General features: G+C 36.0%; 2 protein-coding genes and 2 long non-coding RNA genes across 6 annotated transcripts; 3 read left to right on the forward strand and 1 right to left on the reverse strand.

Annotated features, from left to right (window-relative positions):
- The first annotated feature begins 2,369 nt into the window (after positions 1-2,369).
- On the forward strand, positions 2,370-86,951 carry LOC149577043 (uncharacterized protein At5g01610-like). 2 transcript variants are annotated; one of them, XM_089821718.1, is made up of 2 exons: positions 2,370-3,112; positions 86,610-86,951. In XM_089821718.1, the coding sequence occupies exons 1-2, from the start codon at positions 2,615-2,617 to the stop codon at positions 86,622-86,624; spliced, it is 513 nt and encodes a 170-aa protein (XP_089677844.1). In that variant the 5' UTR covers positions 2,370-2,614; the 3' UTR covers positions 86,625-86,951. The 2 variants fall into 2 exon arrangements, with proteins under 2 accessions (XP_089677844.1, XP_089677836.1); XM_089821710.1 differs by lacking the exon at positions 2,370-3,112 and adding an exon at positions 70,996-72,389.
- LOC149577044 (uncharacterized protein At5g01610-like) lies at positions 46,823-66,079 on the forward strand. Of its 2 annotated transcripts, none has more exons than XM_089821692.1 (2): positions 46,823-47,478; positions 65,483-66,079. In XM_089821692.1, exons 1-2 carry the CDS (start codon positions 46,985-46,987, stop codon positions 65,625-65,627), a joined length of 639 nt encoding a protein of 212 aa, XP_089677818.1. In that variant the 5' UTR covers positions 46,823-46,984; the 3' UTR covers positions 65,628-66,079. The 2 variants fall into 2 exon arrangements, with proteins under 2 accessions (XP_089677818.1, XP_089677826.1); XM_089821700.1 differs by having other exon boundaries at positions 46,823-47,482; positions 65,483-65,501.
- Positions 47,501-50,239, forward strand: LOC149577045 (uncharacterized). Its single transcript, XR_016362670.1, has 3 exons — positions 47,501-48,332; positions 48,573-48,634; positions 48,720-50,239. It is a non-coding gene; the product is annotated as an uncharacterized LOC149577045 (long non-coding RNA).
- On the reverse strand, positions 50,834-69,337 carry LOC149577046 (uncharacterized). The gene is made up of 2 exons (XR_016362659.1): positions 69,011-69,337; positions 50,834-51,471 (listed from the first exon to the last, which is right to left on the reverse strand). It is a non-coding gene; the product is annotated as an uncharacterized LOC149577046 (long non-coding RNA).
- Positions 86,952-144,179: the final 57,228 nt, after the last annotated feature.

Genomic DNA, 144,179 nt, shown 5'->3' on the forward strand with positions numbered 1-144,179 from the left:
ACAAAATTAAAAACTAAATTCTTTCTTCATATCTTATAACTCCATAATAATAATATATTAATATTAATATTACATTGCTTTTATAAACTAACCTCAAACATTTATTCATCAATTTACCAAATAAAAACATTGATATATTATGACAAATAGTCAAATTTGAACAAAACTAATTAGTTAAGTTTTTTTAAACAATACAAAATTGTAATAGTTTTTTTTAACAATATAAAATTGTAATAATTTTTTATTGAGAAAAATATATTTTTCCTATATATATATATATATATATATGGTGTTAAGGCTGATTTCTAAAGCTTTTAAATGTAAAGGTCTAATTTTTTTACCACCCATATTTCCAATGATATTTTCATCCATTTTTCGTTTTACTTTTTAATGTTAACATGCTTTAAATAGTATATTTTATTCAAATAACATTTATTCATATTTATTTGTACTTATTATATGGTAGGCCGGCCCCTACGGACTTAAAAAAAAAGCCTCACCTAAGAAAGACCATACTTGCACGTTAACCTAACAAGGACGTTCTAGGTGAGAATGTGGTCTGAAAGCTTGACGACGAATGAATCTTTTTGTTTTTCCCTCTAAATTATGAAAATGCTACAATTTGTTATTTTAACTTTGGAAGGAGCATAAGCGCCATTTTATTAATTGCCACAATGACAAGGGCATTCATCAATGTTGGTTCTTAAATTTGTTGTTAATTATAGTTGATGTATCAAAATGATTTCCTTAAAACAATTATGTTCATTAAATATATTAATTAAATCTAGTTCAATTTGTACACAATGACATTTATGTATCTATGTGATGTCCTTAAAACAATTATGCTCATTAAATGTATTCATTAAATTTAGTTCAATTTATTTATTTAATTAAGAATTATATTTGTAACTAAAATTTAGAGTTTAACTTAAAATATGTTCTACAGTTATTAAATTTTATTATTTTTAATATTTACATTATGATAATTAATTGAGAAGTAGTTAATTTCTATATAATTTATATTTATAGTGGTTGTATAAATAGTTATCAATTAGATATGATAATTATATATATTATATCATGTAATTTGTATTTATGAAGATTATTGAATTTTCACAATCTAAGATGAAAATGTTGATGATAAAAATTTACACACGATTTTATTTGTCACAATATCATGTATATTTAATCGTTTACAACATATTCTTTTACTCATAGTATCTAAATATGTTTCAAAAACTTCCACCTCAACAATAATTTACATTTATTTGAGATAACTGATAACTTCTAACTTAATTATATTTTATTTTTCCAACAATATATAACACATATTTTAATCGAAAAAATAAATTATGGAATCTTCAAAATATATTAATTTTATCTAAAATAAATTGTTGTCTAATTAATAAACAACCATTTGTTTTAAGAATAATTTTCTTACTTTTCTAATCATATATAACAAAGAAGATTCTCCATAGGGGAATTGTTGAGAAACTCGATCAACTTTAAAAGAAGAATGAGTGAGAAATGCCTTGCAATAAACAATGCCCTTGACAAGAGGCATTATCATAGGCAAGTCAAAAGTTTTGAAGTAATTAAACAACACAAACTACTATCTAGTAGTAGATTACCATTAACAAGACATTAACACAACTAGGGCATTTGTATAAATGTTATCACTATAAAGTACCATGGTGATATTCTAGAAATAATAGTTTTAGTTAAATTTAGTTAAAATATTTAGTTAAAATTTGATCATTTCTTTGTAATTGATTAGAATTAGGTATGATGATTCTATAAGTTTTAATATTGGGGGACCCTCATTGAATTTTGTTGGTTATAGTTGTTGTTTCTTATATATTGTGCTTTGTAAGAGATGAGGGCCCTCCCCGTCATTATCTAATTAAAAATGGACATTTTATAAAAATACAAGCTATAATATTTTAACTTTAAATACAAATTCTACTATCTAAAACACCCAGCAAAAAAATATATTCCATTGATAATTTAGTTTAGAAAACAAATAAAAATTGATATTACTTGATAAATAGACTCAACCAAAACTTTCACCTTAGTTGGTAGACCTTTCTTCAAAGTTAACATTCATTAATCTTAATTTAAAACTAAAGTATAATATTTTAATTTTAAATACAAATAAATCATTTTAAATCCCCATTAAAAATGTTATTACATTGATAATTTCTTTTACTTCATTTCATTAAAAAACAAAATAAAAATCATTGAAATTATTTGGTGATCAGACTCAACCCAAACCTTCCCTTACAAGGAAGGCATGACTTTTCGTTGGTAGGCCATTCTTCGAAGTTGACATTCATTAATCTTAAACCTATCTTAAATAAATTTAAAATACATGACGTGTCAAAGAGGCTTGTGCTTTCTCCATTGCTTTCTTCGCCATTAGATTTTAATGGTGTCCTTATTGCAAATTTCAGAGTGCAGAACATTTATTGTGAAAATGGCTGAATGGGTAGCTACAAATACACAAAATTAAATTCAAAATAGTAGGTGGGTGAATAATAGCCTGCGCATTGAAGCTCCATGCGCCTGTATTGGTAGAGAAAGAGAATCAGAGAGGAAGAAATAAAGAAAAAGGATGGATTTCACAAAGATAGTGAAGAGATGGGGGGCCCTTCTGACCACAATGGTAATAATCTGTAATTCTGCTGCGGCATCTTCTCATGAATCTGATCAATCTATATCAGAAATTTTGGTGAAATATGGACTGCCCATAGGCCTTTTGCCCGATTCCGTCAAATCTTATTCCCTTACAGATGATGGAAGCTTCAAGGTTGAGCTTGGGCATCCTTGTTATGTTCAATTCAATTATCTTGTGTATTATGAGAAGACCGTCACAGGAAAACTCAGCTATGGCAAAATAAATGATCTGAAGGGCATTCAGGCGAAAGAGCTTTTTGTATGGGTCAATGTTGTAGGGATGGAGGTGGATCTCCCATCTGGAAACTACATTTACTTCAATGTGGGAATAATTTCTAAGAAGATTGAGATTAAGTGGTTCAAATCTGTTCATTCATGCAAGAAATCCCTTGGCAATGAGCCCTGCCATGAAATTAATGGCGCACTCGCGGAGCAGGTATTCTTCGCAAACTCTTATCAGATTTTAATTAGGGTTTCCTTATCAATTTTAACTTTATTCATCTCGGTAGTCATGCATTTGCATTTGGGAATTCATGCAATTATGTGTGTAATGAGATTTAAATATTGATTTTCCTGTTCCTTGTTATTATTAATTAGATGACCTACATGTTTGACCCTAATTATTATTAACTGAGAACAGAGATTTTTCTAGGGTAATGAATGAATAATGAAGAAGCCATTAGCCATATCAATTTATGGGCTTCTTGGAGTCAAATTACTCCAAATTTTATTGGAGGAGATTACTAGGAATTGTGCGCAGATAAGATAGGATCCAGAAGTAGATGTTTTAATAGCATAGGTAAGGCTTCCAACTGTAATCCAAATACTTTTCCCACACACAAGTGCCCTTTGTGACCTTTTAAGATTTTATGGGACTGTTCTTTGCATGCAGAGAAAATAGGCACCAAATAAAATTATTTTTGGATGAAGCATCAAAACACCAAGAAGGCACCTTCGTTGTTCAGACCTTGGTTCTGGGATCCTCTGATGTGTGATTTCAGGTATACAGATGTTTAGATCTGATGACTGTAACGAGAGATATAATAGGGAACAGATTGTGTTTTTAATTCAATTTGGAAATATAGAAGGGGCTTCTAGCACCTCCTTTCCAACCGCTGACGAAACCCAGCAAATGTAGATGCTACAAGGGCAGAGGAACATATGGAGTTTTCGCTCAGTTTGAGAAAAAATTTAAAAGACAAATTCGGTCTGAAATTGTTGCTCCATGACTATCATAAGGAACATTGGATCAAATTCATTTGATGTTGAAGGGGAAATATGAACAATTAAAATTTAATGTCCAAAACATTAAGCTAGAACAAAGGCAAAATTAGAGAAATTAAAAACAGAGAACAGATGTCGTCACCGGACAAGTCTGAAAGGAACAATCTTTCTGTAAGGGGTATACAGAGACTAAAATGCTCCGAGCTATAAGATTTCCATAATCTATTAGCTTGCAATTGAATTTCTGGGTATAGTTGTATAAAGTATTTTTCCATCGATTTTTAGAATCACTTTTCTGTTTGATTCTTTTCTATTCTAATGACAAATCACAGAGTGATTCAAAATGTTGTTGAAAAAAGCTTTACACAATCATACACAGAAATTGAATTGCAAGTAAAAATACTAATTTTCTTATTTCTGATTATCATTAATTGATAATGAAGATTGATCTTGGATAATGATTCATGGAGAAGCCATTGACCATTATGCTTTTTGTGGTCACACTACCCCAAATTTGTGGGAGAAGATTAGGGGAGATTTTGTAAAAATGAGACAGGGTTAAGACATAGACATTTTGATTGGATTCATCTGTAGAGCCTCCGACATAGACATTTTGATTGGATTCATCTGTAGATTCTTATTCACACAGATTATTGCCATTGATGAACTCTTAAGATTTTAAGGGACTGTTCTAGACATGCGGAGAAGGTGCCCTGGGTTATGGGACTGTTCCAGGCATGCAGACAAGATAAGCACCTAAAAAACATACTCCGACACATGCTTGGTATTAGGATTATATATTAAAGAAGAGATGTGAATAATTTATATCCAAAACCTTTGAGCTGTACAAAGGCAACATTAGAGAGATGGAAAATATAGGACAATACATTCAACCGATAGATCCTGTAAAGAACAAGGTTTCCACATGCTATTCAAGTGAGGTCAATAATGTTATAGGAAGCTCCATAAGTTATCTGATGATGATACCAAGACTTTTAAATCTTCTTTACACAGAACTAATAAAATCTTTTAATCAAATACTGTAATATACAACATTTTTCCATTTAAAAAGAAACAGTGGTAGTGAAATAATTAAGGATCACGATCACCAAAGTTATTTCGAACTAGAAATAAAATTTGTCAAGAAGTCAGTGTATTTAGCAGCCATTTTAAGAGATGTCTACACAAATCCATCCGCCATGAGAACAATCATTACTGATGAGTGTGGGTAAATGGATATGACACAAAAGCTGACACACTCTGGGTAATACATCCTACTTATTATTAATTCATTTCTTTACTGAAGATGAGAAATTGTAAGTAGCTGGAATCTAGGAGTGGGGAGTGTCCATTTTTTATGGGAATAAAAAATGAGAAACAAGGTTCAGATATGACTGCCAACTATGCTTATTTTTGGTGAGAAGAGAGTACCATTCCTCGTATTTTTCCATACAAGCATTAATCATACTCAAATTAGACAACATCATGTTAACCTTTCTTGGTGAAACCCAGCAGACCAGATTGCAATTTATCTATTTAACAGTAGTTAAGTAAATGCATCAAATGGTAAGACTTCAATTACGGATCCCATCTGTAGAGGGAGGTTGGTCAACCTAAATGGGCCAGTGTAGCCCATAAGGAATCTACCATTTGGAAAGAAAGCCAATTTTATCCTCGTGAATAGGATCATGGACATTTTTCCAATAAAGAAGTGAGGAGTAGGGTCATATGAAAGAATGGCTGGAAAATGAATACAAACTCCTTGATGAAGAATATGACTTTGAAGCTTGTCCCCTATCCTATAGGAAACAACATTGGAATTTCGTGAGATATTATATTGAAGACGTCATGTGACAGGTTGATGGCCACATGGTACTTTTAAAAGGAAACTATTATAATGGGGAGGCATTTTGGTGTGAAGATACATGGTTCCTTTCCTAGAACCACAATCACACTCAATTTGTCATGGAAATCATCTATGAGAAAATAATATTGAGCACCTTGGAGATTCCATGATTATGGGCAAGTTTAGGAACTGAAACTATGAGAAGTTTTTTTTTAATAATGTGGTCTTAAGATTTGTAATTCTAATCATAAATCATTTGAATAAATTTCTTTTTAGTAAAATATCATTATATATTTTCTTTCTATATGATGGGAACATTTATTCTTCTTTGAATTTTGTATATAGTCGTAGTTATATCTTCTATCTAATTGGGTTTAGGGGTAGAAAAAATAATCTAAATTATCTAAAATTCTATTTTTAGGAATCATATCTAGTTAAATTTGATTGTTGAGACTTGTTCACTTCTTCTATTTATACTTTAATTTTAACAAGAAACTATCAATGCTTAGAGATATGTTTGAGGGATGAAAAAAAAAAAGGTTTATTTGTTCTATAGTTAGACCCCTAAGCAAATGAATTGAATGACTATAAAATAAACAATGAAGATAGTAGGAAAAGTATCGAAGATGTTTAGGATGAGGGTAACTAATGAATTTACAATGCTTTATGATGTTGCGATATGATTGCTTTCATTCTAATCTTGGAATGATCTTATTAAACTAGGGCTAGTCTTTAAATACACCAATATAACATATAATTTGAAGCAAGAAATGCTTTAGTTATTACATAATAATTTTTTCCCATGAAACAATGATCCAAATCAAAATATTCAAATTTAAAAGTTCAAGATTCAAAACCATTTTCTATTTTTATAAATGCCTTGATAAATTTTGCACCTAGTAGTGGTTGTTTTATATTCAATTTTTAAAAATATCATTATTAAAATATTAAAAAATCATCCATCAATTTTTCATTAAGTATTTGTGTTTTTTCAAATATAAGGCTAAAAAGTTACATAGAGAACAAAAATTTGAATATAATAATTATTTGACATTGCCTAGTGGGTCTACAAATTGTGAAGAACAATCCTTAGGCACATCAAGAAATGATAAATCCTTCCTTTAATGTAGGCCTCCATCTTTGATTTCTATATTTGTAAAGATTAGTATTCTTAGCCAAAGATTTTGAAACTTTTACATCAACACAACTTTTTTAATTGGAGAAATGCATATATCAATAAAATAAATAATGTTCCCTATTATCTATAAAAAAAGGAAACAATGTTCAAGAGAGATCACCTAGAAAGAGCAATTTAAGTTTGATTGCATTTGCAATTTTTTTATAAGAGGAGTAATTTGCTACACAACTTTTTGTAGCCCTTCCTCCCTCACAATCATATCACCAAAATCATCTTATCAATCTTAAAGTACACAATCCCCTTTAACTCAAGATCTAGACATATAATTGAGTTGAATGTGAGCGAAGAGGAGATCATTGAAGTCATAGAAGGGTTGCAAACTTGGACAAAGTCAAATTCAAACAACAGGAAATTTGAAGAAAAAATAGGCATATGGACCCTTAATGCTATGTATTGAAAATGTTTCTTTAGTAATGGTCTTGAAAGTGACAGGTAGAAAATAAGAAAATGGGAACAAAACAAAAGATGGTTCCAAAGCTACAAATTTCTCACTATTATACTAAAAATGATTAAGTTCCTTGTGTTTTTGAGAAAAAAAAAAGTTAACCTACACTGGGCACAAGACTCAAAAGCCACATCAAGTTGTATTTCCATGAAGAGGTTACAAAACTCAACTTATTTTTCTTCTTCCAATGTGAAGCGTAACTAATTTTCTCCTTCCATACCATTGAGAGTACCTAAGAAATAATGCATATTTGTTCTCTCTAGCCAATCTGGGTCAAGTTGAATAGCAAACACCAGCTCATTGTACAAAAGTTCACCCCTTGTAGGAAGCACCTTCCAGAGAAAATTATTTAAGTTGTCGTTATGGGGAAGGTTGAATTCAAAAGCATCACCACCTTTCCTTTGTAAGACATCTTTAAAGTTCATTTAATTTTGATTGCGACTAATAATAATTCTTCATTTCCAAAAGTGTATTATTACATCATCAATTTACTTCATCATACTTGCCATTAAAGAGTTGCAAGTTTCCCAAGATTTGGAAAGATTGTGCTTCAAAAGGTGTGCAACTTGATATAGTCAAGCAATCAATGCATAACATGAACTTGCACTATGAAGTAAAGGTTTTATAATGACCTCATTGAATCGTTTATCAAGGACTTCAATGACTTCACTAATATTCTAAACTATTTAAAAAGGCATTGAAGTTCGTGAATTTGCTCTAATCCTCGATAACTAACAATTTCGTGTAGTTAATAAAGATAGGAACTTTGCACCATCAAGTTTGTAGTACATTTTTGACTAGTTCTCAAAATGCTATATGATGTTGGCAATGAAGGGAAAGGGAGAAATAAACAATATATGAATGAGGATTTTTAGTTTTGCACTTGAAAATTGATGCAAGAGCATCCTGTGGTAGTTGGCAATCTTGTATGGTGGAGTGGTTTTGGCCTTGGAGTTGGCAAACTCAGTTGAAGAAGAGGTGTTGCTCGATCACTACTAGCGAGTTATTGGTTCTAGTTTTGCTCAAAGAACTCGGTGATTGAAGGAGCTCGGTGAAGCTTGTAGTGCTCGGTTGATATTCTGTTCGGTGGAACCTGTGCTCGGTGATGTTTGTGGGAGCTCAGTAAACGTGCTTGCTTGATGATGCTTGGTGATGTAGGAGCATCTTGGGTTGTCTTGCTATCTTGCTTATCTTTGTTCATTCTGCCTGTTGGAGCCGATCGCCAGTGGTTTCCAAGTTGTTGCTACTGAGCTGTTCAATGATTGTCGAGTTATTGTAACTAGTGATTGTCGAGTTACTATAGCTAGTGATGACCGAGTTATTGTAGCTAGTGTTGGCCAAGTTACTATAGCTTTCCAGTATCGACCGAGCTATCTAGTATTGGTCAAGCTATCTAGTGTGGGTTGAGTGAGCTTGATATTTACTAATGCTTGGTTCCTTCGTTGACCAAGTTTGTTTGTGATTTTTTCTTAGTTCGAGTTGACTTATGTATTTAATTTGGATCGTGAATTTAATGATAGGATCTTGTCTCGGGATGAGTATAGACCGTTTTAAGGTTAGCCTTTCTATTATGTAATGATATAGAATCTTTTGTAAGTTGTTTTGGCAAGTATAAGTAGAGGTATTTGGTTTAGGTTAGACCATAACTTAGAGAGTTCAGAGCAAATGTTTCTGGAATTGCGAATTTGAAGCTGGATTACGGATCTTGAAGTTGTATTTTGTATCTGGCCATAACCTAGAAGGCCTTACAGTTGGGAATGTATGTTGATAACTTGACGAATCAACAAGTGTTTCGTTCTCTCTCTTGCTGGTTTGTTCTTTGTGTGTTGGCTTTTGTTGTGTTTACTCAATAAGGTGTTTGGATAGCTAGGTGTACCAATAGCCCTAGCTATTCGTTCCCTCCTTGTGACAAGTGGTATCAGAGCTTCATGTAGAACCTTAAGTTGAATTTGGTTGTAAGGTGGCAGATATGAGTATTTGACCTATAACTTGCAGATGGTTACGATCTTGCAGGAACATGTTTGTAAAGATAGTTCAAGGCAAAGGAAATGCTGACACTACTATTATGGACATGCTAAGACAAATTGTAGTCAGATTAGATGTTGTAGAGACAACCCAAAAGAGAGGAGCACACCTTGATGATGTGAGTGATGATGAAGCATTGACACCAAACCCTAATCCAAAACTTGAAGAAGATCAAGCTGAGGAAAGATTGTTGGGAGTGTTTGTTGCTTATTTTTGCGCCTCGCCAAAATTTGAATTCAAATACAAACCCCACGCAACGGTCACTTCCCTGTTTAATATTATTTTAAATGCCCTAAAAATATCAAAAAATTGTTAAAAGATCAAACCTTATGATTTGTTTCCGCGGGCCCGCAAGTCCCCATCGTTGGATCAATCTGAATCGACGGATGGCGTTATGTCGCTATTGAAAGTTGCATGTTGTTTTGCGTTAGCGACATAGCGCCCTTTTGCTGCGTGGCCAGGTGGGACCTCCCTTTCCTCATTTTTCTCCGGTACCGGGTTTTGTTCCATCCACGGTGGGCGCCATGGCGCTATTAAAAAATCTCTGTTCCTCGCCGTTAATGACATAGCGCCCAGACGAAAAGTGTTACTGCGGTGACATCAGTTGTCCGGTGGGTCCCAAGTATGCCTTGTCGGATATTAGCGAGGATTTGTTAGACACGTCGGCAGTGGTCAACTGTTTCATTGGCTGAGGTATGACTGTGTAGAATGTGGGCCCTGCGAGGACTTGTTAGATAGTTTGGCACGTGGCTAGTTCTCATTGGTTGGTACACTGATAGGTCAGATCTATCTTGCTCGCCGTCAGATTAGTTCAAATCTATGGTGGGCGCTATCTCGCTATGGAAAGCTACGAGAATTTTAACCATAGCGACATAGTGCCTCGGCGACGCGTGACACGAATGACGTAATAGGCCCACCCTTCTCCAAAGCAATGTTACGGCTCGTCCTCAGTGGCATGTTGTTAGGTGGGTCATAATACGGTGGCGATTTTTCGTTGGTCTATTCAACCAACTCGATGCGCAGTTGTACAATTCTGTTGATTACCGTAGATCTAAAGAAAATCCACGACAGGCGCTATCTCGCTATGGAGAACTGCGAGGATGTTATCCATAGCGACATAGCGCTCTTTTGCCACGTGGATCAGTGGGGCCAGGTCTCGCCAAGATAAAGACGCCAGGTTGTGCCAGGTGGTTGCCAAGTGGATTTATGGATCCAAAACTTTATGGAGGCAAGCGCAGATCTTCCACGATCGTTGATCTTGTGGAGATCAACGGTGGGTGCTATCTCACTAAGGAAAACTGCAAGAATTTTAACCATAGCGACATAGCGCCTTAGTGACACATAGCAGGGTGTGGTCGAGTGTTATGAAACTACAGGGATGGTACCAGTTCGAGCCGAGTTAGATGCTAGATGTGCTGAGTTGTTTCGTGGGCCCATAAGTTTAAAGGCAAAGTGCAGTAATACAGCGAGTCTTCACGATCGTCAGATCTAAGGAGATCTACGATGGGCGCTATCTCGCTATGGGAAAGTGCTCGGAGGATATGCATAGCGACATAGCGCCTAGGTGACACGTCTTTGTGGGCTCGACAGGATTGACAGTTAAGGGCTGGCGGTTATGTTGTAGTCGTCGCGGTTGGAGTTGAAGGATGACGCAGTCAGTAATGAAAGGGAACGGTCAACTCAGGAAGACCTTGTGGGGTGGAAAAGTAAAAGGAGATTGTTGGTCCATGTGGCTCGTCCTGGTGCTAAAGATAGGTTGACCTGCTGACCGCGTTGGTTCGTGAACTGGCAACAGGGGATATTGAGGTTTTTTGCATGATTCCGATCTTATGATCGATTCCAACCACCTCAAAGTAAATACGAAGCAAAGAGGAGCACTCTACCCCCTCGATCCAACCTATCTACTTGGTCAGAGCGCAGTTATGGCTCCGTTTTTGTCTTCTCAAGGCATTATTTGACACAAAAGATCAGATATCATTGCATCTGGATGCGCACCCAGATCAGATTTTCTCCATGATTGTTCTCTGTAGGACTTCAATGCAGTGGTTGTAGAATAACTACAGTTAGAGGACATCTCAGTTATGCCTGCACTATAAAGGCAAATTTTGTAAATTTTGAAAAGATGGATCATTCTCTGTTGTTCTCTGCTATTGCTCTGCAATTCCAGTGTAAAATTCCCTTTGCCTCTGAACTGCATGATTTCTGTCTTATCTCTTTTAGCCATTGGTGTGAAGTGCAAGAACTCTTTGCCTCCACTAGTGTTTTGTGAAAATCTGTAATTTGCATGACTGTATCTCCTTGGCCTATGAATGATAATATAAGTGAATCTCTCTTTCCTTGTGTCGCTCATCATAGTCTTCTGATTTGCATGTGATTATTAGATTAAAGCAAGTTTGAACGTGTATATCCTTAGTTTCATTCTGGTTCAATAGTGCATATATGGGCAGAGTTTGGTCTGAACACTCTATCTTAGTGCATCACCTCTTTAGATTAGATTAGCTAGATTTGCTTTCATGCTCTCTTTCTCCCTTTTCCTCTCCAAGAGTAGTTAGGCGCATCCTGATAGTAAGAGGAAGCCGGCCTTCTCCGGAGACTCAACTTCATAGTTCAAGTCCCACAGCTTGGAGGTTGTTTCCATGTTTCACTAGGTTGTCCTCATGCATAGGCTCTGGACAAGGGTGCAAACCTAAGTGACAACAGTTTTTGGCATGCTCGGTGGGACAGACTTTTAGAAAATTTCAAGCTTACTGGTGTCAAAAGAGAAGATTTCAAGATCAATGCCGAGGATATAGTATTGGCTTCGGTGTTTAAGCCTTCAAGAGACTCATTCTTCAAGTACTTGGCGACTTTGAGCTTCAAATACATGTCTGGTTCCAGACCAAAGTTGCAGTGATTCATGCCCAGAGCTGAAACAAGGGCATCTTCTAGAGGTAAGTTTCAGTATCAAGAGCTTTCATTTTCAAACCCTAGAAGAAGGAGGACTAGAATATCTTTATCAATAGTTAGGAGTGCAATAGTAACAAATACACCTACAAGATCTATCTCTACTCCTCCTGCTGTTAGATCTCAGCCTAGACTGCCATCAATACATATCAATAGATCACTTGTCTATATGGCGTTGCCTAGAGCTCATACTTTTGCCACCTTTAATGGTGGGAGCCCTCTCTTATTAGCCCAGAGACATGACATACCAATAGCTGCACTCAAAAGTATACCACAGTTTATTGGTGAAACTTCTATCTCCCCCTTAGAACACATTCAAGAGGTTGCAAATGTCTGCAATATCCATGGTATTATAGAGGATGATGTTGCCTCATCTTTGAAAGGAAAAGCACTACAATGGTATAGAGGTTTAGCTCATGGTTCTATAACAGATTGGGATGGATTAGGAGCAGGATTGTGCAAACATTTTGAGGATAAAAGTGATTATTTGTCACTTTTAGAGCAGTTGACTACTATAAAAAGAGCCCCCCATGAATGTATGACTGATTTTAATTATAGATTTCAAAAGACATGGGATAGAATACCTACTTCAGTGAAGCCTACCCCTGCAATGCCTTCTTGCATTACCTTAGAGCTTTTAACAATGATATTGCCACTACAATCCAAACTATAGGAGGAGATACCTTGCCTAATGCTTATGACATATCAATAAAATCAAAGAACATTCTAATACAAGGAGGTAAGCTAGCTCCAAGGCCTCCTATGCCTTTCTTTCCTGATGTTCCACATCATCAACCAGCAATGGCTCCTCTTCCCACAACTTCTACATCACAATCCCTTGTCCCAGTCCCTCAAGCTTCCACATCTTCAAATGGGATAGATGAAATCAAAGAGATGATGCAATCTTTGATGCAGAACATGGATAAAAAAGAAAAGAACCTAGAGAAAAGATTGCAAGATTATGGGAGGAAGTTGGAGGATAACTCCTCTATGATGCAGAAAGTAAGCAACAAGGTGGTGACTTTAGAAAGACAACAAGCTCAAGGTAGTAAGCCTCATCAATTGCAATATCAAACTCCAAGCAGTGGTAGGCCTCCAAATCCAAATCATTGGAGCAATTCTTTTGATCAGAGTAGGCAGGGTGGCCATGCTTCAACCTCAAATGTAAACCAAAGTAGGGCCATAGTCCCTCAAAACAATATGGCTCAAGATCAAGATTTTTGTCCCTCCTGTTACTACTCCTATGCCTATTGTATGTGTCAGAAGGCTGAATCTTTTATGGCTTTGACAGTCCAAGAACCTGCAGCAAAACAATCATACAAGGAGGACCAATTTAAAGATGCCTCAGATATGCAAAGATAGGGTGATTGCTCTTTTATGAATCATCAAATGGAGGAGCATTGTAATGTAAACCAGGATTCCATTGCTCATAACACTAGAAGCAAAAGAAGAGCTATGGAAGATGTTGTCCCTCCTCCTCCCAATCAGGCCTCAACTCCAAGTGCAATATCTCATGAGCAAGCAACAAATAATCAGTCAAGTACCTTTCAGCAGCAAAGGCAAAATCATGGCAGAAAAGATACAAGTGATCCTCAGGCTATTCCATCTCAACCTCATACAATTGCAGCTCCCAAAGTTTCTACCAAAGCACCTGCTATGCCATTCAGTGTGGTAGAGCAAATGAAGAAGACAAATGTGAATATCTCCATGTGGGATGCTGTTGCTACTATACCCATGCAAAAGAGGTTGCTGTAGCAAGAATTGGAAAGAATTGAACCAAAGGATCAGACACTCAGCATGGCAAGTGCCACAAGCCTAGTACAACCATCAAGGGAGGTAGAAACAAGTAAAAAGGTTAAACCTCCTCCATTCTATGTTTCTCTAATTATAGGGGGCAAGCTAGTCCATAATTGCATGATTGATTCGGGGGCTAGCAGTTCAGTGATGCCTAGGTGTGTTGCTGATGCCTTGGGAATGAAATATGAGCCCATTGTTAGGGATGTATTACAGTTGGATGGTAGTACTGTCAAGACTGTAGGGATCCTTAGGAATGTAGAGATGACCTTACATGCATGCCTTGGTTGTACTGTAACCCAAGATATCTCTGTTGCTGAGGTCAAGCCATATTTTGCCATCTGTTTGTCAAGGGACTTCACTGCCCAAATAGGTGGTTTCATATCTTCGGATTGGTCATATATGTCTTTCAAGATGAGATATGGAGCCAATGCTTCAATTAGAGCAGAGCCTCAAGTCCTCCACCATACCGAATCTTACACCCCCAACCCCATCAACATGAACTGCCCTATTCTAGAGATGGATGAGAACGACATAGTGAATGAGCCCACCACTTCCCTAGCACAGATACCTGATTTTTTCTTGGATGAATGGGCTGATGCACATCAATTTGATTCTACATCAGAAATCCTTGAGACAGGTCTCAGTACATATTGTATATTGGAAAAAGATGTTCTAGTTCCCAATCTAGTGGAGACTAAAGAAGATATGAGTGGGATATGGAGTATGTACTTTGATGGATCAAAGAATAAGGTTGGATCAGGGGCTGGTGTGATGTTAATTTCTTTTGCACAAGTAAGGTATTACTTCTCCTTTAGGCTCCAGTTCAGTTGCACTAATAATGTAGCCAAGTATGAATCCTTGATTCAAGGTCTCCTACTTGCTCAAAAAAGAGGAATCCAAGCCTTAAGGGTGTATGGAGATAGTGAGTTGGTGGTTAATCAAGTGAGAAATCAAAATACCACCAAGAATGGTTTGCTCAAGTCTTATAAACATAGGGTATGGGATTTGCTTGAGGGTTTTAATGCATTTAATATTCAAAGCATCCCTAGAAAAGAAAATAGACATGCTGATAGACTTGTAGCAATAGGTGCATCTTATGATGTGCCAGGGAATCTTGAGGAGGAGAAGAAGCAACAAATCAGAGTGGTAGTAAGACCTGCTATCCCTGATAACAACATCCATTGGCAAGTGTTTGAATCTGATGAGCAAATTGTGAGCTTCTTGCAGAATGAGGCAAAATTTTTAGAGAGGAATCAATCAAGACTGCAGGATCAATATGGTGACCAAATCATTAATCTCAGTTCTAACAAATTGCCTAAAGTTCTCATTACTCTAGAGAGTGTTTTTAATCTTGATGACCAAGCAAGAGGCAGGGCCATGAACCTAGCTGTTGATGAAAGTGACTACACTCCAGTCATGATTGCTGATGGAAAGTCCTTAAACATGGGTAAGGTATGTTCTGAAATTCAACAAGAAAATTTTATTCATCTATGTCAAGAATTTAATGATGTAGTTGCTTGGATATATGATGACTTAAAGGGCTTTGACCTTAGGTTGTTTCAGCATACCATAGATCTAATTAATGATGTAAAACCAGTAAGACAAAAACATAGGCCAGTGAATCCCAAAATTGAACCCTTAATGAGAAAAGAGCTATCCAAATTGATTGAGGCCAATATAATTTTTCCCATCAAACACCCATCATGGGTAGCAAACCTTGTCCCTGTTAGGAAGAAGAATGGAGAAATTAGATTGTGTGTGGACTTTAGGGACCTTAACCAAGCTTCCTTTAAAGATCACCATCCTCTCCCTTCTATGGAGCAGATTTTGTCCAAGGTCAGTGGTTCGAGGAGATTTTCATTTCTTGATGGATTTTCTGGCTACAATCAAGTGCTGGTTAAAGAGTCTGATAGGTAGAAGACTACATTTACCACTAAATGGGGTACCTATGCTTATTGTAAGATTCCATTTGGGCTAACCAATGCGGGTGCTACATTTCAGAAGGCAATGGAGATGGCCTTCAAGAATTTGATTGACAAGTTTGTCTTAGTTTACCTTGATGATATCACTGTGTATTCAAAAAATGTAGAAGATCATTTTGATCATCTAAGACGGGTATTCTTAAGATGCAGAGAGTTTGGGGTTTCCCTTAACCCAAGCAAGCGTGTTTTTGCTGCTAACCAAGGAAAATTATTAGGACATATTGTATCTGAGGATGGCTTAACTATTGATCCAGAGAGAACAAAAGAAATATTTTCCCTCCCTCTTCCTAAACACAAGAAAGGGCTGCAAAGTTTCCTAGGCAGGATAAATTTTGTGAGAAGATCCATTCCAAATCTTGCTACCATGGTGAAACCTCTTACAACTATGCTCAAGAAAGGTATGGTCTTTGCATGGACCAAGGAAGGGAAGGAAAGTTTTGAAGAGATCAAGACAACCATAGCCTCAACCCCTACTCTCATGAATCCAAATTTTGAGAAAGATTTCATCCTTTATACCCTAGGCGGTGAGTCAAGCATTTATGCTGTCTTGACTCAAAGAAATGATAAAAATGAGGAGTAGCCTATAGCTTTCTTTAGTGAAGGGCTTAAAGAGTATGAAGATAAATACAACTATGTAGAGAAGCAAGCCCTTGCAGTCATCAGAGCTTTGAAGAAATTTAGACACCTCTTGTCTCATAATAAGATTCATTTGTTAGTACCCCATGCCAGTGTGAAGGATTTCCTTTTGAGCAAAGATATTAGCGAGAAAAGAGCTGGCTGGATTACTAAAGTGATGGAATATGGTATTGACATTCAGATTACCAAGCTGGTAAGAGGGAGGGGGTTGTGTAAACAGATGTTATCATCTCAGGAGCCTGATGAGGAAGCTGCTATGATACTGACAGAGCAACAAGAGGTAAGAAATGGCGACCCAAGGAGTTGGATGGATGACATGAAGAGTTTCTTATTAGGGAATGGATACCCTCAAGGATTAGATAGAACTAAAAGGAGACAGTATAGATTGCAGTCAATTCCTTATGTCATAGTTGATGGTATCCTTTTTAGAAAAGATTTTAATGGAGCCCTATTAAGATGCCTTGATACAGACCAGGCTGAAAGAATGATCAAAGAACTTCATGATGGTCTTGATGGGGGTCACTTCTTAGCAAGGATAACTGCAATGAAGATCATGGGGGCTGGTTATTACTGGCCATCTCTGTTCCATGATTGTCATAAGTATGTAAGGAAGTGTGAAAAATGTGCCTTCTTCTCTGGCAAACAAAGACTTGCAGCTCTTCCCCTTCATCCTATTCAGGTGTACCAACCTTTTGCTCAATGGGGATTGGATTTGATAGGCCTTATCAATCCTTCTTCCAGTTCTTGTCACAAATGGATTTTAACTGCTACAGATTACTTCACCAGATGGACAGAGGTAGTTGCATTGAAGGATGCCACTGAATCTTCAGTTGTTGAGTTCCTTGATGGAATTGTAACCAGGTTTGGTGCCCCTTCAACCATTATTTCAGATAATGCAAAATCTTTTGTTGGAGCTCAGATTTGTGCATTGGCAGTGGATCATAATATTTATTTGAGCACATCCTCAAATTACTATCCTCAAAGTAATGGCCTGGCTGAATCATCTAACAAGCACTTGATCAGAATTATTCAAAGGACAATAGAGGATAACCAGAGGTGTTGGCATAAAAAATTAAGGACAGTTCTATGGGCTAACAAGATAACACCTAAGAGATCATTAGGGAATTCACCATTTGTGTTAGTCTATGGCAGAGAAGCAAGGCTTCCAATTTCATTGGAGTTCCCATCCCTAGAGCTAGCTCATCAGCTGGAGTTGATTGAAGATGATGCCATGACAATAAGAATGGCAGAGCTGATGGAGCTGGAAGAGGAGAAGTACAACTATGCAGACCCTAGAGACACACCAGCAGCAGGTGAAAAAGAGCTTTGACAGGAAAGCCAGGGTCAGAACCCTCAAAGAGGGAGATTTGGTTCTGAAATGGGATACAGGTAGGGCAAAACTAGGAAGACACTCAAAGTTTGATGCACTGTGGAGTGGTCCCTACCTGATTGAAAGTTGTAAACAGGCAAATGCTTTCCAGTTAAGTAAGCCTGATGGTGAGATTCTGCCTATCCCAGTCAATGGGATCTATCTCAAGCCATGTTTCTAAGGGTCTGAGACTCCATGTACATAGTTAGCATAGTTTTGTTTCCAGTTTGTTCCCTGCTTTTCCAAAAATGCACGAGCACAGGTTTTGTCTTTGTGAGACAGCAAGTTTTGAAATTTTGAAGGTTGCAGAAGGAGGTTTTGGTCTTTGGTTCCAGTTGCAGAGATAGGGGTTTCAGGGTTTTCCTCTCAGAGGTAGGGTTAGGGTTTCATAGTATTCGCAGGATCCATTTCTTTTCTTGACTCTGTAGCCCAATGGATGCTTCAGGCCACTGGTAATATGCATAACAGGCTCGCATCCCCTGTGAGTTGCCAGAAATGTTGCCTATTTTTGCGCCTCGCCAAAATTTGAATTCAAATACAAACCCCACCCAACGGTCACTTCCCTGTTTAATATTATTTTAAACGCCCTAGAAATATCAAAATATTGTTAAAAGATAAAATCTTATGATTTATTTTCGCGGGCCAACAAGTCCCCATCGTTGGATCAATCTGAATCGACGGATGGCGCTATGTCGCTATTGAAAGTTGCACGTTGTTTTGCGTTAGCGACATAGCACCCTTTTGTGGCGTGGCCAGGTGGGTCCTCCCTTTCCTCATTGTTCTCCGGCGTCAGGTTTTGTTCCATCCATGGTGGGCGCCATGGTGATATCGGAGAATCTCTGTTCCTTGCCGTTAGCGACATAGCGCCCAGACAGAAAGTGTTATTGCAGCTACATCAGTTGTCTGGTGGGTCCCAAGTATGCCTTGTCGGATATCAGTGAGGATTTGTCAGACACGTCGGCAGTGGTCAACTGTTTCATTGGTTGAGGTATGACTGTGTAGAATGTGGGCCTTGCGAGGACTTGTTAGACAGTTTGGCACGTGGCCGGTTCTCATTGGTTGGTACACTGATAGGTCAGATCTATCTTGCTTGTCGTCAAATCAATTCAAATCTACGGTGGGCGCTATCTCGCTATGGAAAGCTGCGAGAATTTTAACCATAGCGACATAGCGCCTCGGCGACGTGTGGCACAGATGACGTAATGGGCCCACCCTTCTCCAAAGCAATGTTACGGCTTGTCCTCGGTGGCATGTTGTCAGGTGGGTCATAGTATGGTGGCGATTTTTCGTTGGTCCATTCAGCCAACTCGATGCGCAGTTGTACAATTTTGTTGATTATCGTAGATCTAAAGAAAATCCACGGCAGGCGCTATCTCGCTATGGAGAACTGCAAGGATGTTATCCATAACGACATAGCGCCCTTCCGCCACGTGGATCAGTGGGGCCAAGTCTTGCCAAGATAAAGACGCCAGGTTGTGCCAGGTGGTTGCCAAGTGGATTCATGGATCAGAAACTTTATGGAGGCAAGCACAAATCTTCCACAATCGTTGATCTCGTGGAGATCAACGGTGGGTGCTATCTCGCTATGGAAAGCTGCGAGAATTTTAACAATAGCGACATAGCGCCTTAACGACATGTAGTAGGGTGGGGCCGAGTGTTATGAAACTGCAGGGATGGTACTAGTTCGCGCTGAGTCAGATGCCAGGTGTGCTGAGCTGTTTCGTGGGCCCAAAAGTTTAAAGGCAAAGCGCAGTAATACTGCGAGTCTTCACGATCATCAGATCTAAGGAGATCTACGATGGGCGCTATCTCGCTATAGGAAAGTGATCGGAGGATATGCATAGTGACATAGCGCCTAGGTGACACGTGTCTTTGTGGGCCCGGCCAGGATTGACAGTTAAGGGCTGGCAGTTATGTTGTAGCCGTCGTGGTTGGAGTTGAAGGATGGCACAGTTAGTAATGAAAGGGAACGGTCAACTCGGGAAGACCTTGTGGGGTGGCAAAGTAAAAGGAGATCGTTGGTCCACGTGGCTTGTCCTGGTGCCAAAGACAGGTTGACCTGCTGACCGCGCTGGTTCGTGAACTGGGAACAGGGGATATCGAGGTTTTTTGCACGAATCCGATCCTATGATCGATTCTAACCACCCTGAAGTAAATACAAAGCAAAGAGGAACACTCTACCCCCTTGATTCAACCTATCTACTTGGTCAGAGCGCAATTATGGCGCCGTTTCTGTCTTCTCAAGGCATTATTTGACACAAAAGATCAGATATCATTGCATCTGGATGCGCACCCAGATCAGATTTTCTCCATGATTGTTCTCTGTAGGACTTCAATGCAGTGGTTGTAGAATAACTACAGTTAGAGGACATCTCAGTTATGCTTGCACTATAAAGGCAAATTTTGTAAATTTTTAAAAGGTCGATCATTCTCTGTTGTTCTCTGCTATTGCTCTGCAATTCCAGTGTAAAATTCCCTTTGCCTTTGAACTGCATGATTTCTGTCTTATCTCTTTCAGCGATTGGTGTGAAGTGTAAGAAGTCTTTGCCTCCACTAGTGTTTTGTGAAAATCTGTAATCTGCATGACTGTATCTCCTTGGCCTATGAATGATAATATAAGTGAATCTCTCTTTCCTTGTGTCACTCATCATAGTCTTTTGATCTGCATGTGATTATTAGATTAAAGCAAGTTTGAATGTGTATATCCTTAGTTTCATTCTGGTTCAATAGTGCATATATGGGCAGAGTTTGGTCTGAACACTCTATCTCAGTGCATCACCTCTTTAGATTAGATTAGGTAGATTTGCTTTTATGCTCTCTTTCTCCCTTTTCCTCTCCAAGAGTAGTTAGGCGCATCCTGATAGTAAGAGGAAGCCGGCCTTCTCCGGAGACTCAACCTCATAGTTCAAGTCCCACAGCTTGAAGGTTGCTTCCATGTTTCGCTAGGTTGTCCTCATGCATAGGCTCTAGACAAGGGTGAAAACCTAAGTGACAACAGTGTTATCTAGGGCACATTCGAAGCCTATTGTAAGAGTTGTTCCTTATGATGGAAAATTGGACACCAATGTTGTATTGGATTGGATTTTTGATATGGAGAAGCTCTTTGAGTTTGAAGGCACTCCTAATAATAGGAAGGTGAAAATTGCAGTCGCTAGGTTGAAAGGTCATGCCTCATTGTGGTGGGAGCATTTGCAAATTGATAAACAAAGGAGAGGAAAGGAGAAGGTTATGACTTGGCTGAAAATGGTGAACAAGGTGAAGAAGAAGTTCCCGCTAATTACTAAGTTAGCTTATTAAGAAAGATGCAAAATTTGAGACAAAAGGACATGACTATGAAGGAGTATACTGAGGAATTCTATAAATTGGACATCAGATCTGGACATATGGATGATGAGGCTGAGAAAGTTGCAAGGTATCTAAATGGATTAAGATCTGGAATTCAAGATGAAAACATGTTGTGAAATTAGAAAATGTGGAAGAAGCATACCAATATGCCTTGAAGGTGGAAGAGATCTTGACAAAGAAGCATGAACAAAGAGAAAGAGGTAGAGGTGGTAGATTCCAAAGAGGTTGAGGTAGATCTTATGGATAAGATGGTAGATTTGACAATTCTGTGCAAGAAAGGCAAATTTGAATGGAAAAATGATGACAAAGGCAAGACCAAATGGAAAGGTGGTAATTCTTATCGAGGAGGTACTAGTTCTTATCGGGGAAGAGGTAATTCTTACTCTAGAGGTGGTTTCTGTGGTAGTTGTTTTAGATGTGGTAAAGAAGGGCATAGATCCTTTGAGTGTACATTCTCTGGTGAGAATGAACAAGGTAGCATAAATGTTATGATTCAAGGAGACCTTGAGGGTACACCAAGTGGACCTGAGGCTGGAGAAAATTTGGTGATGAGAAGAACTTTGTGTAATAAGGGAATTGGCGAAGAACCTGTTCCAAGGAGAAGTATTTTCAAGACCAGATGTAAGATGACTGGAAAATGCTGCAAAGTGATCATTGATAATGGAAGTTCAACAATTTTGGCATCAAAGGAGCTAGTTACAAAGTTGCAGTTGTAGAGTATGAAGCATCCTAAACCCTAGCATGTTTCATGGATTACGGATGAGCATAAGATATTGGTAAGTAAACAATGTGTTGTAAAGTTCAAGATTGGAAATTACTTTGATGAAGTTTTGTGTGATGTTATGCCTATGGATTGTTGTCATATTCTGTTGGGTAGACATTGGCAATATGATAGATATGCTATACACAATGGAAGATTGAATCAATATACTCTTCAGGTGAATGGGAGAAAACAAATATTGTTGCATTTGATTGAAAGTCCAGATGAGGTTAATTGTACAACTGTTTGAGTTTGTGTGGTCAATGGGAAGCAATTTGAAAAGGAAATGAAGAATAATCAAATTTATTTTCCCATAATTCCTAGAAGATCGAGTTGTGCCAGTAGTAACCAAGTGACAAAAAATAGTAATGACCAAGTAATAGTCAATAATAACCGAGTGGCAGAGGTTAGTAGTAACTGAGTGATAACAAAAGGTAGTAGTATAACCCGAGTGCCAATAGAAATTGAAGGGTTCCTGAATGAGTACAAGGAGATTGTTATTGAAGATATACCTGATGGTTTACCATCAATAAGAAGTAGAAATCATTGTGTGGACTTGATTCTTGGAGCTAGTTTACTGAACAAAGCACCATATAGATTGACATCTACAGAGAATGAAGAACTTAATAGACAAGTGCATGAGTTGTTGCAGAAAGGTTTGATCAAAGAAATTTTGAGCCATGTGTTGTACTTGCTCTATTATCACCTAAGGAGAATGGAGAATGGAGAATGTGTATCGATTCTAGAGCTATTAACAAGATAATAGTGAAATATAGATTCTCTATGCCGAGGATGGATGACATAATGGATTGTTTGATTGGTGCAAAGTATTTTACCAAGATTGATTTGAAGAGTAGTTATCATCATATCAGAATTAGAGAAGGTGATGAATGGAAGACTGCTTTCAAGACAAAAGATGGTTTGTATGAATGGTTGGTTATGCCTTTTGGTTTCACAAATTTGCACCTAGTACTTCCATGAGGTTGATGAATGAAGTTCTCAAGAGATTTTTGGGTAAGTTTGTGATTGTTTATTTGGATGATATTTTGATATTTAGTAAGACTAAGGAAGAACATCTTAAGCATCTTAGACAAGTATTGCAGAGATTGAAAGAGGAGAAGTTGCTGATTAACTTGAAAAAGTGTTCTTTATGCAAGAGGAGATTGTGTATTTGGGATTTGTGATTTCAATTGATGGTTTGAGAATAGATCATGAGAAGGTTAAAGCAATTTTGGAATGGCCTACACCTGAGAAGGTGGGTGAGGTAAGATCAGTTCATGGTTTGGCTAGTTTCTACAGAAAGTTTATAAAAAAATTTAGTTTTGTTTGTAATGCTATGACTGAGACAATGAGAGGAGATACAAAGGATTTTAAGTGGACACATGGGGCTGATAAGAGTTTTGAGACATTGAAACAAAAGGTTGTTGAGTTACCTATATTGGCTTTGCTTGATTTCAATAACATATTTGAAGTTGAATGTGCTGCAAGTGGCATTGCAATAGGAGTTGTGTTGAGTCAAGAAGGTAAACCTATTGCTTTCTTTAGTTAAAAGTTGAATGATGTTAAAAGGAAGTATTCTATGTATGATCATGCTATTGTTCAAGCCTTGAAGAAGTGGATACATCATTTGATTCCTAAGGAGTTTGTGTTGTATATTGATCATAAAGCTTTACAGTATTTGGGAAGTCAACATAATTTGAAGAAAAGACATATGAAGTGGGTTGAATACTTATAGAGTTTCCCATTTGTGATCAAGCATAAAGGTGGAGTTGCTAACTGAGTTGTTGATGCATCGAGCAAAAAATGTTCTTTGTTGACCGAGATGAATGTTGAAGTTCTTGGTTTTGATGAAATGAAGGAGTTGTATGATACTGACCCTGATTTTTCTGAGGCGTAGAGAGAGTGCAGAGCACCAAATCTATCAGATAACATGTGTAAGTATGATGAGTATTTCATTCAAGAAGGTATGTTGTTCAAAGGAATTTAGTTATGTATACCAAGAAATTCTATGAGAGTTAATTTGATTAAGGAAAAGCATTGTGGTTGTTTGGCTCGACATTTATGAATTGATAAGACATTGAGTTTGTTGAAGGATAAGTATTATTGGCCACAAATGTATAAGGATGTTAAGAAGTTTGTAAGGAGTTGTGGAATTTGTCAAGTTGCAAAAGGAGTAAGTTAGAATACTGGTTTGTATACACCTATTTCTGTTCCTGAGAAACCTTGGAGTGAGAGATTAGTATGGATTTTGTTCTTAGGTTACCTAAGACAACAAGAGGGTATGATTCCATATTTGTTATTGTGGATAGATTTTCTAAGATGACACATTTCACCATGTAAGAAGACATCATATGTTGTGTGCATGTTGTTGAGATTTTCTTCAAAAAGATTGTTAGATTGCATGTTTTACCAAAAAGTATTATTTCTAATAGAGATAGTAAGTTTGTTGGTAATTTTTGGAGGATGTTTTGGAAGAAGATGGGTACTAAGTTGAGATTTAGTTCTACATTCCATCCACAAACAGATGGACAAACAGAAGTTGTAAATAGAAGCTTGGCTAATTTGTTGAGACATTTAGTTGGAGATAAGTCGAGTAATTGGAATATGGTATTGGCACAAGTTGAGTTTACATATAATAATTCTTTGAATAAGAATACAGGAAAAACACCTTTGGAGATTGTTACTAGCATGTAGCTTAGAGGAATGTCAAATTTGAGGGATGTTACTAGTGAAGAGAAGAGAATTGCCGAAGGGGAAGAATTTGTTGGTTTTATGAAGTCTTTGCATGAGGAAGTGAAGTTGAAGTTGGAACAAAGTAATCTAAAGTATAAGGAGAATGCTGACAAGTCTAAGAGACATCATTTTTTGAACTTGGTGATGAGGTGATGGTTCATTTGAAGAAAGAAAGATTTTCTATTGGAACATACAGTAAGCTAGAGATGAAGATGTTTGGACCTTGTAGAGTTTTAAGGAAGTTTGATAGTGGTAATGCTTATGAAGTTGAGTTACCTAATGACATGGATATATCTCCTATATTCAATGTTTCTAATTTGTATAAGTATCATGAGTCAGATGATGAAGTTATTGTATCAGATGATTATCCCAAGAAGCAGATTGAAGAGGTTGAACATATATTAGATCAAAGAGCTAGTATAAGCACAAGAGGAAAAGATTACTATGAATATTTGGTCAAATGGAAGAATAGACCAGTTGAAGATGCTACATGAATTTCTCAATCTGAGTTGGATTCAACTCAGGTTGTGACATCTCAATGATTCAGGAGAATCATTTCTTTCAACTCCCATTGTTTGATGCAGGAGCATCTTGGTTTGTCTTACTATCTTGCTTGAATCTTTGTTCATTCTACCTGTTGGAGCTGAGTGCCAGTGGTTTCCAAGTTGTTGTTGCTGCCAAGTTGTTCAGTGATTGTTGAGTTACTATAGCTAGTGATGGCCGAGTTACTATAGCTAGTCCTAGCTGAGTTACTGTAGCTTTCCAGTATTGACCAAGCTATCCAGTGTGGGCTAAGTGATCCTTCTTGTGCAGAGTGAGCCTGATATTTACTGATGTTCGGTTCTTTATTTGATCAAGTTTGTCTGGGATTGGTTCTTAGTTCGAGCTAACTTATGTATTCAATTTGGATTGTGAATTTAATGATAGGATCTTGTCTTGGGATGCATGCAATCCATTTTAAGGTCGACCTTTCTATCATGTAATGATCTAGAATTTTCTATAAGCTATTTTGGCAAGTATAAGTAGAGATATTTGGTTTAGGTTAGAACATAACTTAGAGAGTTCAAAGTAGATGTTTTTGCAATTATGAATTTGAAGCTAGATCATGGATCTTGAAGTTGTATTCTATATCTGGTCGTAACCCAGAAGGCCTTACAACTAGACATGTATGTTGATAACTTGATGAATCAATAAAAGTGTTTTGTTCTCTCTTGTTGTTGTTGTTCTCTGTGTGTTTTCTTTCGTTGTGCTTACCTAGCAAGGTGTTTGGATAGTTAGGTGTGCTACTGGCCTTAGCTATTCATTCCCTCCTTGTGTCACTTGGCTTGCTTGGTGGTTTGGCTCACTGAATGGTATTCTTGGGAGATTGAGCGATCGACTTGGTGCATTTAACACACGTAGCATGTGATTGTGACATGAAGCGATCGTAGGGATGTGTGTGGACCTATTTGGATCATGGTTATTTATCCTATGTGTATTTAATGATTGTTGTAAGCCAAGTTGTGGTATAGTGGGCTTATTTGGTTTCTAGATGATTCCATTTGCAACATGCCAACTTGTGGTCATGCAAGTATTTAAGGAGGGGTTGGCTAATGTTTAGGCATGGAGGTAGAGGGAAGAGTAATAGATATTCACAAAGGAATCCTTAGATAACGAATTTGTGAGCAGAGCTAGTAGCTATGACTTAAGGAACACAAAGATTGCTTGGAAACTTGCGAACACAAGATTAGATCTTGCTTAAAGTTTCTACCAGATTTTTTTTGGACTAGCTAGGGTTTGGGTTGGATCTTGAGGGATCTTGCAAAACTATTACCTGCTTTGTATTTGGTCATAAATGGTAAGGCTTTATAGCTTGACACATTGCATGTAATCAATTGTTTAATGAACTAAGAAGTTGTGATTTGTATCAAATCTTGTTTCTTGTGTTGAATTTCCATTGTGTTGTTATTGTTTGGGGCTTGATGTCTCCTTTGGGGATTCTCAAGCCTCGCACTACGCCAAAAATTAAAAAAATTAGGGCTACATATTAAGACACACCTATCTCATTTCCCATTGTTGGTTAAGAGGAAATATGGTGTAAAAGCTACCTTATAGGTTGAATATTTCATAAAAGAGTGGGGACAACATTTAGGAGCAAGATAAATATTATAAGAGCATCGTGAAGGAGGTGCATCTAATACATTTTTGAGTCATCAAAGATATAGAATTAAGATAGATGATCTTATAATTGAATACACGAACTTTGCACCCTCCAAATCTTATGTGGCAATCCCAAACCTTTCCTAATTTTTTATAGCAATCCCAAATGAAAATAAAAAGTTGATAGTTGTGACACTAATTCATGTTTAATTAGTGTGCTAATGTGTTATCATATGATTTGTTGTGTTTTAGATCCAAGGACTACATTTCACATAATAAATATAATCTCACTTTACACCAACAACTTTATAGTAAGAACTACTAGTATTTGGTTATTAAATTTAATTGTTATTATTAAATCAACAAATAATCGACGATGTTTGGGGGTTTGTTCTGCTTTAAATTCATGGCTGTTGAAGACATGACAATGGTGATGGTGGGATCTTGGTCCTATGGAAAGCATAGTCTAATGGTGGCTAAGTGGCACCTTGCGCTGGATCCGGCGAAAGAACTGAACAGGATGGCTCCAGTTTGGGTTAGGCCTCTGGGACTCCCCCTGGAGTTTTGGGATGAGAGGATCTTGAAATCTATTGGGAACTCCTTTGGACATCTTATTGCAGTAGACACGGTTACCCTCCAGAGGTCTAGGTTGGTGTTTGCAAGATTCAGTGTGAATGTTGTTGTGGGTACTTCCTTACCCGAGTCCATTACTTTGAGCTCAAAGTGGGGTAAAAAAGTGCAACCCATCATCTATGAAAATGCGAGGTTGTTTTGCCATAAATGCTGTCATTTGGGCACTTGATTGTTGACTGCAAAAAGATTAATAAGTTGGTTGAGGGGGAGTCAGCAAGGGAAAAGGAAGTCGTGCTTGTTCCTTTGGATATGGGAGAAGAGGGAGTTGTGTCACTGGATAAAGGGGAAGGAGAGTTGGAAGGGAAGGTGAAGACTATTTCACCTAGGAAGGAGCTAGAAGATAAGGTAGTTACCCACCAAGGAGAGGTGGAGAGTAATAGGACAAAACATAAAGCGACCCACCAAGGTGAGGGGGAGACAAGTATGGCAAAGGCTTCTGAGAAGAATTGTGAACTGTATGGGCCTCTAGCGGGGTTAGAGGAAGGATAATTTTTTTATGAAGAAGAGACCTTACCCTTTCTTCAAGGCATTGAAGATCTCCTTAGTACCCCTTTGAGAAACTGGTGATTAAGGAGGTATTGGGGGATAAGGATAGAGATAATGATTTGGAGAGAGAAAAAGTGAAAGACTCGAAGGAGGAGGAGGTAGCTAGAGTACTATGTTGGAGTGAAGATATGCCCCCAATTCCTAAGAAGATGGAATTACTGGCCTTGTTGGAAGATGTGGAATGGAAATGAAAAACCCAAAGAAGGTAGACAAGAGTATCAAAGAAATCTGAGGTGGTATTAGAGTTAAAGATGGATGTAGGAAAATCTAGGAAAAATAGTAGAAGAACAAAGTAGATGGCAAGGGAGATGGCTAGTGGTAGGCAACCTACCTTGGGGTCCTTGACAAAGGGGAGAAAATGATCATTCTATCTTGGAATATGAGGGGGTTGAATAGCCCTAAAAAACAGTTTGCTCTCAAGTAGTAGTTGTCTAACCTGGAAATTGATATCCTTCTGATCCAGGAAGTTAAAATGACTATGTCTAATTTGCAATGTATTGCTAGTTATGTTTGGCCAGGTGCTAATTTTTGTTATAGTGAAGCAGAGGGTGCGTCAGGAGATGTGGCTACTTTTTGGAACCATAGTGTTGGTAAAGGAAGTTTTATACATTGTTCTTGTTAGTTGGTGGTGACTGATCAAGGAAGTAATGCACATGCTTAATAAATTCTTTGGGGTTCGATTGATGTTGTGGTCGATGTATGGCCAATGTATGGCCGACATGTTGTAACCCTAAAGTGGTAAAAATTCTTGTATGAAAGGGGCTTAGGGTTAGGCGTTTTCATAAGGTGTGATCTGAAAATTGGTTCTTGTGGCAGTATCGAGCTGTCAGGGAATACGAATTGTAATTAGGTTGTAATCACTGGATTGTAATAATATTGGACTTGTTGTTTGGTGGACGTAGCCCAGGGTTTGGGTGAACCACGTTAAATCTTGGTGTCTTGTGTTCTTTTCTGTGTGATCTATTATTTTTTGATATTGTTTATATTTGTATGTAATTGTTATTTTTGTCTAAGGTTTAATCCTAATAGTTATAAAAACTATCTAATTACTGAACATAAGAAAGGTGATAAGATATGTAATATTGTTAATGTGTATGTTCCTAATACTAGACAAGGAAGAAGTTGTCTTTGGGAGGAGTTGTCCATCTTACTCTCTCGTAACAAAAATACTTTTGTGTGTGGGAGATTTTAACTCACCTCTGTACCCCTCGAAGAAGGTTGGAGGAACGATGGATTTTAATGACAATATGAAGGATTTGGCTGAATTCATTAATAAAAATGACTTAATGGATATGGAGATGCATGAAGTGAAGTTCCCCTGGTCGAACAATGGGAAGGGAGTTGACCTTATCCAAGTTAAACTAGATAGACTTTTGGTTCCGGCTGGCTGGGAGGGTCTAACCTCCTTTCACAGGATTACCCAGGATGGTCTTGGATGATGCTCCTATCTTTTTTAATTGGAAAGAAGAATCCCAGGGGGGCCCAAGACCTTTTAGATATGAAATTACGTGGCAATCTCATCTTGATTTTAGTACTAGGTGGCAGAGTGGTGGGGGATTAGTGTGAAAGGAACTGCTATGGATAGACTTTCTGCTAAATTGGAGAATGTTAGAAGGAATGTGTGCCCCTGACAGAAAATATATTTTGGTGATATCTTTAAGACTAGGGCGAAGGTGGAAGAAAAGTTAGAGCAACTCTAGAAAGCTATTGGGGGAAGGCCTAGCCTCGGAAGAAATGATTCAGGAGGACAAATGTAGAAAGGTCTAGAAGGAAATGATGATCAGAGAGGAGACCATCTGGAAGCAAAGATCCAGGGTGTTATGGCTCAAGGTGGGTGATAGGAATAATGCTTTTTTCCATAGATCGACATCAATCCATAAAAAGAGAAACACGATTGACAATGTCAAAGACGATAACAAAATGAAGCTCACTAAAACTAAAGAAATAGGAAACTGGGCAACTGCTTACTTCAAGAACTCTTATTTGAAGGAGCAGAGAAATATCAATGAGGAGGATAGAAGATGGCTGATTAATTCCATGGCCATTGTGATTTCGGCGAAAGAGAATGAGGATCTAACATAGTTGGTCATTGAGGAGGAAGTCCACAAAGCTATCTTCTCTATGAAAGCCTACAAATCCCCGGGCCCCGATGGTTTCCCCCCGACTTTCTTCCAGCATTTTTGGGACATAGTTAAATTGGATCTTCTTCGGGCTGCTCGTGACTTTTTCAGAATAGGGAAGCTTCTCAAGCAGCTTAATAAAACATTTACTGCCCCAGATCCTGAAGGTTAAAGACCCAGGAGCCCTCTCCAATTTTAGGCAGATTAGCCTTTGTAACACTACTTATAAGATTTTCTCTAAAATTATGGTGAATAGGTTAAAACCGCTACTGCATAAATTCATTAGGAAAACCTAGAATGGGTTTGTCTCGGGATGCCAAATCTTTGATGCAGCCATAACCACTCATGAGGTGCTTTACTTTATGGAGAAGAGTGGTAATCTGGGGATGGCTTTGAAACTTGACATCTCTAAAGCTTATGATAGGATCAATTGGACTTTCTTGTATGAAGTTATGGTTAAAATTTGTTTTAGTCAAAATGTTATAAGGATGGTTAAATCGATGGTTGAAACTGCTAATTACTCGGTGATGGTGAATGGTTCACCTTGGCAGAACTTTGGTGGGGAGAGGGGACAAAGACAAGGTGACCCTATCTCCCCCTACTTGTTTATCATGGTTGTTGAAGTACTGGGAAGGGCATTCTTGAGAAAGATGGAAGGGGAGTGATTAAAGGTATTAAGCCTACATCCATGCTTTTTCTTGAGGTGATCCAACAATTTGTGGATGCCACCTTCCTACCTCGGTGGGTGAAGCTAGAGCTTGGAAGTTTGTCCTGGAGGTTTATGCAGTCAATGCAGGACAAAAAAATTAATTTGGATAAAAGTAAGGTGTTCTTCTTCAACACTACCCCTGATATCCAGCAAAGGATTGTAAATATTTTGGGATGTAATATTGTTGTGTTACCTGACATGTATTTGGGCCTTCCCTTGATGATGAAAGATGTAAGTAACAATTTTTGGAATACCATTCTGGAGAAAATGGAAAAGAAGTTGATTGGTTGGAAAGGTAAAACTCTAAGTAGTGTGGGTAAGCTTCAACTTCTGATTTCATCCCTCCAAGGTTTACTTGTATATTTCCTAGCGCTGTTCAAAATTATTGAGTGTATGGCAGATAAATGGGAGAAAATACAACGTAACTTCCTTTGGTTGGGAGGAAGTGAGAAGAATAGGTTAAGCTTAGTGAACTGGGAAACAATTTGTAAACCTAAGAGTAGAAGAGGCTTGGCAGTAAGAAAGATATCTGATTTGAATAATGTGCTTCTCACCAAAGTGGGGTGGAACCTGATGAAGGAGGAAGCCAATTAATGCAATATTCTGAAACCCAAGTACCCGAGGAATCTGAAATTCTCTCACTGCACTTGGAGAAATGATCTCCCTATGGGATCTAAGATCTGGGAAAATATTGTGAAAAATAGAACTCTCTTGAAAGAAGGGGTAAGGTGGCTGGTAGGTAATGGTAATCAGATTAATTTTTGGGAGGATTAATGGCTTATTAATAAACCTTTAACAAGAACGAAGTATGGGTCCCTTTGGGATCACCTCCAGGAGCTAAGGGGGAGTAAGGTTGTTGATTTTATTGGCTCGAAGAGGAAGTGGGAAAAGGTTGAGTTGCAACAGAATGCACAAGATGGAGGGGAGCTGATACAAGAGCTAAATGGTTTGCTTAAAGGGTACAAAATCTTGGGAAGGGATCAAAATTATGCGTTCATTTGAAAGGCCACTTCGACGAGGGAATTCTCCGTTAAATCTGCTTACAGAGTAATGTTTGATAAAATCTTGGAACCTAATCACTGGGGGAATATATGGTTTAATCATTTAATCCCAAAGATTAATATTTTCTGGTGGACCACTATTCATGGGAAAATACTCACTATTGATAATTTTATGAAAAGGGGTTTTCAATTATCCAATAGATGTTATTTGTGTAAGAAAGCAGATGATAATATTAGCCATTTGTTCCTTCATTCTAATTATGCTTCTAATGTTTGGGGAAGGCTATTATAGAAGCTAGAGGCGACCTAGGTGTTTAATAAGGGATTGGAGCAATTTGTGGGGAGTTGGCAAGGTTCTTTTGCCCACCCTCTCCTTGTCAGTATCCCCCTCCCAACCCCATGTCTGCTGGGGTATTTGGAAGGAGAGAAATAACAAGGTGTTCAAGAATGAAGAAAGAAGTGAGGAGGTTAGTTGGGACTGGTAGAAGGCTGCTGGGAAGGTAGAGGATGGTTGGACGTCAGTCAAAGGAAAAAAAGGCAAATCCTTTGTTCCTTCTTTTGATATGTCTTTACACTCTCAAAAAATCATAATAGAGGCTGCTAAAGGCAACATGAAGGTTGGGCTATTAAATTTGTGATAGAAGACATTAGACACTTATTAGTTATTTTAAATAGATTTAATTTGAATCATAATTTTCAGGAGGGAAATAGGGTGGTAGATGGAATGACAACTTTAGGCCTAAATGTGAAGGGACTAAGATGTTGGAGGAATTTAAAGCCTTGCCAAATTTGGTAAGAGATTTAGTGAATAAAGAGATCAAGCATGATGAATCCTAGCTGGAGGATTATTTTAAATTTTTGTGACCTGCTGCCAAGTTGGCGGATAGGATAGAGTCATGATGGATAGATGGCAAGGAGTGGTGGAAAAGGTACTTGTGATAATAAATTCCCATGGCCCGAAAAAGAAAGAATTTTGAAGTTTGAGATGAAAGTTTTTTAAATAATTTTTCTATGCATGTTCTTGTATGCTGGGATGAGTAAAGGTTCAAATTTTAAATGGTTTGAGAGTATTGAGAATTATGAAAAAGATTGAAGGAGAGATAGAGGTGGTCAACACGTAACATTAATGTCTAGAAGGGACACTGCTGTTATTAACAATAAAGGCCTTTTATGTCCTCTTAAGGGCTATTATTTTTATGCCTAAGTGTGAATTCGTTCTTAGTAATTGCCTCTGGGTTTGGAAGGAGAAGAGAGTCTTAGGGAAAATTGCAGAGATGGGTGGCAACCTTTTGCTAATTGAGCCTTCTATGATAGAGGAGAATGCGAGAAAGTCGCTGGTGTGGTACATGCTGAAGGAAGATGGTTTCATCTCATTTATGGAGGCGTTAAATGGTTATGATGAAAATTGTTCCCTGCAGTTTGTCAATTCTTGGGAGGACTGAAGAGTCACAATTAATGGCATCTCGTTTCATATCTCTGAGGAAGTCATCTCTCTGGTGAGAGGTCTAGCTATGAGGAGAAGGAAATGGCAAAAGGTGACAAGGGTGGCTGACGAAGCGAGTTTGCAATGCTTCTTCTTGGAAGTGGAGGAACTTATTCGACACAGAGGACAATTTATGCAGGAGAAGCTCCCCGAGCCATGGAATGAGGCTTGTCTAATGTTGATGAAGTACCTAACTCTGGAAGGGAGGTATGGTGTCTGTTGTTACTATCACTTCCCTCTCCTAAACCATTTTTGCCACCGTGACTTTATTTCCATTCCATTCTTTCTGTTGCATCATTTAGTGGATACGGTTACTGATGTTAAAGAAAAATGAGGAAGGGTGTTAATTTTACCATTTTGCATCAAGGGTTCTGGATGTATCAATTTCACCTAGCTTTGGTCCCCCCTAGGATCGTTGAGATTGATATTTTGCCCATCCCAACCCCCGACCCCAACAAGTCCCCATTAGAATCATGGGTTCCAGAGCCCGTACCCCACAACCTTTGCCTAGCGGGTCCTTGTTGAGTTGAAGCCCACTCCCTCGAGTAAGAAAGGGAGGTTGGATAAAGGGAAAGAGAAGGAATCAGAGGATGAGGGGAGAGGTGGTAGGAGGAGGTAGGGGAGGATTGTGAAATCCAATGCCAAAAGGAAACTGAGATTTGGGGCCTCGCAAGAGGAGTTGGATTTGGAGGACATGTGTCGTCCTAAACAAAGGACGAAAGATAAGTCTTCGAATTTTGGTGAGGGGAACATGGAAGAGGAGGAAGTGGAGGTTTTTGACTCCTCTCAATTTGGCTCGAGAGGTGGGATTAACGAGAAAAAAGAGATGGTGCATGTTTCAACCACCATTAGGTTGGGGTGTGTGGACTTAACTCGGAACAAGTTCCCTGAAACTGTGGATAGAGTGCCCTCCCCTATAACGATATCCTCTCCTATTAGGGTTTCTTCCAAGGATAATGCTATGGTGCAGGCAGACGACTATCTTTGCAATAGGTAGGTCACCATAGAGATCAAGAGGATGGCTGACAATGATGTGTGGGAAATAATTCATGCTCTAGAAGAAAGAATGCACCTTTTGACAAAAAATATTGTCAAGGTGGCACATGCAGTTGCAACCATGCTACACCTGCTTAAAGATCAAGAGGGTGATCTGCCAAAGGAGGACTCCAAAATGTTGTTTGACTTCCTTGTGGAAGATTGGGCTAATATCCTCCTGGGAAGGAAGGAGGCCAAGAAGCCTTAAGGGCTCTCTCCTTCTAGATTTTCATGTTGTTTTTCTGCTGGTTGTTGAACTTGGCTAGGTTTAAGGTTGTTATGCCTTGGTTTTTATATTTCCTTAGCTTGTTTAGTTTTAATACATGCAATAATTATGTTATGCCTATTGATACTCTTTTAGTTAAGTTCCTAAACTATGTTTTTGTGTTTTAAGTGGTAGGGGGTAGTTTTTGGATGGTGGTAATGTGCTAGTGGTTCACCAGTTTGATTGTTTAATGGGCCAACTCCTTAGTTTTGATTGCTTTTAATTCAAAAATAAATACTATAACTATTTTTGAAACATGATCAACTTTTTTCTTTCCTAATAACTACTTAACTAAACAGTCATTTCCATCACCTTGAATACGGGCCGAATATGGTAATTCTTAAAAAAAAAAACTTTACTTGTAGTTTGGATGTGCCAAATTGGAATTAGTATTCCCATTATTGGACAAGTCAAGACAACGAGCAAGAGCAGGGCTACCATATTTTCACAATTATTGATCTCGACATATTAACTACCACAAATATTGTTAAGGAATGTGAAGAAAGGAAAATTGATGGAAACAATGCAAAAGTTCAATCAACTGGCCTTGAGGAAAATGATGTCTTTGACTTTGATGGTGGATTAATTACCTGTAACAAAAACATATTCTCTAATTTTGTACGACCAAATGAGTTGTAAAAATTTGCTAATCGTTGTGTTAGAAATTGTATACATTGCCCATAACATAAAACTTTACAAGATCTAAAGACCTTTATATCTAAGATCTACATCATCATAAGATTTGTTAAAATTTATAATTAATTTTTGATAAAAAGAACTATTCAAAAACATCATATTCTTAATATCTCGAAGTACCTTTTTAATAATTTTTTAATTGATTTTTAGGAGAACTTTTATGAACAAGATATAGAAGTACGTGATTTTTATTAACTTATTTAGATTGTATGTCCCCCCGATTCTGCCTAGAGTTCAAAATTGTAGAAGGCAACGATAAATAAGATATTTTTTATTCCTTCAAGAGACTCCAAATTTCAATGCAGGACAGGTTTGTAGGGTCGTATGGGCCCAACGAACGGAAAACAAAATATTCCGCGATAAAAAGAATATCGCCGGCTGACTCTATCCAGTATTAAAAAGAAAAAGATAGGAGGCATTTCCCATTTACAAGACAGGAAATATTCGGTGGGATGTTTAAAATAAGACACTCATCTACCTAGGGATGTATGTTTTAAGATATTTTGTTATGGGTGATTTTCATGGTTTTGTGAAGAAAATGTTATTATGGTAAAGTTTTTATTTAAATTATATTTTTTTGTCGATGGGTTTATGGTTTAGTGGTGAAGTTGAATGGTTATAAATGAACTTATTAGAGATCAAGTCTTGCTAAGACACCTATTATAAAGGATGAGGGAGAGATCATATCTTGAAAAGATTTTAATAAATAGATACCCTTGAGGAAATATTACATTTAATAAAATATTTCAAAATGACATAAACTACTAATATATATATACATGTGCAAATTATAATAAAAAATAAATGCAATAAATTATGCTTACATGTGTGAAAATCAAATAAATCAAATGGATCTTTACATAATTATGATTTTAATGGAGAAGTTCTTGAATAAATGTTAAAAAAATACAAGTCAATAGTTTAGAACGTTGAAGTGCAATGCCATCAAATCCGGCTTTATATGTGCAAATATGATCTCTAAGAGCACTGAACTAATTTTGATTTACAAAAGTAATTTCTATGAAAGTAGAATTGGTTCTAATGTACAAAAGAGAACTTGAAACCTTAATCTAGTTGTATTTTTAGAGAATAAAATTTATGTCTTAGTTTTTATTTTAATTTTTATAAAGAAAATTGACAATTGGAGAATTTTTTTGGATTAGAGTTATTTTTTCAAAGATAAACATTTGTTGAAATTAATTATTATTACATGTGTTAAGCTTGAATTAACACAAATCTAAGACCTCCCACGTTAGAGGATCACAAGTTACCACTGTGTTGTAGACTCTTGACTTTCTAATGTTATTGTTTTATATTAAGTAAAACAAGCTTTTTACAAGGGTGTCTGAAACCCACCAGTTGACAACAAAATACAACTTAAAGTCCAGTGCCAGCTACATAGCAACAAAAAACAAGCCAAACCAGATTGTTTTAAATATTATTGTTTTAATATGAATCAAATAATAATAAATATACGTATTGATTGCACAATTTTTTAGTATCAATTTTGGATCACACTCCATAATAAAAAGCTTAGCATGTAAGAAGATGAAAATTTGTTAGCTAATATTCACATATATTATCAAGATGTCATAACATTAATTAAAAGAAAGAAAGAGATCAAAATCGAAAGGGAACTAATTTTTACAATGCATACTACTACATACATTTGAGAAGATATTGTAGTTTCCTTGCCTTTAAATTAGAATAATTACAATAAAAACATAAATAGCAATCTGATTTGATGATCTGCCATCTTTTTGAATGTTGTGCTTGGTTAGTACGTGTATTTATACATGGCTTTGAACTTGGACATAAAGCTTGAATAGAAATGAAGATACAACTCAAAGTAAAAAGTAAATATAATTTAGTAGGTCATTCCATCTCACATAATTTTTATATAAAAATAACAATTAATTTATTTATTTTTGATTATAAGAGTAAAAGTACAATTAATAAATACATTTTAGATGTTAAATATGTCCATTTAAAAATTATTGTCATCAAATAACAATTAAGGGGTTGTACCCATACACTAATATAAGAGTATTACATTATTATTTAGCCATTTCTAGCAAACTGAACTAGTAGTATATTCGTAGGGTCATCACCATCTACGATGAACCCAACGTATTACAATTGCTAAAAGTAGAATGCCTAAGGAGAAACCAAATCCAACAAAATGATTCTTCGATCACTAAATAGAAAAATGCCCATATCTACAAAGTCTCCTAAAGAAACAAAATGGAGATGTGTTAATGCTAACTATTATTTTAATATTTAGAATACATAAAGACACTATGATCCACCCTAATACTATCATATTTCAAAGACTTTCACTTGACCATGGTTGGATGAATAGGATTGCACTCAACATTGACTTCTTGCTCTATTTGCTCCCAAAGACCTTTATCGCTCAAGTCATCCTCTGCCTTCGAGCCTATCCCAAAAACCCCATCATCATCTTCTAGATTCCTTTACTAGGCCCTTGAGTTTCATGTAGTCCTCCATCCACCCACCATTATTTGTGGTAGCCAATCACATGAATTTCTTAAGAAATGCAACATTACAACCAATAATCTCCTTTTGACTTAGAAAGACCACTTGTTCCAAGGAAGAAACCAATGACCACTTCTTTACTACCCTTTCCTTCCTCTTTGTACTGCATATTAATCTTTTGGCAACATGGTGGACTTTTTTCATCCACATTAGCAAGAACATCATTTAGTTCAACCAAGAATTACTGCTTTACAAACTTCTGACATGAGATTTTTAGGGAGACTAATGATTCCTCCAATTCAAGTAGAATTGCCACAAACATGGTTGACATGTCTCTATTTAATTGAAACTTGTGTATAGCCTCTAGGGATTCGATGTTAATATTTGCTTCAACCACATGCATCACCACATTGTGCTTGAAGGTGATAACCTTCAACTATTTCTTAGATATTTCACTAATGACATTTGATGCTTTTTTAGATAGAAAACAAATAAAAGTATCCATTGATAAGTAGGAGATGATTTCCACAGCTAGTCAAATTGTGATGTGAATATCAGGATTTAACTGTGTGATTTTTGAGTCAAACTCGATGACCCATGTTTCATGAGTAGTGATTCAACATGAATCCATCTCTCATGAGAATAAATGGAACACTTAGCACTTATTGGATCTAGGTGATGCTCACAAGGGTGAAGCACCGAGACTTCCCGGGAGGTCACCCATCCCAGTACTACTCCAGCCTGAGCGCGCTTAACTACGGAGTTTCCTCCACAGTTAAACCCAAAGCTTGCAACCCCATTTGCAAAACCTTCACCAAGTGTTGCGCCTTATGAACCATTCATTAGAAAGCCCCTTAAGCTCATCAATTGATAAGTAGGAGATGATTTCCACAGCTAGTCAAATTGTGATGTGAATATCAGGATTTAACTGTGTGATTTTTGAGTCAAACTCGATGACCCATGTTTCATGAGTAGTGATTCAACATGAATCCATCTCTCATGAGAATAAATGGAACACTTAGCACTCATTGGATCTAGGTGATGCTCATGAAACATGGGTCATCGAGTTTGACTCAAAAATCACACAGTTAAATCCTGATATTCACATCACAAAAGTATCCATTTTTAACAACAATTTGACAAGGCTTGTTGAGGAAAGTAAGTCACTACCCACTGCCTTCGTAGATAAATAACTGAAACCAACTTGTCTTTGTCCTTTCATGAGTTTATCTCAAATTTTTAAGGCAAATTATCATGATTTTCCATCCATCAAGCCATTAAGTCCAAAATCATTTAAGTGTGAGGTAGGGAGATTTCAATCTCACTATCGAGTGTAGTTCCATTGTGCAATAATTATAGTCCAAGATGTGAGTTGGTCATATGATTAACCAACACAACAAAGTATCCATTGACACTCAAATTTAGTGCATTGCTCACATTTTCTGCATGAGCCTCAAATCATGCTTGGTCCTTTAAAAGCACATGCTAGACATAATGTAACTATTAATATTCAAAGGGACCAATCATTGTGATTTCCAATTAAGGTATCATATTTTCAAGTTGGTGTATTTGGATCCCGTGTCACTTAAAGAAAGATACCTGGAGCCTTAAACTCTTATCTACTCAGACGTTCTTTTGGCCAACTTATTCGCAATTGTGTTGCCTTCTTTGTAGAAATGTGAAACCTTAAATTCTCTAAATCTTCATATATTGTTTAGTATTGTTTTGAATCATGGACCCCCCACCCAATCTAGCAACATTACAACAGATAGTTGATCGCTTGGCATTATTAGAGAAGGATAATGCAGCTCTGAAAGTCACAACTCTTTCTCTCTCAGCAGTTTCCCAAGGTCTCTTAGTGCAGCTCCAGAAGTTTGAATCAGTGAATCAAACTCTCCAGGATACTATTCACTCCCTATCTCAATCATTAAATGACTTGAACCGGCAGGTTGTAGCAAATTCTTCACGCATCCAGGACCTTTCTGAAACTTTTACCACAGAAACGGTAGGCATTACAAAAGATATCAGCTCCATTATTGAAGACTTTGGAGACATTGGAAACCTCAAGGATAAGCAGACCGAGCTTGTTAAAAAACAATCATCTCTTTTGACTGAAACAAAGCAGCAAATTAAAACTTGGGCCTTTACTTGCAAAAACTCCAGCACTATGCCTCTACCAGTGGTTGAAAAAATTGTCCAAGAGAAGTTGGCAGAAGACCGAGTTAGGCGCTTCAGGGAACTCAACCTTCGGGTTAGAGGTCTTCCTTCGTCCTCCATTGATCCTCTCCCCATAGGCTATTCATTTCTCAACGAGCAACTGGGTATTTCAAATATTACATGAGACAGAGCATGGTTTGGACACGATGGCACCCTTTTTCTTAGGTTTCTCTCACTGGTTGATCGACTACAAGCTCTCAGGGCAAAGAAGAAGCTCTTCTTCCCACAAAGATATTTCTTGATGAGGACCTCACAAAATCACAGGTAGCTGAACTAAAGCACTCTAGGAGTCTTGTGGTAGAAGTAAGGAGTAACGGGAAATGGGCAGTTATTCGTGACTCACCTCCCAAGGGTTGGGATGAGAGACATACCCAAGCCAAATTACAATCTGAGCAACAACAGTTTGGCAAGTCTAAACCCTCCATTGGCTCTTTGCTTGTCAACTGTTGGAATGGCAATGGTTCCCTATGGTCTTTGCCAAGCTTACTTCATGATGGAGTTGGGGATGCTGATTTTTTAGCTGTTACCGAGACTCATGAGAGTCCTGCTCGGCCCCTTCCAGGTTACACAGGGTATCAGTGGCTTTCAGTTTGCAGAGAGGAGGTCCGAGCTTCGAGTGGTGTGCGTGGTTCAGGTGGAGTTGCTTGTTTGATTAGAGACGATCTGTTTAGTAATACCACATTGGTTCTTTCTGACACTTATGCCAGATTTATGTGGATCCGAGTTGGAGGTACCAGTCACCATCAGAAAGATATCTTCATTGCTATTTGTTACTTCCCGCCGACTACCTCACCTTACGCCATTCATAGTGTTGAGGATGGGAACCCTTTTTCAGACCTACTTGAGGGCATCTCCAAGTTTGGGGCTATGGGCGACATCATCATCTTATGAGATTTTAGTGCACGGACTAAAGATCTCTAGACCCCCCAATATGACCGTGGGTTCGATTTGATTTGTACTATTGAGAGGGATCTTACTAGTATGGGGCTTCAGCGTTTATCCGAGGATCACAGTGAAATTCTAACTTGTTATGGTCGCCACCTTCTCCAGCTCTGTGAGTCCTCCAACTTGGTGATTTTGAATGGCCTCTCTTGTTTCTCGGGTTCTGAGCTTTTTACATGTGGGCCTCATAGTGTGGGTGCAAGTGTGGTGGATTACATCCTCGTTGTTGCTTCCTTCCTCCCCTCCATCCAAAATTTTACTATCTCCCATCTTCCTTTGGCTGATCATGCCCTTCTTAGCCTTTCGGTCTGTGTTTCTTCCCAACCTTTATCACCCATCTCTACTCACCCTGCCCGGTTTCTCCCCCACACTCGTTTCTGTTTCGAGGATAGTGATCAAGACCTCTTCATTTTCCATTTGAGAAGATTCCTCTGCCCAGCTAGCTTTACAGATCACAGTCAAGTGTCCACCATGTTTCACTCACTAGCTACTGCAATTTGGGAGTCGGCTCTCCTCTCTATCCCTCACCACTCCATTTCCACCACTCACAGATCGGCTCAACGAAATACTTGTCCCATGAATCAGTGGTTTGATGATGACTGTAAAACTTTTCACCGCTCCTTGCACTTAGCTTTTGATACTCATTCCCCCGCTTTCACCAATTTACGACTCTCTTACAAACGCTTTCTTCGCCATAAGAAGCGATTATTTATTGCTTCACAGGGCAGATCCCTCCGAGACATGCTTATTCAATATCCCAAGTTGTTTTGGCACATCATGTTCCCCAAGCGTAGCCAACCCTAGTCCACCCCCGACCTTCATCTCCTTGCTTCCCATATCTCCATGTTGTATGACATCCCGAGTCAGCTCGCCTCCCTTCCCAACGCACAGTCCCCATTGTCACTTATTCTCCACCTCTAGCATTTACGAGGCCATTAGACTTATGAGATGCAACAGGGCGGCTGATGAGGAGGGTTTTTAGGCAGAGCTCTTCAAACTCGGTACCACGATCTTGGGCCCTTATCTCTCTACGCTCTTTAATAGAGTAGTTTGTTTTGGTTTTTCAGACTCTTGGTCGAGACACATTATTCAGCCAATCCATAAGTTTGGGCTGACCTCTGATCCTGAAAACTATGGGACCATCATGATTGGGCATACATTTGCCAAACTTTATGCTACAGCTTTGAATACTATTTTATCCAGTGAGCTTGATAGGAGGAATTGCAGGGCTAAGGGTCAAGCAGGATTCAGGACAGACTACCAGACCATAGATCATATCTTTACACTACGAGCTATTATCGAGGAGGCTCGACATCACTCGAAGAAAGTCTACTGTTGTTTTGTGGATTTTCGTAAGGCTTTTGATTCCATCCCCGGAGTAGCCCTTTTTCAGAGACTGAGAGATATTGGTATTTCTGAGATCTTATTGACGGCTATTATGAGGTTATATGAGACTATGATTGGTAGACTTAGGACCACAGAGGGCCTCTCTGATCCTATCCAGAGCACCATTGGGGTGAAGCAGGGCTGCCCTCTCTCGCCCACCTTGTTCGGGATCTACATTGATGAACTCGAGGCTTTTCTTAGTGACTCCTCACTTCTAGGTGATGGTTGTCATCTACACCAGGTATTGATGTCCATCCTTCTCTTTGTTGATGATGTGGTTCTTCTTGCTTCCTCTCCTGAGGGTCTTCAGAGGCTTTTAGATAGACTTGCATCTTTTTGTGATATGAGACAGCTGGTTGTGAACTTTGAGAAGACTCGAGTTATGATCTTCAACAGTCTGAAGATTTCACATCTCCATTTTCACTTCCAAGGTCGGGAAGTTGAGATCACATCATCTTACACATACCTTGGGGTTAAGTTTTTTGGATCTCGTTTCAACTTGAGATTAGCTATTCAGCCTTAGATCAGTAAAGGGTTGGGTTCCCTTGCCATGCTCGAGAGACAGTGCTTCAGACACCACTTTCAAGATACATCGTCTAAGCTATCCCTCCTGGATTCCTTAGTAAGACCCACAATGCTCTATGGTTCGATGGTTTGGGGTCCTCTTTTAGACTTGGATTGGGCCATGATCAAGCGTACCCAGATTATGCTCCTCTGTCGGATTATCAAATGTCATGGTTCTACCCCCCACAGTATTATTTTGGCCGAGTTCGATGCTCACCCATTTAGACTTGCTGCCATTTTTGACTTGATCTGGTTTCTCCACTATCTTCGTGGCTTTGTTGACTCAGAGGAAGGCCAACACAGATACCCTTATTTAGCCTACTGCTCCTCAGTTGCTATTGCTGACGTTGATCCTGCCACTAGAGCTCGCAGTTGGTATGCTCAGGCTACTATCCTACTGAGTTCAGTGGGGATCGACATTGATCATCTTCCTCCCTACTAGTTCTCATTGGATGCCCCTGCTCATCTACTTCCTTCTCGGCAGGAGTTGAACGGGCATGTCAGACTTGACATTTACAGGAAGTATATCACACGGACCTGGGTGGATCCTCCAGGGGGACTACGTCCAAGGATGGCTTTCTACGCTGAGCACTTCTTAGTTATCCAAGATGGGATTATTGTATGCCCTGAGTACTTACATAGATACTGGACTCACGCCTTGCGTATCTCCCTTGGCTCCTTTAGGGTGGGCTCACACAAACTCCGAATTCAAGTCGATCACCATATTGCTAGAGAGGATTGGGTGTGTACACTTTGTACCTTAGCATAGGCAAAATCTGAGATTCATTTTCTTTTCAATTGCCCCATATACTACGAGATTAGAGGGAGATTGTACTGTTTGTTTAGAGATTGCAGATCCCTCTCGAATTTTTTCAGGTACACCAATCAGCGTTGCATTGCACTCTATCTTCGCGAGTCCTTACAGCTTCGTGACCATACTTTACAGCTTTCATTTCCCAAGAGTCAGACCCAAGCACAACTTATTACAACCTTCTTCTCGCCCTTAACTCCAGCTCGAGGTGTGAAGCGACCGTACAATTTCCCTAACATGGGCTGTTCCATATTGATGAGACCCCGCAGGGGACCTTTTTGCCAGCGACACTCCTCTCGTGGCACTCAGCTTCATCACAGGGCTTCTGGTAGCCGCACATATCAGTCACTGTTGGACTTTTTCTCTATGAAGACGGATACCTAATCTTTTCCATGTTTCCTGCTTTCTTCTTCTTTTGTTGTGCTTGTTCTTTTTGGGACACCGTTTGGTGTTCCGTTTGTCTACTTTTTCCTTGTTGTAAGCTTCCAGTCCCATAGACCCACGTTGTGGTCTTTTGTTGGACATTAATAAATTTATCTTATCTTATCATATCATTGCTTGAATTGGATTTAACCATCTATATAACTTTCTATTATTGGCACAGTTTTGACAAATGACATTGATCAAAATCAAGGAATCCCCTTTGAGGTGTATTTGTTCTACATTAATTTCTAGTTCCCATCTTAGTCGAAGTAGGGCATCTATAAGTTCTAAGATATTGTTTGTTGTCTTCCTAATTAATTTTATTATTTGTTGTAAGATCTTTCTATTATGATCTCATAACACACATCCAATGCCATCAGAGCTTGAGTTGCCCCTAGAAACTCCATCAAAGTTTGTTCAACCCTCATTCACATTCTCCTAACAAAACTATTTTAACTTTTTAATATTTATTTTAATAGTCACAAAGTCTAGTCTTCCCTTAAACCATGTATTAGAAAAGGCTACAAATACCAACATCACTTTAAAAAAAATTATCCACCCCTAATTTGTTAAGGAGCTATCAAATTAACTTTCTATAAAACTATAAATAATCCAACAAGAACTCTTTGGAGGTGGAATCCCTGCCTTTTGACGTTATAGTGTATTAATTTTTTTTAAAAAAATAATGAGATTATCTAATCAACATCATCATAATAATAATAACAAGCCTTCACCATTTTTTTTTCAAATCATCTTTAAATCAATAATTGAATTTTTTAAATTTTGTTTTTGAAATACAATGTTTAATTATAATTATAATTTTCCATCCTCTTGAAATATATATTTTAGTTAGAGTATTTTTTTTTCTCACTAAATTGATTTATATTTAGTAATCTATTTTTTTTTTATATATATCATTTTTATTATTTATATTATGTTTTGATTATTAAATTAGAATAAGATTATGTATGTATAGTCACTTTTAACACTTACACAAGTTTTTTCTATCTAATATCACAAAACTTTTTAAATTTTATTTAATATCTTTACACAACACACCTTATTAATTTTCATTGTTTCTTAATATTTTTTAACCAGCAAATACCAAAATAATTGATTAATTTTTGCAGAATTAAAAAAATATATACACAAACTTAAAAGTTAGAGAACAAATGTTAATAGTTTAAAATAGTAAAATACTTTTGGCTGGATTAATTGTACTTATGTACAAAACAAAAAAACAAATTGCCCAATTTTTTTTTGTCAAAGTACCTCTCAGAGCTAACTTGAAAGTGAAATCAATAATATCTTATTTAAAAAAAAAAATAGAATGCCATTGTGCCTCCAAATAATATTTAGCCTAAAAAATACACATGAATTGCCGTCGATCAAGCAAATCCTTTGCTATTCTACTAGCAAAAATACTAATAAAGCCCAGGAAATTATCCTTCGACTAATTAGAAATTAAAAATTTGTATTCTATAATTGATTTTTGAAATCAAACTTTAGAAAAGTATCTAATCACACATTCGATTGTTAGCATAAATTAATTGGTTGGGAGTTGGGGGGGGGAGCGGCTAAGGGGAATAGGCAATGTCTATACAGCCACGAAAATGCTTTTCCATACGAAAGAGAGGACTTAGTTAATTTTTTAAAAAGTTAGAAAAAGCAATGTAAAGGAAGTGCATTTTCGTGGGCAGGGGAACATATAAGGCAGGGAGTAACAAACTTGTGGCTTACAATTTTTTCATTTTCCTTAATTGCAATAAGAAAATATTTTGGCGTTAGTGCAAAAGTCCACAGACAGCGACTCAGGAAGACGTAAAAAATAAAAATAATAATAACTATCGATTTATATGGTCCCTCCCCATGTGACGGGTCTTTTCTCACAAATTGAGTTACGTGAAGGTCAAGAATTTGCAGAAGTCCAAAGGGACCTTTGGGGAAATTACAGAATCAAAATTTATGACAATCATAATAATAACAGAGGACATTTACACCGTATCGAATAATATTCCTGCTGGGAAAGTTTGGGCAGTCTGATCAAATATCCTGAAGTAGATCAATGATAATTTCTTAGATATTTATCTGTCTGCTAAATATTCTCTTTAATAGAAATGCTTGATGGGACCCTGGGTCACTTATGTCCAGGACTTGGGACAAGTCTTCCATACTATAAACCAAAAAATAAAGCAACGTGGGTCCTTATCTGGGTTTGTGTGGGGCCTCTGTCTATTTTATCCAACGTCGTCGATGTAGATATGGAGATTCAACGTCTGTCAATCTCTCGAAGAAACATATTTGTTGCGAATTGTGCTTGTTTAACAATTTAAGTCCTCTATAAATGAGATAAAAGCTTGTCTCGCTAGGAAATATCGAGGAAAGTGGGTTCGACAGTAATGAATTTCCAGATACCCAATCGATCTGATATAAATATAAAAGACCTTTTATGTAAACAAACGATACATATCGAAAATCCATGCAATTTTTAGTAGGAAGAAGACGAACTAGTAAGGTTGAAAGTTGAGCAGAGCAGATGGATCTTAATAGGATACTGTTGAATTGGGTGCCCTTTTTGGCCATGATGGTGGTTATGTCTAACTGTGTGGGGGCCGATTCTGTAGTTAATGAAACGCCCGTTTCAGAAGTTTTGGCAAAATATGGACTGCCCATAGGCCTTCTTCCTGATTCTGTGAAGTCTTATTCTGTTGCAGATGATGGGAGCTTCACGGTTGAGCTTGACAGTCCTTGTTACGTTCAATTCAATTATCTTGTGTATTATGAAAAGACTGTCACAGGAAAACTCAGCTATGGGCAAATTACTGATCTGGATGGCATCCAGGCAAAGGAGTTCTTTATATGGGTTAATGTTATAGGGATTAAGGTGGATCTCCCATCTGCAAACTACATATATTTCAACGTGGGATTGCTTTCTAAGAAGATTGAGATTTCTTGGTTTGAATCTGTTCCAACATGCAAAAGTTCTCTCGAGAATAAGCCCTGCAATGAGATTGAGGTTGTACAAATTGAGTAGGTATGCTTGCCATGCCCTCATAGATCTTATTTGTTTTTTTCTTATTGGCCTTCATATAAAAAATATGGGTATTTGGTAATTTTGTTTGGGGTGCATTTATTATGTAGACTGGGGGATAAAATATTGAGCTATCCCACCCATTTGACAATGAATTTTTTATCCTTTTTCTCGTTGTTTTTTTCCATCTTAACTATGACATGATAACAAAATCAGTTTCAGATTATAATCCTTGAAATCCCACGTCCTTTTCATTGGCTTCTGAGGGCAAGCAGTCCTAAAAGTTGTAGAGGCAAATTACTCTGAATGTGTAAACACGATATGCTCTTTCCAGTAAGTGTTTAGGTATGGTTCTTTCTCCAGAGCTTTAGCTATCTGCCAGGTCTTTGATTCCCACAGTTTAGGGCTGTCAGGGACATCTTAGGTTTTTTTTGTAATTCTTAGTGTTTCATGTTCGCGAAGAGATGGTTAAGCCCTGCAATGAGATTGAACTTGCCCCAATTGAGAAATTATGCTTGTCATGCTTCATTAGGTAGATATCTGTATTTGTTTTAACCTCCTCAGATATGTTTGATTTAACTGGGTATCAGGCAATTCTCTTTGGGGATGGTCCCTGCACCTATGAACAATGTATTGAATTCTAACCTATCCGATTGACTATAGATTTCTGTCTCTTCTTATTATCTTTATTCCGTCTTAATTATGATCACTAGTAACAAAAAGCAACATCATTTTTATGGGCTTCTGAGGGCAAGCGGTTGCAAAATTGTCGAAGGAAATTACGCTGGGTGCCTGAACAATTGACAAGCTTCTCCAATTAGACAAGGCTAATATGAGCAGGTGTTGAGGAAAGGTTCGTTCCTAGGATCTTTAGCTCTCGATCAGTTCTCTGATTCATAGAGGTCATCACTTTTCGCAATTTTTTAAGATTTTATTGACCTGTTGTGTTATATGCATACAAAGAGATAAAACGAGCTTTGCAGTGAGATAGAGATTGATGCTTCTGTCTGTGGGTAATTTTACCCTGACTTTCAGCAGTCTGAGTTGTGTTACTGATTGCAGTTTTGGGAATTGTCCTTCAAATATCTACTAGGTTTATTTGATGCAAGGATTTGCTCTTGAGGAAGGGTTCGTTCTTGGGATCTTTAGCTCTCGGTCAGTTTTCGGATTCATAGAAGTCGGTGCATTTCCCATTTTAAAAAGATTTTATTGACCTGTTGTGTTTTATGCATCCTAACAGATAAAAAAAGCCTTGCACTGACATGGAGATTGCACTAAGGAGGCGTGTTTCTTATGCTCTATTAGGTCTCTCTATTAGTTTTTAGTTTTAGATTTTCTTTTATTGATTTGGCGGTTAGATAATTTTATTTGGGTGCTCATGCAATTATAGATATAATGTGATAATATAATGAACACCTATCCTACCCAATGAGCAATAGATATTTCCCCCTTTTTATTAGCCTTATTTTCCACTAACATCCACGATAATAAAAATCCACATCATTATTATGGGTTTTAAAGGAAACAATTGCAAAAGTTTCAGAAGAAAATAAGTATGGATGTCTGAACAAGTGGATCCACGATAATAAAAATCCACATCATTATTATGGGTTTTAAAGGAAACAATTGCAAAAGCTTCAGAAGAAAATAAGTATGGATGTCTGAACAAGTGGATCTTAAGGTACGGTTCATTCTTAGGATCTTTAGCTATCACCCAGTTCGCTGCATCCCACATTTTAGTGCTTTGGTGACTTTATAAGATTTTCTTCTACTGTTTATTGCTTTATGCATGCAAAGCAATAAAATACCCAGTGAGATTGAGGTTGCACTAACTCAGGAGGTACCCTTATCTCTCTTTCAGCTAGTTAGCTGCGTCACACAGATTAATGCTTTGGTAATTTTTGAAGATTTTATTAATGTCGGTATCAGACAATCTTATTTGGGTGCACAGGCAATTACTGAGACAATGGGATAAAATATAGACACCTACTAGACCCAATTGGCAATGGATCTTCTCCCCATGTTGGTTTTTGTATATTTTTTTGATTATGATCTTTTTGTGTTATTTAATTATTATTTATATTTACATTAGTGAACTCTATATTATTTATCATATTCATTAATAAATATGCAATTATTTACTCCTTAAATTATATATTTGGATTACTAATTTAATCATTATATAAATTATAAAATTTGTTATAATAGTATATTATTATGGTGAACCATATTATTATTATCTAATTAATTATATAGGTCCCATTTTAATAGGGATATCACACAGCGTTAACTGAGAGGGTTTGAGGATTCAAACCTGTGACTAAGCTTTGATACCACTTGTTAGAGTGGAGTTGCTGTTGCACTAAAAGACTGATCTGTCAATGCCTGTACAACCACTCAACTTATAGTACACAGGAGGCGGTTAAGCCCTTGTCCGGAATCCCAAGGGGAGCACTGAACAAATTTCTAACGCCTTTGAGCCATTTCTGGACTTTCAGTGTTAAAAAATAAGACATTTTCAAATTTGAAAAAAAGGCTGTCTGGCCCCCAAGGAACACCCAAACAACATTTAACAATACTGAAACCTAATCTCAGCATAAAATAACCAAAAAAAGAAAAAGAAACTCATTTTCACATTCACAAAGGAGAAGAGCAGCAAGAGGAGTAGCTGGTCAAGGAGTTCAAGTGAAGGATAGTTGAACCAAGCGGTTGTGGCATCAAATTTACTTGATTTAGACTCTTATGTTATCTATTGATTATGGGCAGTTATACATTATTGCGAACTTCTATTTCTACTGTTTAGTAGTTTAGTTATAGTATTAACATTTTAATATTATTATGGACAACTGATTATGGAGATTGACTCTATGTTATTGTTTACTGTTTAGTATTTTAGTAATAAACTTTTCATAGGATGTCTACTATTTACATTTCAGTATTTTATGTCATTTCATTCATTAAGCTTGGAGCCTTTGGGCATTTTTGCTATATATATGCTACATTTTTATAACAGAAGTTTTGAATTTTGTTAATTTGCTATGTCTTGAGCTTCCAAAATGTCTATGGTGAATGGTTTATCAATGTTATGATATGTATATTTGAAATCTCTTTCTTTATAAAGGTCCCTTATTTTATTAATAGCCATCCCCTAAAAATTGGCCCTGAACTGTATCTGTACCAGAAACATGTCCATCCCATAAAACGTCTCCATCCCTTAAACTCTGTGGAGCATAGGTTGAAATTTGAATCATGCTAACACCCGCTGTGCAAAAAATCTAGGGATAAAAGTTGACATTCCCACTGGATTGCTAATGGAAATTGCAGGCTTTGATGAATGAAAATTTGAAACAAATCTATTTCAAGTGATCCAAGCAGGCAATTTTAGGTTAGAATATTATAACAGTATTTTTCAAGAGATCTGATTGAGAAACAAAACAAATTTTGACACATGCTTGGTGGAAGTGTGATATTCCTGATTTTCCTTGTGTCAATTACTTGTGATGTAATCATACTCTTATATCTGTCATGGGATGAAGCATAGATATAGCATGTGCATGGTTTAGGCCATGGCTTCTATATATATATGTCTGTATGGTGACATCAAAGGTGAAAATAGCAAAAGGTTTGTGCTTTCCTCTACTGGGAAGTGCATATTAATGGAGTAGTGAGCCATAGCTACAAGGCTCACCTGAATGGACAAGTCCTGAGCTGCACCAGTTAAAATGAGCCTGCAGACTTTGGAATCTGGTACATTATCTCATTACTTCTGAGATTCCTGATATGGGTATTCATCTTCACCCCTCAAAACCCTATCCCCATCCCCTAAGGCATGGATGGAGAAGACATTCCCTAACCATCCCTACTAAGCTGAGCAAATGATGAAACTCCCAGAATACGTCCCTATGAGGATGATAGGAAACACATGGGGGATGCCTGGCCGCCCCCATGGTGGCTACAGACCTGAGATGTCCCTCAACTGTCCCGAGGAGCCCCTGCAGAAAGACAAATTTTTATAATGTCTATAAAGAAAACATTCATAACATAAAAAAGAGACCATGAGACATATCATGACAGCATTATAACAGCAGCAATAAACATATAGTGACAGCATAAAAACAATTAAATGAATCATGACAGCCGTGACACAACTGTAGTGTAACATCAACAAATATACCGAGTCAGATTTATTGTTAACAATTAAACTTAAAGTCATCTAACATTTAACACTAACAGTAATATTTTGGATTACTGATGTCATTGTTCAAAATGCTCTAAAACTTTAAAATTCTTGATGTGTTATTAGAGTCAGTTTTAAAATAGATTAAAGGTGCATTTCTCATAATTGGGTACAATGTGGTATTGATGACCATATTAATTGGTCTGAGTATTATTAAACATTCTTCTGAACTCCGTACTGCTCAAGAATTTACACAATAATGACAAATTACCACTGATAAGTTATCATATGAAGATTATTAACAACAAAGGAGTTGTGTCAAAGGACAATAATGATAGCAACAATCTCAATGGGTATGTTATTATTAACAGCTGATCTATAACAGAGAAAAATCCCAAATAATTACCTCAATAATACAACTAATTTACAAATGAAATGACAACAATATCCATTGATAAGTAGAAATGACAGCAAGGCTCTGACATCAATTAATATTTGTGACGCAACAATAAAATTCGGGGGAACATAGATGATGAGTCAAAGGATTACATAATCATTTGAGAGTTTTGTCTAGTAACGACTGCTCACGAATCATGATTGATGACAGCAGTGTATGTTGTTTGCTTCTATCTTTATAAGTAGTTTGTAGAATGATGCGGGAGCATCTTGTATGGGCAGAAAAGATGCATAATAGAGAACAATCACTAACAGCAATGAACAGGCGCCAAGGAGGAAAATGAAAAGAGAGTGTTAATGTTCTGAACCACAAATGTAAGCTTGGAACAAGTGAATACAAAAACTTAAATAACAGGTAACAGAAGAAGTTATCTTGGGAGAAACCCTCCTACTCTAGGGAAACAGCCCAGCCCACAGAAATATAATTCGTTTATTCAAAGTCTTTTGAACCAATTACAAGGTCACTGCAAGTGCATATGAATGAATTCTTCAGAATTGATCATACAAAATTATGATAAGATTTTATCTCAAATTCACAACATCTGGTAATGATCTAAACAACTTATCAAAGTAACATAAAAATTACTAACCAATCATATGCAGGTTGTTCCCTTCAAAGAGAAAACAAGCTGCTTTGAATTAAAAACACTGCAATGTGAAACAGAACTGTATCCATGATCACACAGCTAATTGTAATACAGAATTACTGATGCTCAGAAAACTGGATTATATCTCTCCTTTTGATATAATAAAATCAGTATAGAAAATATGATGAGATTTCTCGAAAATGGCAACAACACTCCCCACAGATATCTCAATATGAATAAGATCACGAGCCAAAATATTTCTCTGCTAGAATGAAGAGTTGTAATGAGAAGCAGAAACAACAAGAGTAATGGAAGAAAATAACTGAGGAAGATAATGAATGGTCTGTCAACTTCCAAACATTAAACTGCCAGCAAAACACATGATGCCAAGACATAAGCAAAACTGCTTAAATAAATAAAGACACACGCATGGTGCCAAGAGTGTAGTGAGGCAATGCTATATCATTTGATGCCAACTAGAACCATTACGGTGCCATATAACCATTAATATTTAGGGAATAATGAACATGAGTGACTCGGTGTGAGGAGGCATGTTGCAATAACCTTCAATTTTCAATATGAATAAGGAAACATTGATAACCGAAGATGAAAGAGGGTAATCACACTAGAGAGAATGATCTCTTATGCAGCTTCAAAACACTAACAGAGAGGTCATTCTTCAGTTTAATAATCATGAAATATTGAGGAAACAAGGAAAAAGATTGCAAATATTTGTATTCTTATTGGCATGGTTGGAGAAGTTTAAGGGCCCCCATGAAATAAAATAAAAATGACTTGGTACTTCTTCCAAACTGTTTTGAGTTCTACTCTGCTGTTGATTGGACAAATATAATGTTGGAAAGAAAAGAGTATTTGAATTGAGAGTTTAGGCAAATGTTGAGGTCTAACTTGCTATAAGAGAGAACTGAAGGGCCATAGAAGATTGTAGACAGAAAGAAAAAACATGGAAGATGGAGTTTGCACGAGAAGAAAAATGCAGATTTAAAAAAGAAGGAAACAATGAAAAAGGAGGGATGAATTGGAAGGGTTGCATAGAGAAATGAAGAAGTGCAACATGGGAAATGGGTAGAATGTTTACCAGACTTGACACCAAAGAAATAAAAAGAGATCAGGGTTGCATGGAGGATAAGAAAATTGTGAGGTAGCTGTATAGAGGGATGAAACGCTACAGAGGGAAATTAGCAACTTGGAAGGAAATAGAGTAGTTGTGTACAAGAAAGAGAGGAGGGGCGGTTTGGAGTAAAAGAGAACAAACCGCTTAGTTGGAGATGAATTGATGCTAACCATGAGGAAAAACGAATGATTTTGGCAGTAAACAGATAAAAACAAGAAGAGGCACAAAGCTGTATAAGGATTACAAAGAGAAGATTCCTACATAGAGCGAATGCAATTAATAGGTGATAGATGCAAGTTTCTGCAAAGTGAAGAAATTATTGGGAAGAAGCTGTAAATTTAGGCAGATGAATTTGGAAGAGGGTGTCCATAATTTTGCATGGGCAACCATTGGCGAAGGCAAACTAGTGTTATAGGGTAGAGTGCATTTCTCATTACTCGAGATGGGAAATTGAATTCCTTGTAATTTTTTTTAAAAGTCCTAATTTGAGAATGATTTTAGTAAATTTTGTAGTCAACAAGTGAAAGAAATTGCAATTCTAAAATATTGCATCCATTGTGGGTTTAGTTGTAAGATTGGGCTTATTCTCCAATATTGTCCTACGCCAATTAATACCAGGGTCTATGTTCCTAAATGAGTTGGCAAAGTGCCAATGAGGCAATTGGGCACTATGACTTGCAAACGGAGTTTGAAGCCATGGAGTTGCCCAAGAGGCTCAAGAGAATTGTTGCAAGTCTATGAGGAGTCCTAAACAATAGGAGCAATGAGGAGCAAGTTGTGGAAAGAGTTTTAAAATAGTGAAGTGGTTGTGGAGGGCTCAAGAGGATCATTGTGAATGTGCAAAGTCCATAGCAATTAGGAGTTTGATGCCACAGAGTAAAGTGAATGTGAGTGAAAGGTTGCAACAAATGAGGAGATGAGGAGTTTGAAGAATAAAAACAAGGTGGATTGTGAAGAGACCCATGATGATTTCATTTCTAGAACAATAGAGGGAAGAGTTATGAAATCAAGAAAGTTTCATTGAAAAAGGATAGTTGTAGCTGTAAGGAGAAGGATGTGGCAGCAACCCACACAAGTGAAAAGAAAAAAATAAATAAGGAGATGAATGAGGAGAAAAGAGAGAACTTCAGTCATTATGGATTGTCAGTCAATGAATGAAAGAAGAGAATGGAACGGTGGTGAAAGCACCTCGCAAGTTAATGTAGTGTAAGAGGAAGAAGTTTAGAATGTAGAGGCTGTAGTAGAGATTTATCAAGAACTTGATGAAGATGGTACATTGCTTGTAGAGAGGTTGTTTCAATTTGAAGAAAATAAGAAAGAAGATGTATCAAAGCTACTTGGAAGGTTGTAGTTGTAACAATCAACAATGAAAGCGGCGTTGTAACACTTGACGTAAATTTCAATTTTTGTACATTATATAATGAAAAAGTTGATTTCCATTAGAAAATGGATACAAATAATTGTTCAGTTGCAGATTGGTTTGGAGATGGTGCATACTTGTGTATGGTGAAGTAGTAGAGGATACTGTTGGTGAAACATGGTAGACGTGGTTGACTTGCAGTGAATCAAATTTCACGAAAGAGAAGTGGAGAGATTATTAGGTGGAGGAGGTCCGATAATGGTGGGTTGTATCCCACAAAGGAGAACATTAGAGGAGAGATTTTTGCAATGGGGGACAGAAAATGGTGGATACAAATCCACAAGAGGAGATAAGAGTATTCAAATAGAGTTGTTCCAGAAAGATGATGGAAGAAGAGGAAAAAGAAATGATATCATGTTGCTTGTCATAATTAGTTCGTTGCAGATAGATTTTATCACTCAACGCCACTTTTGCGTGCCTACACTCAAACTTTTAGTAGGTGCATCTGGCGTAAGAGCATCTATTAGGATTAACCTTAGATAGAAATAACAATTACATGCAAATATAACCAATACCAGAAAATAGTAGATCGCATAAAAGAGAACACAAGACACCAAGATTTAACATGATTCACCCAATCTTTGGGCTATCTCCACCAACATCAAGTCTAATATCATTATTATCCAGTGATTACAATCCACAATCCCTTGCAGCTCAATACCGCCGCAAGAACCTACAATATCACCATTACATTATGAAATCCCTAACCCAAACCTTTTTATACAAGCTTTTTTGCCACTTACAAAATTAGGGCTAGAATAAGTCATCCAATAAGAAAAATAGCAGCCGATGCCTTTTACAATATAGGGGCATTTTTGGCTTCAGGGGCACTGCCCACGAAAACAACTCAATAGTTGAAGCATATTGAGGATTACTTTCTTGATTTATGCATTTACTTATTATCAACATGCATGGGGATAGGGGTACTTAGGGTATCAGTATAGGTACAAGTACGATTATTTTTCAAAATAGGGGTGGGGGTGCTTGGGTACGTCAAACTTCAAAAATAATATAATTTAATATTTATAGAAAATATGAAATTATGAGTCATGACAATGATTTTTCAAAACAAGAACAATGATAAAGTTTGCAAATGTAATGTATTGACTATTGTTTTCAGTTTCAGATTTGCATTATGTTTGTAATAATATATGATAAATGTTTAGATGCATAACGGAGGAGGCAGACTTTAAACATGAACAAGAAGATCATAAATTATATAACAATTACATATTGCAATTAATAAACTTATGACTTGAACAGTGATAAAGTGTATAGTTAATCAGTATTGTATTGAAGTTTCAAACTGATTTCGTATTGAATTAAGCTTGATATACAACAAGCTATACACAAACAAAAAACCAAAAAAAAGATTAAAAATATTAATCGGGGTCCTTAGCTATGATGCTCTCTACGGAGTATCCAGTAATTGGGTATGTGTGTATGCGTACCCATGCAACCTAGCTTATTTCTGAATAGGAGTTGTTGAATGAATGGCGCTCTTAAAGTTGCCATTTGAAAGAAAGCGTATTCCACAGTAAAAGAAGCAATTTATTTATTCATTTTCGGGTAGATATAGAAAATTAACCACAACAATTTTATGCTTCAGGAGATTGTAAAAGATATTATTGAGAGCATATGGGGTGAATGGAGGTAGCCATTTTCAAGGACTGACAACTATTGATATACCAAAACTTGCATTGAATGCTAGAAGGATATGGCTTCTAACGTTATGCATCAATATTTCACTGGACCTTGATTGACCCAAGATCCATTTCAAAATTGGGTTTTATATTGTCTTTATTACTTGGGGTGACAAAGATAAGGAAAGCTGGATGTACGATGATGCAAACGGATTGCATAATCAAGTGTTACATTATATAGTGTTGACTTCACGGCAGTTACAACCATCAACCCTATATAAAAAATACCATTTTGTATTTTTGGATGCATTATCATAGAGAATAGTGATTAGGGAAATCATTTCTGAATTTAACAACATTGGCATTGGTTTTATAATTCATGGTTCATCACTAAAGGAGTACAATAGATTTGTACCTTAAGATGCTTGTCATAGGCTTGATGGAAATTTGCTGTCCCAATAAGAATGTCCAAGAAAGCAGAGCACACGTTTTGCTTTGAGCATGGAAGACAACACTTAACAAGGCTGGAGCCTAGCAGAATATGTGACAGTCCAGCTTGATTATCTAATGGAAGTGGCTCTATTGATGAAATTCACAGGATCTTTTGTACACATTGAAACTGTTTATTAATTTCATGGAGGAATCAGACAGTGAACAAGTCAAAAAGAAAGAAAACGTACTAATATCTAAGAAGTGATCAAAGTAGCTAAATAAGAATCCTAAAGTACAGAGAGGGATGCCAAAGTCAAAATCAACGAGTGATTAAAGTCAATCAAATGCTTGGCACAATTCAAGATGAAAAGTAGTCACTTGAGGTGACAATTCATGGGAGCTAGATACTTACCCTTCCCTTGCACTCAGAGATGCAAATAGCTGCATATTCAACATGGATGCAATGTGTCTAGGTTACCATATCCATCCATATTTGAACAGAAGTCCACATCTGTGTCATGTATGATATGACTAGATAAGTTTCCGGACCATTGGGAGACAGTACTTGTTCAGGGTAATTAAATCAATTTCAAAAACATGCCAAAGAGAAAATTGATACATGAAAGAAAATTCTAAGCAAATAAACATGCAAAAAAATCAAAGTATCCATTTTTTATGTGACCTTAGTGGAAGTTCTAGGCAAGATAGCTTGACATACATTTTTGGTGAAGTTAGATATATGACAATGCTAAACAAAGATAATCCAATGAGACACACTACAGTGTTGGGATAAGAAAGGTAAACTACTGCAATATGCAAATCTGATATTATGTTTATTTATGAAACACCATTCAATTAAGTGTATTTAATTGTAGAATACCAATAATAGATTTAGTAACTTAAAATTGGTAACATAAGAAATCAACAACAACCCCAATTAAAACATCACATCGTGCAATATTTATGTGGAGAAACCCTTTCTGGAAAAAACTACATCAAGAAGAGAGGCAAAGTATATAATATCTTTTTCAAACAAGATTACAGTGGGATGCACTTCTTTTCTCTGTTGTCTTCTGACAAAATCTGTGTACTCCCAATGACAAGCATTCAAAAGCATATCTTACACCATCCTATGGCTACAATTTATAGGAAAAGTAGAAGGATACCAACGTAATTTTTCCAAACAAGCTCATATTGAGGTAAAAATGGGTGCCCAAAAGTCTCTTGAGAATACCAAATACCCTACTGAGTGGACTTCCTTTCATGTGCAAAGCTATTCATGAATCATTTTGGCATCTCAAAAGGCTCTTTTTTCTTCTCTCCAAACCCCCAAATTAGGGAAGCTAATAGTCACTTGCATGGAACACCAAGAGACAACTATCATTCTTCTCCAAGTGCCCAACCTGAGGAGTTAATTTATTTTTACAAGTAATTATTTATTCCTGCTGATGGGGAGCCAACCATCTTTTATGAGTGCATTTACAAATTATTGGTAGATAAGATAAATTTATTATGTCCAATGAGCGACAACAAATGCGTCAAAGGGACTGAGGCAACAGGAAGAAGAAACCCAACAGCAGTAGCACCAAAGGGTGACCATGAACCAATTACTTTGATTTACATTCTAGTTTCCTAGAGATGGCTTGACAAATACCTCAGGACTCAGAACAAGTTAGATAACGTTGGATTTACAAGGTTGATGGCATTGTAATCCTAACATCAAGGTGTGGTAAATAGATGCACTCTTAAGGTAGTGCCACACATAATTGATTGTACTACTGGAAAAGGAAAATTGAAATACAATTAACTTCGAAATAAAATTGATGTTGTATCCAGTTTATTGTTTACAAAACATTCAAAATTTGTCAAAAAGAAACTATAAAAAAAACTTACAAGAGATGCAATAATATTATAAAATAAATATGATAAATAAAAATAAAAGCCAAAATCTATATTAAATGTTGTATCTAGTTTATTGTTTATGCAAAACATTTAAAATTTGCAAAACTGAAGTATAAGAAATAAAAAGTGCATGCACATTGTATATATAAATTACCACTAAGACAATCAGAATTACACAAAATAAATATTTGTAAACTTGAACATAATAGCCAAAATCTACATTAATATAAGTATTTTAGAAGTTATGTATTCTACGGTTGGATATATAAAGTATCAACAACTAAATATGTGTATTTCTATAATTGTTATTACTAGACATATTCATAGTACATGACAGTTTCTACATCCGTATGCAATATCATATCCATTTCCATGCAACTCTGGTTTAGCCATATATGCCTAACAACACACATGGATAACAGAGGATCTATGGTTTTCTTGGCATGCACGGTGATACATGAGAGGGATCCTGATAATACGATCATATCTATCAAACAGAAGCAGGTCTTTTCATGTAATTTATGGTCTATTTACTACAGAGTGCAACTGCTCTAGGGTAGTATGAAAAGAAATTATCGCAGCAAATGTTTTTAATGTTAATGAATTATGAATTATGTTATTTGATGAATCTAGAGTCTAAAAACAAGCAATTTGAATAGAATGAAGAAAAAATTATCATTGTCCACAAATGGCAAAATTATGCCAATAAACTAAAAAACACAGCTATTGATATATTCATCAAGTGAATGATGTTAACCTAAAAGCTTGTTGCAACTCAACTTGAGAAGACTTCACCTGAGGTGACTTTGTTTTCCTGTCATAGAAAGTGGAAAGGACAATATGCGTATGCTAATTGTGAGACGGCCTCAATGCTGGTGAGGTTTGATTAATGGCAATTCAGAACCGTGCTTGATTCCATGGAGAGATCATCAAGGGCTTTCTAAATTAGTAACATATTCCCCCCCCCTAAAGAAAATAAGATTGAAAATAAATCTATATTATTGCTCTGGTAGGTTATAGTTGATTAAGTCCCAATTAATTGCTGGATTTATGAAAATCTTGAACTAATGGATGCCAAGGGTTTGAAATGTCGGCATTCATATTATTTAGAGGTTTAAAACTTTTATTGGTGCTTAAGAGTTAAGACATGAACGCTGTTTGGCAGACTAGATTTGGACAAAAAACTCTTGGCATAAGAAAGTGAAATTAAGGACATCAATCCCAAATTTATATTAAGGGTGAAGGAAATGAATTTGATGAACCAAGAACCCAGTAGGAAACAGTTAGAGAAAATGATCACATCAACCATTGATATGAAAACTAATGGGAAGACAGACATGAAGCTTGACAAACTAGACTTTGACAAATTAATGTTCTGAAAATAATGACGTAGATATATTTATGTCTAATAGGCTGTAAATTGCAACAAAAAAATTGCAAGCTAACTTTGAAGTAGAAAGAGGAATTAAGAATTTTCATATCTGCAGTTGCTGAAGGATGTTAGAACAATGAAATGCCATCCATCAGTGGATCACATCCATGGAACGAAGATGATGCACATCCATGGAACGAAGATGATGCCACAGCTAAAACAACTATAAATATCTGTGTGGGGATGAGGTACCATTTGAGAAAGTAAATGCACAAGCATTTGATATTGTAAACAGAATCATCCGTAAATAGGAGGGTTTCTGTTGAAAATCAATGATCAGATTTACTTTAATTTATAATTGAATTCTTAAGTCCTTGAATTATATGTATATATCAATATATAAATGATCTCAAAATATTTTTTCGATCAATATATATTAAATATAATTTATATTCAATACTTATAACACTTGTGTAATTCCACCTTACACTTTTGAATATTTATTAGATAATAATGGTAACATTTATCTCTGACTTCTAAATCACTGATAATAATATATGTCTAATAACAAAGTGAGGGTCTGGCGCATATTAAATATGTCCCCAAACTAATGAGACACAACCCCACAGATTAACCAACATTCAGCTGACAAATCGTTATGAACAAGGTTAGAAATATTGACCACGATTAGTATAAGAAGTCAACACAACACCTCGTAATCACCTTGAACGATGTGCAACATCATCTGCAGTTTAAGCATTAGTCAAGTGTAATAAATTGATGCAGACACCCCATGGCAAATTGGTACATACGTCATGCATGAACAAAGGTGTCTAATAGACATGACATCAAATTAAAAGTTGAATCTTTATAAGTAAATATTTGGATAATAATACTTTATCATATGATTATAAATGTATATGTACATAATGGAACATTCATAGATATAGAATATTATAAGATTATATATTAACCACACAATTATATATATATATATATATATATATGTATGTATGTATGTATGTATGTATGTATGTATGTATGTATAATCAAAGAGTTAATCTTTATGATTACATCTTATATTTTATTCGACTGAAGCTATAAAACATTAACGCTCCCTCTTAGCTAGGGAGGATAAACACAATTTTAAGCATATCTCAGAAGATTTTCATCATTTGGTATGACATTTAATATCATAAGTATTGGCCTTCAAAATATCAACATATGATAATCACCAAATACTTTGTAATGGTCTCCAAATATCAATGCATGATATTCACCATGTATTCAATAAGGTAATGGTCTGTATAATATCAATATATGTTATTCACCATTATAATATCATATTTGAGTATTGGTCTACAGAATATCAACTTATGATATTCACCAAATACTCTTTGAGTAGTGGTCTCCAGAATGAGATGGAAGATATTCACCAAGTACTATGACTAATGGCCTCCAGAATAACAAGTCGTATGATATTCGCTACATACTCTATGTAATGGCCTCTAGAACATCAAATTCGCACAACATTCACCATATACTCAAAATGTTTATAAGGTATGTGCACACGCATTCTCATAATGCTACCATATAAACATCCATCATGCAAGGTATAATCTATCATGATCTTCATAGATATCATAAGATATCCATCATAATAGAAAATTTAAGTTATTGTAAGATCATCACCTTTCAATAACTTCTACAGTTTCAAGTGATCATCGTTTGGAAGTTGTCACTTCCTCCTGATGTACACAGGCATTAGGACCATCACATAGTTATAAGGTGTATATGAATTATAGTCCTCTTGATTACGACAATTTATTAATTACCGGAGAATCCATCACAATATGATTTACTCCCTCTGAATCAATATGATGCAGATCATTGAAGGTTTATTTAATCATATCCTCTATCTTCTCCCTTTCTTTCAATGTTTCCTAAAATGTAAACAGCACTCTGGATCTTTATCTCCCTCTTTTTCCTGCAAGAACATTTTCAAAGGAAAAGATCAAGGAATATAACTCTTCAAGAGTATGCAGAAACAAATAAATGTGATTTTTATAACAAATATGTTTCAATAAGTTGGTATTTTGAGACTTTATCTCAAAAATGATTACCAAGCTAAATTCATTTAAAAAACAATTTACATTTATTTTGTAATTTCATGAAGATGATAAGAAAATAGAGAACTCCCTCTTAATCCTAGTATTTCATATGTATTAGGATATTTGAAGTTCTTTTAGAATGGGCATCTTTTTGGGTCTATATCAGAATTGCTGACTTTGGCAAAGGATGCTTGATGTTTTAGTCTATTAGGGCAATGAGATGCTAAGTGACCATAGTTGTCACATCTAAAGCACTGTATTTTAGAGTAATCCATATGTTTCCTTTTTCCTTTGAATTTGGGTTTCTTCTTTTTATCGACTTGGGTTGTGAGAACTTGAACATCAAATACAATAGAAGTGTCATCTTGAGACATTAACATGCCCTCCTCTTGTACGCAATCAGCCTTTAGTTGAGCAAGCTTAGGAAGCTTGGAATGAGCACATACTCCTTGTCTAACAGTCTTCCATGATGGTGGCAGTGTCTTCAGAGCAATCATGGTTAATTCTTTCTCATCATAGATATGACCAATTGTAGAAAGTTGGTTTTTTAATTCTGTTATCCTCATGAAATATGAAGTGCCGGTTTCTCCTTTATTCATTTTAATGTTGGAGAGATTGTCTTTCAGAGTTAGAATTCTAGTGGTATTGTTTATCTCAAACATTTCTTGAAGTGCTTTAAACATTTCATGTGCTATATCTATCTCTAAGATGATTGGAAGTAAATGGTACCTAACACCATCAACAATCAACTTCATGGCTTTGGTGTAATCATTTTCCCATTTTTTCAATTCATTACTTCCTTTGGGTAGTGGTTCGGATTTTACAATTAATTGTTTCAAACCATTCTCTTTCATGGTTAACTTCATTCTCAATTTCCATCCTGCAAAATTTGAATGACCTTCTAGTCTATCTTCTAGCCTCATACCATTCACCATTTTGACAGAGATGTGGATTTTAAGAAAACTTGATTGCACTAGATAAATCTAATCAAGATCATCTTCTTAACTAGGTTTTGATACCATGTTGAAAATCAATGATCAGATTTACTTTAATTTATAATTGAATTCTTAAGTCCTTGAATTATATTTATATATCAATATATAAATGATCTCAAAATATATTTTTCGATCAATATAATATTAAACATAATTTATATTCAATACTTATAACGCTTGTGTAATTCCACCTTACACTCTTGAATATTTATTAGATAATAATGGTAACATGTATCTCTGACTTCTAGATCACCGATAATAATACATATGGCTGATAACAAAGCGGGGGTCTGGCGCATATTAAATGTCCCCAAACTAATGAGACGCGACCCCATAGATTAACCAACATTCAGCTGACAAATCATTATGAGCAAGGTTAGAAATATTGACCACGATTAGTATAAGAAGTCAACACAACACCTCGGAATCACCTCAAACGATGTGCAACATCATTTGCAGTTTAAGCATTAGTCAAGTGTAATAAACTAATGTAGACACCCCAAGGCAAATTGGTACACACACCATGCCCGAATATAGGTGTCTAATAGACATGACATCAAATTAAAAGTTGAATCTTTATAAGTAAATATTTGGATAATAATACTTTATCATATGATTATAAATGTATATGTACATAATAAAACATTTATAGATATAGAATATTATAAGATCATATATTAACCACACAATTATATGTGTGTGTGTGTTTAATCAAAGAGTTGATCTTTATGATTACATCTTATATTTTATCCGACTAAAGCTATAAAACATTAATAGTTTCCCTAAGGCATAAAGGTAACAAGAGTCTTGAAAACTGCTCAACTAGTTGAAAATTGTCTAAGCTCTACCATCTTGCAATCAAATGTACAGGAAGTGAGAAGTGTTTGCTCTGAAGGAAGCAATGGTGTCGCAAAGGAAATCTCCAGTGCATGTTGTGCAAGAGTAGTTGTAACTATTAGGATATTCTAATGTTTCTTTAATGGTCATCTTACTTAGTTTTTAGTTTATTAGGTAGTTTCTATTTCCGTCATTAGTTCACGATTGTTTCTTTTAGAAACATTGTCTTTGTAAATCTATATAAGGAGCTTTCATCTCCCTTGTGTAATAAAACTACAACAACATCGATTTACCATAACATGGTATCACAGTAGAACGATGGGATTTCATAAAGATTGGCAAATTTTTTATAAAAATTCGAGCCTCTTCTAATCTGGAGTTTTCTCTAGAATTTTTTTTCCAAATTTTTAGAAACAAAAATCGTTAAAGGTATTTTATGAAACTTTTGTAGTTCGTCTTTAAGGATTTTTGCTAGAAATCACAAGCCTGGTTAAGGGTTTTGATCTCGCAATTTCTTGGTTGCAGCAAAAGTTTCTAATTTTTTAGGGTTGCATTTAGTTGCATGTTGCTTGCATGTGCTGGTTTACCATATGAAGTCTTGTGTTTTGCCGCCCTATAAATTTCTGATGGGGTTTCATAATTATTTCCCTAAAAAAATTTCTAATGGGTTTTCATTATTTTTTCCCTAAAATTTTTTTTTATGGGTTTCTATAATTTTTCTCGTAAAAATTTCTAATTTTGTAATTCACAAAGTTGCGAAGGATTCCTTTGTGAGTTTATAATTTTTTTCCTCAAATTATTTGGTGGGTTTTACCATTTTTCCTATTAAAACAAATGAAGCTTTGTATTGTCTTGGTTTTGATTGATTTTTCTCCTCAAAAATAATCCTAGGTTTTGATCAATTTTTCCGCCTAAAAAAATTGCACATTTTTGCAGGCTATTTTGGGGCATCATCCTCATTTGCAAAGTTTGGAGGGTTTGGCAAATTTTCTTCAAAAACTTACAAGTTGATTTTAGCGTTCGTCTCTGTCTCCAAGAAAGAGCAGCGCCATTATCCAACATCAGGTTGGATATGTTATGATGATTTATGGTCAGGGGTTTTGCTGATTCTAGGAGGGTTTGTGGCAGACTTATTTCAATGGCACAGTCAGTGGCAGACTCTTGTCTTGTCTTGTTTTGTAGAGCATTCAAGAAGGGGGCATCCTCCTCTAAACTTTTATAGATGAATTTTGGTTTCTTGGTCATTTAACATTTTGCAAATCCAAGGAGGGTCCTAGTAGCAGCAAAATGTTTTTTAGAATTTGTGACCAAAAGACAACAGTTAGACAATGACCATTAAGGAAGGGTATTAGAATATTCTATTGTTTCTTTAATGGTCATCTTAGTTTGTCTTCAGTTTATTAGGTAGTTTCTATTTCCGTCATTAGTTCACAATTGTTTCTTTTAGAAACATCGTCTTTGTAATCCATATAAGGAGCTTTCATCTCCCTTGTTCAATACAACTACAACAACATCGATTTACCATAACAATAACCAGTGATCAATCTTATGGAGACACTGTTTGCTAATGAACAGTTTAAAAAATTCAAAGTTGATATCTAGATTTATCAAATATAAGTTGAAATTTCAGATATGGCCATATTTTTATAGATATATCAAATAAGGGCTGAAGTTTCAGATATGGCCATATTCTAACTGATAAAACAGGATGATGCAAATTATACAAAGAGCTGCATACTGCAAATTCCTTCTCTATCTGGAAGTCTGCTATTATTTTAAGGAATTAAAAAATCTCAAGAGGCTGAAGCAATGAAGATGTTGGAGCTGCCGTACTGAGGTCTTACAAGTAAAGTTGATTGTGAATTAATTCCTGGTAATTGCTGACTTGTGGCTGCACATTGCATTAACAGGCAATGCATTATAGTCAATCACAAATGAATTTTCAAGACATAATCAAACTGAGAAGCTGAAGACCACACCGACCCCCTTTCTTAACAATCTTGAGATCAAACACCTAAACAGTTATGGCATTTGTGTTGAAGAATTCTCCTTTTGTATTTTCTCAGTTTCGATTACTGTTGCTCTGACATATCTTCAATTTCTTATGTTTTAAGGGCCACTTCACAAAACTAAGAATGCTTCTGGAGAAATGCCGATTAGTGACAAAAATATGGGTTATTTTGTTAACCCCACTACCTAACATGAATTTCTTGGATAAACTATTCTGGGCATTTGTTAAACAAAGAAGATTCATTGGGTATTTAAAAAAAAAAATACTACCATGGTTGATCTCCTAAGAAAGTATGATTTATGGATTGGCCTATCTTCAGATTCTTGGGCTGGCCAAAGAGTTTTCCATGTTCATGTCGATGCTTTTAGTATAGTCTTTGGAACTGCCTAGCACAAACTAGGGAAGGCAAAACACCATCTTACTAGCTATTATAAATAGAAACCTCTTTAAGGCAAAGTGGAATTATATAATAATAGAGAGCATGTGTCACTATTTTATTTGTACATAAAGGATTTGGAGATTTTCTAGTACCAATGCCTTCTGTATTCTTCTCTGATTACTGTGTATCTAGTAATCATAGAAGTATAACCTAAAGAATTTAACGCTTGTTTTTGACAAGTTTGAGTTCATTTTGCGGGTAATGCAAGGAAGACTCATGTCAGACTTGACTGATGGTAGAGGAAAAGGATTGGTAAGGAGGTGGTGTTGAATCGTTGATTATGATTTGCCTGTCGTGTACTCCTGTTCTCTCTGGAATCTAGAAGATGCATCCAAACTGTAAGCAATAGTAATAGAAACTCATTACTCAACTAAAAGTGCGTCTATATCAACCCAAGGAAAAGTATGTCCAGTCAACTTTACAGACAACTTTGAACTTGGTCGTGGACTGTTAAGATGTATTTTGCTTCATAAATTCCTTAAGATGGTATAGGAAATACAAGTGACCATTATTTAGAGCAAGTGCCTACTACTAAGGTATTACAATCTACATATTCCATTATGAGGCAATTTCTATTTTATAAATTTTAATGCTCATAAAGCTGCAAAAGCTTTAGATAAATCGCATAGGATGGTAAGATCAACATAATATGCCAAGACGCCACTGATCTTGGCATTAACTTATGATGGATTTTGGGTGCCCTTTGTCATTGACTAATGATGAAAGAAATAATTTTCTATGTGCCTCAAAAGCATTGATGTTTAATATTTATGGTTCTACATAGTGGACCTCAATGAATCATATTGCACAAATAAAGTGGTTGTTCACAAGTCAAAAAAATTATCTATAAGAAGAATAGACGTGCTTAATGGAAATTGATAACATCAATGGTATTTGAAATTGATTCTGAGTCTAGAGGAAAGCAGAGAATATGCTTCAGAAGTGATAGTGCAACTGAAGAAATATCCAAGGCCAGTTGTACAATAATGGAATTCACAAAGACTTGATCCTGTTGAAGGTCAGAATGGTAAAGCTATTGGCTTGCTGGTGGCAAGCATGGATCTGGATAGGCGTTTCTGTATCTCCATGCAGAGAAGCGGAGCAGTCAACTTAAGATAAATGATATAACTATTGATTTCTTCAGAATCTGTAATCGAAAAATGCTCTTAATTGAACTGAGCAACATTATTATGGCTACCACAGATCAATTAAATTAAATCTGGCTGTTGTTGAGACTGGCATTTAAAGCATAGTTGGGTAATAAGCAATAGAACAATGATATCAGTAGATACATTATGGTATCTGCAATTCATAAAAAATATACAGCAGAATAGGAGCTTTTGTGTAGATATAACCTTTTTGAAACTAGACCAGTTGAAGAGCACAGAGATCCTCAGACTTATGTATGTCTTGACCTTGTGGTGTGAGGTCTAATAAAAATGCTCTTCGTGATAACAATGGCAGTCCTCAAACATCTCACATGATAAACATGTTCAAGCCAATACATATGCGAATAAGGGGAAAACTGTATATATCCACATGGTTTTGTATAGTTTCCTTCGAAATGTTTAAACAGTATGAGGTCCCGAGCAACAGACTACAACACATAATGTTGCAATCTCTGTACATGTACTAGTGGATTTGAATAGTAAATCTTGAAAAGTTTATGGGTCAAGTTTGCTGTTCCCATTTACACTAGTTATTTAGCTAGACCATATTTATGTGCTAATGGGGACTTGCCTTAGCGGTGAGGTTCTATGACATTCACCAGATTTCTATTCCAGCTAGCTATCAGTATGCATTAGAAATAAAGAAATGATCTTGGCGTGGTGCAAGTTGCAACTGAACTTAAGCCTAAGATCTGAAGCATGAGAAATTTATCCTAAAAATCTTCTGAAAGATTTGTTATTATATCTGAACGAGAATAAGCTCAATAGTGGCCACAAATTAAGGAATACCGGACACAAGTTCTGAATAAATTAAATAACAATATCATCAGTCGATCTGCAGTTACCTGATAAGATGCCATTCGTTCCTCTCATAGTTCAATGTTGCAGTTTTGCAAAAGGCTTTGGAGTTCGGTTCGTTTTACTGATAGTTTCATGCCAATATTGTCTTGTAACCACATTGTCTGTTCCAGCCACGAAAGTAGGTGTAGGAGTGCATGTTTTTAGAGCCGCGTGATTCGCATGTCATCATTGTCCCGTCATTTAATAATTATTAATAATAGCACTTCACATATACAAATTTGAAACACAACTAAAAGATAAATTTATTCTAGTAGCCCACCCATGAATTGTGAGGGTTCCAATAGAAAAGTAGGGTTTCAATAACTTAAAAAGTCCATAAAAACGAAGTTCCTAGATACTTCAAATCATGGAATGACACATATCCCTCCAAATAAACCCAACTTTGAATTTAATTGAAAAAGTTAACCGCTGAAATTGTTTAGATATGTATTTTTGTGAAGTGTTCTATCACATTGTAGACATTTGTTCCTCGGGAACTCTCTATAATATTACGTGGGGTCCATTAATGTTTTTTTCATTAAAAATGAGTGGTGGTCTTTCTCACATCTTTGAGAGGATGCCATGCTGACTTGTCCCGATACATTAATGGTGTGGTCCTTCTGGGACAGTTTTAAATGGTTGTATTTATGATGAGTTGATTTATTCCGCACCTTGGAGTTATTGGTGGAAATTCTTTTCGAAAAAGCATGCACATGTTGTCCATATGGGTGTAGGAGAAACTTGAAGTTTGAAATGAAATAAAAGTACATTGTCCATTTATCATTGCATGACTAAATACTCTCCATTTTCTCGTACGACATTGATGATGACCCATCCTCAACTGGTGCACTGTATATCTATAGCACACTAGATGCCCGTTTGACGATTCCACTATGATGGCACCGGCTACGGTGCAGTATGGACTGCCTGACAGTACCTGTGTCTCCTGACACCAAGTGCAGCTTTTACATTGTACCTTCAGATAAAAGTGCAAATTCAATATTCATCGTGTAAAAATAAAGAACTAACATTTTATATCATTATTTATCTGACTATAGAATAAGTTTTTATTTTGTCCATGAAAGTTGTTTATAATATTAAGAAGCATTATAATTCAAAAAATTTATATGATAATTTTAATGAAATTTTATGTATGATTTAACTTAATAAAATTTTATGTATTAAATATATAAATTTAATTTTTCTTTTTATTATATAGTAATAAATTTAAGTGAAAAATATCAATATACTATACTATTATATTTATTTAAAGATATTTTTAATACTTAATTTTATTATATAACTAAAACATCTTATTCAAATAAAAATATACTTAATAATTTTATTTCTTTAAAAAATAAAAAGTTATATATATATATATATATATATATATATATATATATATATATATAATTTTACAAATTGAATATATAAATTAAAATAATAATTTATTTAAAAAAGAAAATTTCAAACTTCAATTTTGTTAAAGCGAATATTACAATATTATAATTGAGTAGATTTGAACCCAAGATGTTGTAGGCTCTTCCCTAACATTATAATCAATTTTGTTAAAATGAATATTATAAAATTTTCATATTTTTTAACAAATTATTTTTAAAATTATATTAAACTTTTGTTTTTAAGTATTAAAATTAAAAAAATTGTTAATTCTACATGTTTACTTGGTGAGGATGTATTTTTTTTAAGTTTAAAAAAGAGAGATTACTGTAATTGTCAAAGATTTAGGTAAATAGTGAAATTATACATAAAATTTCATTAGAAAAAAAAAATATAAATAAAATACAATATTGAAAATAACTATTAATTTAAAAAGAAATTAACATTAAAATTATCATATAAATTTTCTGAGAATTTTAATTTTAATCCTTCTTAATATTATAAACATCTTTCATTCAAAAATAAAAACTTATTCTATGAGTTTAGATAAATAATGATATAAAAAATGTTTGTTCTTTATTGTTTTTACAGGATGAATATTGAATTTGCACTTTTATCTGACGGTACAATGTAAAAGCTGCACTTGTGTCAGGAGGCACGGTACAGGCAGTCCATAAGGAGGTGCAAAGGGCTGTGTGCCGGCTAGGTGCAAAGAAGTGACTATGATGGGTAGACATTGTCGTAACGGTTAGGGTTGCATCCATTTGTAACATTAATTAATTTGTCGAAACAGTCAAGCAATTTGTCAGATATACAACATCATTGATATGCAGGCATTGCGCGTCCAGTTTTTCTTTATATCGAAAGAAAGCAGAATACATTGAAAGGTTTCAGCTAAAAACTGCAAGAAAATGTTGTGCAAATCAGTCCACAAAGATAACAGTCAATAATACATGACAAAGCTGTATCGACAAAACAATGAGCATTGTCCGTCCTTGGTCCCTTTAAAAATTGACTGGGATAATCCACCATATCATGGGATTTGTAGGGCAGTGGAGGGCAAGGAAAAGCATACAGTCAAGATTATCATTTATGCTGTATTTGTGTGGTGTACATCCAGCAGCACAATGTGTTACTTATGTAAAAAATAATATGGAAGTAGGCATGGTGTATAATGGAGTTCACAGCCTGTAAAAGATATCATTCGAGATAAGTATTCAATACCACGGAAAATCGTTATTTTGTTGATACTCCACATCGAGAATTCAGATCTGGAATTATATTGGCACTTATGCTGCTTGCATGTTACTGGTCTCAACCTTCACAATCACTTGTCATGATTTAGATCTGACAGATTATCATAGCTCTGCCAACACAACAGCCAGAAGAGAAGAAAATCATAGTTGAAACTTTTTAACTTAGAGCGTGGATATATATTGAATATCAAGAGACCCAAAGACACAAAGGAATAACAAAGTAGCAAGTAAAAAGGAAAAGAAGATTATGGAATGCCCAAAGAAGTTTGCCTTCTTGGGTGTACTGTTATTGCTGTGTGTTACAGCTGAAGCTGCTGTTATTGTGTCTCAACCATCTATCCCAAAGATACTTGCCAAATATGGACTACCCGTAGGACTTCTCCCTGACCGCGTTAGCAATTACTCCCTTTCTGATGATGGGGACTTTCAGGTAGAACTTGACAATCCATGTGAGATTAGTTTTAAGTATCTGGTGTCCTATGAAACTGTCATCCAAGGAAAACTCACTTATGGCAAGATCACTCAGCTGTCTGGGATTCGTGCAAAGAAATATTTATTATGGATGCATGTGAATGGAATTGAAGTGGATATACCAAATTCTGGTTACATATACTTCCATGTTGGTGCAATCTCAAAGAAGTTGGATATAGCTTTATTTCAGTCTGTTCATAAATGCAAGGATTCTCTTGGGGAGCAGGATAAAAAAGAGAGCCAGCCTGCATTGGCTGAGGTATGTGTTTCACGGTTTTTTTGGTTGCTGCCTATTTGCATCTATTTGGATACTCTGCAATTTCCATCGAAGTCTTTATTTGAACAATATTTAAAATGAAATGGTTTTGATCTTTGCACTAAAGTTCCATACTGTAGATCTAGATTATAATAGCAGCTCGAGTACTCATCCATTTTGATATTTGAGGCTACCAGCTTCAAACCTAGTTGCCCAATTGAATCGTCAGAGGCTGAAGATAGAGTACTCATCCATAGTACTCATCCATTTTGATATTTGAGGCTACCAGCTTCAAGCCTAGTTGCCCAATTGAATCGTCAGAGGCTGAAGATAACTAGCAGGCTTCCTTATGAGGAGATGGTCAGGTAGAGAGCATATATTGCATATGCAACTAACCTTTATGCGTGTTGGCTGGTACCTTTAATTTTTATAAAATTGTTATATCTTGTATATACTAGCTGGATTCAAAGAACACATGGAATAGGAAAAGAATAGGCGAATAGCTTTGCCTGGTTTGAGCATGCTGTTTTGGCAGAATACAATGCAGATCTGACAAAAGCAGGGGCTATGAATGCTACATTGCCAATTTTCATAACTTGGAAAATGAAAAACAGTGCTTGAGAACTTAATATGATTTCACTATTTGGTTTCTAATCATAAAGCACATGGGCTTTGCTAGCAAACATTTGAGGATACCCAGTGTGGAGGCATTTATGACTTAGGAAATCAGATCACGCCAGCTCTTTGAAAGAATTGTTCTTTGATCCAATCATATATCCAAAGATCTATTCTATGTTTGTTTCTCCAATAGAACATTTTTATAATTTACCTTGTATGCATGTGCATCTATAATCGAATAGTAAGAATCAGAAGAGCAAGATAAATTGCATAGTAACAGGACCAAGCTTATAATTAGCAACACCTATTACAGTAGTCATGTGATCTGAATGTTGCAGGGGATGATATATCAGAATTTAGGATTTATCATAGGGTTGTTTCAATGAGCCCTCAAATAGATCAGTTCTCATTCGAGTCAAGTGGCCAAAAGAAAACATTAGTCTGAGGAATAAGAGTTGAATTTGTATTGAGATGGCATTATTTTATACCGATTAGAGACTCAAATTCTAGGAATAAGGGGCATACGGGGTCAAATAAAAAACAGTTAAAGAGGTATCCTTTTTCTGTACCACCACAGCCTTAAAACCCCTATCCCCGCACTGAAAACATTTCCGGGACTTGGGGGAACAGGTGGGTGATGTCCCCATCCCATCACCCTTTTTGAAATTTGACAGAAAATGTTCCACAGATTCGTGGACTTCAGAATTTTTTTGGGGTGGGGGGGTGGGTTGCGCTTGTACGTCTCTGGGACGCCTTGGAGTCCTCGAGACAGATGAGTATCCTGATGAGATAGGCAATATCAGTCTTTAAAAAATCATTTTTCTTTTATGAAGCCCTTATTATTTTAAAGTGGGCCTCTCCTTCGAAGTTCACCCTAACATGCTTATTAATATTTGATAGTTAATTCCTACTATTTGGGTTCCTCTGATCAGTATTTGAGAACATTACATTAAGAGTTGGGAAATTAAGAATGCTGTTACAGTCATGCTACATGCAAAGAATCCTACAGCAGAGTGTTTGCGAGGTGTTGGGAAAGTCTAAAAGGTGCTTTATAGACCTAGTACATGAATTTTTTTGTCATTTTGTGGCAATGCATCAACGCTGGGTTGTTTTAGGTTGATTTGAGTCTTTTGTGGAAGATGTAGAGAATATTGGAGGTTGCATCAAGGTAACATTTTACTGTAACATACCTATATCATGAATGGAGTCTTAAAGAAGACCTTTATGTATTAATACCAGTCCACTTACAATAAGTTAGAGGTGTAGTCTCCGAATTAAATGCTAGGAGTGTGTTTCAATTTGGAATGTGGGTTATTGTTCTTGTTGCTATTGACAATGAATTCTGAATTCTGTTCTTGGGTGTATTTTGAATTTTTATGTTTTCATATTACATGCATATGGATAATTCCGCATATTAAGCATTGAGTTTGACCATTGTAATGTTGCATGTTAAGGTTCTACAATGTTTAAATGACATGCTTTATCCACGTTTGTCATATGGATGCAATGTATATATGTTGCAACTTTCCCTATATATCATATATTTTCCCTATATTTATATAGCCACCCTGCTATCTATATATTTTAAATTTTCCCTAAACTTATATAGCTGTCTGAAAAATCATTTCCCCCATCTTCTCCAGTCCCTGTCCTGGAAACTTGGTAACACTAAGAAGATACTTGAACTTCAGAATTAGGTTCCTTGGGGTTAACATTTGATTATATTGTATATTGTTCTTTCCTTTGTTGAATGTCCATCGCGTTCATTTCTCCTATTTCAGACTCGTCATTTTACATGACAAGATTAGTGTATAGCTTTTGGGGATTGAACATTTGCGTGACCATGAGAGATAAACAAACACAAATTGTCAGCAAATGCATGAAGCCATAATAAGATTCTACCATCCTCAAGTACTCTTTATAAAATTATGTGGGGTCCATTAATGTTTTTTCACTAAAAATAGTGGTGGTCTTTCTCGCATCTTTAAGAGGATTCCATGGGTGCTTTGTCCTGATACATTAATGGTGTAGTCCTTCTCGGACAGTTTTAAATGTTTGCATTTGTAATGGGTTATTTTTGGAGTTATTGGTGGAAATTGTTTTCAAAAAAGCCTTGCATACTTTTCATCACATTTTCATGTTATACATGTGGGTATAGGAGAAACTTGAAGTTCCAAATGAAATTAAAATACTATGTCCATATATCATTACATGAATAAATACACTTTATTTTCTTGTACGACATTGTTAATGACCCATCCTCAACTGATTCACTGTCTATCTAACATATTGGATGCCCAGTTAACCATTCCAGTATGATGGGTAGACATTGTCATAACGGTTAGGTTGCATCCATTTGTAAACATTGATTAGTTTTTGGAAACATTAGTCTAATTTGTTGTGGATATACAACGCCATTGGTTTGCAGGTTTTGTGCGTCCAATTTTTCTTTATATCAAAAGAGTGCAGAATACATACAAAGGTTTCAGCTAAAATGTAACAGCTCGATTTCCCAAGTCTTAATTAACAACTAACATAATTGAGAAATACAGTTATTACTTCATTTCATAGGAAGACAGTTATATCAGTTATGTTCATGTGAAGGTGTAACAGTTAAAAACAATTAATCAAAATTTCTTAACTAAGAACTTAAAACACCATCAAGGAATTTACTATAGAAATTAAAATCCGCATACCATGGAATTTGAATCAATAAGTCATTGTAAGAATGCTTCTGCAATCACCCAAATGAGTCCACAAATACCACTATAACATTATCATATAATGACTTCCATCCAATACTGTTGTATCAATTAAGGCATCGATTACCATTGGATCATTTAGGGCTTCAAATACCACTGTATCATTTCGGGCTTCAATTACCACTGGATCATTTAGGGCATTAGATATCACTGAATCAATTAGAGCTTCAAATACCACTAAATCAATTAGGGCTTCCAAATACCATTGTGTCATTTCTTTCCTTTTGATTGCTTAACTGTGGCAATAACTCAAGATTAGAAGATATGCCCATATTTGATATTCATATAAATGAAAAACAATCCGTAAATCTATCTCTTGCATCTAGGTGTAAAATAACTGTAACTATGAAATAACTCAATTAATCTTACCTTCTTGCATATACATCATAAAAGTGATATTACCTATTTCCGACAAACAATTAAACGTATAGCTTATCTTTGTTTGTTGTACGTCCGACAACTTTGGGAGAGCTAAAACATTGTCAGGGGCTTAACCACCCAACCTCAAACCTTATCTTATTCCTCACACAATCTCTAATGAGAAAGGCCCTCTCTACTCGGAATAGACAGGGATCCACTAAGCATCCTAATATTTAAACACACCACCACTAGACTTGACAGCAGGAATTACAATAACAGGATCATGCATGAGCTATTAAATAATTCATATTAAAAATGATGAACATTGTTATGTCATAATTGATACTATTTTTCATGTTATTGTAGATTCTTTTCTCTCACCTCTTCACCCTTTTCTTTGGCTATACAGCTGAGTGAATCCCAGGTGTTCAAAATTCTTAAAACAATTGGTTCTTGTCAATTATACAAGAAGATTACATGCATCCAGCATTTCACAATCTGTGATTACATGATTATGTTCTTTAAAAATTCCAAAATTGATTCTAATATCCAGTGGCATAATAATTTATGGATCCATACCATGGTTACTTGGTTATCATTGGCCATGAACAAGGCTAAATTAAAGAAGTTCAAATCTATAAATTCAAACAAGATATCAATTAATGGCAATTGATTGCTTCTAGCATTCCACATTTCTGTGGTTTAGAACTTACAAAAACTTTGTATTTTAGCCCCCATTGGTTTAATTCTTTATGATTTCAAGACTTGGTACTTTACTACGAACCATAACAAGGTTTTCCTACAATTATTCAAGATTGAACATAGCTTGCAATTCTATTGTTATGGAAATAGGAAAACTTAACTAATTACGAAGGAATAAGTTTAACATTACGGAAAGACTGATCATTCTCATGACTTGGATATAATCTGGAGTTTCCCGAGCTTTTCTGGACACTAAATATTCGTCCTTCTTCAATCAAACTCTCAAATTTAATGGCAGGTTCAACTTCAAAGAAAATATATACAGCAGCATGCACAAAACGTCTATACTTAATTGATTATTTCATCTCCCAAACACGCAGTCAGGTTAATTAAAAGATGTCTGACTTCTATATACGGCCTTAGCAAGGATAACAATGTACGTCATACTTGTATCAAGACAAATGCTGCAACGAACTGCAGAGATTTCAAATGGAATATATAGAAATTTGAATGTTAATGCAAAGTATCGTGTTTTGATGGTCACCGGAAATGAACAAGGAAGTCATAAATAAAAAAAAGTTGGGTGTATATATGTTATATTCCAACTCTCTTATGTCTTCCAAATAAAGGAACGAGCCGTGACTTCTTGGCTCCGATCGGTTAAAAGAAAGATTACATGCCAATCGAATTTTCAATTATTAAATTGATTAATCATGCCAAGTGTTAATTGGCTAAAAGCAAGGAATAATAAAATGGAAAGAATAGAGTTGGAAGATTATAATTTGAATATTGTTATAATTTGTATTTACACACGTATATGTAAATATATTAATGTGGTGACATCATTTTATTATATTATTATAATATAATGGTGTCATTTCATTTGTATATCTATATGTACTTATAGACATATATATTATAATAATATTGTGAAAGATCATTAAAAATCCTCGAGGTATGTTTTATATTTTAACTCAATTGTTATGTTTTTCAAATTATTTATTTAAATAGCTCATGCAGGTGCCACAGCTGTATCTTGTTTCAAGTCACTGGGTCCTCAACCCATCCACCCAGTGATGGTGATGCTCTTGTGCCTAATTCTTTTCTGACAATGCTTTTACCCTTTCGACATGTTTCTTGTAAGGAAATTCTCTGCAATTAAATCATATTATCATAACAATAAATAAATAATTATAACGGCTAACTGCCTTTTCAATTCCATGAATTCGTGACAATTAATCAACTAACCTGTTATCTTCACACGAAATTTTAACGACTAACCATCTTATCATTTCACAAGATTATAACCAATTTAAGTGTCAACTAACTTCATGTGAACCTCAATGGCTATATTTAAATTAGGTCAAAAATTGGGATGTAACATAAAAATTGTAAGAAAATGTTTTGCAAAGCAGTCCACAAAGAGTATGGTCAATAATACATAACAAAGTTGTATCGACAAAACAATGTACCATTGTGCGTCCTTGGTCCCTTCAAACATTGAGTGGGATAATCCACCATATTATGGAACTTGGAGTGCAGTAGAGGGCAAGAAAAAGCCAAATGTCAAGATTATCATTTATGCTATATTTGTGTGGTCTACTACCAATAGGATGTGTTATGTCAAAAATAATATGGAAGTAGGCATGTTGTAGAATAGAGTTCACAGCCTGTAGAAGATATCATTTGAGATAAGTATTCAATACCACAGAAAATCGTTATTCTGTTGACACTCCACATTGAGAATTCAGATCTAGGTTTGTATTGGCACTTATGCTCTTAGCATGTTATTGGTCTTAACCTACACAATCACTTGTCATGATTTAGATCTGACAGATTATCAAAACTTTGCCAGCACAAAAGCCAAAAGAGAAGAAAATCATAGTCGAAACTTTTACTTAAAGAGCGTGGATATATTTTTGGTACCAAGAGACCTAAAGACACAAAGGAATAACAAAGTAGCAAGTAAAGAGGAAAAGAGGATTATAGAGTGCCCAATGAAGTTTGCCTGTTTTGGTTGTACTGTTATTGTTATGTGTTAGAGCTGAAGCTGTTGTTATTGTTTCTCAACCATCTATCCCTAAGATACTTGCGAAATATGAACTACCCGTAGGCCTTTTGCCTGACTATGTTAGCAATTTCTCCCTTTCTGATGATGGGGACTTTTAGGTAGTGCTTGACAATCCATGTGAGATCAATTCTATGTATCTGGTGTCCTATGAAACTATCAGCCTAGGAAAGCTCACTTATGGCAAGATCCCTCAGCTGTCTGGGATTTGTGAAATAAATTTTTGTTATGGATGCATGTGATTGGAATTGAAGTGGATATACCAAATTCAGGGTACATATACTCCCATGTTGGTGCAATCTCAAAGAAGTTGGATATAGCTTTATTTCAGTCTGTTCATAAATGCAAGGATTCTCTTGGGGGGTAGGATAAAAAATAGAGCCAACTTGCATTGGCTAAGGTATGTGTTTCACCCTTTTTTGGTGTTTGCCTATTTGCATCTATTTAGATACTTCGTAATTTCCATCAAAATCCGTATTCGAACAATATTTGGGGCTCTATAAAATGAAATGGTTTTGATCTTTGTGCTATTATTCCATACTGTAGATCTAGATTATAATAGCAGCTCGAGTACTCTTCCATTTTGATATTTGAGGCTACCAGCTTCAAGCCTAGTTGTCCAATTGAATCCTTAGACACTGAAGATAACTAGTAGACTTCACCATGAGGAGATGGTCTCGTAGAGAGCATATGTTACATATGCAACTACCATTTATGCTTCTTGGCTAGTGCCTTTAATTTTTATAAAATTGTTTTATCTCGTATATACTAGCTGGATTCAAAGAACACATGGAATAGGAAAAGAATAGGGGAATAGCTTTACTTGGTTTGAGCATGCTGTTGTAAAAGAAAACAATCCAGATCTGACAAAAGCAAGGGCTATGAATCTTACATTACCAATTTTTCATAAGTTGGAAAATGAAAAACAGTGCTTGAGAACTTAATATGATTTCAATATTTGGTTTCTGATCATAAAGCACATGGGCTTTGCTAGCAAACATTTTAGGATACTCACAGTGGAGGCATTTATGAATTATGCATAGTTACACCACCCTAGGAGACTGGGGGACAAGTTTTCGAGATGGGGGGATAGAGGGGCCTTGATTTGGGGACGGTGGGGGGACGAGGGGTGGCGGAGGGAGCAGGGGTGTATATACTATACATATGGTACTTAAAATGCTAGATATGAAAATATGTCCTACAATTATACAATCTAAGATACAAAGATGTAAAAAACTTAAGCATTGAACATTGCATTGAAGTTTTCAACTGGAAGATCACAATTCATGATCAAATGACACAAACAATGAACATTGAACATTGAACATCAACAAATAATAAATATTAGTCTATATATCAGTCTTCAAATCAATAGTATCAGTATCTAGATTCTACTCTCTAATAGTAATAAATGATCATATGAGTCATGACATAAAGATGATAAGATGATTACAATAAGTATCATGTGCCATGAATCATGATATCAAAATAAGTATATAATGCAAAGTTCCAACAAAAACTACAAGTCTCCAAGAGTCCAAATCAAAATGTCAAATCGATGGTCAATGATCATCCTCTGGAGGCTGGAAGTTGAAACTCGTCATCACTGGAACTATCAGTCTCTCCAAGATCAAGAGCTGAAAAGGGAACACCAACGAGCCCTGTGGCTGGATCTAAAGCATCCCCCTCCTCATTAATTTGCGATGGCTCATCCGGCTCTACATCCCATCGTGATGCTGGACTCTCCTTGTACACAGTTGTCTTGCAGTCACCGATATGCAACACACTGTGTACAACAACTAGCTTCTCTACTCTCTGAGAGGTAAGTCCATTTCTCTTACGAGAAAAATGGGTCCTTCATGGAAGAAAAATGGTTGAGTGTTTGAAATTTCTCGTTCATGGAAAAAAGAAAAATGATTGTGTTGGAAAATTTCTACTCTAGATCTCAAATTTCACCCTCTTCAAGTGTGCACTCATGACTCGAAAAATGATTGATGATGATAAACAAAAAGGGGGAATTCTTGAAAAACATAAGAAAAGTCGTAATGGTCAATTTAAAGCATTTTAAGAGAATTTATTGTTTGAAAATTTATTGTAAATGGAAGAAAAAATGGCTTAGTGTTGGGAATTCTCTCATTCATGGAACTAAAAATGGCTAATTGTTGGTAAGTTTATTGTATATGGAAGAAAAAATGGCTAAGTGTTGGGAATTTTCTCATTCATGGAAGAAAAAAGAGTTGTGTTGGAAAATTTCTGCTTCATGGAAGAAAAAATGGCTAAGTGTTGGAAAATTTGTCCTTTATTGAAGAAAAAAATGGCAGGTCTGGTGTTGGAAATTTTCTCCTTCATGGAAGAAAAATGGTTGTGTTGGAAAATTTCTCCTTAATGGAAGAAAAAATGGCGAAGTGTTGGAAAATTTCTGCATGGAAGAAAAAATGGCTAAGTTTTGGAAAATTTCACTTTCGTGGAAGAGAAAAATGACTCCTTCATGGAAGAAAATTGGTTGAGTGTTTGAAATTTCTCCTTCATGGAAAAATGAAAAATGATTGTGTTGGAAAATTTCTCCTCTAGATCTCAAATTTCACATTTTTCAAGTGTGCACCCATGACTGGAAAAATGATTGATGATGATAAACAAAAGGGGGAATTCTTCAAAAACATAAGAAAAGTCATAATGGTGAATTTAAAGCATTTTAAGAGAAAGGAGGAGAAATCTCTAGTTCTAGAAATTCAAGAAAGACGCCCAAATCCAAAATTCTAGTACCAACATCAAAGACATCGAAGTACTAAATGATCTGGTCCTAGGCATTCAAGGTTCAAAGATCAAAGTTCAAATCCAAAAATCCAAGAACATGGCGAAGGAAGTTCAATATGAGGAAATTCTAAAGTGACATAATCATTAGCAAGGGATTCCTATTCATTTCAAGGGGATAAATTTCCAAGCAAGTACATGGAAGACAAGATGTTTAAGGAGAGATTTTCAGAAAAGTCAATCAGAGTTGGAACATAGTTATAAAATGACACAGTTGGAAAGGACTCAAGCTTACATGGCCTCCATCATCATTTCATGGCATCCAATTATCTTTGATGAAGAATTAAGGTCTCCAAGTCAAACTTCTATGCATTGAAAGAATGAAATCAAGAATAATTTATTCAAGGAAGATTGAGCATTTATCGAGTAATGGACATGCATAGTGGATATTTATTGCACTCCACTCTCTTTCTGTGCAAGCATGCATAGTGAGAATCTATTATCCACTATGGTAGTGAATTTCTTATTATATTAATATAGATTCCTTTTCTTTGCCCTAACCCTAATTAGTGATGATGTGGCATGATCTAGGCCATCGATTATTGTGATCATTTGAGCCATCTATTGTAATCAAGGACCTAGATAAAGGCCTCACTCCTCATTTGTAAAGGGAGGATTTTTTTGAGATTGTTGCTATGAGCTACTAAAATAATAGAGTTTTCGTTGAAGCTCGGTGAATACTTGATGTGTCTTGGTGCTTTCTTGTTCTCTCAAATTCCCTCAATTAGATTAAGTTTGGTCTAGCTAAATTGTTGTGATTGCAATGGGGAATATGGTGGTGTACTGATGAATTCTTTTGGTTCATACTTTTGACATTTTAGTGATTCTAAATCATTGTGCAAAGTTAGTCTGAACCCATTTCATGCATATGTTTAACTTCGATCATTCATATACATTGTTATTATGGTGTATGTGGTGGTATGAAAATATTTTGTGTAACCTTTGAAGATTGCACCAGTTCATGCATAGTGGTAGTATAACTTGGGGAAGCAGAGCTCGGTAATTTTAGGAATTTGTCCACCAGAGTACTATATGTTGTCATCACTTCCCTTAGGAGTAGAATAGAATCTCTAAACCATATCCCATTTCATTTCCTCATATTTTGTGAAAACCCAAAAAAAAGTAAATTCATTACAAAACATTTAGATAGCTTCCGCATCTAGTATGGCTTGAAACAAATCTGAATAAACATATGTAAGGCCCCTTGTGATCATCAGCAAATCATCAGCCACCGAGCTTATCCACAATCAAGACTTGACATTGAAGGAACCTTGGAATCATCGTATGATCTTCTAGCAATCTTAGCATACACAAGACTTTGGTCAAGAGAGGATAAAATATTTCGGTATTTTGTTCCACTGTATGATGGGTCATAAAACACGCATCACCAGACGCCTTGGAAGTCCTTGAGACAAATGAGCGTCCTCGATGAGATAGGCAACATCAGTATTTAAAAAACATAGATTTCATTTTTGAAGCTCCTTTTGTAATTTTAAAGTGGGCCCCTCCTTCCAAGTTCTCCCTGACATGCTTAGTAATGTTTGATATTTAATTTCTACTATTTGAGGTCCTCTAATTAGTATTTTAGAACATTACATTAAGAATTGTGAAATTAAGAATGCTGTTACAGTTATGCTACATGCTAAGAATCCTGTAGCAGACTGTTTGCCAAGGGTTGGGTAAGTCTGAAAAGTACATTAGGGACCTAGTAGGTGCATTAAGTCATTTTGTGGCAGTGCATCAGTGTTGGGTTGGTTTTGGGTTGATTTGGGTCCTGTGTGGAAGATATGGTGAATATTGGAGGTTGCATCAAGGTAACATCTTACTGTAACAGACCTATATCATGAGCTGAGTTTTATAAAAGACCACCTTGTATTAATATCAGTCCACTTACAATGATTTAGATGTGTAGTTTCAAAATAAATGCTAGTAATGTGTTTCAGTTTGGAAAGTGGGTTATTGTTCTTGTTGCTATTGACAATGAATTCTGAATAATGTTCTTGGGTGTATTTCAAATTTTTATGTTATTTTAATATTACGTGCATATTGACAACAATTCTGCATATTGAGCATTGACTGTTGAAATGTTGCATGTTAAGGTTCTATGATGTTTAAATGGCATGCTTTATCCATGTTTTTCATATGAATGCGATGTGTATATGCAACTTTACCTATATATCTTAAATTTTCCCTATATTATATATCTGTCCTATTTTTTTTCTGTCCCAGAAACTTGTCTCCCCGTCCCCTGCAGTCCGTCCTGGAAACTTGGGGTAACACTAAGAAGATAACTGAACTTCAAAAATTTGGTTCCTTGGGGTTCACATTTGATTATACTGTATGCTGTTCTTTTCTTTATTGAATGTCCATCATGTTCATTTCCCCTGTGGTCCCTGTCCTGGAAACTTGGGGTGAGGCTGAGTAGATACTTGAACTTCAAAAATTAGGTTCGTTGGGGTTCACATTTTATTATACTTTTTGCTGTTCTTTCTTTTATTGAATGTCCATCATGTTCATTTCCCCTGTTTTGGGCTCTTCATCTGCCCTGACAAGTTTAGAATATAACTTTTGGGGATTGAAACATTTGCATGATAGACGAGAAACTTCTTCATAATTTCTCTGATCAATAAAGAGATGAATAGCCTGTTTGTGTTTGTGTGTCTGTCCTGCTTGCTTAACACATAGTCACACACACAGCTTTGTAAAAGGCATATTATTGTCTTATTGGCAAGGTATGTGTAACAAAATTTCATGGCAGGGACATTCTAACAGATTCAGCAATTCCACATTGACATTTTATACATTTAGATGTCATTGCATGCATAGTGGCACGACACTTCACAACAGGAACATAGCATAGCCAGAATGTAAATGTTTTGCAATTACTCAGGTTTAGAATGGGAAATAATGAGAAAAATACTTATTTTTTTCTGAAATAGTAATTAAAAATATAGTGGGAAAAAAGAGTCCTATCTTTTAACGTGTGTAATCAAGAACCTTCATTTGAAGTGAGAGCTACTGATTTACTCCCTGATGGTTTCAATTAAATGTGGACTGACTGCCATTTGGTGAGACAAACCAGAAAGTACGAGGCTCTGTAATCATGTTTAATCACAATTAACTAGTGACCCTCATTTGACTGTTTTATTACCTTCCTGCTTGCAGAAATGAACTGGCATGGGAAAATGTCTAACCTGTTCTAAACATATTTAATTATGATTAACTACCAAATCCTGCTTCTATGATATTTGTATATTATTTGTTTTGGGGTGAGTCTTTGGACTTTGTATGATCTTTTTAAACTCGAGTACTTTTAAGACTTTGTGTGAACGGATACATATATGATGTCTATACTGGCATAATAGATTAGTGCAATGGTAAGAAGACCAATTAAATTCCTCACAATATTCTCCAACAGGGTTATGTGCATATTTATAATAAAAAATGAATTTTATTGATTCTATAAAATTTGGAAAAGGGCAATGAAGTATTTGCAAGGATCAATGCCAAATGAAGTTATGAAAATCCTCCATATAAAGATGGGTTTTAGTGTTTCTGTCTGCATTTGAGTACATCTTCACCATTTGAAAAATTAAGTTTTTTCATTGGCCTCATCTTTTTGCAAATAGTAATTGCCATCTATTATCCTATTAAAACACCAGTCTCTTGGGTGGCACACTGTATAGGTTATAGCATGCTCATACCAAATATTATCTGGTGCTTATGCATCTTGCTTGCACATGTTTGTATACATGTGTCTTGTAGTTAGACCATCAATATGCAATTATGGTGCCTGACCTCAGAAGCTTGGAATGGCTGGCAATAAATTCGGAAGGAAAGGATTATGAAATGGCTGGTGTGCCAGTGAACATTTTGAGATTGAATCATCCTAAATGACCATGTGTTTCTTTTCATGCCTGAATAATAAGCAATTGATATCTGTTTGAGGAAATTATTTGGTGTATCTATTTGATTGTATACAATTGAATTAGTGCCGCAGGAATGCAGTTCCAATGTTCTCATTCATATCTATATTGTGTCCTCATCTGGAAAGACTTTAGTGTGTAGATTTCTAACATGTTTTTTCCTTATAGCACTGATAATACGAATAATTAAATTGGAAGATCATAAGCGAGGGAGGTGTACTTCCACTGTAAACAGTCTGATAGGCAACTGATCTTGCTTGCCCATGATAAGTAGTGCCACTAAAAGTCCCACATAACTTTAACCCTATTAAACAGAAAATGACTGATGAGCATTTATTGACTTCTATAGAGCATTTAGGTCTGCATATTGTTCATGAACCACGACAAGCTTAGCAATGATTTTACATATCGTTATTTCCAATTCATATTGGTTCATAACTATATTTAATAACATTTAAATACTGAAATTCTTTACCACTTTTTAGCCACTTGTCTGTACTGTATATGAACATTGATATGCATTAAGAAGCAATGACTGATGTACAATTCATTAACTATGATTCCTCTAAGGCATATCTGAGTCAATATGTTGCTGATCGATCTCTACCTTAGCATTAATGCTACATATCGTTATCTCTATTTCATATTGGTTCAGAACCATATCCAATATCTTCTGAATACTAAAATCCTGTACCACTTATTTGCCATCAGTCTGTACTGTATTTTCTCAGATAACCCATTAATGGACATATAATAATCAAATGCAGCTAGACTCATGATGGCATATAAAAAAGACGGAATTTGGCTAGTTGAAATAATTTAACATTTTTACAAACTTATGACTGATTGTAGCTTAAGAGTAAAAAGGATATTGTAATATATTTGGACTTTGTTGCATCTGGTTGCTATCGAGTTGCTTAACTACTCAAATGTTAAAATGTTAATTTTTTTTCTGTTGGTTTCTGATGCTTGGCAGAGTGCCGTGGAGTGATGGAAATTTGTATCCAGATAAAGAATTCATGTATAGATGATGCATCAGTGCTGTTCATTTTGAAATCATCTCCATGTCATAGCTTATGCTACAGAGAGGATATAAAAGGATGCTTATGGTCAGATATAAGATTAATAGGATACTCTATATTTTGTTTATAAAATGGTTGTATTGCTGTAGTATTTTTAGGGATACCTCTTGAAATATGCAGATAATTCTGATTTTCAATATGCTACCAGATATTGTACTACTCTTTGCATAGTGACTCCAATGCTGATTTACTGTTGGATAGTACAAATAGTTGTTATACATATTACTTATGAGTTCCATCTTTTGTTTGGATGATCAACCTTAGTTATTTTCAAAAGTCCTATATTTTGTTTGGATGTTCAGCCTCAGTTATTGCCTACTTCAGACTGGCTTCCTGTAATTGTGGTGCATCTGATAAGAATGAACTAAATTGTACAGCGCATGGTATGTGTTTTGTGCAAAGGCTTTGAGATTTGTAATAGTAAATTGAGATGCCATTGAGGACTGTAAAAATCCTTTTTCAGTAGTCCATTTCTGATGGTACTCCCATTCAAGCCAATACATTGAATGGTCAATTCTAATGAAGGGAATGCCAATGACACTTTGCCACAATGAGATGCATTGCATCTTAGAAAACAAAAATCTAGTGGTATCTCTCGAGTGACCATTTCTGATGGTACTCCCATTCAAGCGAATACATTGGATGGTCAATTCTAGTTGAAGGGAATGCCAATGACACTTCGCTACAATGAGATGCATTGCATCTTAGAAAACAAAAATCTATTGGTATTCTCTTAAGTGACTTTACACCACAAGAAAGCACAGCGAAGCCTTTTATTGGCCACATAACCAGGAAATCCATTTCCTTATCTTAGAGGATCTATTTTAAAAGCTATATCATCTCCAAGCAATCTGATACTCTGTAATAGAAATGTAACTTTTTCTTAAATACAAAAATTATTCTCATCCAGGGCATGCCATTTTTCTAGTGTTCTTATCAGTCTGAACCTGAAAATTTTATTAACAGATCTTGAGTCTTTGATTGGTCCATTCATATACAACTTCCGTGTCTTGCCAGGCACTAGCAAGTGTTTCCTTGATTCGCTTGCTCGTTGATCTCTGCAACAAAAAAAAGTTGTACAATAATTTTCTGTGTTTTACAACTACATGAAAAAGCGATGCCCTTTTGAGAACTCCCAGTTTATTTATTATTGCATTTAATTTGAATGAGGGGTGCATATATAATGGTAGTGTTAATCAAATAGCCATTTTTTCTTAACGCTCTTCAGTCTGAACATGAAAGTCTTTTCAACAGATCTTAACTCCTTTATTGGGCCATTCATATGCAGCTCCTTCCATGGCCTGCCAATCCTCCATGAGAAAAGTTGTATAATAAGATTGTGACTTACAACTACATGAAGAAGTTAAGCGCTTTTGAGAACTACCAGTTTATTTATTTTTGTCGTCTGAGTTCGAGTTGATTGTTGGGGGGATACATATAATGAATAGTGTTAATCAAACAGCCATATTAAGGTTGTAGTTCATCTTTTCAAGATTGAAGATTTCCTTTAAATTTTAAAGTTACTGGTTGGTTATAATAGCTAATTCCGAATTATACCTTTACATGAGTCCAGTTTTCGGGTGACAAATTATTGAATGGGATAGCATCCTTAGACAAGTTGGATATGTGACATAATGTTCGAGGAGGATTTCAAAACTGTAAATCAATTTGTATGCAATTATCTGTATTTGATATTTCTTATATTTCTTTATGTATGAATTTTCATATTTGAATTAATGTTAGCTGTTTGGATTTGGAAAACCTAGATGGGCGATCTTGAAGTTGCGTGTGTATTTGCCTTTGGCTAGTGTCCACCCCATACGGAGTTAAGATACCCCACTTGGGTAGGACAAAGATTGGATATTTTTACACGTAGCTTGGGTGGTGGTCTTCCACATCTCACTTGCAATGCATAGTTGTAGTTGCACCCATACACAACAAAGAAACGTATAGTGGTCTTTTAGTTGTCAAAATGCTATTTTGCATTGGGTGGAAAGCAATAATTGTGCTTCGGACAGTAGTCCAAATTTAAGGAAAGGCAGTTGTTGCTTACACAATCCTCGTCACGTTCATGATGAAATGATGGTGAAACATTAAGTCAAGAATGTTGTTTTTAATGCTTTAACTTTTGTGACCAATTATAAACCATGAAATAAAATGTAGATGATAACACAGTGTTTACACATTTCTCTAATTTTGAGAACAGAACAACGTTCATATAACTTTCACAACAACTACCGTGCCGTCTAATCGCAAGCACTGTTTATAGAGAAATACAAACCATACACCATGACACTGATTTATAGAGTAATACAAACCATACACCATGGCATTTTTGAAAGCAATTAGCAAGTCTAATGAAGGTTTAGTGCATAAAGGGTCGAATTGGAAATCCTAGCAACCTCCTGGACCTTGGTATTGTAGGCTCACTCCTCTTAAGCATTTTTCAAGATTTTCAACATGCATAGTTTATTTGAAGGGGATAAGATAAAGGAGAATGCTGGTTATTTTGGTTAAGATATACCAAGATTAGAAATAGAAAGGAATTTGGAAATTACCTGGTGCAGTTGAGCTTCGATCCCTTAAATTGCTATAGTTTCATTCATTCATTCAATGTTGAAAACAAAATTTTACTACCAAAACATTGTTGTCCCAATTGGTCTTCATTCAATCCCTTCAAAGATGTTTTATCACAAGTGCTCAATCCCCCAGTTTCTAGATTTGGTTGTGTTCGAGTTATTTTCCATCAACGTTTTGATCACATTGCGTAAACCATCATGAAGATGTTAGATAAGCAAGTTATAGGACAAAATGATTTCAATGAGACCTATCTTTTATTGCCAACATTAGAAGTCTAAACCTAGACGCATCTGTAACTACGTTGCCTCTTATTAGGCACGTGCCACAATCATGTAGCATACTTTATTGAACAACCATGATAATAGCTTGTAATTTGCTAGCTAAATAATTACATCTTCCAAACAAAGTAAAGATAATAATTCATAGATCTCTTGCAATCTAGATCACCAATCCAATTAAAATTAACATAGTTATGTAAATCGCCACATCCTCAATCTCATGATAAGCAACATTGAGAGTTTTATGTAAATATAAGAGAACCTCATTGATGTAAATGTTAACTAATGTTCATAAGAAACTCACTCAAAACTATCTTAGTTGGACAACATTAGGTCTTGACATATGAGTATACCTACAACTCTATAATAATGTATGTTCTTAAAAAAAATATTAAATAGAAATGATCTATTGCTTAAAAAAAATACATTGGTTTGTAATCTTGATCAAGCCTAAAATTCGATGGTTGGATTGGCCATTTTTGCACTTTTGGACTGTATATGACAGGCTGAAAATTTCTTGGACCGTATGAATTGAGAGGTTAAACTTTTAGAAACTGTCAATATGACAATTAAATTTATTACACTACTAGTATTTGTTATAGGCAACTTAAGATTTTACTTAATAATATACATACATATGATTTATGATATATATGTATCACAAATCTATGTTTCTATTTTGATTATTACATATTTATATTAATTTAGAATCTTGTTAAAATAGAAGATAATGAATTTTAAAAACTTAGTTTTAGTCATTTACTATATATATATGATTCTTTATCGGTCGTATCTATCTGTAGTTGGTGTAGGCAAAACTTTTCTTTTTCTACAACTATGAAGGGTGGAGGTGCCATCAAATAGGTAGATAGGGCTATGTAGGGGATGACCAAGCTATGGGAAGAATGTGTTGTGATGTGGAGCGTAATCAAACTCTGAACTTCATTCAGTGCAGTGCACCCCTTGAAGCCAAAAATGACCCTACTATTGTAAAAGGTGTCGACTGCTATTTTTCTATTGGACGAGTTATTCTAACCCTAATTTTGTAAGCGACAAAAGCTTGTGTAAAATGGCTTAGAGTTAGGGATTTCATAATGCATGGTGATATTGTAGCTTCTTGCGCAATATTGAGCTATAAGGACTTGCAGATTGTAATCATTGGATAATAATAATATTGGACTTCTTGGTGGACATAGCCCAGGGATTAGGTAAACCATGTTAAATCCTTGTCTTGTGTTCTTTTTTATGGAATTATTGTTTTATGATATTGGTTATATTTGCACGTAACCATTATTTATGTCTATGGTTAATCCTAATAAAACAGACTTGAGGGAGATGATACACTGACAAGGTCAAGTAAGGGGTGAGATGGGTATTGGAGAAACCCATCTCTCACAGGTTATAGACAATACACTCCCACGGTCAAGCAAGGGATGAGACAGGTATTGGAGAAACCTGTCACTCACAGGTTAAATCCTTGTCTTGTTTTGTCTTCTATGCGAATTATTGTTTCATGATATTGGTTATATTTGCACATAATCATTATTTATGTCTGTGGTTAATCCTAACAGAACGGACTTGAGGGAGACAATACACTCCTAGGGTCAAGCAAGGGATGAGATGGGTATTGGAGAAACTCGTCACTCACAGGTTATATATATATATATATATATATATATATATATATATATATATATATATATATATATATATACTTGTTTTTTTTTTTGTTACTAATTTATATTTATTATTTATTGTTAGAATTTTGATCATATTTATACAATATATTATGTTCAATTTTTTCTATTATAATTTGAAATTATTTATGTTATATATAGAAAAATGTTCTAAGGTTACATCTCTCTTATGTAATAACACTTGATATTTTATGTGAGTTCCAAAAGAGAGGTTAGACTCATTATATATGGCATATTATAAAAGGGGTGTGACACCACACATACCATCAGTCACACCAATTTGTTTCGCTATCACATCGTCAAAGTCAGTGTTTTAATGATAATTACAAAGCAAAATAAATAATAAGCACAAGCCATATGTAATGTCCCTATTTTTGGAGGAGTTAATTATTAACTTAATAAAGTGATATATTTTATAAAGTCATTAAATAAAACAATCTTCTAGAGGTTGCTGGAAGAAGTAGAGAAAAAATTGAAAAGGAGGCCGACCTATCGAGAAAAAAAAGAATAAATAGGCATTGAGGGCTCATTGCCTATCATTGAGATTTATTATTGATTTGTGCTTATGTGCGTTGTGGAGCCTAGGGTTTCTACAAGTAGTCACAATTGGCCATTGAGAACGAAAACTCTCAATTGGTACATAATTTTGAGGGTGTGAAAGATCACCTGAATTATTGCAGCTGTGGGAAGGATATCTCAGTCCTTTCACTTGTGCTCAATTGTTAGTTTGGAGTTTCAGTTGGAGTTGCACTTTCATCATATCATTTTCAGCATTCAATTTCCACCATTTGATCAATCCAGGTTCTTCATTTCAATCTGTAGCTGCAACAAGTTCTCAATTGTATACAGCCAGTTAGGGTTTCTCTGTAATGTGCCATGTCATAATGTTTTGGTGCTGAAAATTGCCATATCATTTGTAAAAACATTTGGTTTTCATTGAATGAATACATTGGCACTATTATTTCTTTTATTCAGCAATATACTTTCAACAGTGTATTAAATTTAGGGTTTTTTTAGTGGCCTTTTGGTAATGGTCATTACAATGGTATTAGAGCGGTTTCCTGCCAGCCTGATAGGGTTACCCAGCCACCATTTAATTTAGTTTACAAAAGAACCAACATAACTAAGAAAATGGCTGAGAGACATTCTCAAAGCCCATTCAGAAGTGTGCGAGATGATGAGACTTTATAGCAACAAGAGAGGCTTCTACAGTCAATAGAGGCAAGTACACAGGCAATGATGGTTATGATGCAACATTTGATTGGGGAAAATAGGAGAAATAATCATAATAATGACCAGAATGACAGGAGCATAGCAGGATCACAACATAGGACACGGTCTGGAACAGCTGACAGACCCACACGTCCTACATTCAAAGAAGAAACTCCAGCATGCACACCTAATGCTATGGTAACAGATATTGTAGATGAACTCCAACAAGCGAGGAATGAGTGGGATTCATTACCAGAATATGTACAGGATGGATGGACATTTGACAGGTACCTGAACTATAGAGTTGCCAAGCAGAAGCAAGTAGATAAACACAGTGAGTTGCAATAGGTCACCAACAAGTTGGTATTAGCCACATTTGATGGCAGTGGAAAAATAACTGCTCGTGCTTGGATTCATAAGGTGGAGACTTTCCTATCTCTGAAGACTATGACAGAATTTGAAGCACTCAATTATGCCAGTTTACACTTAGATGGGGCAACACATGATTGGTGGACACATGGCATGATCACATTGCAACACAATCAGGTAACCACTTATCAGGAGTTTGTGGATAGATTGATAGAAAGGTTTGATAAAAAAAATCCTGAAGTTTATTTCTAAGAGTTAGCCCAGTTGAGACAGTTGGGAGGCTTAGAACAATTTATTAACTACTTCCAGAAGCTTGCAGTGATGGTGCTTAACATTTCAGAAAGGAGGCTAGTCATTTTATTCACAAAGGGATTAACTGAACCACTCAAGGGGTGGGTAAAGGCCTTTGATCCTCCTACATTAAAGGAAGCCATGAAGAAAGCCCTCAATATGGAACTTGCAACTCCAACAAACCGGTTTAGTTCAAAGGGTTCTTCATCATTTAGAGATAAGAAGGGAATTCAACAAGGGTAAAGAGAAGGTTAGTGACTCAAAAGGCAAGCCAGTTGCACCTTGGGATAAGGAAACGCTTAATGACCTGCATAGGAAGAAGCTATGCTTCTTTTGCAAAGGTCCCTATGAGTTTGGTCATGATTGTCCTATGAGGCCTAAGGGGAAGGCTAACCGGGTGATGTGGGCTTATTATGAAGGTTCAAATTCAGACATCTCAGAGCACCATGATGAGGATCCTGATGAGGCAGAGGGTGATCAAGAGGTAGATAGTGCTGAGAAAAAAGAGGCTCCAGAGCTACATTTACAGGAGGCACGTCTGTCTAGTATTCAAAGAGAGGGATCTTTCAGATTTCAGGGAGTCTTGGCAGGACAGAAGGTTATTACTCTGTTGGATACAAGTGCCACACATAATTTCATTGATGCACGATTTGTGGAGAGGCGTGGACTCATTACTAAGGAGTTTGAGGGACTGAGAGTCAAGGTAGCCGATGGATATACTCTTCGTTGTGACAGGATGGTGCGAGATCTACCTTTGCGCCTAAACAACTATGAGTTTAAGGCAGACTATCATGTGGTCAACATGGGTGACATGGACATAGTACTTGGGATGCAGTGGCTACATTCTTTGAAGGAGGTTACCTTGAGATTGGAGGATACAGAGATATGATTCGTGATGGATGGCAGGACTCATGTGCTGAAGGCTATCTGTAATGGTGATGTCAGGACTATCTCATTTAGGCGGTTGGAGAGATTAGCCAGGCATAATAATATAGAGTGGGCAACAATATGCGTCTTGATGCCTACCCAGGAGGAGCAACATAAGACTAAATATCATCCAGATATTCAGAAATTGAGAATCAAGTATGAGAAGGTATTCAGTGAGATTCCACCAGGCAGGCCACTAGACAAAGGTATAGAGCACATTATCGAGCTGGAGGAAGGCACTAAGCCTGTTATGATTACACCATAATGGCACCCAAAACAACTCAAAGATGAGATCGAGAGGACCATCAAGGAGTTGCTAGCAATGGGACACATCAAACCAAGTAAGTCACCTTTTGCATCTTCTGTTGTTTTGGTCAAAAAGAAGGATGGAACTCTACGAATATGTATTGATTATAGGGTGTTGAATAAGAGAACTATAAAGAACAAGTATCCCATCACATGCATCGATGAGCTGATAGACGAATTTCATGGGGCTTGTTATTTCACAAAAATTGATTTGAGATCAGGCTATCACCAGATCAGAGTTCGAGAGCAGGATATTGAAAAAACTGCTTTCAGAGGTCATTACGGGCATTTTGAGTTTGTAGTCATGCCTTTTGGTTTGACTAATGCACCTGCCACTTTTCAGTCCACTATGAACAAGGTCTTCCACCATCAGTTGAGGAAATTTGTGCTAGTATTCTTCGATGATATTTTGATCTATAGCAGGACATGGCAGGAACATTTAGAGCACTTGGAGACAGTATTGAGCATTTTACAAAGGGAGTCCTTGTATGCCAAGGAGTCCAAATGCGATTTGGGGATGACAGAACTGTTGTATCTTGGACACATCATTAGTGCAGAAGGAGTGCGAATGGATCTTGAAAAGATTCGCGCTATTGTTGATTGGCCACCACCAGAGAACCTTACACAGTTAAGGGGGTTCCTTGGTCTATGTGGATTCTATCGCAGGTTTGTCAATGGCTACTCACAACATGCAGCACCCATGACAGATTTGTTGAAGAAAGGGGATTTGTGTAGACTCAGGAGGCACAAGATTGTTTTATGTGGTTCAAGGAAATAATGACTACATGCCCAATATTAGCATTGCCTGATTTCACGAACGAATTTGAGCTTCAATGTGATGCTTCTAGAGAGGGAGTTGGTGTTGTACTCATGCAGGACAAGCATCCTATAGCTTATGAGAGCAAGAAACTCAGAGGGCCTGAGAGATCATTCAGCATATATGATAAGGAGATGTTGGCCATCATGCATGCCTTGGCCAAATTCAGACAGTATCTTGTGGGCAACAAATTTTGTATTAAAACTAATCATAATAGTTTGAGGCACTTTTTGGGACAACGGGACCTGAATGATCGTTAGCGGAAGTGGGTAAGTTACAGGCATATGATTTTGATATCACATATGTTAAGGGGACACATAATATTGTTGCAAATGCTTTATCTCGTAGGCCACACCTCACTTCTATGATTCAGATATCAGAGGATTGGCGACACTTGATTGTAGTAGAATATGCCAAAGACACGTGGGCCTATGCTATAGTGGAGGGAACAACAATCGACACCAGATACACTCTCATAGATGATTTGATCATTTATAAGAATAGGATTTACTTAGTCCCAGGATCGAAAGTGAAGCAGTTGATTTTGAGAGCATTCCATAATTCACCTACAGCAGGCCATCCTGGGTATTTCAAGACTTACAGGTTAGTACAAGAACAATTTACTTGGAAGGGACTTAAGGCTGATGTTTTGCAGTATGTGCATGAGTGTCATGTTTGCCAGCAGAATAAACAAGAGCACACTTATCCAGCAGGGCTCCTACAGCCACTTCCTATTCCTAATAGGAAGTGGGAGTGCATCTCTATGGATTTTATTACGGGCTTGCCCAGGGCCCATGGGCGTGATTGTATCTATGTGGTGGTGGATAGGCTAACAAAATATGCTGACTTCTTCCCTATCTCTACTACATACTCAATAACTCAGGTGGCAGAGGTCTTCTTCAAGGAGATTTTTAGATTACATGGTTTGCCTCAGAGCATTGTGAGTGACAGGGACAACCGCTTCATGAGTCACTTTTGGCAGGAGATATTTCGGTTGTGTGGCACTGAGCTTACACCTAGCACCAATTATCACCCACAGACTGATGGTCAAACGAAGATTGTAAACAAATGGGTGCAAGGGTATTTGAGGAATTATGTGGCAGATCAACAACGAGCTTGGGTCAGATGGATATATCTCTGTGAGTATTGTTATAATACTACATATCATATGACTATACAAATGACATCTTTCATGGCACTTTATGGTTATGAGGCACCTAGTTTCTTAGATTTGTTGTTGGGAGATAGTCAAGTACCCCGTGCAGGTGAACTATTATAGGAAAGTAAGGATATAGTTGCTACTCTCAGAGACAACATTGCTAGAGCTCAGAACCAACAAAAGTAGTATGCAGACAAGAAGAGGACTGAGTGTAGTTTTGAGGTAAATGATATGGTTTACCTCATGTTGCAGCCATATAAGCAGTCCACTCTCAAGAAGAGTGGTGCAAAGAAACTCAAGCCACACTATCATGGACCATTCAGGATCATCAAGCGAGTGGGTGAGGTGGCTTATGAGTTGAAGCTTCCCACAGATAGTAGAGTGCACAATGTGTTTCATGTATCACGCCTCAAAAAGGCGTTGGGTCAGAATGTGATGCCTTCTGCAGTATTACCTAACTTGGATGATGAGGGGAAACTGATCTTAGTGCCAGAATCCATTTTGGATAGTAGAGAGAAGCAGCTTCATAGGAGAGTAATCAGAGAGTATCTGGTTAAGTGGAAAAATTTGCTTGTTAAAGATGCTACTTGGGATGGAGAAGTGATTTTGCAGCATCCAGCATTAAGATTGATTGAGGCTAAGCAATTTTAGGAGGGGTGGCCCTGTAATGTCCCTATTTTTGGAGGAGTTAATTATTAACTTAATAAAGTGATATATTTTATAAAGTCATTAAATAAAACAATCTTCTAGAGGTTGCTGGAAGAAGCAGAGAAAAAATTAAAAAGGAGGCCAACCTATCAAGAAAAAAAGGAATAAATAGGCATTGAGGGCTCATTGCCTATCATCGAGATTTATTATTGATTTTTGCTTATGTGCGTTGTGGAGCCTAGGGTTTTTGTAAGTAGTCACAATTGGCCATTGAGAACAAAAACTCTCAATTGGTACGCAAGTTTGAGGGTGTGAAAGATCACCTGAATCATTGCAGCTGTGGGAAGGATATTTCAGTCCTTTCACTTGTGCTCAATTGCTGGTTTGGAGTTTCAGTTGGAGTTGCAGTTTCATCATATCATTTTCAACATTCAGTCTCCACCATTTGATCAATCCAGGTTCTTCATTTCAATTTGTAGTTGCAACAAGTTCTCAATTATATACAGCCAGTTAGGGTTTCTCTGTAATGTGCCATGTCATAATGTTTTGGTGCTAAAAATTGCCATATCATTTGTAAAAATATTTGGTTTTCATTGAATGAATACATTGGCGCTATTATTTCTTTTATTCATCAATATACTTTCAGCAGTGTATTAAATTTAGGGTTTTTTTAGTGGCCTATTGGTAAGGGTCATTACACCATATAATTGAAGATATGTCATTAATGAAAGGCTTTATGAAAGTGTAAGCAATTAATCTAATTTTCAGTCAAGAAGAAAGTGATTGACATGACAAACAAAACTTGATGCAAGGAGAACCAACATGGATAAGGATTTGACATCAATTTAAACTAACATGATTTAGAGGGCCCACCATATCATAAATGGGATATAGGTGTGGAGGTGAACACAACCAAATATTAACAGCCTAGTTAGGGAGGATAAACACAATGTAGTAAATATTACCTCAACGCAATATTACAAATATCAATTTTAAGGATATAGAAGATTCATCATAGAAAGCCATGGTCTATTTAAGGAACTTAATCCACCATGCAAAATATCATCTATTGTGATTTGCATAAACATCATGTGATGTTCATCATAATAGAAGGCCACAGTCTATTTAAGGAAATTAATCCACCATGCAAAATATCTTCTATTGTGATTTGCATAAACATCATGAGATGTCTATCACAATAGAAGATCATGGTCTATTTAAGGAAAGTAATCCACAGATGTCATAAAACTGTTGTATCACAAATAGATGGCCATGGTCATTTTAAGGAACTTAATCCACTGTGCAAATATATAAGCTATTAGAGTAGAAATTTTATTATTGTAAGATTGTCACTTTTCAATAACTCCTACAAATACAAGTGATAATCATTTGGAAGTCATCACTTCCTCATGATGCACAGAGGGCCAATATGATAATAGAAATAATTCATTAGTACAATAATCAAATATCTTGAGATTCTTCTCAATAATTACAACATACTAAGTTTTACCTTGACAATGTTCCACTTTCAGAGGCTTGGTAAATGATTTTGAACTCGTTCTTAATCCAATATTACATGAATTTTAAGGATATTTCATTAGAATGGAGAATTCTTCTAATCTAGTTTTGGATTACTGACTTCGACGAAGGAGGCTTATGTTTAAGTCTGTCAGGACATATTGTTGCAGTGTGCCCATAGTTGTCATATCTATAACATTGTACTTTGGAGTAGTCTCTTTGACACTTGTGTGAATGTTTACTATTAGAGTACTTGCTCTTTTTCCTTTTTAATGTAGTGGTGAGAATCTGAATACCACCTCCAATGGAAATATCATCTTGAGACATTAGCATGGACTCCTCTTGTAAGCAATCAACCTTGAGTCTAGTAAGTTTAGGAAGCTCGGATCAAGCACATACTCCTTGTCTAAAAGTTTTCCATGATGGCGCTAATGCTCTCTCATCATAGATTTGACCAATCATAGTTGGTTCCTTAGTTCTGTTATACTTATGAAATATGAAGCGACATATTCTCCTTTGTCCATCTTAATGTTGGAGAGATTGTCTTTCAGATTATAATTTTGGTGGTGTTGTTTATCTCAAACATCTGTTGAAGTGCTTTAAACATTTCATGTGTTGTGTCTAATTCAGAAATAATAGGAAGTAGATGACTTTTTACACCATCCACAATCAATTTCATGGCTCCAATGTTATCCTTCAACCATTTATTCAATTCATCACTTCCCTTTGGTGGTTGCTAAGATTTTTTAATAAATTGCTTTAGGTCATTCTCTTTTAGGATTAACTTCATTCATAATTTCCATCATGTGTAATTTAAATCACCACTAAGTCTATTGTCTACCTTCAGACCTATTGAGTTGTCATTTTGCACGATGCTTAATGGCAAGATTCCTTTCGAACTCCTCTCTTGAAAAGCTAATCTCGGATCAACTCCAAGGCTCCGAGTGATCTTGCAACTTACTGGAATCTTCTCAACTGAAGATAAATATATTTGTTCATAGGGAGGCCTTTAGTGGTTCGAATCAATTCGGATAAGATGTTTGATCTATTGTTTTCAAAAGTAACCACAAAAGAGATACATTTTTGGTTTTTCTGTTTTATGATGAAAAACAATCTATCAATGCTACTATATGAATTTCTAATTTAACCAAGTGTTAGCAAAACAGATAACAAAGATAAGGTAATGAGAGATTAAAGCAAATAACTTGAAAGGGAAATTTCTAATAGACATAAACCAAGGTAACAACATGGCTGCAAGTTAAATCGTCAAAAAGATCAGGCAGGAAACCAATGAAAATAGGAGCAACACTTCCTCAAATCCACTGATGCAATTGTCAATGGGAACTTAGTAAAAACCAAAAGATGTTTCACTTCTTATTGAATCGCAAGGCCACAAAAAATGCACTCATGCGAGACAAGAAGCTATGTAGGAACAATAGGGTGATCTCTTCTCCAACTTGGTACATCAACGAAATTCATTAACATGCGAGAAACACCAGAACTAAAAGATTGCACAATCAAATCAACACACAAAAAAATCATTGGCTCCATTATTATTCATAAGAAAGAATTCACAAAAATAATAAACTCTGGCAAGAATAAATACACTCAAAATGAGAGCACCAATAGCATATATTATTGCATCAAAATAACGACTTGGAGTACATATTACATCCATGTATTTATAAGAAGTCATCTCCTCTTTTTGTGTTGAGAGTGAGAGCTCTTAGAATGCAAACATATACTTAAAACTAATAAAACAAATCTAATTATATACAAATTGGCTCTCAAAATGGTGCTAAGTAGGTCTCCACCCTTGTTTATATCAATTAATGGGTGCATAAGCCTTTACATGACTTAAAACAATAAAAGAAGAAGTAGACAAGAAGAAGAAAGTTGTAAGAGGATCTAAGAGTCACTAAGAGCTCTAAAAATAGAAGCTTGACCTTCTCTAGGTGTTTGGAGGAGTTGAACTATTGTCAGAATGCGTTTCTAGTGCATGGAAAGTTCTAAATTAGGAACTGACAGTTAACCGTCAGTGCACTATTACTTCTTCAAAATTGTCAGTGCACTTATGTTAATAGTGCACTTGTGCACCTTGCACACCTATGCACCTTAGCACTTACACACCTTGCACACCTGTGCACTGTCAAAGAATTTGTGCAAGGTGCTCAATCCACTAAAAAGTCAAAGTTCTCTATTTTGAAAATAATTTTTGGGTTTTTCTCATGCAGGGTCTAGAAGCACTCTTGTGTACTTATTTTTCCCTTTTCAATGATTTATACCCTCTTTATAGCCCAACATTGTCATAGACTTGAACTCCTTCTACTTCTTCTATCTAAACTCCCAAAGTACATGTGTTGAGTCTTATCATTAATAGTTTCATAACATGAGGAACTTGTTTTGGTTCATGTGTCCAACCTCTGTATCTTTGATCTTCAGTGTAAATTCATAAATCAAAACTTATGTTTGACTCCTTTGAAGGTGAAGGATACCAACTTAGGTGAGATCTCTATTGCTGCTAATAATGAAGATGCTATGATAATCTATGCACTTGTACGTTATGCGCCACACCTTCATGTTATGCACATCTTCGTGCACTATGAAGTCTATTCCTTGATTTTTTCTTCTCTCTGACTGCCCAATATCCAAAATATTCAAATGTTTGAAACTTTTTCATATTCTTTTAACAAGCTTGTCTAGGCCTTTTTAATTGGCTTTTTCGAAGGTCTTTTGCTTAAAATTTCAAGTCGACACTTTCATCGGTCCCTAAAATTGAGAAGTTGAAGACTCGATGTTTAAGAGATAGAAATTAGATTTTTAGTTTTTCTTTCCAATGGTGTAAATTGTTTTGAATTCCAAGCTCTACGTCAAAAGTTATGACCCTGACAAGTTATCCAATACCATAGATAATCTTGTAAGGAAACTCAAGTGCAGAAACAACTTCCTTCACTAATCTCTTAAGAGAAGTATGGTGCAAATCCTATTAAAATCTTTTACACTTACAAATTCGATATCATATAAACAACAATATTGCAGCCAACCATGCATACAGAAAATAGATAGAGAAAGAAACACATAACACAAAGATTTTTCGGTGGGGAAAAACCTTTCGGTAAAACAACCCCACCCCTTCAAAACCTACACAATGTATTATCTTCAACACAAGGTTACAATACACTTCCAATGTAAGTTTAACAACAAAAATAGAAGACTCCAGCAGCACCTCAGTACCTGCACACTCTCCTCTACCTATCTCTTGCATTTACAACATGCAATACTACTTTTATAAACATCTTAAGAGCCAACAAAATGCCCACAAAGGAGTTGGGCATTTTTCATGGCTCAACCACCAAGAACCATGCACAATGCCACATGTACATGCAATACCAAGAAAAGGGCGTCCATCCCTTGAATAGGCAATGACAGCTTGTCATAGAATTCGCAAAAATAGCGATCATAAGAGAAGTGTAAGGGAATCCGTCATACCAACCTATTTTTGGCATATTCTCTTACACACACCAACCACTCATTCTTGGGCACCCAAATAGGCCCCATGTCATAAGATGCTCTTACACCTGTCATAGCTCATTCCTTAAATAGCTCTTACACGTCATAGGAATCCGTCATAACCATTTCAGCCATGATTTCCTTCACACACTTCAAGATGTCGACACATGTAAGTGATCAACATGCCAACTAGAAATGTACACTCACATTTATATATTATTTGCAAAAATACATTTACAAAACAAATAATAATAAGAATAGGAATTATACAAGGTTGAGACACCTTATTCCTAACAAATTTTTGTGCTATGGATAATGAGGATGTTAATTTATATGCACAAAGAAGAAAACATTAGTTATCTTATGTTCAAAAACCCAAAAGAGGACTCTATAGGACTCAAACTGACAAAAAAAGGGTCAACAACAGTCAAAATAAACAAGACAATGGATTTTTTCCCCCAAAAGCTAGTTTTGTGCACTAGCGCACCTTGTGCACTAATTTTTCCTTGGAAATGGCAAAGTGTGTAGTTGCGCACTAGCACACCTTGATAAGGTGCACATGGTGCCCATGTGTGCAACTACGCGCATGTGCATTATGGCATCTTGTCAATGGGTGGACCAGAGTGCACACCTTCGAGGGTGCGCACATGCCCATGTACACATCCTTGGAACAGGAGTGAATTGTGCACATGCACATATGCGCAAGTGCGCATTTGTACACTTTAAGCACAAAAAGTCCTAAACTTGATTTTTTACCTATGTCTAACTATCTGACCCTTCCAAATCAAAGACCAGGATTTGACATAGACCTAGGGGAGGATAAAAAATGATCAAGGCTTTCGACTAGATGCCTCATAGGGAGAATAGAAACTAGGGGGCACCCATTTTGTGACTCAAAATGGGGCATGTGTTGTGAGGCCATAACAATATTGTTTACCATTTTGTTAATTAAGGAATTTCGGGATATTTGAGAGCACTGGATAAATAAATTTTATCAGGATCGTCTTTTAACAAGACTCTAATACCATGTTGAAATTTTGATCATATTTATAGAATATTTAATGTTCAAAATTTTCTATTATAGTTTGAAATTCTTCATGATATATACAGAAAAATGTTCTAAGATTAGATCCCTCTTATGTAATAATTACACTAGATTTTTTATGTGTGTTCCAAAAGAGAGGCCAGACTCATATTAGATATGACATATTTTAGAAGGGGTCTGACCCCACACATACGACTACACTCAAGCGACATACCATTGGTTGCATCAATTTGTTTGGCTATCACATCGTCAAAGTCAATGTTTTAGTGATAAATACAAAGCACATTAAATAATAAGCATAGGCCATGTAACCTGTGCCATATACCTGATATGTCATTAATGAAGGACTTTATGAATGTGTAAGCAATTAATCTGATTTTTGGTCAAGATGGAAGTGACTAACATGACAAACAAAGTCCGATGCAAGGAGAACCAACATGGATAGTGATTTGACATCAATTTCAACTAACATGATTTAGGGGGCCTACCATGTCATACATGGGATATAAGCTTAGAGGTGAACACAACCAAATATTAAAAGCCTAATGTAACTTACATGCCCAATATAGCTCAATTTGATACCTCTATTAATAGGAATATTTAAGATTTTTTCTTTTCATTTACACTATGTTTTATCTGATCGAAGCTATAAAACATCAACATTTTTTAATTTATTAAATATTTATATTTAAAAAGATTTGTTCAATGTAAATTAAAAAATTGACTGTCAATATTCTTTCTTAAAATGTAAAATGAAAGGCATTAAAATAAGTCACCTATCATTAAAAAATTATATGACAGACATAGGGGCAATCGTCAAATTCCAGGCTTAATCTTGATGGTAAAATGGTAACACATTTTGGTCCAACCATAATTGTTTCTTACTCATTCTCTCTAGATTTCCATATTTAAAATGTATTTCAAACCTTGATTCTTCCATAGAAAATTTACAATATTCACATACCTAAGTTTTTGTTTAGGAAAATAGGTTTTAAAGGGGCCCTAGAACCCATATATAAAGCAAGAGCAAAAATAAACAACCTACAAACCAACCTGAAAGATATAAAATATGCATGTCATTTAAAAATGGTACATAAACACAACATAACATAAACAAAGAAGGGGGTGCCACACAATACACAACCCCCATCGAGACAAACTGGTGATCAAGAAAAGATAAATCCTTGAAGAACTGATCACCCTGTACATGAAGAAAAAATCAACAAAATTAGGAATTCCCCTTAACCCCCAACTTATGGGATTTAGGGGAAGCATGAGAAAAATGTCTTTGTACGTTTTCCTTTAACTATAATCCATCCCTTTTGAATCCTAGCATCCACATACTACCAAGCCATTGAATCATCCAAATAGTTGGAACTAACAGAACTAGCACATTAGTGATAGGGCTCGCTGAAACAAGACCATCAGCTACAAGTCCACCCTCCAATAAACCAGTTTTGGAAGAGCCAACATAAAAAAGAAGCATCAAACTTCAAACCAGCTTCATCACTGCCATAGTAGACAAAGTTCACAACATTATTCGAAATCTATTCAAAAATAGCAACTAAAACACCAAGGACAATACCCGTCACAAAAGGGTGCACATCAACAATAAATAGCTAACCGAAACCAACATGGATAGGAGCAGGGACATTAGCATTGACCTATCGCTGAATAACAATAGATTCATTTGATGGAACTTCCCTATCTGATCCGAGCTTCTTGACCACCATATAGTTGTGATAAAGCACCCTTCCACTAGGAGGAGGGTTTCTTAGATTTAGATTTTTCAGCCTCATACTTCATTGCAACATGCCTAGTGTAAAGTGTTTTCGACATCTAAATGGAAGGCCCTTGTAATCTAAAGATTGGATCCATGTACCAATGGAACTACATAGTCTGATCTGTGTTGGAAGGCCTCTAGAAGCGTCAATGTCAACAAGAATCTTTGCATGGGTAGAGTGCAATATGTTAGAGGATTTCAAATCTACCATCAAAAGATCACCTAACGCCTCACCAACTTTTTCAAGAACGGAATCATGCCATAAATCAAGAGGAAGGTTAGGGAGACATACCCACATAGGAATTTGTAGAAGGATTCAACAACCAGATTGAAGTCCTTATGCCAAGGTTTCATCATCAAAGGAAAATAGTTTTCCCATGTGGAGTGTTGGTGTAAATAAGTATTCACATATTACACTTACTTAAGTTTACTTAGGTTTATTCATTATTTAATTATTTTGCATTATTTTATTTGTGAGACACTTAGGAGTATGTGCACTCTTTTGAGTTGTCATGATGACATCACAGGGGTCTGCACCTCTTTTAAGCACATGTTGTCTACAACACAGGAATCTTCTACACACATATGACACTTTGTCATTCTTATCCATTCATCTAGAATGTTGGATAAGGTGCTTAGTTGTCTTATCTTCTGGTTGTTTCTAGAGACATTCTAGGTGCTTCCTGAGAGGCCTTTATATGTAGGCACTCCTAGTGTACTCTTAATCATGGCATATTTAATATATCGTCATTCTGATCATACTCTCTCTTTTTTGGTCTACTGTGTGCTTGTGTTTGAGTTCTTAGTTCCTAGGTGAATTTTTCTCTTAGGAAAATTCTTACATGGTATCAGAAAAACTTGGAGACTTTCTCATCACATAGTCGTTTGAGACCACGCTTGCTTCATCATCTCAGCCCGAATCTGGAGTGCTGCAGAAATTGAGAGCGTCTATATCTAGATCTGACCTCGCCATTGCATCCAAAATGCTAAACTGGTGAAAATCCACTATAAACTCAGCTACCTTGGCCCAAAGTCAACTGTGAGGCAAATTTTTTTTGCAAATTAGAACTTGGAGGGCCCGATTTGCAATTCGAGTATGGTCATTTTTTGCAAATTTAATTGATTTATTCTAGATCTGCATTTATTTCTCTGTAATTTTCGTCAGAATTATTCGGATTTAATTTCCAAAAGAGAATTTTATTTAGCAGACCTGGGCAGTGACACCCCAGATCTGCCATTTTTGGAGGTTGTTATATTGGTGCACAGGAGTATATTCCCTATGACAGAGAGGGAATATTCTTTCAAGATTTTATTGCAACGGACATATTCTTTTCACAACCGACCTAATCAGATCTAACAAACTATACCGATGTTTATTCAACAACACCCGGCAAAGGAAATCCGATAGGCATCTCAACAAATCAGGCATTGCACTAAAAATTCGGTGTATATAACCAGACCCAGCACCCCCACGGTGAGCCAACCAAACATCGATGACACTTCTTTTTTGTGTTTAACGTGCAACAACTTTTTTTTAAAAATAGTCCGCAAATTGCATCCCCACCAATGTGGGACAAATCAATATAAATCTCGGCATCTCGTTTTGGACATTCCAACGTCCAGTGAAGAATTTTTGGCTTAGCAATATCAAATCCACCCCTGCGTGCTTTTTTCGGCAACAAACACTACATTTTTTGGCATGCATTAGTCTTCCTGGTGACTTACATCATTTTTCGACTGATGCATTAAACCATCTCCAGAGTTTAATCTTTTCAGCCACTTCACTTTTCGGTAGCTGTAACTTCCCGCCTATGCTACAAATTTGAAACACGTGTTAATAGTGATCCCTGCCACGTGTCCTCTTCGGACAATTCCCTACCCACACTTAGAGTCTGACACATGGTACGCCTTCATTTTGCCACGTCAACGGGAGGACTTGTATTGACACGTCAGCACTTTTGCCACCTCAAACCTGAAACTGCCACATAATCCCATGGAATCCAAAAAAAATTGCCATGTCAACTGCCAGCTGGACATGCACACATTAGCATCTGTATGTTTCGTACAGTACGGATATACAGTCAACAGCCCCGTGATCTGCCACGTTAGCAGAAGACATTTATTTTTGCTGATGTCATCATTTTCTGTTGTTAAAATTGATGGTAGTTTGATCGTCATTTTTGGACATTTTACAACTGCAGAGACGGTCGTTTGACTGTCAAATTTAGACTTACTATTTTTCTTCCAAACCCCTCTCTAGATTGCATTTCAGTTTGGTAGCCTGACTTTGCGAGCCCATAACTTAGACATCTAGACTCCAATTCAGGTGCAATTTTTTTTGAAATTGGGTAGAATTTTTCAAGTTTTCGAGTGGTGGTGTTGTTTTCTAGTTTTGGTGCATAGATTTTGCAAAAATTGCATTTTTGGTGACTGTACTTGCATAATCTTACGTTTTGCAACTTCAGAAGCTCCGTACGGGCACATCTGGTCACTTTTTGAGATTTCATTTTTTTTTTAAGTGCATATTTTTTGTCTACTTTCTAGATCTGAAGTTAGATTCTAGGGTTGTGTGGACCAATTTCTCACTTTCAAAATTAGGCCTTCTTTTGCATTGTAAAGCTTTCATTCTTTTTCAGAATTGTTGTAAAACTAAGCTACAGTGCTTAGGTGATAGATTTCAGCCTCATAAGGCAGTTGTAAAATCCAAATTAGAAAGTCCACTTTGTTCATTTTGACAAGTGGCCCATTGTAAACGCACTACTTATAAAGTGCCAACAACATCTTTTTTGGGGGCGGGGGGTCTTTTGATTGAGTGAAAAGGTAGGGGGGGGTGTACTGTGTTTCTTGTGTCTCTCTTTTGTGCTCTTTTCATTTCTGCATCATGGGTTTTAAATGTCCTCCTCTAACTTCACGCATCTATTCTACATGGAAAGATATTGCATGGAGTAGATTAATGAAAAAAAGGATTTAGTCTTTATGTAGATGGTACAATTACCAAACCTATTGATGCTAAAGAACTCATTGATTGGCAAAATAAAGACCGATAGGCTTTAGGTGTTATTAGGAGTTGTGTACAAGGGGATCTTCTCTTTCACATTAAAAATTGTACAAACTCTAAAGAAGCTTGGGATAAACTTGAATAGTTGTATGGTAAGGTGGATGAAGAAAAGAGATTTCAGATTGAGGATGATCTACTTCTCTTGGATCCTAAGAATTTTGACACAATTCAGGTTTACATCATCAAAGTCAATGAGTATATGGCACTTCTTAAAGATTGTGGAAATCCCATGAAGGATGATAGGTTGATTCATCATATCCTGAAGAGGCTACCTTCTGAGTATGCCAACTTTGTTTCAAGTTTTAATACTCACAGGTTGACCATGGGATCTACTTACCAGAAGCCTTTGTTTGATGGATTTGCAAACATGTTGATTGTTGAACAATCTCACTTGGTGGATTTTGGACTTCTCAAGTCATCAAAGACCAAAGCCTTGGTGGCTAGTGATGATCACAAATCAAGTCAAGGAGGGAAAAGCAACAAGAAGAAGAAGCAATGGAAGCAGAAAACACAATCTAAGATACAACAATCCTCCTCTCAACAAGGCAATTCTTCTTCAAACAAGAAGGGAAGTAATGAAAAGAAGGAAAAAATCTTTTGTGCATACTGCAAAAAGCCAAATCATGATGAGCATCATTGCAAGACAAAAATAATTGATGAGTTAGAAAATCTACTCAAGAAGAACAAGATTCAAGTGCTAGGTACTTCCAAGGATTCAACTCCAACCTCTGTGAAGGGTAAAGGTCAAGCACTTATGGTGAACTCAAGTTCTTCTTCGGAATGGATACTTGACTCTGGTGCCTCTTACCATATGGGTTCTTCAAAGGAAGACTTTTCTTAATTGAAGCAGTCAAAGGTACCACACATCTTCGTGGGAGATAATACCAAGATGGAAGTTGAAGGGAAAGGACATGTAGAAATGGAAAATGGGGAATTCAAAGATGTTCTCTACGTTCCAAATCTTAGCTCCAATCTCCTATCAGTTTACGAAATCACTCACCTTGGAGATGGTCATAAGGTTGAGTCCCTTCCAAATTTTGTGATGGTGCGAACTCTAAGAGATGATTCATTGGTTGCAGTGGGGAAAGTCAATGATGACAAGAGGCTTTATTCCTTCTCCCACTTTGTGCCTAAAAGTCCTTCCCAAGCCTTGTTGACTCACTCTACTTCTCAAATCAACTTATGGCATGAGCGGTTTGGTCACCTTGACTTTTGCTCTCTTCAGCAACTTTGCTCAAAACACATGGTCAAAGGTCTACCTAATATCAACTTTTCTAAGGGAGAGTGTTCATCTTGTTCAGTGGATATGAATCTCAAAGAGAAGTATGATAAAGGGAAGTCTTCTCGAGCTCTAGTTGTTCTTCAGCTAGTTCACATGGTTTTAGCAGGACCCTTTGTAGTGACTTTAGTCAGCCAAAGACACTACATACTCACATTTGTTGATGACTTTTCGAGATTCATTGGGTCTACTTCCTTCATCATAAGAATGAAGTGGTTCATAAGCTTCAAGACTTTAAGACTCATGTTGAACACAAGTCAAGGAAAGCCATCAAGGTACTAAGGGTGGACAATGAGAACATATATGTAGATAGAAGACTTAAGAACTTTTGCAGAATTGAGGGGATTGATCTTCAGAACTCACCAGCATTCAATCCGCACAAGATAGATGTTGTAGCTATGAGGATTAGGACTCTCAAGACCATGGCAAGTTGCATGATAAAAGCCAAGTCTCTCGATCCTACATTAGAAGTTGAAGCCATTAGCAGTGCTACTCACATACTTAATAGGTCTCCTCATCTAGCCTTAGATGGAAAGACTCCTTTTGAGGCATGGTGTAGTAGACAACCAGTTGTGAGTCACCTTAGAGTCGTTGGTTGTCTTGCATGGGCAAACCTATCTTCCAGGGGTTGCAAGGCATCAAAACCTAGGCCTTATACCTTCATCGGCCATGAAGACAATGTGAAGGCTTACAGACTGATGGATCCAAAGACTCATGAGATCTGTGTGGAGAAGAATGTACAATTTGAGGAAAGTTCACCAAGCTTATCCTCTACTCCTCTTCACACATCATACACAATGGAAACTAATAGTGACACTAGCGATAGTGCTTCAGCAGGTTCAGAGACATGGGGTTCTATCGACAGTTGCAGTGAGAGGTCACATCAGTCTAGTCCACATGCTCATATTGCCACAGTGAAAGGTCCATCACATCATGGTACATCTCATCTTCCAACTCTAGCTTCAGTTGACTTGGGAGATAGACTTGAGGACTTACATCTTCTCATTGATGAAATTGATCCTTCTACAGTTGTTGTGAGGGCTCACTCTGACCCTCATATCCATTCTCTACATGATCAATCTTTACAGGTTGGTTGATTCTTTCCTAGTTGACCTCGTTGAATCAAACTTAATAAAATATTATAGTGGCTTACCACTTTTGCCTTTTTTTAAAAAAAAATCTTTACAGGTTGGCATGATTGTGGATCCTTATGAACAACAATTAGTGGAGGTCTCTTTGTCAATTGAGGAGACAGATGGTTCAATGGAATAGGTTCAACAAACATCCTTGACCAATCTACATTCATTCTTTTCAGCATAGTTGGAAGGGGTGAACATCAGCATCAGTATAGGGATATTTGAGCAGGTTTCAGGGCCAACATACATCTTCAGGAGTGTACCTTTGCCATTGTTTCTTCCTAAGGGGAGGAACACTATTATGCATTCATGGACTAGCTTCTTCATCAGAGCGGCTTTCACTTGCTGGCATTCTTCTTTTATTATTCACTTATTACACTTACTTACGTTTACACTTATTATACTTAGTTAAGTTTACTTAGGTTTATGCATTATTTAATTATTTTGCTTTATTTTATTTGTGAGACACTTAGGAGTATGTACACTCTTGTGAGTTGTCATGATGACATCACAGGGGTCCACACCTCTTTTAAGCACATGTTGTCTACAACATAGGAATCTTCTACACACATATGACACTTTTTCATTCTTACCCATTCATCTAGAATGTTGGATAAGGTGCTTAGTTGTCTTATCTTTTGGTTGTTTCTAGAGACATTCTAGGTGCTTCATGAGAGGCCTTTATATACAGGCACTCCTAGTGTACTCTTAATTATGGCATATTGAATATATCGTCATTATGATCATACTCTCTCTTTTTTGGTCTACTATGTGCTTGTGTTTGAGTTCTTAGTGCCTGGGTGAATTTTTCCCTTAGGCAAATTCTTACATGAAGAAATGATCACATAGAATGATTTTTCTATCATCTGCATTTACAAATCTAGCAATAAAGAAGCCCCTTGCCAAAGGAAAAATTTGTATAGAGTGTAAGATATGGGTCCCAGAACTTAGAAATCTAAGAGTGGAGCTCCTTTAACGAGGGCCAAAAGCCCCTAAATCGACAGATAATCACATGTTCCAAGGACCATAGTTCATTGTTGAATAACAAAATAGTTTCTTCCTCCAAATTTATTGGAATGGGGGTACAAGTAGGAAAGGGCTCGAAAATTGAGGACTTAGTGTGAACCCCAAACCCTAGGTAGACCCTTTTATGCCTCCCAAACCCCCCATTACAACCTCCTTTCATGCAAAAACCTCATTTAAGATTTCCTCATCCTCTACAAAATGCAAAGAGGCATTTTGATCCTCTTGACAAAGAAGGAGTGCACCTAGAAAAAACCTTCCCAACATTTGGACGAGAAGAAGACAAAAGACTACCACCATTCAGTGTAGCAAATGCATCAAAAGAAACAAAAACTATATTACACGCATCAAACAACGAGCTCAAAGTTGTGGTAGATCGAAGACCAGAGGTGTCGCACACAATTGAGAGGAGTGTGTGTGCATGAGCAACATAATTTCCTCGTCATTTCAAAATTTCATGTCAATGAATTCACATACCTAAGTTAGCCCTTAATAATCTTAATCATTAGAAATAAATATGTGATCAACATATACAACAAGTATCAATAGTTGATCACTAATTAATTTAAAATAAATACAATGATCAACTCTACTTTTAATAAATTTATGATTAAATGCAAAAGCATTAAATTTTTATAACTATTTCAAACCATGCAAAGTTTATTTTCAATTGCATAAGAAATTTTGTTGGGGCTTCACTAAAAAGTTGGTAATTATTGTAGAAATACTTTTTCATCAAGATTCTTGTGTAGAAAAGTTATTTTCACATTTATTTGGTTTACTTCTTAATCAACAACAACATTAAATAAAATAAAGTTGATAAAGATCAACTTAACTATATGAGGGAATATCTCACTAAAATTCACTTCAACTTCCTCAGCCTAGGAGATACCCTTAGCTACTAAATGAGGATTGTTGCCCACACATAAAATTTATTTTAGAATTTAATTTTAATTATGGAACCACTTAGTGTTTATTCCTTCTCTTAGTTTTCTTCAAATTCGACAATCCTTGTGATGTTGGCTCTTGTTGATGTATTGGGGGAGATTGTCTTGGGTCATTTGTCCCCCTTATGTGTGTGCTTAGGCTTGCTTAGACCAAGATGGTGTGGTGGACTCTATTGGATTGTTGGAGTTGGTGACAAGGCTTCTTTTCCTTATGCTCATGCCAACATCTCTTTGATGGTGTCTTCTTCATTCAACGCTTTACCTATGCTACTCATTGATATGTCTAGGGGCTCCAATGTTGGATTGCCTTTGTCTATGACTCCTTTAGGTGTTGGTTGTGTTGTGGAGCTCCCTCTACTCTACATGTTGGGAAATATTCTGCTACTCGCCTTTTTGGTTTGGAGGTTGTTAATAGTGTTTGTGTCTTTAGTCCTAAGGCTGACATGGGTTGGATCCTTCCACCCCCTGCCCCTTCGCCCCACTCAAAAAGAAACATTCTATTGGTCCCTTTTTTGGTTTGGAAGTTGATACTAGTGTTGGTGGCGCTAGTCCTAAGGCTAACATGGGTGGGTCCCTCCACTCCCCTACCTCTTCCCCCCACCCCCCCACCACTCAAAAATAAGAAAAAGAGAAATCTACTATCAATGATGGAAGAAGCTACACTCTCATTTCCAAATTTATTGCCTCATCCCATTACTTGTGCAAAAACCTCACCTATGGCTTGGACATTGTGGACTTTTACTATAGTCATGGGATGGTTAGTTGGATTGTTGGCCTTTGGCCTTCACATTGGGATCTTCACTATTGGATAAAAAACTCTTGGAGACCTTTTAGTTTCGACTAACATCGAGCTCTACTTGTGTGCTCAACAATTTTTTTATCTTTTCATTTTCTTTTGTTGAAGATCATAATTTAGTTTTGAGCAAGTTGTGGGTTTGGGGGAACCACTCCTTATTTCCAAACTTTGGATAGTTTCATTAAGCCCTCTTGCTGAACCAGTCAAAATGTATTCAATGTGAGCTCTCTTACCAAATCTCCCACTAAATTTCTAGGAGATGTCTTGCTTTGAGGGTATTGGGAATTGTCTTGTTCATTTCTTCAAGATGGATGAAGCTACAACAAAAATAGGTCATTCTATTTTCACCCGTGTTTTGAGTGATATAGATGTTTCTCAATCATTTCTTGGGAACATGGTGCTCATGGTTGGGGATAGGCCATGGACACAAAGTGTTAGATTATGAGGGCCTTCCTTTCCATTGTTAGCATTGCTTCTCTACTAGCCACGTGACAATTTATTTTGCTCTTTTGTGCCACAAAGGTGTTGCTACTTAGTGAAAGGATGTATATAATGATCATTTCATAGCCCATGTTGTTGAATCTATTTTAGAGCCCTCTGAGAATTCATAGGTTGTCAATGAAGAATAGACTCATGCAAACAATCTCAGCAATGCCCTTGTTGTGGACCATGGTTAGGTTTTTATTGTTCTTCAAGTCTTTCTCCTACTGCAACCGTGGGTTCTACCCCTAATTTTGCTAGTGCATTTCCCTCTAACTTGGAGGAGATATTCACACCCTATACTTTTTCTACTGCTTTGCACTAAACTTCTTTTGGTTTTTCTCAACTTCTGTAACACTTTGGCTATTGTGCTGACAATTGCCCTACTGGATGCTCCTTCATCGAGGAGCCTAAGGATAGCATTGTTTGGACACTTCTCCAATGACGTAAAGAGAACTATTTCCCTTCTTCTCTTCTAGTGTGATTTTGGCCCTTTCTATTTGGACAAAATCCTTTATGCTTTGTGTTGGTGATTTGTTTATATTTCTAGTGTTGTGCTGCCTATGTGTCATTGATGGCCTGGTATTCTGTTGTTGGGCCCTACTTTGTAATGGGACAAACTCCTTGTTTTTTATTGCTTTTAATATCAAACATTTTTTAAAAAAAAATTAATAGCTATTCATAACCAATTACTCTTTTCTTCTAGGCAACTAAACTACTTCCTTTGTGACACACTTGTTCAAAGCATTTATTTCTTGTTCCCATCCTTCACTTAATCCTATAGAGAATCTTTATCTAGATCAATCCTAGTAAAGGTTGAAGTTTTTGATGCATAATGATGCCTCTTCTCCTCCTTCCATTAGATCTCCTACTATGATTAATTTGGAGGATAATTTTGAAAATAATGTTGAGATTATTAACTATCTTACATATGTATGAAGTTGTTAAAATTAATCATGAATTGTCTTCAATATTTTCAAACACTTTAACTTTAGCTCCTAATGGCATACATTTTGATTCCTTGTTATTTCCTTATCCTTGTTTGGCACTAGAGATAACTATATTTACCATACTAATTGTAGACCCTTTAGCATTTTTTCAACCATCTCTTTATAATGTTGACCAAGATTGGGATGTAAATGATTTGCTAGACTATTTCACTTGTGCAAGAGATTATTTTGTATGTGTGTTTTTGGATTTAATGTTGTCCACATAATGCAATTTTTGACATGTCTTAGTATTTTGTTAATCATTTTGGATGACCTTTGTTACTTTGTTGGCATAAGTTTATGTACCATCCTAAAAAGCAAGTACTTCCTTTGTGTTCATTTTTTGATGATTCTTAGCCCACTTTAGTGTGTTCCTTATGGTAGGATCTCACATTATACTTAAATGCATACATAATTTAAATTAAGGTCTTTCATGTTTAAACTTGAGGATGACTCTAATTTATATGCATTATTACCCATTTATATGTCCATTTACATAATTCATTTTCCCACGTAGGTCCTTTATATACATTTTCAGAATTGGAATTTGCCTTGATTTCCTGCTTGACTAAAATTTTCACACTTGCCAAACCTTAGAATCACTTTGAAATTAACTTATCTTTGACAAGGTCAAACTTAAGTCAACCTAGCCCAAGACAAGGATGACCCAAGTTGGCATTGTCCATAGGGACTTATTTTAAGTGGGCTTTGGGCTTGATGTGGGGACTTATTTACTACATGCCTTAAAAAACTTTTCTCCAACTTAAACACTTTAAAATTTCAAATCACTAAAGTGGTAATCAGATATATAATCAAGATATAAACTAATATAAACTTTGCAATAGACTATCAACTTAGTATATGCTGAGTATCATATTTATCTTCCAATTTCTACCATGTTGTACCAATAAATAGTAAACATGAAATAAACTTGCAACATCATTAGCATTCACAAAATTTGACATGAGTATTTAACATGGAAACCTAGCAAAGGGAAAAACCACCTTGGAATTGACAACCCCAAATTTTCACTCTTCTAGGTGAGCTCTATTAGGAGTCAACCTTGATAAAGGATACATACACATTGTTTTGATTAAGTAAAAACAAGTTTTGAAAGGACCTGATGCCTTGTACAAAGGGACAAGAAAGATATATAACAATAAGAATCTTAAAACAATTGTGGAAAACCACCCGACAAACTAGAGGGACACACCAAAGTTCCCAACAAGAGGAAAAATAGCCCAAGAGTCCATAGACCATCAAGATTTACATCTTGGTCCAGTCTTTTGAGAATGTAAAGACATATCAAAAGAAGGTTTGGAGGATTTTCTTTTTTTTCCTTTAACTGAAGCCAACCATCCTCCACCTTCCCCACATCTTTCTGCCAATCCCCACTAACCCCTAAAACCTCCACAGTAGTAGAAGCACTTGCAATAGTGTTATGGATAGAGATAGCAACAAAAGGAATAACAAAAACACTTTGACTCAAAGCTGCCAAAGGGATTGGAACAACAAAGTCAGTAGTAGGAGATGGATCAACAACAACATTTTGAGTCAAAATCATCGTAGGCACAACATGCAAATCATCAAAGACATCAACAGAATCCTCATCCAAAGTAAGATCAATATGAGAAGAGTTATCTAACCCATCCACATGCGAAGCTACTTTCTAAACCATATAGTGATCATTTGAAATCTCCAACCATCAAGAAGGTGATTTCTTTGATCTAACCTTGTCAAAGGAACATCAAGCAACAAGATGGCCAATTTTATGACATTTCCTACATTTGAAGGGAATACCTTCATAATCAAGAAGTTCAATCCAAGAACCACTTGAAGAAGCCAACTTCAACATGAATACCTTCATAATCAAGAAGTTGAATCCAAGAACCACTTGAAGAAGCCAACTTCAACATAATAGGGACCCCCTTAGAGACATCCATCTCCATAAGGATGCTAGCATATGTTGTCCTCTAGACATTGGAGGAGATCAAACCAACCAATAAAAAATCTCCAAGGGCTTCCCCAATAGCCTCCAAGACTGAGTCGTGACAAAAGTGAAGTGAAAGATTTGACAACCTAACCCAAAGAGGAATCTTATTAAAGAATTCAGTAGTCAGATTAAATGTGAGATACTAAGGTTTGGCCATTAGGGGGAACCTTTCCTCCCAAGAGAAATCATGGCACAGAATGGAATTCCTATCATCAGCATTAGCAAATTTCACAATTAAAAAATACCCCTTGCTATAAGGTAAATTTAAACTAAATTTGAAATGATTGGTTCCCAAAATTTGGAGATCCAAGCATGCAAATCCAAGAGAGAGGGCCAAAAACCCCTAAAATAAAAAATAACACCAGTATTAGAGAAATAATCCACATAAGTGTTGATCTCATCAACAATGTCTGAATCAAGATTAAGCACAATTGGTTTACTTACAAGAACATGCACAACCACACGACTAACCATAGCCAAACGAAGCCCCTTCCTTAGAACTGGAGCATTAATACCTACTTCAAAAGAAACCACATCTACATAAGAGATAACCGATCTCCCCACAATAACCCAAGACACATTAGGAGAGGCATCCACAGTATGAAAAGTTGGAGCAATAGTTTTAGGTCTTGTAGCAATGACCCTAGTCATAGTAGGAGGGGGCATAGGATTCACTTGGGTGAAGCAAGCTGCTCGAGCAGATACACTAGGGAACCAAGCCACAGTAGATAGATAGGTAGCCTCCACATGAGCACTGGTTGGAGAGCAATGGGTAGGAGCAGGAATTTGAATTGCTGCATTGGCGAGAGCAGGAGTCATCATGAGTGAGATTTCTCTTTTAAAATATGAGCAAAATAATTTACAATGATGAAATCATTATATATACATACATACACATTGTTAATGTGACCTTCTTAGAGGATTTTCACCAAAGATCATTAATACCTTGTTCATTTGTTGACACTTCTAATGAATAGCCTACTCTAAAGGACTTACAAAACACTCAACATAATGTTACCATATAGAATTTCAAAAGACTATTAGGTCCATTCAATTAAGAGATTTTTCTTCTGCAATGATTAGAGAGTACTTACGAAATGATATGTCAGGTTTAGCACTAACTTGTTTGTTCAGATCTCGATGTCTCTCAATCTTTATCTGATCCCTTACAAGATGATTCACACACTTTGCACATCAACATAGCACTTCCTTTGCTTGATCTTCACAATGCAATTATACTTGGCTCTCCTTACTTCTTCAACTTAATCAACAAAAATCAACTCCATCAACAACAATAAATATTGTGTTCATCCTTTAAATAGAAAATTTTTGTTGCTCCTTTAGAATCTTTCAGATTTTGCCTCTTAATCACAATTGCAAGATCTTCATCAGTTTCATATTCATTGAATCGAGATGCTTGGGAGATATACTTCCACCTTAAACTTTGTGCTCCATTTCTAATTATTAAATCTTGACTCATCAAATCTTTTTTGAAGTTCTCCAATTGTTGACCTCATAAAAAACTTCATCCTTACCTTGGAAACTTCTCAAACAATCCTTATTTTCAACAAATGTCAGCCTTAGATTAAATATATTCTTAAATTATTTTTCCTTTACATGCTTGGCTAATATCACATCTTTCTTGATCAACACTAGACTTGGTTAACACTAAAATGATTTGGTTGACACTACACTTTCTTCATTTCTTCTTCAGGTGCTCGATGACAACTACAATAGCTTAGTTAATATTGTGGTTCTTGATTCAATGACCAAACTGCCTTTCTTAGACATGATTTCATAACTTTGCATATATGTTGAGATCATGTAAAACAATCAAATAAACAGTATATTGTAAGTGTCTAACTCATTCAAGTGCCCATTGAATACCATACACTTATCAACACTTACATCATCATACTTTCTTAAAATCTTCTTCATCAATCAAATGATATGACATTGTATTGAATTAACATAATGTCTAATCAACTAAGGATTGATATCAATGCCAACATAACAACTAATATGACACTTTCACATATATTAACAACATTATTAGTAGGGTCTAACACATGATATATTATGTTTAAGTCTTCAATATTTACTTTTAAAGATTGCATTAATAATTAATAATTATATATTTTAAATTAATTAATTAATTAATTAATTAATTAATTATATATATATATATATATATATATATATATATACACATATATATTACTAAGGTATGTAAAAAATTATGACCTCACACATATAAGTTGATGTTTATAATACATATTGAAATAAAACAAATAGTAACACTAAACATTAAGATGGAATCAAATACTTACATCAATAGTTTGAGAAATGGGATCAACGTTAATGAATCAACTATTTATGGAATCAACTATTTATTTCTAGTATTATGATCTTATTGTATTTGATGGAGGGAGTCAAGGATGGAATCAAGGAGAGGATTTTTGTGATGTGGAGCCTAATCAGACTTAGAGATTTATTTGGCATAGTTTTCTCCCCATATTATTTCTATGAGGGTTTAACGGTAGCACCTCCAAAATAGGGTCAAGGGGCAGCGCTCTAGGTGCACTCCCTATCACAGTACAAGGTGGGGTCGAGGGGCAATGCCCTCGTGGGGGTTTTCAGAGGCAGCACCCCTAAAGCCAAAAATGCCTCTATATTGTAAAAGGTGTTGGCTGTTATTTTTCCTATTGGATAACTTATTCTAGCCCTAATTTTCTAAGCAACAAAAAAAGCTTGCATAAAAAGGCTTAGGGTTAGGGATTTCATAATGTAATGGTAATATTGTAGCTTCTTGCGATGGTGTTGAGCTATATGGAATTGCGAATTGTAATCACTGGATAATAATAATAATGGACTTTTTGTTGGTGGATGTAGCCTAGGGATTGGGTGAACCACATTAAATATTGGTGCCTTATGTTCTCTTTTATGCAATCTATTACTTTTTGGTGTTGGTTATATTTGCATGTAACTTTTATTTCCGTCTGAGGTTAATCCTAGCAAGGATCGAGTAAATTACAACCAAAGGATGTATCCTAATAGAGGGTGGGGTTCATATATTCATAAATCTTCCTAAAATAGATTTGGACTTGTAAACTTTGAGGGAACACCTAGTGAAGATTGGTGTCCAAGCAACTTGATCATACCTAAAGACTTTTTCTTAAACCAAAAGTATTTTCCAACATTATCATTATTTCAATTATGGAAAGAAGAGTATAGTGTTACCAAGGAGGAGTTCTTATAAATCTAAGGTAATGGTGATGGAATACTTTATAACAACTGAGAGGGGGGGATGAATCAGTTATCCAAGGTGCAAATGTATAAATAAAACTTTTCACAACTTAGTGAACCCATAAAACATTTATACTCATGCATGCATCCATAAGATTATGCAATCACTAAAAACTTGTAGGTTATTATCAAATCAACTTGCAAAAATGTAAAGCATGAAACATAAAAAATTCATTGGCACACTTCACACAATGATTTACGTGTAAACCCAATTTGGGAAAAACCACTAGTAACATGTTACTCTTTTCACTCTCCTGAAGTGATGCCCTGTGAAAGGCCAACCCTTTTAAAGGTTACAATACATAGTGTTAAATATGACCCGGTTAAACGATTCCAATCACCTTGTTAAAAGTGAGCCTTTTTAGAGGACTTTAGGCCATTTACTTGGAATTCCACCCAGTTAAAAGATTTACAAATTACTATTAGGTCAACCTTAATCCAAATATTTTTCCTAGATTGATACAATTGTTAGAGAGCAACAATAAGGCTTTGATCTAATACAACTTACAACTTCTTTTGCAAATTACAAATCTCTATTCAGTCCTTAATTCTTCTTAGCCTTCATACTTTGCAGCTCTGATAACTTGTTCACCCTTCAAGAATTCACCTCCTTAAGACTTCTTACTTAACATGTCATTCTAGACTCTTCTCTTAGGTCACTAGATGAAGCAAAACCCTTGACTCCTTTTGTCTCCCTTAGGTTCTCGCACATGACAACCTTGCTTCATGACCAGCCATTTCTATAAATAGGAAATTAAGATATTTTCCCACTCATTTTCCATTGTCTAATTGGGGTTCAGATGGATTAGGTAGGATACAATGTATCTACTCCATATCTCATATCTCTTCTAGAAACCTCTCCTAGAATCCATTTTGAATTCACCTAAAAATGGTTTACTTCAAATTCTATGCCACTAGCTCATCAATCTTATCTTCCACTTGGCTCACAAAATTCAAGAAAACAAACTTGTCAGCTTGGATTCATCAAATCCATGATCTTTTAAATAATGTAGCAACTCGACATTATCAACCTTTTGATGCTCAACACATACTACATTGCTTGGCATCCACTGTGAAATTACTCGGCACGAACTAAAGTTTATTGGTGCTTGGCATCTACTAAATTTTGCTCAACATTAATTATTCTACTCAACATACACTAGAATGAACTTTTACTCAGCTCCAACTAATTTCTGCTCAGCTTGTACTAATTTTTCTCGACACCTACTAACCACTCAATCAAGCTTGGCAGAAAACTTTTTGTAACTTATTCTTCTAAACTTTCTTAGTGTAAGTAGTCTTTTTAACTTTAAGTAGATTATTAATTCATCATGTCATCATTGCCTTAATTGATCCTTGTACTTCATTACATAATCATAATTTGACCTTTCCTCTAGTTGCGATTGTTACATCTTTTGATCAAATCCTCTTCATCAATCAACTAAATGATAGTACTTGAATATCATAAGTAGTTGTCTTACTAGCAAATAGCAAGTTTGACATTAGTGACAAAACAATGATTGGAACACATAATCTTTTTCAATAATCTCTCTCAACAATGATCTTTTTCAATTAGATCTCAACAATCTCCCTCTTTGGCATTGATGGCAAACCAAAATGATCAACCAAATGGTAAACATCTATGTTTAACCAAATTTACTGGGTTAATATGGTAAGACAATACCAAAAATAAAACTTGTATTGAAATCTCTCTCTCTATTAACAACTTCCATCTTCTGAGTTAGGTTATAGAATTATTTCTTATAACTCCCTCTTACTATATCCCCCTCTGTTGAATCAGATTAGGATTTCTCTCTCTTTCTTGTATGCATCTCTATCTCTTTGACAACAATCTCTTGATATTTCCCTCTTAAATAGTGAATCTTTCCCTCAACATTTATATTGGCTTTGATCTATCTCCCTCTTGATCAATAGATTTCTCCCTCTATGATTATGCATACTAGCTTGATCAATAAATATCTTCCTCTTTAATAGCATGCCAAAGACATTTACCAAAACTTGTCATCTTAAAGTGCACATATAAACTTTATCAGGTTCTTTCAGTTTCTCCCTCTATCACCTTGCTTGTGACTAATTTAAAGTTTTAGCTCTGTGATTACTTTAGGTAGCTCCTAAAGTAAGATCCTTTGCACCAATGTGTATCATATGAAAATCATCTTGTTTGATGCAGGGCACTCCTCTTGTTATTTAGATAGCCTTTGATAAGGTTTTCACCTCTAATTTAACTCTTAGATACTCAAGAGCATCCTTAGGTAATGGTTTTGTGAAGATATCAGCAATTTGCTCCTTTGTGTTAACGTATTCCATCTACACCTCTTTATCTTGAACTAACTCTCTCAAGTAATGATAATTGATTGCAATGTGTTTTTTCTTTATGTGCATCATTGGATTCTTTGATATATTGATAGCACTAGTATTATCACAATAAAGTATCACTGGTTCTATGATCTCTTCCTTCATTCATTTGAGTAGTTGTTTGATCCATACAATGTTTGTGCAATTTGTAGCAGCAACATATTCAACTTCAATAGTTGTGATGAAGTACTCACTGATACCACTGACGAAGGGCCACACCACCCTTACCAACTCACAACCAAGAATGCCACAATATGAAGACAATTTTATTATACTTGAAAATCCAATAGTAATTACAATAACATTTTTTTGCAAGATCTCTCAAGATCCAATCCAAACCCAAGCTAGCCCAGATCCACACTCTGGTAGAAACCTCTAAGATCTCAACTTGTGCTCGCAAGCCACCAAGTAACCTCTTTGTTTCTAAACCGTAGTCACTAGCTCTTCTCCAACTTTATCCAAGATCCAAGTGTAAACTGCCTCACATTCGGCGCTCTGTCTACACACTTACAAGTCCATCACAATCCTATTGTAAACTGCCTCACATTCGGCGCTCTGTCTACAGACTCAGGAAAACTCACTCTTCAATCTCTCCTTCTCTTTCACACCTTGAAGACTTCACACCTTCCACAACTTCTACTTCCCAAGCTACTCCTTCTCGAGCTTCTCCTTCTCGAGCTTCCACTTCTCAAGCTTTCACTTCTCAAGCTTCTACTCCTCGAGCTTGATTAGAAATGGTCATATGCCTTGCTTAAATAGGCACTTACCACCCCATGCATGACTTATCCACAACCTTCTAGAATTCTTCCACAACCTTCTACAACTTCCATAACCTTCTACAATATCCACAACTTTCTACAATATTCATAACTTTTTAGAATTCTACCCACACACCTTGATAAATGAAATGACAACCATTTATTTTTTATTTTTTCTATTATGCCACCTATGCACCTCGAAAATAGAAATACTCTTTTCCTTTCTTTTCTCCTTTTTCCCTTTTTTTATTTTTTAATTATTTCTCCTCTAATTTTCGTCACTTTCTCTCTCCTCCACAAATTTTTTTTTTTTTTTTTCAAATTTTTTTTTTTCCAATAATTTTTCCATGCAAGATGCTCCTGCATCAAACTCCCCTGGTAGATAGAAAAGCGTGTCCCACACTTTGACGCCAAAAGTAAGATCTACCACCATCTTCATCTTCACCAAAGGCTTCCACCTCAATAGGTACAACAAAACCACCATGCAAATCTTCCACATCTGCATTACTCTATCAAACACCAGAATCTCAACCATCTAATTAGCATGCTCACTCTCAGGAAAAAATTGAACATAATTCTTCATTACCGAACTCCCATTCACATCAATAACTAGTGCATCCATACCAGCAATAACAAACTCCACATCAGCATCCACATGTACATTTCCATCAACACATGCCAAACTCTCAACACCAGCAACCTCATTGCTCACAACAAGATGCTCTGCAATACATAACTCACCTCCAACAACTAGATCATCCACGACCGAATGCTCCAAAATCTCTATGTCAGACTCAACCAATTGATCATGAAAACCAATCTCCATCCGGAATATCTTCAGCAACAACCTCTAGTTGCTTTGCAGGTTATGCATCAGACTCCACAAACTGATCAGCAAAACCAACCTCTTCCACCTCAACCTTGTGATGCCATCTTCTCTCATGAACCTCCTTAACTTGATCAGCCAATCTATCATCCAACCGAGAAATCATCTTAGAAAAATTCCTCTCCACTATATCATGGATTTTTGCAATCATCTTAGGGTCCAATCCTCTCGGAATTATCTTCCAAGATCTTCGTAAACCCTCTGCAAGAAATCATTCTCACGCTCCTTGTGACAACCAAATTGTTTGCAAGTCAGATCGCAACCTGCCACCTCGCACGAACAATCAGGAACCACATCACAAGTCTAAGACAACGGATTTGCAATCCACCAGCTCTCCACAATCATGTCTCAACAAGTTTAGTCTTCCATCTCTGCATCAATCGATCAATCTGCATGTCCTCCCAAGGTCCTAGTGCAAACTGCCTCAGCTTCGGCGATCTATTTACACACTTAGGAATGCCCACTCTAATAAACTTCACCCAACCAAGGTCCTGGTACAAACTACCTCACACTTCAGCGATCTACTTGTACACTCAGGAACTCCTGCTCTGATACCACTTGATGAAGTACTCACTGATACCACTGACGAAGGGCCACACCACCCTTACTAACTCACAACCAAGAATGCCACAATATGAAGACAATTTTATTATACTTGAAAATCCAATAGTAATTACAATAACATTTTTTTGCAAGATCTCTCAAGATCCAATCCAAACCCAAGCTAGCCCAGATCCACACTCTGGTAGAAACCTCTAAGATCTCAAATTGTGCTTGCAAGCCACCAAGTAACCTCTTTGTTTCTAAACTGCAGTCACTAGCTCTTCTCCAACTTTATCCAAGATCCAAGTGTAAACTGCCTCACATTCGGCGCTCTGTCTACACACTTACAAGTCCATCACAATCCTATTGTAAACTGCCTCACATTCGGCGCTCTGTCTACAGACTCAAGAAAACTCACTCTTCAATCCCTCCTTCTCTTTCACACCTTGAAGACTTCACACCTTCCACAACTTCTACTTCCCAAGCTACTCCTTCTCAAGCTTCTCCTTCTCGAGCTTCCACTTCTCAAGCTTTCACTTCTCAAGCTTCTACTCCTCGAGCTTGATTAGAAATGCTCACATGCCTTGCTTAAATAGGCACTTACCACCCCATGCATGACTTATCCACAACCTTCTAGACTTCTTCCACAACCTTCTACAACTTCCATAACCTTCTACAATATCCACAACTTTCTACAATATTCATAACTTTCTAGAATTCTACCCACACACCTTGATAAATGAAATGACAACCATTTATTTTTTATTTTTTCTATTATGCCACCTATGCACCTCAAAAATAGAAATCCTCTTTTCCTTTCTTTTCTCCTTTTTTCCTTTTTTTATTTTTTTATTATTTCTCCTCTAATTTTCGTCACTTTCTCTCTCCTCCATAATTTTTTTTTTTCCCAATAATTTTTTCATGCAAGATACTCCTGCATCAAGTAGGTTGTGAAGTACAATTTTGTTTCTTATTAGTCCATGTAACTAGTCTCTTTCCTAAAAAAAAAGGCTTCTCCACTGGTGCTCTTTCTATCATCAATCTTTCCAGCCCAATCAACATCAGTGTAAGCTCTCAATTCAAATTTTTCATTCTTCTTGTAGTATAGACCAAACTCTTCTATTCCTTTTAGATATGTCATTATTCTCTTCGATCCATTAAATGATTTTTCCTAGGATTAGCAGAGATTCTTGCAACTATCCTTACAAATAATCCAATATCAAGTCTGCTATGTACTACATATTGCAATTTTCCAATCATAGACCTGTACAATGTTTGATTTACCTCAGTTGAATCACCATTCTTTGACAACTTATGTCCTATCACCATAGGTGTACTTACTAGTTTGGAATCCTCTAATCCAAAAGTTTTCAATATTTCCTTGATATACTTTGACTGAGTGATGTATATACCATATTTCATTTGATATACTTACAAACACGCAAAAAAATTGATCTCTCTAAACATAGACATTTCAAATTCTTGCTTTATCTAATTTGTAAAATCCTTACATAAAGCATCTTGACCTCCAAATATGATATCATCAAAAAATATTTTAGATAACAAAATACATTTGTCTTTATCTTTCTTCATGTATAGATTGTTGTTATCATCAGTCCTTTCAAATCTAATCTTCATAAGATAATTATGAATTTTCTCATACCATGCTCTTGGTGCTTGTTTCAAACCATATAGAGTTTTGTGTAATTTACATAACATGTTCTTATTATTAACATCAACAAATCCTTTTGGTTGTTCTATGTAAGCTTCTTCCTCTAATATGCCATTCAGAAATGCAAATTTAACATCCATCTAAAAAACTTTGAAACCTTTGTATGCAGAATAATAAAGTAGAGTTCTTACTCCTAATCTGGCAACAGGGGCAAATGTCTCTCCACGGTCAATTCCATCTTCTTGTACATTATCCCTTACAAACTAATCTTGGTGTGTTCCTTGTGACTTCACCATTTTCATCTAGCTTATTTTTAAATAGCCACTTGGTACCAATCACATTTTTGTCTTTTGGTCTAAGAACTAGACTCCATGTTTTTTTCTCTATTTGTTCAATCTCTTCTTCCATGGCTTTTTACTAGTGAACATCTTCTAATGCATCTCTCCCTATTATGGATTCCTTCATGCCCAGCAAACATGTTTCATTTCTCAATCTATTTCTTGTCATTAGTCTAGCATCTTTATCTCCAATGATTTTAGCAGCAGGATGATGTCTTTTGACATACTTGGACAATCTTGGTTCAGCTCTAGTTTCTTCATTATGTCTTTTAGCTTCAAAATCACTATGTATATTTTTAGCAGGTATCTCAGCATCTATTTCATGTTCACTAATCTCAAAATCTAAATGTGCATTTATTTCATTCTATAACTCAACATCAAAATGTAGCTCGATTCCTAAATGCAACTCGACATTCATAGGGTGTGATTCTGCAGTCACTAAAATTTTCTGTTGATTTGTAACTTGATTTGCAACATCTTCTTCAGTAGGTATTCCTTCATAAAATTATACAAATTATTTGTATTCTTCTGGTTCTTTCATAGGTTCAGCCTCCTAAACTTTTTTATATTCATCAAAGTTCACATTTTCACTTTCCACAATTTTATTAGTGTTAGTATTTAAACACTTGTAAGATTTACTTCTTGTGGAGTATCCTAGGAATATACATTCTTCACCTTTTGCATCAAGCTTGCCATTCCTAACATCTTTAAGAATGCAACACTTACTTCCAAATACCTTAAAGTATTTTACATTGGGTGAGTATCCATACCATAGTTCAAAAGGTGTTGAATGAGTACCTTTATTGATTTGTACACGGTTCAAGGTATAGATAGTTGTACTTATAGCTTCTCTCTAGTATTTCAAAGCAACATTCTTCTCCATCATGAGTGTTCTAGCACAATCCATTATAGATTTGTTTCTCCTTTCAGCTCTTCCATTTTGTGGAGGGGTTCTAGGGGTAGATGTTTGTCTTTTGATTCCTCTATCATTACAGAATATCTCAAATTCATTTGATGTAAATTCTCCTCCTCAGTTAGATCTCAAACACTTCAAACTTTTACCTGTTTCTTTTTCAACTCTTGCCAAGTACCACTTAAACATTTGAAAAGAATCAGATTTTTGTTTTAGAAACATAACTATCATCATCCTATAATAGTCATCAATAAATAACATTATTTACTTATCTCCTTTCTAGCTTTGTGCATCAATTGGTCCACACAAGTCAATATAAAAAATCTCTAGTATTCCTTTAGAGGTATAAGTTTTACTCTTAAAACTTGACTTTGTCATTTTACCTAACAGACATTGTTTGCACATTACATTATCAGGCTTCTTCAACTTGGAAAAACCTCTAACTTTCTTCATGTTACTGATACTAACCAAGTTATCAAAGTTAACATGACATAACCTCTTGTGTCATAGCCATACATCACCAAACTTTACAACAAGACATGTAGCATCCTCTATGTGAAGATAGAATAAATTACTTCTAGTTTGATCACCCTTTCCAATAAGTTTCCCATTTGTGTCATATATCTTAGCAATCTTTTTTTCAATCTCAAGCTTACATCCCAAATTATTCAGTTGTGAAACACTCAAAAAATTATAGTTTAGTCCTTCAACACAGTAAGCCCTTTCACATAAAATCTTGTCTATGAGTTTGATAGAACATTTTTCTTTTATCAAACATGGTGAATCATTACCAAATATTACACCATTTCCATCATAAAAATTCAAGGTAATGAACTTACTTTTGTCTCCACTCATGCGATGTGAACATCCACTATCAATTATCCATCTATCATTCTTGTTCTCACAAGTCACAAGTGTAGTTACCTCATCTTCATTAAATTCATCTTTAATTACAACATATACTACCTCATCCTCGTGTAGCAAGACTTCTTCCCTTTGTCTTTGTAATCTTTTTTGTCTTCATTTGTTCTACTTTTGTACTTGTCACCACCTTTGTAGTTCTTCTTCTCTAGACATCTAGCAGCAATATGACCAACCTCATTGCAATTGAAAGAAATGATGGGTAACTTACCTTTGAACTTGCCTTTACCTCTATGGAATCTTCTTGCCAATAGTGCTTCAAGATATTCAACATCCTCCTCATCTATATCACCATCACTGGACACATATTTCTTCTTTTTCTTCTTCTTCTTTTCATCAGGTTCCTTTAATGACACTTTAGCTTTGAAAGCAGATTCAATCTTTTCAGATTTGTAATTATCAAAGTTAGATAGCTCAAAAGGCATGAGTCTACCAACTAGACCTTCAAGTGATAAATTATTACTTGGAATACATCTCAGTTCTTAAATTGTAGAAACTCTAATGGCATATATAGGTAACAGTGTTCTCAAAAAAAAATTTAAAATGGTATCATCATCTAGTTTTCCATTTGCTCCTCTTATTGCATTAACTACTTCTTTTATTCTTTCAACATATTAAGCAATATTCTCACCATCATCTATTCTCATTTCATCAAACTTACCTCTGAGGCTTTCAGCTTTCGCTCTAGTAACATTAGTGTCTCCTCTATAGATTGTAGCTAGGGCATCCCACATTTTCTTTGCATTGTCAAGACCTTTGATATCATCAAATTTGGCATAACTTAGGGTAGAGGCAATCTCCAACATTGCCTACTTGTGTTCTTTCTTCTTTCTCATATCTTCAGTAGTTGGGTTACCAACATGATGAACATGTTTCATAGAAATGGTAGATTGTGCATGATCTCCAAGTCCTCCATGGTGTAGCTTCATCAAACTTTTCCATGCAAGAAAGTTATCTCTATTGAGCTTGGGTACTTCTCTTTTTAACATCTCGATCTTTGTGCTTCTAGTACTTTCAAACTAGTTCTCTTAAGTAGATGGCTCTGATACCAATTGTTGGAATACTTTAGAATAATTGGGGGGCAGGGGGGAAAGGGGGGTGAATTAGTTATCCAAGGTCCAAATGTATAAATACAACTTTTCACAGATTAGTGAACCCATAAAACATTTATACTCATGCATGCATCCATAAGATTATGCAATCACTAAAAACTTGTAGGTTACTATCAAATCAACTTACAAAAATGTAAACCATGAAACATAACAAATTCATCAGCACACTTGACACAATGATTTATGTGAAAACCCAATTTGGGAAAAAACACTAGTAACATGCTACTCTTTTCACTCTTCTGAAGCGATGCCCTGTGAAAGGCCAACCCTTTTAAAGGTTACAATACACACTGTTAAATGTGACTTGGTTAAAGGATTTCAATCATCCTTTTAGGAGTGAGCATTTTTAGAGGACTTTAGGCCATTCACTTGGAATGCCACCTGGTTAAAAGATTTACAAATGACTGTTAGGTCAACCTTAATCCAAAGGATTTGTCCTAGACTGATACAATTGTTAGAGAGTAGCAGTAAGGCTTTGATCTGATACAACTTACAACTTCTCTTGTAGATCACAGATCTTTATTTAGTCCTCAATTATACTTGGCCTTCATACTTTGTAACTCTAATACCTTGTTCACCCTTCAAGTATTCATCTCCTTAAGCCTTCTTGCTTAACATGCCATTGCGGACTCTTCTCTTGGGTCACTAGATGAAGCAAAACCCTTGACTCCTTTTGTCTCCCTTAGGTTCTCACACATGACAACCTTGCTTCATGAACAACCATTCCTATACATAGGAAATTAGGATATTTTGACACTCAATTTCCATCATCCAATTTAGGGCTCAGATGGATTAGGTAGGATATAATGTATCTACCCCATATCTAATATCTCTTCTAGAAACTTCTCCTAGAATTCATTTTGAATTCACCTAAAAATGATTTACCTCAAATTATGTGCCATGAACTCCTCAACCTTATCTTCCACCTAGTTCACAGATCCAAGAAAAAAAACTTTTCAGCTTAGATTCATTGAATCCATGATCTTTTAGATAATGCAACAATTTGACATTATCAACCTTCTGATGCTCAACGCATATTGCATTGCTTAGCATCCACTATGAAATTACTTGACATGAACTAAAGTTTACTGGTGCTTGGCATCAACAAAACTTTACTTGACATCAAATGCTCTGCTTGGCATACACTAGAAGAACTTTTACTTGGCTCCAACTAATTTTTTGCTTGGCTTTCACTAACTTTGCTCGACACCTACTAGCCACTCGGTCAAGTTTGGTAGACAAACTTTGTGTAACATGTTCTTCTAAACTTTCTTAGTATAACCAACCTTTGTAACCTTAAGTAGATTATCAATTCATCATGTCATCACTATCTTAACTGATCCTTGTACTTTATTACATAATCATAACTCAACCTTTCCTCTAGGTGCTATTGTTACATCTTTTGATCAAATCCTCTTCATCAATCAAATAAGTGATAGTACTTGAATCTTATAAGTAGTTATCTTACTAGCAAATAGCAGGTTTGACATCAATGACAAAATAATGATTGAAACACATAGTCTTCTTCAACAATCTCCCTCTTTCAATTATCTCTCTCAACAATGATCTTTTCAATTAGATCTCAACAAATGGATCTTGTCCCAATAGAGGGTGGCATCAGTGTTCCATAAATCTTCATGAAACACACTTGGATCTGTAAACTTTGCTAGAGTCCATAGCTAGTGTCTAGGAAACTTGGATAACATTTATATCCTTTGTCCAAAGTATCTTATTGTGGTTTCAATTTATATTGCTTGTATGGATATATTTACTTAAGGTTTATAATTTTGATAATAGTTGGATAATTGATTCACCCCTCCCAATTATATCAGTGAACTATATATTCTAACACGCCACTCTCCACAAGAAGAAATGCAAGAGACACTCAAGGCCAAAATATGGAGACCAATAAGTGACTCTATCTAAGGGGTCACACAACCAACCAACCATACTTAGGCACATTGATTCCAACTGCATAACAAGGGTTAACATAATGCATTATAAGTCATGTTAGACCAAAGAACCACATAGTTCTATTTGTCATGGCATAAACACACATGAACCACACAAGGGTTGTGAACCACTCAAACCTACAAGCAACAACTCATAGCATAGTCTAGTATGCTTGGATAAAGTTCTCACAAAGGAGTATCATCCATTACTGAAAGGTACACAGAACCAAAAGATTCACTACCTTCTCCTCACATTACTCGAGTCACATCTAGTAGATAAGAAATTTCATCCCAAGTAGGTACCCAATCAACAAGATCTAACAAGCTCACAAGGAGACACTCACACTCACAACCCACAACAAAAATAACCATATGGAAAACATATATACAAAGATTCCAATGTTTGAACATGGGATTTGATACCAAAAGTAATGTCCCTCCCGAAGATCCTTGGAAATAAGAATAAAGAAAGATGAACATATTTTTTTTGATAAAGCATGGATACATGCAACCACAAACATATAAGATAATGTAATGGAAGACAAATAACCAAACCATCAAAGATCTCCAAGCATTCATCACTTACAAACTTAGCCCATTCCATCTACAAGAATTAATCATACAAGGTATATCTAAAGATATAATATAACATAGTAATCAAGGTTCATTTTAAAGCCCCAAATCCAAAGTTCCTAAGTGATTAAATGATAGAAGTTCAATTTACCATTAACAACGTTAAGAAGATGTCCAAAAACTAACTTTTGAATCCTATTATCTAATAGGTGAATTCTCAAATTCCAAGGGTCAAGAGTCCCTAAAGGGTATCCAAATCACCTACCAACATTCATCAAACACATTGGGAAGTACCTATTGTTTGGACATACAAGTTTCCCAAGAATTATAGTACGATACTCTACATAGCTATATGATGCAGTGCAAGGCAGGAGAATTCCCAAAGGAGATTTCCTAGCCCCCAACTATATAACTATGCAGCAGAAACACAAGAAGAAGAAGAAACAATGCAAGATCTGATACCAACTCACAATAATATATTCATAAAATATAATTGATTACATGCAATGTGCCAGGCTGTAGGGCCTTCCCGATTATGGCCAAATACAAAGAAAGTAATAGTTCTACAAGATCCCTCAAGATCCAATCCCAAACCCAAGCTAGTCCAGATTACACTCTGGTAGAAATCTCCAAGGAGGATCTAAACTTGTGCTCGCAAGCCCACCAAGAAATCTCCTTATTTTTCAAGCCGCAACTACTAGCCCTCCTCCAAATTCGCTCTTCCAAGCTCCTCCACTTCTCCACGATGGATGATTAATGCCTAAAGACTTCCCCACAATCCTTACTTATACTGGTCTAAGCCACAGGTAGGCCCAAAACAAAAATTAAATACAAATACATAAATTAAATGCCAAAGTCAGCCTCCTACAATAATTAAATTCCCAAAATCGATGTTTTAGTAAAATTGTGATATCTCCTAGCTCCAGATGAATTAGAACTCGAGCTTAGAACCGTAGTTAGAAATCTAGGCCATCTTCCATCCTTGAAATTTTCAACCTCTAACTCATTAAAAAAAATTAGTTACATGACTTGAAATAGACATGAAATTTCCAAACCCTAAACCCTAAACCTTTGAGCCTCCTCCCATGAACTCCAAAGTAGTCACTAAGCAAAACCAAGATGCTCCTACATCAAACTCCCCAGGTAAGTAGAAAAGTGTGTCCCACACTTTGGTGCCCAAAGAAAGATCACCCATCATCTTCATCTTCACCAAAGGCTTCCACTCCAATAGGCACAAGAAAACCAATATGCAAATCATCCACATCTACATCATGCTATCAAACACAAAAATCTCAATCATCCAATCAGCATGCTCATTCCCAAGAACAAACTGAACATAATGCTTCATCATCAAATCCTCATCCACAACAACAACTAGTGAATTCACACCAACAGCAATGAACTCCATATCAACCACAAAATCCACATCAGTAGCAACATGAAGATCTCCATCAACACATGCCAAACTCTCAACACCAACCATCTCATTACTTACAACAAGATGCTCTGCAACACGCAACTCACCATCAACAACAACCAAATCATCCATGACCAAGTGCTCTACAATTTCCATGTCAGACTCATTGAACTTATCATGAAAACCAATGTCCATCCCAACATCAACAAGGTTAGGAATATCTTCAGCAACAACTTCCAGCTGTTCTGCAGGTTCTGTATTAGACTCCTCAAACTGATCAACAAAACCAAACTCTGCCACCTTGACCTTCTTAGCTTGATCAGCCAATCTAGCATCCAACTAAGAAAACATCTTAGAAAAATTCCTCTCCACTATATCATGGATTTTTGCAATCATCTTAGGGTCTAATCCTCTTAGAGCCATCTCCCAAGATCTTCAAAAACCCTCTGCAACAAATCCTTCCTCTTGACAACCTTGAATTGTTTGCAAGTTAGATCGCAACCTACCACCTTGCATGAACAATTAGGAACCACATCACAAGTCTAAGACCACGGATTTGCAATCCAAAAATTCTCTACGATCATGCCTCAAGAAGATTATTCATCCAACTTTGCATCCATCGAACCATTTGTAAGCCCTCTGTAATTGCAAGCCAAAACCAGAATCTACCACCTCACAACCAAGAGATCTAAGACTCTAGAAAGAAAATCCACCACCAAATCAAGATCAACTCAGATCTACTTCTCCAACCCAAGTCCTGGTGCAAACTACTTCAACTTTCGTGATCTGTCCACACACTCAGGAACAACCTTCACTCTGATACCATCTGACACAGTGCAAGGTAGGAGAATCCCCAAAGGAGATTTCCTAGCCACCAGCTATATAACTATGCAGCGGAAACACAACAACAAGAAGAAACAATGCAAGATCTGATACCAACTCACAATAATATATTCATAAAATATAATTGATTACATTCAATGTGTCGGGCTATAAGGCCTTCTCGATTATGGCCAAATAAAAAGAAATTAATAGTTCTACAAGATCCCTCAAGATTCAATCCCAAACCCAAGCTAGTCCAGATTACACTCTGGTAGAAATCTCCAAGGAGGATCTAAACTTGTGCGCACAAGCCCACCAAGCAATCTCCTTATTTTCCAAGCCGCAACTATTAGCCTCCCTCCAAATTCGCTCTTCCAAGCTCCTCCACTTCTCCATGATGGATGATTAATGCCTAAAGACTTCCCAAAAAGCCTTAATTATACCAATCTAAGCCACAGGTAGGCCCAGAACACAAATTAAATGCCAAAGTCGGCCTCCTACAATAATTAAATTCCCAAAATCGATGTTTTAGTAAAATTGTGATATCTCCTAGCTCTAGATGAATTAGAACTCGAGCTTTGAATCGTAATTAGAAATCTAGGCCTTATTCCATCCTTGAAATTTTAAACCCCTAACTCATTACAAAAAATTAGTTACACGACTTGAAACAGACACCAAATTTTCAAACCCTAAACCCTAAACCTTTGAGCCTCCTCCCATGAACTCCAAAGTAGTCACTGAGCAAAACCAAGATGCTCCTACATGACTATAGTATGATAGACCATATAATTTTAGTATGATAGACCATATAACTATAGTACTATACTTCATTAGTATTGTACTCCATACCATATAACTATAATACTACACTTTACTAGTATCATACAATATTTCTCTCCACTAGAGGTGATATTCACCAGTATCATCCAAAATATTGTCCTAGGATCATCCAAGAAAAAAATAAGGCTAAAAAACTAATTTAGGAAATAAAAAGGTTAGAGCATCCACACTAGGGAGTATTAGAACTACCAAACTCCAGGAGAAAACACTTGAGAGCATTAATAAGCTGAAAGAGAGTTGACAGACCTAACATGCACACCATGCTACTCTAATCCAAGAAAGCCAACTTCTTCAAAGAAGCATGTACATAAGCAACATCACAATGAAGGGAAAGAAAGAAAAGAAGAAAATAAACTAAAATATTTGTGCTTGTTCCCTCCCAACCATAATGACATCATGAGACCTCAAGGATGCTAACCATACCCCTCAACATGAAATCTCAATATGCAAACAAGATTCTTGGTGTTACCTTATGAGTTCCAACTTACTAATAACCAAAAATGTCATCAGTGAAAGATGGAACATACAACATGTTAATATATTAATCGCATAGATAATCCATAATAGTAGTAACTATTGGAAATATAAGAGGAGTAACTAATAGGGGAGTGGTGAATTAGTTACCACAAAAACAATTCCAAATCCTTTTAGATGTCAACACAAGCTTATTACTAAGCCAAGTCCTTACACTACTCAATTAGAACTAGATATATATCGTAACTCAGTTAACAAAGAAATCTTGAGATATTTAAGTGTATTAACCTTTCGTAACTATGTTGCATAAACATAAAGCATTAAGAAAATAACATGAACACATGAGACACTAAGATTTAACATGGAAACCCAATTTGGGAAAACCACCAATGCAACTAGTTACAACTTTTTACTGTTCTGAAATGAGTTTTGTTAGGAGCCAACCCTGTTAAAGGTTACAAAACAAACTGTTAAGTTTGACCTTGTTAAAGTATTTGAATCACCCTATTAGGAGTGGTCTTGTTAGAGTCTTAGGACACTTCAATCTAGAAATGCCACCTTGTTAAATGATTTACAAAATGATTGTTAAGTTAACTCTGTTCAGAGATTTCTTCACTACTACAATTCTTAGAAAGTAACAATGATTGACTTGACTAATGAAGCAAAAGATTTGCAAATTCAAATCACTATTCTAGTTTATCCTCTGGATCCTCCTTGATCAAAATAATCTTTGCAACTCCTTGGATATTCTTAATTCACATCTTATTATCTTCTTCTAAAACTACACACTTCAATCCACAACTTGACCTTTCATATATATGAAATTGTTACAATATATAGTCCACCAATATAATTGAGAGGTGGGGTGGGTGGGAGGGGGGGTGAATTAGCTATCCAAATATTATCACAATTATCAATCTAAAACAAACTTAACCATATGAGTAATATAAACTGAAACCACAACAAGATACTCATACAAAATAATACTAGATATGTTAACTAGGGAAACCCTTGATCAGAGGGAAAACCCTAGTGGGGATGGTACCCAAAAGATGATGTACTAATATAAATATTCCTTGTTAGAGCATGGACCCTATTAGGAGTCTATGAATACATCCACTACATATGAATACCTATTAGGAGATTCCAATCATGTTAGGAGTTGTGACAACCTTGTTAGCAGTTATGGAAGACAACTAGACCCATTGTTCAAACAAATTCAAGGGCAAGACCAATGAACCCACTGTCTAAATGATCTTTGTATTATTCTTTGCAAAATAATAGAAATGAAATATACTTCCTTCCTCTTCTTCAGTCTTGTCTGAACCTCTGCTCCTTCTGATCTTTTAACTGAATCACAAAACTCGCATCTAATAATCCCTTGGATCACTTACATGCATTTACCAAACATTCTACTCCTTTCAACACTTTGCACTTGATACCATGAACACAACACATTATAAACAAGGAAAATGTCTTTCCTTTATACCATATCTTCAAAATAATTCCTTGAATCATCCTTGAGGCTTTCCTAATTAACTATAATAAGATAATTGATTAATTACAATTACAATAGCATTGTCAGCTCACATTATATACAAAGCCTCACACGTGCAATATTAGGGCTTGTGCACTTGCTGACATCACCAATGGACTATTTTTGTCACTATATGACTGTGCATCTTCTTACTACATCTCAAATGTAATATATCAAACAAACATTAGGAACTAATTTCCAAATACTCTATCTCTAAATTGCTCTCTATAATCAAGTACAACTTCTATACATCTTTGACTTAGACTCTGCACACTTTACCATGTCATCATGACACAATATAGAGCATGTTCATGATTGTGCATTAGTAGAAAATGAAACCATTGTCTATACCATTAAAATCTTTGTCTGCTACCCAACCAATCTTTATAGAAACCATGCTATGTTGACATCAATGACAAACACAGTCATGTCAATACTCTCCAATGCTTAGGATACTCCCCCAAAGTAGTATCATCAGCATTCATGCTAATAACCTCCCCCTTTGGCATTGATGAAAACATAGATGAAAAACCATCTAAGTTCCAAGAATACCAAATAGAGTTATGATGCTAACCAATATCAATTGTCCACATGCTAAAAAAGACTCAACGCAATAGGTGCATACTCCTACTTCTTTGACAACAATTGTTTACTTCACACCAAACAATTCAGAATACATCAAGTGCATATTCTTACTTCCTTACAAGAATCTTTCTAAATATATCTAAAGAGATATCTCTTCCTTATTCATACATTTCTTCTCCCCCATTTCTTAGGAGATGTTTTTCATACACAATCTCTCCCCCATTAACATCAATGTCAAAGGCCTCAACGTTATGATGCAGGAGCATCCAGAGGTATAAGGACAATCCTGTGTCACCCAAAAAAATGTACTTAGACTTAGTTTCTATTTTATGTCTTTGCATTTTTGGATACCCATTTGGCTCAAATAAAGGTTCCAACTCTCATAGTTCAACTATCAGTGCATTTAAAAATCCCGAAAAAATAGGAGCATGCAATTTGACCATCATTTTGGTGACCTAGAAGGTGTGACTTGGCCACATGAATGTAATCGAGATTTAGAGCATTCCAGAAAAAGAATCAGGTCAAAAGACCCCACGGTTTGAAAGTTATTGCAGTTTTTCGGGTTTTGGAGACCCCCTAAGAATGCTTCAAAGTCAGGTTTGGGGCATTAAATGACCTCAAAAAGGGTCGAAAAATGGGGGACGAGCGAAGCTTGTCCATAAGGCTATAGAGCGCTTCGAGAGCTTTCCGAAAATGTAAACGGTTCGTCAATCGGAGTTACGGTTCAAAAGTTATGCCTCCCGGAAGTTCGGCTACCGTTTCTGGATTCTTCTAGAATTGCACCGACTTCTAACGCAGCTTCCGGAACCTTCTATTGTGTCGGTGGATGCCTACTAGCACTTTCTAGAATGTACTCCTAGTCCTTAACCCTCCGGGGTCTATTTAAGGAGATTTCTGGCATTGTAAAAGGCAGTTCGGATTGGAGCTTGAGAGGAGGTGCTAAAAGGAGAAATATTCTCCAGATTTATGCTATTGTAAGCCCGCAGGGCATGTTTTGAGTTTATTTTCTTTGCACTATTTGTACCAGCTTATTTTCTCAGTTAATATAACTCCTCTTTTCTATTGTGTCCATTATGGTTGTTGGGTTGTGTCCCCATCACGTTACAACATACCAATTGTTACATATTGATTGCTAATATGTTGGTCCAAGTCTTCAACTAGCTTGATTGTCCAAAGACACTATTCAAAACCAAATGCCAAGAGTTCTCAATGACTCTTCTCATCACAGATACTCCCCCATACGGGAAGAATCAACATTTAATCTAGGCCAACAATAGTGCTATATACCACTAGACTGATGCACTCTTGGCATCATCTACTTAGAAGTAGGCAAGGTCATAACCCCAAGCATACCTCTTAATACTAAAATGTATCTTTAGGCAAAGGCTTTGTAAATATATCTGCAATATGATCATTTTTCTCACATACTCCAATATGATCTCCTTTTCTATTGCTTTCTCTCTCAACACATGATACTTAATAGATATATGCTTAGTCTTAGAATGGAATACATGATTCTCAGACATACTTATTGTACTTGTGTCATCACAGTAAATGATAATTGGTTCTTCAAATTCAATTCCGATATCGTTCAGCATTTTCTTCATCCACATAACTTGATTACAATTTTTTTTGTTGTAACATACTCTGCCTCAGATGTACTCTAAGAAATGTAATCTTGCTTCTTACTTAGCCAAAAAACCAATCTTCCTCCCAGAAAAAATGCTCCACCACTGGTGCTTTTTTTGTCATCCATACTACCTGCCCAATGTGCATCAGTATATGTACATAGAGTGAAATAACTTGATCTATCATACCAAATTCCATAGTCAAATGTTCCTTTCAAATACCTGAATGTTCTATTTACTATTGCAAAATGATACTCCTTAGGATCATCTTAAAATCTAGCTACAATTAATTCCAACTGTATTTTCTATATCTAGTCTAGTGTGAGTTAGATATTGCAAGACTCTAATCATGGATCTATACTTCTCTACTGCAGGTGTCTCATCTTTGTTAGATAACTTGTGACTAGTTATCATATGTGTACCAATAGGTTTACAACTATCTAAACCAAACCTTTTCAGGTACTTAGCTTGTGAAATGAAAATATCATCATTATTCTGCACAATCTACACACCTAGGAAAAACTTCATTTGTCCTATCATGCTCATTTCAAGCTTGTCTTCATTTCTTCAGTAAAATTATAACTTGCTTCATCATTACCTCCAAAAATTATGTCATAAAAAAATATTACTATTATCAAAAAACCACTCTCAACTTCTTTTAAATACAAGTTACTATCTGTAGTACCTTTAGCAAATTCAAGCTTTTCCAAATAATTGTCCAACCTTGCATACCAGGTTCTACATGCTTGTTTTAGACCATATAGAGCTTTCTTTAGTCTGCATAGCATTTCTTTATCTTATGATAAAGGAAAACCTTTAGGATGCTCAATATATACCTCTTCTTCAAGTTCTCCATTCAAGAAGGTTAATTTAACATCTATCTGATCAACCTTGAACTTCTTATTTGCTACATAAGACAAGAACATCCTTACTGCTTCCATTCTAGCTTTAGGTGCATATGTCTCCTCATAAACTATGCCTTCTTGCTATGAATATCCCTTGTATACAAGTCTAGCCTTGTTCCTCACAACTTTGTCTTGCTTATTCATCTTGTTTCTAAATACCCATTTGGTTCCTATCACATTCTTGTCTTTAGGTCTAGGAACTAACTCCCATGTATCATTCTTCACAATTTTATCTAATTCTTCCTTCATTGGTTGAATCTAATGATTATCTTTACATGCTTCATCTATGAGTAAGGCCATAATAATGGTTCCCTCTTTCCATCATGAAGGAATCGGATTGAAAGTGCAAAAATCATTTTGTAGGGGCTTCAAATGAAGCCTACACTTCAAACGAAGCCTCCTTAGGGCTTCATTTGAAGCCATGGCCCTAGGAGATTTGTTTGATGCCCTGAGCTTCATTCAAAGCCCTTTATTCAAATTAGCATGGAGGGCTTCAAATGAAGCCTCGAGGACCAATAAATGGGTAAAAAGTGGGACAAGGGGCTTTGTTTGAACCCCCCTAGGGCCAATAAGAGGCTAAAAAGTGGGTTAGGGGGGTTCACTTGAACCCCCCTAGGGCCACCCAAAAAACTCCTAAGGGGTTTTGAATGAATCTCACTTTCTACGAAGCCACTTTAAGGGCTTCATTTGAAGCCACCTTTTTTCGAACGTCCCAAAATAGAATTTTTTACAAACTTCCTAAATTTTCCATCAAAATTTTCCTTTTGAGGACTCAAACAAGGACTAAATAGGTATATTTTATGAAGCTAAATATATCACATTGTTGTACTCTGAATAAGATTTCTAATGACTATACTTTTAATATACATGTTTATTGTGATGTTTTTTTGGCAATTCTATTAAATATAGGTTGTTTCGCCATTTCATAAATCTTTGTTTGAAGCATTGGGAAAAATAGAAAATGGATGAAAAATATTTTTAAAAAATATGTTCATCAAAGGTATGTGTGTGACTTTTCTACAAAAAGAAGAAAAAGTCCATTTTGATTTATACAAAATAAATTATATTGATCAAAACCAACCTATGTCTAATTTGTCATTGATGTCACTTTACCATCAAATAAAATCTACAATTTTTAATGAAATTGAATGAAACCAATTAAAGTTGCTAGGTGTTAATGTTAACATTCTAGTTGTGATTTTTTTGTCATTATCATATTTTAAAAAAAAATTATGTTCATCAAAATAAATATCACTCTTTAAAATTTTTGATTTTTCATATATACCACTTCTTGAAGGAGGAAGAAAAATGGACTTCAATCAATTCAAAAATAAAAATTAAAAATATTTTTAGAAACTAGAAAGAAAATTCTACAAATCACTAGTTTACATTGTCTTCAAATTCTTTATGTTCTTCTAGTAATAAGCATATGAAAGTGGGGTTTTTAAAACAAATATCTATTTTAGTGTCAAGTTGGCCAAAAAGTGGGAACCCCTATTGTGGGACCATGCCTACACTCATAGATTCAACTTGAGCTATCAAACATATCTCCTCATTTACTCTATTTCTTGTCATCACGCATTTGTCTTTGCTTCCAATTATCTACCTAGCAGGGTGATTCTTTTTCAGATTCCTATTATGGGTAGGAGTTGACATCTCCACTCTTATCTCATCTCTAGGTTCTCCTCTTTGCTCAACAATTAGCACATCATTCTGCAAATCATTGTTAGTCTCAAGAACTTATGCATTTTGTCTAACAATTCTAGAATTATCTTCTTCATCATCTAAATTACAATCTACCATCTTTTCCTTAGTTCTAAACTTTTCATCAATCCTTACATTTGCACATTCAACTATTGTCTTAGTTCTATAGTTAAAACATTTGTATGCCTTTCTTTTCAATGAATAACCAAGAAACATACCTTCATCACTTCTTGGATCAAACTTACCAATTCCATCATCTCTCTTAATGTAACATTTGCTCCCAAATATTCTAAAATACTTAATTGATGGTGAATGACCAAATCATAGTTCATAAGGTGTATTATTCATACCTTTGCTTATCTGCACTTTGTTCAAAGTGTACACTATTGTATTGATTGCTTCTCTCCAAAATTTCTTTAAAACATCATTCTCAAACAACATCGCTCTTGTTGGCTTTGCTACAAACTTATTTCTTTTTTTAGCAATCTCATTATTCTTAGGTATTCTAGGTCAAAATAGTTATCTTTTGATTCCATTCTCTTCACAAAATATGTTAAACTCTCTAGAGGTGAATCTTCCTCCTCTATCAAATCTCAAAAACTTTATCTTAACACCGAATTCATTCTCAACTCTATTATTAAATATCTTAAACTTCTCAAAAGCTTCAGATTTCTCTTTAAGAAATGCTACTCACATCATTCTAGTGAAATCATCAACAAAAACCATAAAGTACCTTTCACCATAGAATCATCTTTTTCTAGAAGGACCACTCATATCTGTGTGAATGATCTCTAGCTTCTTTCTGGTAGTGAACTTCTTGCTAGGAAATGATACATTTTTTTGTTTAGCCAAAATACATTCTTTACACACAGCATTAATAGGCTTTTTAATCTTAGGCAAGTCTCTAACTACAAATGTGCTACTAACCTTCACAATATTATCAAAGTTTATGTGACAAAATCTTCTATATCATAACCAACTATTGTCCACTTTAGCTATCAATGTAGGCTTTGTAATCTTAGGCAAGTCTTTGACTACAAATGTGCTACTAACCTTCACAATATTATCAAAGTTTATGTGACATAATCTTCTATATCATAACCAACTATTGTCCACTTTAGCTACCAAGCATGTCATTTCAATAGGATTCAACTGAAATACACTACCTTTGGATAATGTGCTTGTTCCAATCAGCTTACCATCTTTGTCTTTGAGAATGTAGGTCTTCTCAGTAAATTGCAACCAATAACCCTTGTCCACCAACTATCCAATACTATACAAGTTATGCTTCAATTCATCAACAACATAAACATCATCGGTGTTAGTTTTACCATCAAGAGTAATGGATCCAATTCTTCTTATATGATAGGATGCATTGTTACCAACTCTAACAATACCTCCATCGAATGATTATTAAACTTAACAAACTTGTTCATATCACCAGTCATGTGATGTGAACAACCACTATCAATTATCTAATATGATTTATTTTGCACACTAGAAACTTGAGCTCTTTTTTCTCTAATTTCTCTATCAAGATCATCTTCCTTGATAGACACAAATCCCAATTCATCATCACTTTCAGTTTGACCTTTATCATTAGATTCTCCATCTTGATTTGCATACAAACAATTTCTCTCTCTTCTAGGCTTAAACTTTTCTTTATATGTTTTCTTTCTTTTAGGATAGTTAGATGCATATAATGATCGAATTCATCACAAGTCCAACATTTAAAGATTTTCTTACCATCTTTTTTTCTTCTCACAGGAAGGGCTATTCCTTCCTCAATCTTCTTGTCTTCATCAGATCTGCTACTACCAACAAAATCTTCACATGTGCTTGCACTCCTTGTTAGATAAGGTCAAATGTTTAGGGCACTAAAAGTTGTTTCTACTCTAGCTAGATCTCCAGACTGTCTCAGGTCTACTTCTATAGATTCCAATCCTCCAAGAAACATTTCCTTTGTGAAATTTTTAGTGCAGGGCATTACTAGATAAATCATTTGAGCTACTTGCTTGAATGGTGGCATCAAAATTTTCAAGGTCTTCCATATTACTTCATCATCTTGCTTGGTTCCACCAAGAGACCAAATACCTACAACAATTTTTGATATTCTACGAATATAACTTCTTGCATATTCATCTTCCATCATCTTAGCATCTTGAAATGCACATATCCAATTTTGCAATCTCATTATTTTTGCATGTGTATCACCTTCAAAAGTATGTTCTAATGCTTTCCAAATTCCATGAGATGTTTGAAGTGACTTTACCTGATTGTATTCATTCTTTGGAAGAGTTGATAGTAGAGCTTCTCTAGCTCTCATGTTACACATGAACAAATCTATCTCTGCTTCAATGT

This window comes from Cupressus sempervirens, chromosome 1 (assembly GCF_028749045.1).
Source record: "Cupressus sempervirens isolate cs-2001-9-10 chromosome 1, ASM2874904v1, whole genome shotgun sequence".
NCBI lineage: Eukaryota > Viridiplantae > Streptophyta > Pinopsida > Cupressales > Cupressaceae > Cupressus > Cupressus sempervirens.

Coding starts and splice junctions, on each gene's coding strand:
- LOC149577044 (XM_089821692.1), top strand. CDS start 46,985: ATGGATCTTAATAGGATACTGTTGAATTGGGTGCCCTTTTTGGCCATG. Junction 47,479..65,482: donor ATTGAGGTTGTACAAATTGA/GTAGGTATGCTT, acceptor ACATTTTTGCAG/GCTATTTTGGGGCATCATCC.
- LOC149577043 (XM_089821718.1), top strand. CDS start 2,615: ATGGATTTCACAAAGATAGTGAAGAGATGGGGGGCCCTTCTGACCACA.